Source organism: Cyprinus carpio, unplaced genomic scaffold (assembly GCF_018340385.1).
Source record: "Cyprinus carpio isolate SPL01 unplaced genomic scaffold, ASM1834038v1 S000006701, whole genome shotgun sequence".
Taxonomy (NCBI): Eukaryota; Metazoa; Chordata; class Actinopteri; order Cypriniformes; family Cyprinidae; genus Cyprinus; species Cyprinus carpio.
This window is the reverse complement of record NW_024879310.1, coordinates 464711-608889: the sequence shown is the minus strand read 5'-3', so window position 1 is coordinate 608889 and position 144179 is coordinate 464711. Positions and strand designations below refer to the sequence as shown.

The 144179-nt window shown below is 38.1% G+C and overlaps 3 protein-coding genes and 2 pseudogenes across 3 annotated transcripts; all 5 read right to left on the bottom strand.

Moving 5' to 3' along the window:
- Window positions 1–26415: 26415 nt before the first annotated feature.
- LOC122144510 lies at window positions 26416–31225 on the bottom strand (annotated as a pseudogene).
- A 654-nt stretch (window positions 31226–31879) lies between these two features.
- Window positions 31880–39343, bottom strand: LOC122144509 (annotated as a pseudogene).
- A 1596-nt stretch (window positions 39344–40939) lies between these two features.
- LOC109082386 (odorant receptor 131-2-like) lies at window positions 40940–42903 on the bottom strand. The gene has a single exon (XM_042755467.1). The coding sequence runs from the start codon at window positions 42059–42061 to the stop codon at window positions 41087–41089; it is 975 nt and encodes a 324-aa protein (XP_042611401.1). The 5' UTR covers window positions 42062–42903; the 3' UTR covers window positions 40940–41086.
- Window positions 42904–62079: 19176 nt separating this feature from the next.
- Window positions 62080–113033, bottom strand: LOC109082382 (zinc finger and BTB domain-containing protein 16-A-like). Its single transcript, XM_042755472.1, has 7 exons — window positions 112821–113033; window positions 109963–111230; window positions 93963–94060; window positions 83198–83284; window positions 68592–68762; window positions 64098–64265; window positions 62080–62311 (listed from the first exon to the last, which is right to left on the bottom strand). Exons 2-7 carry the CDS (start codon window positions 111174–111176, stop codon window positions 62082–62084), a joined length of 1968 nt encoding a protein of 655 aa, XP_042611406.1. The 5' UTR covers window positions 111177–111230; window positions 112821–113033; the 3' UTR covers window positions 62080–62081.
- Window positions 113034–114325: 1292 nt separating this feature from the next.
- LOC122144508 (neural cell adhesion molecule 1-B-like) lies at window positions 114326–143648 on the bottom strand. Its single transcript, XM_042755449.1, has 7 exons — window positions 143486–143648; window positions 128452–128565; window positions 128301–128372; window positions 128164–128236; window positions 119386–119524; window positions 117122–117726; window positions 114326–115754 (listed from the first exon to the last, which is right to left on the bottom strand). The coding sequence occupies exons 1-7, from the start codon at window positions 143646–143648 to the stop codon at window positions 115634–115636; spliced, it is 1287 nt and encodes a 428-aa protein (XP_042611383.1). The 3' UTR covers window positions 114326–115633.
- Between the last annotated feature and the right edge of the window lie 531 nt (window positions 143649–144179).

The following is a 144179-nucleotide window of genomic DNA, read 5'->3' as shown; positions in this document are numbered from 1 at the left end:
AGGTCAGTCCTTCTGCCATAGAAAGAACAAAATCCAAATGAGGAAGAAGGGCTGGGGCTCTGGAGGAGGGCATGGAGCAGGAGAAGGTCTGGAACTGTTAGAAGGTGACAGTGGTAGAAACCAATGCAGTGAAGACAGCGGGAGGAGCCAGGAGCAGGAGGAGGAGCCAGACAGGTACCCAGGCCACAGTCAGCGAGATCTTTCATGTCGGAGTCACAGAGGGAGGAGCCTGGTGGAATTCTGGTAGGAATGGCCAGGATTGATCTCCTGTGATGAGCTGGCCGAGGTTGAGACCCATACAGGCTAGGGACATGGACCGGGCAACACTGCAGCCTGAGGGCCAAGCTGGAGCTGACTCTCATAGGAAGGGATGACCTACAAGCAACTGTGGACCGAGGAGGCAGAGCCCGGTGGTCCAAGGGACCTGAGGAAAGAGATATGACCGACAGACCAGGGAATCCCAAGGTGGACCAGGCGAACGCCTAACCAAGACGAGCCGGAGGGTACTAGAGCCCAGTGTAGCCAGTATATGAACAGACACGGTGGACCATGGGTCGAACAAAAGATACAACCAAAATGGAGCCAAGATGGGCCCCGATGGGTCGGAGGGCTTGAGGTGAATTCGTGTCTCAGGTGCACTAGAAGTGGAGATAGGGTATCCTCAAATGCCAAGGCAGAGCTGGGGACCTGCGGAAGGCCCAAGGTGAAACCAGAGCAACCAGATACGCTTATCATGAGTGTGAGGGCTGGATGGAATGACAGGAAACAGCAGATGCAGGGCTCTGGAACTGGCTGGTTTAGGTAGAGGACCGGTGGGAGAATGGAGGCTGGGGGGAGGGAACACAGTAGAACAGAAGCTGGTGAACCGATAGCAGAATGCAGGATGATTCAGACAGCCAGAAGTACTCGGGACTGTGGAATGGAACCAGTGGAGACTGGAGAAACAGGGACACATTCTTTCTTCTAAAACATGCAGCCTATTACAAAGGCATGCTCGCGAGGCTCACCTCCTATGGTGGGAGTTGGGTGGGGCTTTACCATTTTCATACCCAAGTATTCCACCTAAGACTTAAGGGATATGTGTATCCAGTTACTTGTTTGTTTGCAGCTCATGCCCCTGATCAGAAAACTCTCCGTCGATGACTCTGCTGCTGACATTGTGGGATGCTCAGGACCATGTCCTGTGGTGGGGCTCAGATAACAGCTCTGTACAGAGGTGTGGGAACGCTGTTCGGGCGTCTCGTCTTCTGATGTATGTGCGAGCCCGTACCGCTGACGTACTCGACTCTGTTAGGGCTTTAGGTGCTGTGACAATAAATCTGATGCATCGCGATTCGTGGTCGATTCGAAATATTTTTCAGAATGCACTGTTTTCTGAGCCTAGTTTTTAACAGCAGATTGGTGCTCTAGGCTAAGTGTTTTAAACGCACACTCAATGTAAGTAAATATAATAAAAAAAAAGATAAGGGGAAGTCGTGGCCTAATGGTTAGAGGGGGTAGTTTAACTCCCTAACCCTAAGGTTGTGGGTTCTGTGTCCTCGGGCCGTCGGCAAATAACCGGCGACTGTCCGGTCGACGTGTTTGAGTTCAATGGAGCACCCGAACTTGTATACTGCTTTCCCCGGCATGAAATGGCTAACCATAAATGGAATAGGTTCACTGCTCTGGGTGTTGTGTATCACTGTGTGTGTGTGTTGGTAGTGGCTGTGTTTGTGTGGCACTTTGGTATGGGTTAAATGCAGAGCAATCGGTCATTCTTGAGCGTAGTGGGGTCGACATCATCTTTGGCTCGTAATGTCACGTCAACGGTCAAATGTGGCATGGAAGAGTGCTTGTGGCATTTTGTCTGAGAAATGTAAGTGTTTTACAATGTACTTGCATATCGGCTTTAAATACTACTCTTAATGATGCAAGAATTAATGTAAGCACAGAACAGCCCACTTCTGTAATATCCTATCCTTGTAATTCGTTTCAACCTTTTTAAACTTTTACTGAATGATTATTTAGGTTCCAAGTGCGGTGCATGTGTGTAAAGGAACGTGGAAGCTAAGTCAAAATCCAATGCAAATAATCATTTTCTCTTTGTCTGATCGTCGAATCGATTTATTGTCCCAGCCCCTACTGGGCTCTGGTCTGGAGTGGTGTTGTCCTCCTTGGGCTCAGATGGTGGAATGCTAATCCCTTATTTACCATCACCCACTCCATGAAAGTGGGTGTGAAATCCTCTCTGGCGGACTGTTCACCCTGAAAAAGTGATTGCCTTAAGAGCCCTATTCGCACAGGTGATTAGTATCTACCTGGTGGCACACCTCCAGTCATTTGTAATAATTGCGGAGAGTTGTTCCTGTGATCTTAATCCCATGCGAATTCGGCCCATGTCTGTAATTTTGTGAAGTAAAACTTCCTCCTGCAAATACCTACACCATACTTCTGCCGAAACATCAAGGTCCTGTGACTAATATTAGTCACGTTTGCAAATCGCACAATCTTCTGTGATTTGGCCTGTGATTTGGCGGGTTGTATATCATTTTTTCTCGAGGTTTTTTGTTGTCTGTGTGGCCTTTTGTATAATTTCAATCTTTCTCTCGCAGAATGGAGCTGTGTTGGAAGTGTTTAATAAAGTAACTTCTTTGGGTACTTTCCATTAGATCGCTACGACACATGACAATTTGCAGAAAGAGAAAGGCTGAACAAGGTTTTGAGGTTAATGTGTTGACAAATAAAATCGAAGGAAGCCAGGTTAAAGCATAGAGATATTACTTTTAAACCTGGTGAATGTAAATGACACAACAAGCGCGCAAGAAACTGCTAAGGGTAATTTTGGGCTCAGGGTCTTTTAAATCCTCTGTACAGACCGCTGACTGCAGAAACGGGACTTTCAAAGGCCGTGACATCCGGTGGCATCAAAAAGGGGAGAAAGCAAGGCTAAAATTGAAGGCCGATAAATCACAGCTTGCGTGGCCTGCGAGCCGCTCGATTATCCCCGTTGCGATGCACCAGCACGACACAATTCCATGTGGGGGTGGGTTGGGGGGGGGGGGTGGGGGTGGGTTAATTTCAAAAATCACAACAAGGTCCCTAGAATAATACTAAATCGCAATTAACTGTTGCTGTCAATATGGCTTTTAGACCATCGATAGTTAGTTGAGGTATGGCCCAGACTATCACACAAAAAGTCGTGGCCCGTAGATCTAAAAAAGTCGTGGCCTAGTGGTTAGTCGAGTCTTGACGTCCTACACTAAGGTATTGTGGGTCTCGAGTTGGCCGCGGCCAATACCACGACTGAGGTGCCCTCGCGTGTGAGGTCAATGGCGACTTCTCACCTGGAAACCACGCCCTAACTGCTTTCCACCAGGTGCGTTGGGACAGCATAAATATGCTGCCCACTGCTTCAAGGTGGGTTTGTTGTGTCCTAGCCTGCCCGTGCTGTTTGGTTCGTGCTACAATCGTGTGGATGGGGGGGTGGTATTCCCTGCGATATTTGGTTAAATGCAGGAGCAACGTAATTCTGGAGTATCGGGGGTTCACGAATCCACGTTTCATCTTGTCATTCTTAGGGACAGGAGACGGCTGATCGCGAAGGCAGTAAACTGGGTAAAACAATTAATTGTGTGTTACTGTATTTGAAAAAATAACATCAAGCAAATAAATAATATAATAATAAATAATAAATAAATAAATAAAAATAACTCATTATAATTTCTTGTGAAAAAAGTGTTCTAAGTGGTTTATAGTTACTTTTAAAAAAGTAATCTTATTATGGTAACGTCCTTTATTTATAATGTGTTACCCCCAACTGTGTCCCAACTACTTGCGTTCTTTAGTCTTTCGCCTTCATCCCTCGGGATGGCCTATCACAGTGTATGCTTGAGGTACTTACTTTCGAGTGAGGATATCAGATCTTCTATGCATTAAGTGCCATGTGATCCATTTTCCATGCTTGTCAGTTTTCTATTTAAAGAAGCTGGAGTTAGTTGGTTGTTTATGGGGTTCTGAGAGACCTGTTTTCCATCTCACTGATTAGGTGTTTGTCTGTGTTTGTCAGAGGTGCACCAATCAAATTGTGCAAAAATATCCCCAGTCCATAGTCCGTTCCGTCTGAATTTTCGTTGACTAAATTGATGGATATGGACCTAAACAACCCAGCCTCACTCCTCCTTTTTGCTACTTTCTTCGTGCCGGGGCCTGTGCACTGTGTTGGAACTTGAGTTCTGTTTTGACTTACATAACGGTGGTCCCTCATAGACTTATTCGCTTATAAGTGAACGTAGTGCTTCCGATCTTCTAATGTCCGAGTTTAGAGGCCAGTAAGTTCAAGAGGATTAAAGCATGATATTTCACGGGACCAAAAATTAACACACTCAGTTCTGGTCATTAATTCCTTCCTCCTCCGCCCATAAGTAGATGGATGTTCGATTGTCCAACCCATAAGACCATTCATTTGTGTCTTCAGAACACAAATTAAGGTTATTTTTTGGTGAAATCTGAGATTCTTTCTGACCCTGCATAGACAGTAATGCAACTACCCGCCTACGTACCAATGTTCAAGGCCCAGAAAGGTCCTAAGAAACGGACATTGGTGAAAATAGTCCCCCATGTCACATCATTGGTGTCACAACCGTTAACGTTTTTATGGACACGCTACAAGAATACTTTTGTAGTTGTTCGGGCAAAGAAAGATGCAAAGAGTAATGACTTTTTGATTTAAACAAGTTCTTCTCGTGTCCGTCTTGGTCTCGCCGAGAGATGAAAGAGTGGACAGTCACTGATGGAAGGGTGGGGTTCTCTAGGGATTTCAGATATGGGTCGATTAGAGTCGGTTCTTCCTTTGGACACGTCATTGTGGCTAGATTCACTGTACTGAATTAGTTCGTGTGTTTCCGCCTAATGAATTTTCGTGAATGATTCAGTTATACGAGGTAACTCTATTCTAGGAAGCAATATGTTTCATGCGACTATCTATACTATGATCATATAATATCTCCAGTATATACTACGTATATACCTATATATATGTATATATAGTATATATTTTTTATAAAAAATATGTCTGCTGTGGTGGTGTGTGTTGTGTATGTGTGTTGATAGGTGTGTGTGTGTTGTTGTGTTTGGTGTGGTGTGTGTTGTGATGGTTGGATATTGCACATAGAATGACGGTTTGGAGCTTTTTCTACAATACAATCTAACATACGATGAAGTAAGATTCTTTTGCGTTTCCTTGAGTACAGAGGTAAGCTATGATGTAACAGCATGCAAAGAGAATGTGCAAAGTACTGATGACCACACAGGTCTGAAAACTTTCATCTGTCTCATTACACATACAGGTGACCTGAAGTTTTATTCAGGTGTACTAAGGACGACGGATGCTCAACTCAGATCAGTCATTGGAAGGGTAAGGTGATGGGCATTATAACTGTACGAAGGATTTTACTCTGTACTCTTATACTAACTCGTTATGAAGATGATTCTCGCGTCCTCTGCCTCGCTCGGTCGTCGGTCGGAGCGCGTCGGGTCTCGTGGGGGCTTCCTCGAGAGCTCTCTCGGGGTCTCTCCTCCGCGTCTGCAAGCGGACATACATTTTGTAAATTTGATTCAGTAGTTTAATTTGTCCTTTTCCTTTTATCTGTTAAAAAACAAGTCCTTAAAAACTCTAAATACTATAATTCTATAATATGTATAGATGCATGTTGTGTTTGTTGTGTGTGGTCCGTGTGGTGTGTGTTCTTCATACATTTAGTAGGTGGTGGAAAAAGTGCTGAAGAATTTTGTACTTCGAGGACAAGTACTGTTACAACATTGCTGGAACGTAATATACTCTAATTACAGTTTAAGATTTGCTCGTTCAACAAAACCGAATTTGAATTAAAAAACTTCTCTTCTTCTCTAAAACTGAAATCTCAACTACTTTTTGGCTATACCTGGTGATGTTTTTAATGATATGTAAGTAAAAAAAACCAACTCTAAGTCAAGTTCGGAGAGTTCTACAGGTAGGAAGAAAACCGTTCCCGGGGTTACTTAGGATGCCGTGTCAACGGCTTTGTCCCGGCTTTGAGAAAGTGCTGGAACCGAGATGATTGCGCTCGTGCGTCGCAGGTGTTGATTGGTCTCGTTGGATGCGGCTATCTTTCGGGGGGTTGTGAGTCCTGCTGGAGTGTTCGTCCCGCAAAGATTTAATAGATGTTGGAGGTCCATGGGTCTACTCCGGGGCTCCTCATGTCCGTGTGCGAGCTCCACCATCACAAGCTAATGTCTGAGGCGTGTCTTTGTGGTTTGGGTTACCACACGCCTGCATCGTACACCTACATATAGGGGCCAGGTACATTTTCAAGCAAGGGCGCGTGGGTATTCCCTCTGCTCCCAATGCGCTGGCATCACAGCATCGACTGAACTTTTGTGAAACGGGCAACTGATTCCGCTGTTTTTAACGTTGGCTGTGTGTCAACCTTGTTCCCTGAGAAAGCGGTTCGAACGAGAATGCCGGCGCTGGCGTTGGCCTCGTAACTGAACATAATGTCCCGAGACTGGCTCTTCAGACAAAACTGTCCTGTTGATGTGCACGCTGTGGCTTATCTATTTAATAGCCCCGTGTGTTTTGCGTCCCGCGCTCGTGAGATGACGTCCATCAACCGAGAGTGTATATTAGCCAGGGCCGTTCCAAGTTCCTATCGAACGTGTTACACACCATTCTTCCACAGCTGGGGTCACGAAACAAAGAACGTTTCCCAAATAGTCGCGCTGAGTAGCGCAGCATCCAAAGCAATCGACTGAAAGCTTTCGAAGGGGACAGAACTAGCTATACAAACATAACTTTTTGCTTTCCCCATTTATGGCTTATCCACTTATAGGCAAAGTAAAAATATCTACAAATAGCCTATAAATCAACGTTATACAGCCTTGATTGTTGCTCGATAGCCCTGTGTTTTCCTTAAGCATCGAAACTGTATTCTCGCATATTATTGTTTTGAAAGTAGTCCAACATTTAATAACAATCCATTAACACCCAGGATCAAAACTATGCCATGAAGCACAAGTCAGTGGTAGCCTATGTGTGTTAGAAACATTAGTTTAGAGAGAGAGCGAACCAACGCGGGCACACTGGAATCTGCTTGCCCGTCACATTTTGGACCTTATTGATTTATGTGGGGGCGGTAATGAGACAATTAGTTTAATACTTTGAAAAATCAAAAAAAAAAGGGTTATTGAGGGCTGTTTGTTTGAGCATTGTGTGTCAATAGCCTGCGGGTGTATCTATCGAGTTGGCCTGAATCGCTGTCCAGATTTTCCTACATCCTGCGGGGGAGTGGCGTCAGTGGTTCGGTCCCTTAGAAACAGTTGGGGTAGTACAAGTGCGACAACGGAATATACTATGCGGTCGAGTTAAAATTATGTGGTTTATTCAACACATCTACACACATATCATGTAACCCGAAACGCGGACCCCTTTAGAGTAAGTCAAGATTGCCAGTGTACTTAGGTTGTGTACTATTCCGCGTGTGAAGAGCTAGAAGGGATACATTTACCAGGCAAACCGGAACAACTAAATATAATCGTTTTTCTACCTAGTTATAGATCAGTCGTGTGGTGTATAAACTGTGTGAGTGTCTGCATCAAGGCGGGAGTCATAGAGTGGGTGAGTGGAGCTGTAGGGATGAGTAAGAAACACGCTGGGGTGGTGGAAGCCCTGAAGTCTGTCAGATAATTTTGGAGGAGTGTGGCAGCCATGTGGTATGGGCCATCTTAGCAAAACCGCTGGATCTGCCTCACTGTTCACCCTTCAGCCCGCTTCTGTCTCTGCAGCACGCTGCGGGGTCGTCGTATGTGTACTATCTCAGCTGTGGTGATTAAAGGAGTAACTCTAGAGGTGGGGGCTAGGTGGGGCGGGCTAGGTGGATGTAACTAAAAAGCGGGGCCGAGTGCTCAATCGGCCATGAGTCTATTGCGCGGGGCAGGCGCCATTGCCGCAAGTCACACATGTAGGAAAATCCTGACGGGTAGCGATAAAATGTCAGCGACACGCCGGACTCTACATTATAGGTGGGTACGAGCTCAAACAACAGTAGGAAACATCCTCAGTTGCAGCCATATTAATATTTATGCATATTTTTTGTGTTTGCGCTCTTGGAATCGGTGTTTTCTAGTTCCAACGTGTGTCATATATTTTCCCATATGTATCCGATCATCAGGCAGAAGTCTGATTGATTCTCTTTTCAATTGCCAATCGATCATGTTTTTACATGAGAATCCTAATGCCACTCACGTCCAGAGCGAAACACTACTTCACAAGATTTCAAAATGAGAACATAATCTATTACTGGAAAAATCTCTGCATGGCGCCTTTTGAGAATGTTTTTTTTACTTATCAATGCTTCTTCAATGTCATTTCAGTTCCTACTTTTCTGCGTATGAATTAATATCATATCTTGCATTTGTATTAAATCATATGCAGTAAAAGATGAGATCCAGCACTCGTAAAAAGTTTTGCTCACATCAGAGCCGACATGGCTTCCTGTGTAGGAGGTTTACATTCATACAGGAGAGAAGCTCCTCAGTACCTTAGAAACTGGGTAACACGAAGTAATGAGCTTCTTCTAGAACTTCTGGTGTTTGACCCCCTCCTAACTGAACCACCTTTTCCACGAAATTAAAACATTAAAAAAACAAAAAAAAAAAACAACAGTAGCATATTTATGAACAACACAGAAAGTATCGTTTTTTTTTTTTCCCTTAGGCTCTATAAGGTGCAAATAAATAGGCTAAGTCCAAACCATAACGCAAATCAAAGATGCTCGGTTTGTTTCAAATCCAATGAGGCATAATAGATACCATTTGTTATTAGTTTTCAAGCATGGAGACAAGGATCTTATGGTATGGTGTTATGAGACTTTACACAGCGCCAGTGGACCTAATAATACTATTGATATCTGGGGGTGGGAGACATTGTATATAGCCTCAATTTGCTTGCGCGCATCAGGGAGAGTGCCGGCGTCTGGTCTCGCTAGAATGGCGGGGAAAAATTACACAATTTCTCACTTGTTCGTCTTCGTGAATTGCACGCTTGCTGGCTTAAACTGTTCCGCGTTTTCAAATTTCCGCTATGGGGCACATGTAGAACAGGGAAGCCGGGCGGGGTGCTGAGCGGCCGCTGCATTATACTGGGAGCAAGATGAGACAGTATAGCATCTTATTATCCGGTGGGGCTCGTAGTTGGTGCGAGCGAAATCCTCTTCTATGAGTTTAAATTCCAGCGTGTTGTTCATCTAGCTTTTACCTCTCTTCCGCCGTGATCAAGAAGTCTTGATTCTTATTCTCCCGGGCGCACGAGGGCTGCGACTGGTTCCTGGTGGTGCTAGCAGCTGGTTGTTTGGATAGAGTCGCTGAACAGGTAGGGCTGTTTTGCTGGACACGAGTCCCCCTATGCCTACTTTACTAGGGCGGTGTGCATAGTTTTCCAGCACCCAAAAAATGAAAATTAGTGTCATTACTGGACTCTCGGGCGGACCCTCTGACTGTCGTTTCCAACCCTGAGACCGTGGGGGGTGTGGCGGGGAGCCTCGGGGTCCTTTCTGGTCTTTCGGGACCAGCGTGTATATATTTTAGATTTTAGTCCGAGAGCTTTATTCTATTCCTGCTCTCCATTGAGAATTGTATGTAGCGGGTAGTCACTGTCGCACTCGGTCCTGAGAAAGGTAAGGGAACAAAGGAAAAACATCTTCAACAGGTAGTCCATGTTTGACATCAGAGGGTCCCGTTAGAATTTTTTGAACCAGCCTCGAAAATACATTTTGGCTCCAAAATATCATAACGTCAGAAACTACGACTTTCTTCAGCTTGACTGCCAAACACACAAAACAATTCTAGTCGCCGGTCCTGGGTTAGGAAGCGCGTTCACAACACTGCAGTTTAGTGATATCCGTTTCGCGAACGAATCAACCTCGATGTAACCAGATGCTTCTTGACCACTCATTTCACCCAAATCGCACTGAATCGTTTGAAACGGTTCGCAGTCAACAATAAGCATTAATCCACAAATGCTTTAAGCTGTTAACTTTTTTTTTTTGTTAACATGGCTGACCACTGGCCCTGAGATACTAAATCAATATCCCGGAGTAATTCATTTACCTCAAACAGTATACTGACTGAACTGGTGACCGCGCAGATAACGAACGAACATTGGTTTGTTCTCGAGTCAAGAACCTTGCATCGTTTTGCGATCCCGGTAGTGATGGGAGTATCTGTTCTTTTTCCGCGAACCGGTTTCTTTCGGACAGTTTGATTCAATAAACCGGTTGCCGCGAAAACGGTTTCACCAGCTCTTGTGCGCTCGACATAATGACTTCATTGGACGATGATTGCCCTTGCTTCAAGCCGTCGGTTTACCCGCGCTCATACATTAGCACAGAAATCAGTTCAGAATCATCACCAAAAGAACCAGTAGTCGGTTCAGATGCGCGTGTGGGTCAGTCCTGTATCACACTGATCACGCATGCGCAGTATCCTCAGCTCCTCGGTTCTCGAACCGGACGCGTCCGCGAGGGCAATAGGTCTTGCCTAGAGAACGAGGTCCAATATTTCGTTCGTTATCTGGCTCGGCCCCCCTCCCCCGTGGAGTGCATCTTCAGTTCTCTCTTCACAGCAGTCCGTCAGTGTACTGTTTGCGTATGGGCTCTAGTATTGAAACATTGGGACAACAGGCATCATGTTAGAAGGAACAAGCATCTCTGTATTCCGCCCTCAATCTCTTTGTTAAAAGAAGATTATTAAAAAACATATATTTTATACATTTTTATGTGCTTATAAAGTAACACATTAAGTTTTATACCACAGTAATATCATACAATGAGTTGTACTTACCCCCCCCTTCATTTAATGAGGAAGTTCCATAAAATTAAAACATCCGTGCGGGTGGTTTGTCGCCGATATTGCGAGTTGTTCCGTTTTGTGACGCCTCCCAAGGTTTTTTCCCCTCCTTCTACTTCTCCTTCTCCCCTGCCGAGGGAACTTGCAATAAGCGGATTTAAAAGTATTAGATGTGAGGATAGTAACATCACTTCTGCTCCTACATATTGCAGTCCTTCCCACTTCAAGCTAGACGTACACCGGACGCGTTACAACACTATGTAAGATCTCTAACCATTATAACATTTTTTTTTTTTTTGTCCTGGTTAATTAAAAAACCCTCTTCTGGTGGGTCTGAGCAACGAGTTTTTATAGATATTTCAATTCCAAAATAAAGATAAAGCTGTCATGCATACTCACCTTCATTGTTCGTGGTAAACCCCTGGTGGCTTTCTTTCTTTTCTTCATTGGCATACAGAAAATGGTTCCGTAAATACTGTTAGGGTCAGTCAGCTGTTCATCATTATAATTTTTTTTTTCCCCCACATAAGGACATTCCTAATGGTTTAGACTGACACACAGCATTTCTTTTGGACTGATAACGCAAATAACTGTATATTTAATGTTAACTAATGTTTTTTGCTTGATGCACATGTTACATTGCCTTATATGGTATCATAACTTTTTTACATTTATTTTGCCACGTGTTTAGACTCTGCAGCCCATTGAATGAGTGCTTCGTCTGCACGGCCCACCTTTCAGTCAATCTTCCACAGAGGGATCTGGCCTTACACAAAACCCTTGGAATGGATTAATTTGGTTTTATTTGTTAAAGACTGTAATCTAAAATGTAAACTAAACATAAGTGTGTATATATATAACTTTAAACACACTTCTCTGATCACCAAGTGGAGATCCTAAACATGTAAATATAAAATACTTAATTACCACTGTAATGTTATGGTAAATATATTAGTAGACTTGGACGTTTATAAGTGTAATGGTTATGTTAAAATACAATGCCTACGATCTGTTATAGTGTACTTGTTATGTCTTTTTTAAACACTTCTGCCACTTGAATAGGACTGATCGCAAGGGTTCTCACCAGAACAAACCGCCCAATTCGCGACTCAACATTAGCCCAGTCACGTTCGTTACTTTTTTTTATTGGCAGGGTTCGTCCATGGTAACAAAATTTCCATTTTCCAGGGGCTCTTAATATCAGTTTTTGGGGTTGCTTCATCCCATGGACATGAAAAACAACCCTTGGCTACAGCGTTTTTAGGAGCATGTCATATGGTTTTTTAAAAAAATAAAGATCTTTTGTATTGTAACTATCGCATATCGTCGATGGAGGTATGCAAATGAAACGGATTGCTGAGGAACAGGTCTTCACCCTTAGGAGTTTTGTACGATTGAAAGGGCGCAGAAAGTGCACTGAGAGGGAATGAAGATATTATCTCTCAAAAGAAAGCGTGGTGTTCTGCACCCCCCTTAATGAGCTCTTTATATATTTTTCGAATCTTCTGGCTTTTTACTATAACATGTCACAAGGTAACAACCCCCCAAAAAGTTTTTTGCATAAATCCCTGCCTGCCCTAGAAATACGCACACTCGAAACTGTCCACACACACTTCCACTAGTTATGGTGTTTTCCTCATGTGAAGAAGACACTGTGTTGTTTTCAGCCTCATCTGGGCTCTAACACAGTTTCCCACATGTTTGTACCTCAAAGTAGTAAAATAAATAATAATAAATGAATGCAATAAAACTGCTGTCACATACAGTGTCAAGTACCAGATACACATTTTAAAGTTACCAATGAGAAAATCGGATATCCACCTCCAGACTCAGGCTCGAATTGACAACGGTGATCCCAAACATTCCGCACCGCAATTTTTGTACGACGCGTGTAAGAATAAGGCTCCGGCTTATTGTGTAATTACAGTATCCCCACAAGGCAACAAAAATAGGTCAAGCTCGACATATAGGTAGTATGGAATACATGTTTTGTATGGTTGTTGTTCCACCTAAACAATTATCAAATTATATCGAGAAGGAGCCACACAAACCCACCGCCCAGACGGATGATACACCATTCGAAAAGAGTAGGATTATGGAAGGAATGAAGTGTAAAGTAGCCTTAAGGGGTGTTCTGCTCACACTGCACTTTCATATCCATTGATGTCCTGTCATAACCAATGCAAGCTGCGATGGGCGCCGGAAACACAAGACTCGGATGAGTCTAACATTTGCTTGTAGCTGCGTTTCCAAAGTTCAAGTTTGGTTGACTCTGACCTGCGAATTCGCATCAGCGCGGGTGAATAGCTTGTCATTAGAAGATACGATACGTCACTTGTGTGCCCTCTCTGTACAGAATGCGTGTCGAAACATCTTATATTGCTTCCTCTCTCTCTCCATCCGCCAAAAAGACACAGTACAAAGCGACATCGGAATCAAACCCTTGTCACTAACGTAGGGTGGGAAGACTTTGGTGGGCCTTGATGTAACGTCTGCTCCCAGCCATATTCGCTGGCAACATTCCGCAAAGAAATATCAACGTACGAAATCGCTTGTGTGGACTGCAACCCTTTAAGCTTACTTCTCATGCTTTGAACATAAATCACATTTGAAAGAATTGGAAAAATTATCTTAATATGAAATGTGTATGTCTGAGAAAATTATAATGTTTTCTTGAGCTTAGATGCATTTAAAAAACCATGTTTGTAGGTGACATGCCAACAAGCAAAGAGCAAGCAAACAAAGCAAAACCCACCCACTCAGAGCAAGAAGAGCCCCCCTCGAGCAACCCTCCCCGCGCAGTCCTCTCGTCGTTGCTTGTGGAGCCAACAATGGAAGTGACTTCAACTGGTAGATGGTCGTCAAATGACCCGACGGTAGAGGCAGGCTGCCAAAAGGTAGGGGCAGTCCCATTATACCATCCCACATGTTAAAAGCGAAACCAACGTTAACAAAGCCAGAACAATGGGGCGGTGTTTCCAGCTGGGTTTAAAAAAAATGAGTATTAGGTCTATATAGCCTAAGTTTGTGCCCTTCAACTGCCAACTGTGAGGGTGACGAATTTTTAAAAAAACTCCTCATGTTTAAATACTATTAAGCCAATTCAAGTTCTACTGCCATAATGTAGTGGCGTGGGACCACATAAGGTGAAGTTGCTGGCCGCTTTTGGACACTAAAGAGGAGACTTGCTGAGGGCGGAAGAAAACTGCCTTCGAGCTAGAATGGGCGTCGTGGCTTCAGGCAAGCGCCAGCACACTTCGTCCCCGCCTCTAGTGTGGTTGCGGTTGTGCGCACCCACATATCGATCAGGCCCAGAGGCATGTTTGGATTTGCTGGACCAGGGACAAGTGGCTACAAATGCCGGCAATTGAACACAAAGGGCCCCTCCCCACTTTGAAGGCTTTTCCTAAACTCTCGTCATAAAATCTACAGGTGGACGCTCACTGGACAAATAACGTCCATGTTTTTATTACAGTCCTAATGGACTTCCAAAAACTACCATAGATTAAGAGATACAATGACACTTTAAAATACCAATATGACAACTGCTCTTTTTAAGTGATGGCACACCATATAGGAGGCCTAAGGGGGACTGGGTTAACGTGTCAAGAGGCAGCTCGCTTGCGCTGGTGACTCACTATAATAATGTTGTTCTGCTGAGTGAAAAAACACAGGTAAGTAGATCCACAATTGTACCATTTAACCAAAAATCAACCTCACATTTTTCTTACCCAGTGCTTCCCTGACTGAAAAAGGGAGCTGTATAATACAGTGTATATGCATACCCCAATTAATGAATGGTGCCATCATGAACATAAGCAATGATAATTCTCTGTTTATTGTATTGTGATTTTTGTGTGTCGAGACGTTTCCCCAAGCTAGGCTAATCTATATGAATATAAACAAGCTCTAGACAGAACCACGAGTCCCACTTACCATTCAGCAATCAGAGCGGTTTCCGTGGCTCTATTTGGAGCGACTTGCAAACAGGCAACATCACTAACGACTGAGAGACCTAGAACGTGATCTCTCTGAGGCTGCGCAATGGCATCCAATGTGGGGCAATGGGACTATTATTAATTTATTTATTTTAACATACTTTCAATTCTGTCATTCATTAAAGGTTTTAACATAATTCGCCTTATTTACCAGAAGCGTGTACCATTGATTCTCGGGTTCTGTGCCAGCTCGTGCTCAATGTTCGTGCAGTTATGTACAGGAGGAACTGCATGATGTTCCCCAGTTGCATGAATCCTTGTTGCTCGTCCTGGTACAGTGCGCTGCAACAATATGGATTAAGAACACCGCGGGCGACAATGTCACAGCATCCACAAAGAGCACTACACGGGGCCTGGGAGATCCTTTTAAACCAACGCATGGGTGAAGATATTTTAATTGGGGTGGACCTTGAATTGAATTCACGTAGGTGGATTTAGTGACTTACCTCTTATCCCAGCAGATTCGGCAACCAACTCTTAGACTATGTTGACCCAAAGGGCATATAAACAATTACAAGTCACTAACAGGGCGCTCTTGAAATACTAAGCACGAAAAAATAACAAACCTCTATATAATTGTGTTAAAAACAGGCCAAGGTTACGGGAAGCTCGTTCAGTAATAGGATTTCAAAGGATGTGTCCCTGTTCCTCTTAACAATTTCTGATCTTGTTTTGCTTTTTTCTACTGAACAGCCTCACCGATGTTGGGTTAAGGATGCCCTGGAAAAATGTATATTATTAATGCAAAACAATCAATGCACGCTTCAAGTTACAGATACTAAAATAACTGAAAAAAATATAGAATGATTGGTCAGAAACTGTCAGACTTGTGTGATTATGATACAATGCAAATCTATAAATGGGAACAGTATTTAAAATACTTTATATCAAGTGCAGGTTCTATCACAGCAAGCACCAATCAGAGCCATCCAGATACAAACAACAGGTATTCCTGGGAGCTCTGTTGTTAGGGCATATATTTATTAGGAGTCAAATTACGCAAAACATTGAGGTGAAGTGAGTTTAAAAGAGGCGAAACTCCCTGGTTGAATGCATATCAAATTTGCGCAAAGTTGTGCAGCGTTATACCAGGACTAATTGGGCTTAGATTTGCTACGAAGACACGATAGCAATAAGTCATCACCCTAACGTAGTTGCCACCCACCAGTTCCGAAATACAGGTATATTAGAGTATGCGAAAGTAACACATGACTCCAAAAAAAGTGGGGAACAACTGTACAAAATGTGTGAATAAAACCATACTGCAGCATGATGTGAGAAGTTTTTCAATTATTTCATATTTTATTTAGAATACAACATGTAATGCTATCGATGTTTAAACTGAGAAAAATGTATAATTTTAAAGGGAAAAATAAGTTTAATTTTAAATTGCATGGCATCAGCATCAACAATCTCCAACACATCTCCATCCCGCAACGACAAAATTGGATGAGCCATGTTTTACCCCTGGTGGGGGGCCTACCCCTCTTCCTTTATAAACAGTCTGCAAACGTCTGGGGTGACGGAGACACGTGTCTCAGGTTTAGGAATATGAATGCCTGTCCCATGTTTGTCTAATAACAGGCTTCTAGTTGCTCAACGGTCTTCGGTCCTTCTTTGTTCTGCATCTTTCTTCCAGCTTTATGATGCATCCCTAAATGTTTTCTATGGGAACAGATCTGGACTTGCAGGCTTGCGCATTTCAGTCAGCCATGATGTTTGTAGTTCGAATGCATGATGTGGTCTGGCAATGCATTTGGAAAATGCTAAGGGGTCTTCCCTTAAGGAACCGGCTGAGGGTGAAGCATAGGTTGTGTTCTAATTGATATAACCGTTCAGCGATTTGATGGTGCCTTTCGCGCGCTGTGAAGCGGCCCATGCCACACGCAGTCATGCAACCCCACAACCATCAGTAGATGCAGGCTTCTGAACTGAGCGCTGATAACAACTTGGGTTGTCCTTATCCTCTTTAGTCAGGATGACATGGCGTTCCAGTTTTCCAAAAAGAACTTCAAATTTTGATTCGTCTGACCACAGAACAGTTTTCCACTTTGCCACTGTCCATTTTAAATGAACCTTGGCCCAGAGAAAACGCCTGTGCTTCTGGATTATGTTTAGATATGGCTGCTTTTTTTACCTATAGAGTTTTCGCCGGCAACGGTGAATGGCACGGTGGATTGTGTTCACCAAAAATGTTTTCTGAAAGTATTCCTGAGCCCATGTTGTGATTTCCATTACAGTAGCATTCCTGTATGTGATGCAGTGCTGTCTAAGGGCCTGAAGATCACGGGCATCCAGTATGGTTTTCCGGCCTTGACCCTTACGCACAGAGATTGTTCCAGATTCTCTGAATCTTTGGATGATATTATGCACTGTAGATGATGATAACTTCCAACTCTTTGCAGTTTGTCCTCTGAGCAACTCTTTCTGATATTGAGCCACCAAACTATTTTCGCCGCAGCATTGGGGGAATTAGATGTCCCTGCTCCATCTTGACTTCTGCCCGACAACTGCCACTCTGACAAGGCTCTTTTTATACCCAATCATGTTGTCCAATTGACCTAATAAGTTGCAAAGTGTCCTCCAGCTGTTCCTTATATCTACATATTTAACTTTTTGTCCAAGCCCGTCTTATTCTACCTGTCCCAACTTTTTTTGGAATGTGTAGCCTCTCATTAAATCAAAATGAGCCAATATTTGGTGAGCATGGACATTTCAAAAATCGGTTTTTCTATATCTGTGTCAACAGTTTGAATAGTTATCTATGATTCTATTGTGAAGTAAAATATAAGTTTATGAGATTTGTAAATTATTTCCATTCCTTTTTTGTAACTGGCACAATTTGTACATAAGTTTCGCCAAACACATGTTTTGGATGGTGTGGGAATCAGGTTTATAGTAATTGTGATCTGGGAAATATTACAGAACATCACCTTAAAATACAAACAACTAATTTGATAAATTCAGTGATAACGACTCTGGTCTTATTTCATTTAACAAAATGAGAAATGTGTTGTGTGTTGTTGTGCCTTTTTTCCTGGAATAGGGTTTAAATGAGGGGAAGAGCAATCGGTATTCATTAAGTTCACAAAAACAAAGTAAGGACAAGAGAAAACAATCCTGGATACAACCAGGTAATTCAGTAACTGAACAAAGATAGAAAAACTCATCTATCAACTCAGCCTGGATTTATGCTTCATGCTTTCTCTTAGATTAAACGCATAGCTGAGGTCTTATTTTACATAGTCCTGTTTATGTATACTAAATTCTATAATGTATTAGATTGATAAATTGTGTTTCTCCTTCATCTTCCTATCAGACTCTATCAGAAGATCCAGTGTTCTAGCTGTCTAAGTTGTTCACGTGATCCGTCAGCACGCCATGTGAATACAATCCACTGGTCTGTAAAGAACATGCTCACTTTTGCTGAACGCATGCGGGACCACACATCATACCTACAACATGTCCATTCTCCTGTAAGAGAAACTCTTCAGTAAGAGGACCTGACCTCAAGATCAACACAGCACTCAAACAGAATAAATCTGAGGTTCTCTGTGACATCTGTGATGATATTAAGATGAAAGCACTGAAGATGTGCCTGGTGTGTCAGAGCTCTTACTGTGAAACTCACCTGGAGCCTCATCACAGAGCCCCAAATTTAAAGAAACACAAACTGATCGATCCTGTGGAGGATCTTGAGGACTATTTCTGTCAGAAACATGAGAAACCTCTGGAGCTGTTCTGTAGAGATGATCAGATGTGTGTGTGTTTGCTCTGTGCTGTAACAAATCACAGGAATCACAACACTGTTGCTGTAGAGGAGGAGAGCAAAGAGAGATGGGTAGGAGTTACTAACACATTATTTATTTAAACAACAAGATTATTTTTTTTTTTTTTTTTCAGGTTCAATATATAAATTTGATATTTAAAGATAAAATGTGTCTGTGTCTATAGAGCCAGCTGCTGGACATGCAGACAGATGTGCAGCAGATGATCCAGGACAGAATTAAGAAAAATTCAAGACATCAAAAAAGTGAGTACTCACAGGAAATTGTCGTAGAAACAATGCAGATGTTAAAAAAAGGCTAGATTTCAGTTTGAGTTCTTTCCTATTAAGATAATTGAAAATAATTTGTTTTATGCTGTGATTTACTTTTCAAACATAACAAAGAAAAAAATGGTATTGATTTATCAGACAGCATCAGAAAAAGAGAAAGAAGACTGCACTGAGCTCTTCACTGATCTGATGCGCTCCATTGAGAGATGTCAGTCTGAGCTGCTGGAGATGATGGAGCAGAAGCAGAAAGCAGCAGGGAAGCAGGCTGAAGAGCTGATTAAAGAGCTGGAGCAGGAGATCACTGAGCTAAAGAGGAGAGAGACACTGAACTGGAGCAGCTCTCACACACTGAGGATCACCTGCACCTCCTACAGGTCAGTGTACTTCTGTCAGCTAACATCACAGCACAACCCTCCACATGCTGAGGGATTTCTGCTTTCTCCTGCTGTAGATTTTCCCATCGCTGATCAGACCCTAAATCACCTGCAGCTGGTCTGAGATCAGTATTAGTGACACTAGCTGAGTGTGGAGACTCTGAGGAAAGCTCTGATTCAAACTGCAGGAGACTCTAGAGAGAAACTTAGCAGACCTGGTAAGAAAAATGTAATATTTTCTTTGGAATAGCCGTGATCTAATTGAAGGTGGAAAAAATGGACACTATGAGCTGACCTTAAATTTTATATTATTGACTGGTCAGTAATTTGTAGGCAAGCAATGATCTGTATTATGATTTAAAACTAGTGCAATAAATGTTCATTGTCATTTGTCTCCGACAGTGATAAGGGATGCAACAATAGCAGGTACAGTTGTGAGTGTGCTTGATTAGACTGTCATATACTGTGAGTATGCATTCTTCTCAGGTTGTATGGTTGCATAGAAGTTGTGATCTACGTTTCTGATCTGTCGTTCAGTGGCTGGGACTCTGGATCCTGAAACAGCTTATGTCCAAACTCATGTCTCTCGGGTTGATATAAAACAAGTGATACAAGTTCAGACTTCGATATGTGGTACTCAGAGATACATGAGTGCGTTTTAGTTTTTGTTCCCATGTTGTCTGCAAAAGAGGGCTTCAGCACAGGAAGATTTTATTTTGAAGTGGCAGGTAGAGGGAAAAGAGCAGAATTGGGATTTAGGAGTGGCCAGAGAATCGCATTAATTGGAAGGAATGATCTCAGCAGAGTACCTGAATAATGGATATTGGGTTGTAGTTATGAGGGATGGGAATGCATGACACCCTCCCCCCCCCCCCCCCCCCCCCCCCGCTGGCTCGGAATCGCCCTCTTGTCCACTCGGTCTTTGAGAATGAAGCCTCAGGTTGTAGGTTGTGTTCTTGGATTACTGAGGAGGGTCTTGGGTCTCGCTGTTATGATGGGCCGGCGGCAGATCTAAGATGTATCTGTCACTGGTCAGTCGTTCACTGAGAAACTCTACGCCAATGTGTGAGACCCCGATCGGAAACAAGTGAGGCAAAAAATGGAGCACCAACGGGGCATGGTACCGGGCGCAGTGAAAATGACAATTAAAACATGGAAACACTAACAGTAAAAGAAAAACTGGGATAAGATAAATAACAAATAAGAAGCAGACAGAGAGAAGAAAGAACTAAAATGCACGGGAGGTTAGAAAAGCGGACAAGGAATGAATGAGCAATAATTAGAAATCCCTTAGTGGGCATGAACGGGAACTTACAATATACTCAGAGTAGAGCAAGAGGTTTGCATATTGGTCATGCGGTGTGAGTGTTAGGGCTCTGAGCCCAGAAATTTAGGGACCAAACCGCAGAGAATTCGCCCGCGTCCAAGCTGGGATAGGAGGAAATAGAGTAACAGGAGTTGGGGGGGTGGACGGAGGCGGGTAAACTGGCATGGGACAATGGGGGGGCGACTGTAATACTCGAGATATGGGAGGATCTATGGGAGAGATATGACACTAGAAAAACTAAAATAGTTGTTTAAATAAAATAAAAAGAGGGGCATTTTGGTAAAGAATTAATAAAAAGAATTGTGGAGGGTTTTACAATGACAGACAGTGCAACTAGGGCCAACTTGGAACAACCCGGATCGCAACACACAACGAATGTTTGGGCAAAGGTTTGCTGGGGGGGGGGAAAGGGGTCATAGGAGGCAATGGCATGGAGGTTTCCGTTCTCTTTAGGAGTGTGACAAGAGCTCTTTGTGCATAAAGAAGATCTGTAACATTTTAAATCCAAAGAGACATTCTTGTATAAAAATTACGAGTCACCCACGCCTACACAAAAAGACGAAATGCTAAGCAGGGGCCCCCACAATGTCGACAGCATGAGGTGGGAAGAGTTCAGAAACGCCGCCCAGAATGGGCACACAGAAGAAGGAAGGCATAACGGTGATGTCTCGGCAGGTGTTGCCACCGGCGCCAGGTTGTGGAGGATAGCTGCTGGGTTTCGTGGTGAAAGTGAAACGAATTGGGGGGACCCTGCGCAAAAGAGGACGCAACGAGAAATCAGTGGGTAAGTGTGTATGTTACAACAATGTTCGGGCAGAAACAGGTGAGAGTCGCAAAGATTCCAGGGGTGTAGAGAAGGACTGGGGCCTGTGGGTACTAGGCTACATGCCGTCTGTTCTATAAAAGACAGTCTTGAATGCTTCTGACTCACATTCTGTAAGTACGTTTACATATTTAAAGGATTTGCCACTGATGATTCAAATGCGAGTTGGGAGTAGTCTAGAGGAGAGCTTGTGTTTGTAGTTTCTCTTTCGCGAGACACAAAATGCAGACATTGTGGGATGTTTATGGGCATGATTACGCAATGCAATGTGTAAAAACCACAGTATAAGTCATTATAATCCGTAATTATGTCCCCCACTGGATGCCAGCAAATGCTTGGTTGTATAATATGTTTTATTTATTGGTTTTGTCTTGTTACTCCAGGACACAGGGCATCACAGTTATGGTAAAGGGGCAGAACAGTTCCATCACACACTTGAGGCATTCTCAGAACGCAATCACAACAATCACTGGATAGCTGGGCAATCAGCGTATGCCCTCGCTTTTTCCGACCAATGAGATTGGTAAAAAATCAATGCGTTTCAGAGAGGCGGGCAATAGAGGAGAAACAAAAATGTACAATATGTGGAAAATAATGTGTTTTTTGAACCTTAAACCACATAAAACACATGGCATTACACCAAATACACAAAAATATTGTTCTGTTTTAGTAGAATCATATGACCTATCTGAAACCAACAATTGACTTTTGGCTAGTGGTTAAATGTTCAGTGAGTATTCTTCAAAAAGATTTTAGAATTTTTAGCACAATTTTTTTAATAGTGTTGATAATGCACTAGTAAATACTGTAAGTTTTGTTATGCTAGGCATGCGCGTAGAAATGTTTAAATCCATGCGTTGTCACGACTAAAAAAAAAAAAAAAAACCCCCCTACCCGCTGTGGGTAATTTGTGTGTCCCGCTCACCCCTAATGTAGGTTACTCATTTGAGGTAATGTAATATGACTTTTTCTAGATTACTTTTTATTAATCAAACTTGTTTTAATGAATGAATAAAACATTAATAAAAGCATGAAAACAACAATGACACACCCAAGCCACGGGGGGGGGGGTGGGCAGTTACTGAAAGGCACTGGGTATGAAGACAACATGCTTCCCAGTTATACATTACCAATGTTTAGTTATTTTTTTGTTTTTATCTAAATGCTAAATTGCTTGAGAGATGCCTTTTTTTTTTCTTTTTTTTTTCAGAAATTTCAGAAGTGTGGGTTTGCAAATTTAAACATTGTGAATATAGTCAAAAACTAAATGCTATGACAACAGTAGGAGGATTTTAAGAAAGGAACATTAAATAGAAAAAAGAAAGAAGAATTAGGGAGATTCAATGAATTTTTACAGTATGCCATTGTGTGGATAAGCAATTAAGTAATGCCTCAACAAAAAAGTAACTGTAATCTGAGTATCGAGAATTTTAAAATGTAATACTACTCTATAGGTAAATTATGTAATTTACAAGTACTCTAAGTTTTGGAATCTGATTATAGTAATCCAGATTATATGTAAGAAGTTAGCTTCTCAGCACTGCATATAGTTTATAAGTGTTATCTGATATGGTTTGTTATGTAATTCAATTATCAGGGTTGAGCATTTTGTAGTTTAATCTGTTCCTTCTTTTCTTGATCAAATGGTTTTAAGATCTTTATATGGTTTTATATGAATAAATGTCAGATATGTGAATACTCTCTCTCTCTCTCTCTCTCTCTCTCTCTCTCCTCTCTTCTCTCTCTCTCTCTCTCTCTCTCATCTGTCTCTGTAGTAAGTAGTGTATGGGGTTGGGAAGCTATCTTATCCGACTTAGTGTATCTGTGCTTTATGGTCTCTGACACTGCAAGGCAGAAAAAATAAAAATAGAAGATATTCAAAACACAAAACACATTTGATTGAAGGTTCTGAATCTATTAGCTTGTCAGTTAACTAGCAAGAAATACAGTTCCTAATAAATCTGCTACAAAATTGCATATTATGATTTAATAACCCTAACTCCACTGAGGCAGAAAACTTTGTGGTAGATAATGCTAAAATAAATAAATAAATAATGCTCCCCCGTTTTAGAATAATTTTTGTATGTAAAGATGTAAACAATGTAATATCTAAACACATTTGTATTTTTGTCATAGTGAACCATGTGTTTTAAGCGGTAGCGAACTGTGACTTTTGAATCTTGGCCCTCTTAATCCCTACCCTCATCGGCAGAAAAACGAAAGCTAATAGCAGCTAATTGTGTCTTTTCTAACTGTTATGTTTGACAATTCTATGAAACAAGGACTATATGCACGGTTACTTCCTGGTTTTAGATAGCCAGCCGTCAGCTCAGTCATTTCCGGTTTACTGTCAAAATTGACTGTGCTATAAGGGCGAGCGCCCTTTGCCTGCTTTCTCTACATATTCCATTTACAATTTGAAGAAAAGTTTTGTTTGTCTAAGAGGACCAAACGTCCATACAAACGTTACAAATGCAAGTGTATAAAATTAAGCGAGGTCCTAGTGCAATGATTGACAGTGATAAAGCAATCTAACAGAACAAAACATCTAAAAAGCCGATGTCAAGAACAGGCATGTGCATTAAGTGTGATCAGACTAAATTCTGAGTTAGCAAAGCTACAGCAGCAACACGTCTGTGGCTGAATATATTTAGCAGTTTCTACAGTTATACATAAAAAAACATAAAAAAAAAAAAAATGAATTTTAAAAGTATTTAATGCATTACAATTTTATTGTTATAATATATACTAGTATATACTTAGAAAAATGGTTCTAAACAGTATAGAAAAAGGGTTCTTTAGCTGTAGCAATAACAGAACCCGTTTTGGTGCTAATAGGAACCTTTTATAGGGTTCCATAAAAAATCTTAGATGAGTGGTACTATCTGCCAGGATGTGGTCCGTCCATTTTACAGAGGACAGTTTCCTGAACCTGGGAGAGGCCAGCTGTGCACAAAGGCTGTTTCTAAAAAATGGGGCAATTCCAACTTTGCTAGAAAGATCCGGCATTCTGAATTAGAGCCTGTAAGTATATTTTATTATTTGCTATTGACTGTTCAGTTGCAGAGTTTGGTGAAGTGTATAGTAACTCATATTTTTTGTCATTCTTACGATCACAAGTGCAGATATGGATTTAGTTTACAAGCATAGTATCCTCTGTTCTCCACTAACTAATTGGCAGCGAAAAGAGACGAACATAGATGCACTACTGTGTTCTGTTTTACACTGGATGCTCAAGTAGAGCTGAAACAGCACAAACCTGTTGTGCTTTCATGCCGGCGGCGTCATGTGCAGTTTTTACCAGTCTGATACGTTCTGCTCAAGTCATGCTTGTAAAATCGGTTCCAATTGATTGGCTTGGTCATCTGTGCTTTCAAAATCTGACTCGGGGCTTTAACTGCATTACCTGATATAGTAAAAAATGATTATTAACTGTCTTTATAGCTGCTTTGGAACGCTGAAACTTGTGATTATGGTAAGGGGTGTTACATTTCCAACACATGCTTGAGAACGCATTATGACGTGGTGACATAAAAAGTGTGCTGTACAATGGACCTACATGTCTAGTAGGGCTATCTATTGCCTTTTATGTGTTTCTTTCAGAATATTAGGCGATAATACTCATGGACAGAAATGTTTGAATATTGCAAGAGAATATAGAAAATAGAAAATGCACACTATTTAAGAAATTAATGTAGTTGCTCTCTAAATTAAAAAAGAAAACTGTGTTAAGCATTACTTTGAGATTCTAACTTTCTCTTTAATTTGATTGCTAATATTCTTATAATTATGGAGTTTACCAATGTGAAGCATAATTTTCTCCACATCTGCTTTTTACATCCATAAAGTCATAGTTCACCCCAAAGTGAAAAATTGTCAGCATTTATCTCTTTAGGACGTTTTTCATACGGATAACAGCAGATATTTAGGCAGAATATTTGCTTTACTAGCCATTTACTTTTTATTGCATCAATTAAAGTGAATAGCAACTAAGGTTAATATTCTAAGACGTCTCCCTTTGTGTTCATCAGAGGAAAGAAAGTCAAATAGGTTTCAAATGAAATGAGGATGAGTAAATGATGACAGACTTGTTCGTTTTTTTTATTATTATTGTGGACTAGCCCATTCAGATGGCTTTTTATCTGTTGTGAATAAAGACAATTAGTAACTACTGTGTGTAGTATACATTATTACAAATGATTAATGATGGCTTATGTTTTGATTGTATAATGTTTTGAACTTAGAACAACAACTAGAGGTCAACCCTACATGTAAGGTAAAGTGTAAAATGTGCTGGTAATAAGCAGATTTACATGAGTAATGTAACCCTATGACATAATTTGACATATTGTATATTATATATACTCTTATATTATGTGTTCTATGTTAAAAGCCATGTTACTTTGAATTTGTACAAATGTAGTTGTGTTTGCTGGGTTCTTTAATTTGTTGTAAAACAAAATCTTTATCTGTATACTTCACAGTCATATCTTTGTTGACAGTTATCCTAATTGTTCTATTTTCCATAAGCCATTGTTAATGCAAAAACATTTATATGTAGCTCTCCTCCCAATGTAATAAGAAAATAAAATTGTTACCTAAAAATAGAGACCAGTACATATGTCACTCCAAAAAGTTCTTGGTGGCTCTCAAGAATGATAAAAAAGAAAGACAATGCTGAGTTACAGTATTATTTACATATGATTAGGATAATTAATTGTGCCATGTGTTTATATTTCATTAAATTTCTTTAGAAATAAATGTAGCAAACTGCAAAAAACATGATTAACATACAGATGTATCAGATCCATTTTACGTGTAATTTCACTTGAGAGCAGTACTTTAAAATGGCTTTAGCAAACTTTTGACCCTTCAGAACAGAAATTAAAAAATATATAAAAAACTGAGAAGCAGGGTTTCAAAGCTGAAAAACAAATGCTATAGGCAAAACATGTGATGACATAATGCATCATTTCAAAACAGAAAGTATTCATACTGTAGTCCTAAATCTTATTTTCATATGGGTGGTGTATATTCATTTATTGTACCCAATTACCAGTGGTGCTTCATTTCTACCTTTTTTATTATCATAAGGGCTAACGTATGGGTAGAGTTTCTCAGTGAAAGACTGAACAGTGAAAGAATGAATGCAAGACCTGGACTCCTCAACATCATGAAAGGAGACCAGACCATTCCTCATAATTCACAAACACACCCACTACCTGAGGCTTCACTTTCGGAAAAGAGGGGGAAAAGGGGGAGATTCACAAGCCAGATACTGATTCTCATTCCTCAGTATTACAATCCAGTACCCCAGCTTCAGGAGCTGCTGTGATCATTCCCTTCCTGTTAATGGATTCTCTGGCCACTCCTAAATCCCAGTCAGTCTTTCCTTTTACCTGCACCTCAAAATAAAATCTCCCTGAGCTGAATCCCTCTTTTGCCAGGACACAGGGACAATAATCAAACCTCTCTGGGTTGTCTGGGAGTTCAAGCTTAATATCTCCATATCTCACTTGTTTTCCATGATCAAACAGAATGAGATTTGGATGAGCTGTATCAGGATCCAGAGTCACATCCACTGAAAGGCAGAGATCAGATATGAAAATGCAATTCTTCAAAATACAACAAGTTTGATGTGTTTAATATGAAAACAAAGTAGACTGTGGCATATTTAAATATTTAACACAAATTGTAGTGTTAATTATCTAAATTTTAATTTGACTGAATAATTAATTTAATGTGTAAGGAAAAATGTTGCTATAAATAAACGGTTAAACCACACATACACCACATTTTTAAGAGTTATTAAATTGACTCGAGAAAATTGTATAAAAGCAAAAGGAACAAATTAATCTAAAAAGAACATTTCTAAAAATGTGACAGGTGTTTTAAATTAGTAAAAATTTATTTTTTCTTTATGGTGGACATTCTTATTGTCATTGACCCACGTACCTCCATATAACTGCATTGTCTTGGGAACACTCTCAGCATCACTGACTTTTGTACCTGCATGCTGCATTGTCTTCTGGACTATGGAGACAAATTCCATTAAAATATTATAAGGCATATAATATATGGCAGACTGGTAGTTTTAGGGTGAAAATTATTATTATTATTATTAGTAGTAGTAGTATTATTTACTTTTAACTGAATCACTCAAATTAACTATATATTATATACTGCATTTTTTTTTTTATGTGACACTAGGCCTATTTATGAAAGGGTATATTGCATGTTGATTATTATGGATTTCCTTAAATGACATGATTTTAAATCAAATATTAAACATGATATATTAAAGAAAACATGTACAATGTATTTGACATTTTCTTACCAGACTTGCTGAGTTTCTCGTCTAGAGTCTCCTGCAGTTGAATCAGAGCTTTCCTCAGAGTCTCCACACTCAGCTGAGTGTCACTAATACTGATCTCAGACCAGCTGCTGGTGAATTTAGGTCTGATCAGCGATGGGTAAATCTACAGCAGGAGAAAAGCAGAAATCCCTCAGCATGTGGAGTGTTGTGCTGTGATGTTAGCTGACAGAAGTACACTGACCTGTAGGAGGTGCAGGTGATCCCTCAGTGTGTGAGAGCTGCTCCAGCTCAGTGTCTCTCCTCTTTAGCTCAGTGATCTCCTGCTCCAGCTCTTTAATCAGCTCTTCAGCCTGCTTCCCTGCTGCTTTCTGCTTCTGGCTTGCTGCTCCATCATCTCCAGCAGCTCAGACTGACATCTCTCAATGGGAGCGCATCAGATCAGTGAAGAGCTCAGTACTGTCTGCTTTTTTCTTTTTCTGCTGATGATTCCTGTTAGATAATAAAAAAAAAAAAAAACACTTTTATTAAATTATTATTCTTTAAATAGTTCACCCAAAAAATTACAATTCAGTCATAGTTTACTGTAAGCAGTGAGATGATAAGTGCATTATATTTTTAATCCAAAACTTTAGTCATTAATCAATGAAAATCTTCCATCAACATTGGACATTTGAGATTATGATGGGATAAGTAGGGAATAATGACTTAATTTCAGTCTGTTCCTCACACACTGGAAAAATGTGGATCACTTTTATTACACTTCTACAGTGATTTTTATTTTCAAAAGGTAAATCATCTATACTCACATTTTTTTACTTCTTTTAAGTGTCTGATGTCTTGGATTCTCTTAATTCTGTTCGGGATCATCTGCCGCACTTCTGTCTGCATCTTCATCAGCTGAGGCTACAGGTACAGCAGAACACACAGACACTCAACAGAGTCAACAATTCCATCTAACACAAATAGGTAAACAGTTTATTTACAACCAGGGTCTCAATGGAAAAAACAGGACTACATTTTTGCAAGAACTTCATAATTACATAATTTGCTGCAGTTGTCTTGTCTTGCTGAAATTAACACTAGTGGCAAAACTCCAACAATTTTTATTAATTTTCACACAATTTATGATTACACGTGCACATTATCCTATGACTTCAAATAACTTTTTTTCGTTTCAATCCCAAAATAATATTAAAGTTAATCATTGGAAATGCACCAACAAATGCAAGAATCATTGTAGGCTAAAAAAAAAAAAAAAAGAATTTAATGAAATAGTTGTTCAATTTGGAACTGCATATTAATGCTACTCTTACAATTTCTGCTTTAAAATATATGGTAAAAAACAGTAGGTCTAGTAGTAGTATGCTAGTATGTGGTTACGAATTCAAACCTTGATTATGTCCATTTATTTCGGAAAAAAATAATAATAGGCTTTTAGCACCTCCCAGTGGACGTTTCAGTGCAGATCTGTTGCAATACCCAAGTAATAAAAACAATTTCCCTAATCCACCAAGGTCAAGTTGTTGTTACCTTCCCTCTCTTCCGCACTCCTCCTCTACAGCAACAGTGTGTTGTATTCTTGTGGTCTTTCATTGCGCAGAGCAAACACACACATGTCTGATCATCCCTACAGAACGAGCTCCAGAGGTTTCTCATGTTTCTGACAGATATAGTCCTCAAGATTCGCCTCGGGATCGATCAGTTTGTGTTTCTTTAAATGTGCGACTCTTTGATGGGGCTCCAGGTGAGTTTCACAGTAAGAGCTCTGACACACCAGGCACATCTTCAGCGCTTTCATCTTAATATCATCACAGAAGTCACAGAGAACCTCAGATTTACTCAGACCAGACTTTTCCTTAATGTGCTGCACAACCTGTCTGAGTGCTGTGTTGATCTTGAGGTCGGGTCTTTTACTGAATGTTTCTTTACAGAATGGACAGTTGTAGGTCTGACTGTTGTTCCAGCACTGGTTCAGGCAGTTCTTACAGAAGTTGTGTCCACATGGAGTGCTGACTGGATCAGTGAACAAATCCAGACAGATCGAACACTGGAGCTCATTGACAGAGCTGAAGAGGAAGAGGTAGATGAAGAAACACCCATTTATCATCTAAATTGATAACTGATTTAAAAATACAAAGCAAATTATTAAATCAAGAAAACAAAACTCATCAACAATTAGGATCTCATAAAAGAAAAATAACTTGTAAATTATATCCATTTGATATGATTTTATGACACTTATTAAATTATCATCCTATCTTTCATTCTTTCTTTAGGTTACTGACATAATGGAGGTGCATCCAGACTCCTCCTCCTCGTCTCGGATGGTTTTTGTGCTGCTGATGAAAATTCTGCCATCTCTCAGAATTTCACTCTTTTTGCTCTATTCACAGTAAACACAAAATACATCTCTTGAAATATGACCAGGAAACATGTGACTATAGAAATGTTAAAGTGATTTAATAAACTGTAAGCAGTCAAACATGCTGCTCGGGTACAAAGTACACATGAGTACAAAGTACACTGATCAAAAAGAACTGGTTTTTAGAGTGTTGACGAATAAAAAACAAACGGATACAAAACCTACATTGATCATAGATTCTCAACTTGGCTGCATTTAAATGTTTATTTTTAATATAATAGTTTATTAGTTTAGTTTATTTATTTTTTTACAGAATTAATTACAAATTATTGGAAACAAATGGAGGAAAGAAAACAAAATCAAGTATCAAAACCACAAAATGTTTTCACACAAATCAGTTGTAAGGTAAAATATCAATGTAAAACGAGCATAGTTTTTACCTTCAGCTTTCAGTTTGTCTGCAGTTCATGTACTTCCTGATTCTGTTGTGTGACAATGTTTCTGCACACATCAAACTTTAAATTGCAATCCACAAATGATGTTCACTCAATACAATTCTGATACAATTTCAGTGAATATATGTCCTGTTGATTAAAAATTATATTTTTCCCAAATTGTTCAGTTTAGTTTTCCGTGCACTGAAAGCTCTCACCTGCAGTGATGTCACAGCTCCTCCCTTCTCTTCTCATGGAAATGAAGCACGTCAAAATGTACCTCTGTATGTTCCTCAGTGTGTTAGATAATAATGTTTTGTCACAAATTATATAGCATATTTCTTCACATACTGTTCGCATTTGCATAAGTTTAAACATTAAAATCATTACTAATATTCAATATTAACTTAGGTTTGTGCATTTAAAAACTGCTTTGGCACATTCTGCATTATATTTATCAGCACTGTTCTACAAATGAAAAAAGTGGAAAATAAAGCATCACAAACTCCATCAGGGGTTTTGGGTGATATTGACCAAAAAGCATGAATGGATGCATTCTTTGAAACAGATGATAAACAATCCAGGTGACATATACTTCAGTCATGTATTTTAATTCCAAGTGGGATGCACTAGCCTTCATATTGTATACTGTATGGTACAGATATTACATGATACATCTTCTTGAATGTATCTAAATCTAAAGGTTACATAAACTTCAGTTTCTAAATCAGTTTTCTAAAGGTTACATTAATTTCAGTTGCCTCTAGCAAAAATGGTGCTGTGTCAGTTCTCCAGCAGTAAATTTAGCTGTCTGTTTTAACTGCTGTGTTGTGAACACTTGAGCTGTGAAAGAATATCCTTAATGTTCTTCCCAATATGTTCTGGATAAACTCCTGGAACTTAGTAAGTCTAGAATTATGAAAATAAAGCTGTGAGGTATCGATGCACAGTCCATTCAACGGGTTGTGCTGTCTTAAGGTCCTGTGTCATGTTTAATTATATATATATATATATATATATATATATATATATATATATATATATATATATATATATATATATATATATAACATACATATATATATATATATATATATATATATATATATATTAAACATAACACAGGACCTGAAGACATTTAATATAACCCGTTGAATGGACTCTGCATCGATACCTCACAGCTTCATTTTTCATATTAAATGTGCAGTTTATTGTTTATAAAATGTCCTTCTTTGTGTTTACTGTATGAGATGGTCCCTTCATCTCCAGTTAGAGAAATTAATACCGGACTTTATTCAGATTTTACATGTAATTTCACTTTCACAGCTACAGAAGCGGAAAGAACCTTCAGAAAAACAATGAAAAATTGTACACTGTATTATTATTATTATTATTAAAAGCTGGAAAACCACTGAAAAAATAAAAGTGACATCTCCTCATTTGGCAAGTATTCATGGCAATAAAAGCCTATTTTCATGTTAATTTTCTTGGTGTAAATTCATTAATTGTATCTGACGTGAGATGATCAGTGGTGCTGCAATTTTACCTCTTTCATTCTTACAAGGGCTAAAGAATGGAAAGAGATTCTCAGAGAAAGACTGACTAGTGAAAGCATAAATATGAAATCTGGACTCCACATCATAAAAGGAGACCAGACCCTCCTGTAATCCACAAACACACACGAGGGGGAAGAAAACACGACCTGAGGCTTCACTCTCAAAGACAGAGGGACAGGGGAAGACTCACCAGCCAGATACTGATTCCCATTCCTCAGAACTACAATCCAGTATCCAGCTTCAGGGATTGAAGTGATGATTCCCTTCCTGTTAATGGATTCTCTGGCCACTCCTAAATCCCAATCAGTCTTTCCTTTTACCTGCATCTCAAAATAAAACCTCCCTGAGCTGAATCCCTCTTTTGCCAGGACACAGGAACAATAATCAGACCTCTCTGGGTTGTTTGGGAGTTTATGTTTTATGTCTTTACTTGTCACTTGCTTTTCATCATCAGACAGGATGAGATTTGGATAAGCTGTATCAGGATCCAGAGTCACATCCACAAAAAGACAGAGATAATATATATATATATATATAAAAAAACTTCACAATACAACAAATTATATTTGTTTAATATTGAAAATAATGTATTGTCTAGACTTTAATAAATAAACTTCTTATTTGTGACAATGTGAATAAGTACATAATAATTGTACCTGCATGTTGCTGTATCCTCTCCAGCACTGTGGAAACAAATAACTATATTACATTATTACAGAAGTTTTAATATAATACAAGAACATTGTGTGTTCAGTTCCTGTTCTCTGATGGAAGTTTGTATCTCTGCTGGTTTTTCTTATTGCTGCCTATAAATTTCTGACTGTTACACCCACTGAGACTTCTCGCCAGCACCCTCATTAGATAACTTTCACCCAAATATTGAGCTGCTTGGTTCTTGGACTTCATTTCCCAGCATGCTCTGCCTGGACTTGTTAGTGGTACCAGTTGTTCATCACTTATCATTGGACTATTTATACATATTCTGCTCATTTGCTACTGCAACAATTCTGAGCATTTTTCATTCTGTTGAATTGTCTACCAAGTTTTGACCTGTTTGTCTGCTTTTAACCACTGTTTGTGCATTGGATTAGATTCATATTGCCTTCCTGTTGCCAACCTCTGACTGTTCTTCAGTGGACTGTTTGCTGTCTCTGCCCTCTCTGGATTGATTACTGCTTTGATACCTACAGTAGTTGCCAATCTCTACCCGTTTGATTACTGCGTTTTTTTTTTTTTTACCGCCTTGCCTTTTATTCTAATAAACACTGCATATGAATTGAGAACCTGACTCTTACTCATCCACACTGACAGTGATGAATGTATATGACTGTGGTCAAATCGTCGTGTATTTCTATGGTTTCTTTAAATTTATATCTGAAAGGACAAAAGTTATCCACACTAGCAAATCATTTAGCAAACTGTTTTGATATTCTGCAGCTGATTTGTTTGTATCTACTCACAATATTCTGTTCCCTTTCGATATGTCAATTGCTGACACTTCGGGGGAAACTCAGTTTCTCAGAAATACTGTAGCCTCATTGAATCACATTTGTGCACCACAATGTTTGAGTGAGCACATGCCAACTCAGCTCATGCCAGCTCACATCTCCCACCGCCCCCCCATTTCTCCACAGCTTCCGACATGAAGACTGGACTTGAGACTTCGAACCATGCCTAAATGAGATGGCCATGGCCAGAATGTTAACAATGAAGCAAAACCAAACTTATTCGCATTCTCACCAAAGCTGTAGAGTTTGCCCCACCAAATGTGCGTGCACCCAGTCATTTCACTGCAATTATAGAAAACCAACAAATAAAAAGCAAACACCCCCACAAAAAGAGCACTTCTTCTCTGATTGTGGTGCTCCCGTCCCTATCCACCCGAATCCAGGTTTGAGAAGCACTCAAGGGTGTCCAGTTTACAGGTCCTGGAGATGATCTAACAAGGTTACTCGCTTTGGGGGCAAGGTCCAGTCCAGGGTTGGTCGGTCCAGGGCAGCCAAGCTCACATGCTTCAGTTTGAAGTAGAGTGTTTACTAGCGATGGGCACTGTACAAAAAGGTCCCAGCAGCCTGCAGCAAGGCCCAGACTGGACTTGAGACTTCGAACGATGCCTAAATGAGATGGCCATGGCCAGAATGTTAACAATGAAGCAAATTCTCTCACAAGTTTGCCCGGGGGATTGGCTTTTCTCGTTTGATCTGAAAGATGCTTATTTTCATATCCACATATCCCTGCTCCTCAGCCATTTGGAATGCTTGGGGTTCAGGATCAGTTTGTCCAAGAGCTAACTGTCTCCCAGCAAGTGAATCTCATCCTGGGGCAGCCATTGATTCGCCCCAAATGTGGGCCTGGTTTTTGCTAGAACGCTCTCTGAAAATTCAGAAGCTGGCAGCATCATTCAAACTCAGGGTCTTGGTTCTTATCAAGACTTTCCAGAGGCTGCTAGGCCAAAGTGATGTGGCCTCCCTCAGTAGTGTCTCTGGGCTTTCTGCACGTGCAGCCTCTCCTATTTTGGCATAAGGCCTGCGTTCCGTCAAACCTGAGATGGCTCAGTCTCAGGATGGACTACAGCTGTGTCAATATGTGTGATGGCAGCCCAGGTTCAGTTCCTGGTCGGGCCAGGAATGGCATTGACACATCAAAAGCCTGGAAATGATGGCAGCTTTTCTGGTACTGAGATCGTTCTTACCAGGTGTGAAATGGGAACCACATCCTGGTCTGTTCAGACAACATGATAGTGGTGGCCTACATAAACCAGGGAGGTCTCAGGTCTCACAAGCTGTACAAGTTAATGAGATGCCTCCTACTGTGGGGGCACATCGCAACATCTGCTCTCTGAGGGCAGTGCACATGCCGCACAAAATGAACCAGGGGTTGGACATGTTGTCCCGGAGTATCTTCAGGAAAACGGATAAAGTGGAAATCAACATCTTTGTGGAAGAATTGCAAGAGCTATCAGTGAACATTTCCTGCCTTGATTTTGGCCCCAAAGACTGTAAAGTCATACTCAAGCCAAGGCATGTACCTAAGGTGCTTTCCACTCCATTCAAGGCACAGGTAATAACTTTCTTGGCTCTCCTGGACTCCTTGCCAATGCTTATGCCTGGTCTGTGCCCTTAGAGTGTATATTGACCACTCTGGCCAATTTAGGCAATCAGAGCAGTTCTTTGTGTGCTTCGGAGGCTGCACTATAGGGCTTTTCTTACCAGACTTGCTGAGTTTCTCGTCTAGAGTCTCCTCCAGTTGAACCAGACCTTTCCTCAGAGTCTCCACACTCAGCTGAGTGTCACTAATAATGATCTCAGTGCTGGTGCATGGAGGTCTGATCAGCGATGGGTAAATCTACAGCAGGAAAAAGCAGAAATCCCTCAGCATGTGGAGTGTTGTGCTGTGATGTTAGCTGACAGAAGTACACTGACCTGTAGGAGGTGCAGGTGATCCTCAGTGTGTGAGAGCTGCTCCAGCTCAGTGTCTCTCCTCTTTAGCTCAGTGATCTCCTGCTCCGCTCTTTAATCATCAGTTCAGCCTGCTTCTCTGCTGATTTCTGCTTCTGCTCCATCATCTCCAGCAGCTCAGACTGACATCTTTCAATGGAGCGCATCAGATCAGTGAAGAGCTTAATACTGTCTGCTTTGTCTTTTTTCCTGATGTTTCATGATAAATCACTTCACAAAATGTTCATTTTTAAAATAGTTAATTCATATTAAAACATAGTACCTAGAATATTTAACTTCCTCAATTATTTTTTAAGAAAATTTATCTCAATATTGCAATTGTTTCTCCTAGACTGGATTGAGTCTCAATGAAATCACTGAAATCACAATGAAGTCACACTGACAAACGTTAAGTATAAACAGTGGTGGCTGATGGAAAATTATCAACAATTTTCTGCAGTTTTTTTTCAAGGTACATTTTAACAAGCTGTGATAACATACAGGAATTGAAATGAATTTTCAAATCTTTGTGGCTGCCATTTTTTTGAACCTTAAACCACATAAAACACATGCATTACACCAAATACACAAAATAATGTCCTTTTTAGCAATGTCATACACTCTAAAAAATGCTGGGTTATTTCAACCCAACTTTGGGTCAAATTTGGACTAACCCAACTTTTGGGTTAAAAATAGAATGTCAAAATTTAACCCAATGGTTGGGTTAGTCCATATTTGACCCAAAGTTGGGTTGAAACAACCCAGCATTTTTTAGAGTGTATGACCCCTTTAACATATTATTCATTAACTCATAACCAGTCTATAAAGGTCACATATTTGGTCTTTGTTGGTTATGTAGATTTCTACTATTTACACATCTTCACATACTGAATATTAACCATTTGTTAATGTTTTTACAGAACCCAATCTAAAGTTGAAACAATTCATGATTTGTAAATGTTTATAAACGTTTATTAATCATTTAATGGTCACTGGACTATTAGCTGCTGTAACGTTTGTGTAAAGGGTAGTTAGTTAGGTTTAGCTAAATGCTTACTAAAGACATAACACACATTGTAAATTGGGTGCAAACCATGTTTTTATTGCCTTAAGAAAAACTCTTAAAGGTGCTGTATGTAAGATTTAGACTCTACTAAAGCATAAAAATACCATACTGTGTTTGCAGATATTTAATAAACATGCTAAGTTAACATACTTGTTTATCTGAAAAACAATGCTACAGTCAGTTATTCTCCTTTGAAAATGTGTGTTCCGGGCTGGAATGTCGGCCTTTGTTTCGGTTTGTGAAACCCGCCCACTGCCAGTTTACCCAATTGTATTTCGGCACCCGGGTTGCCAGTTGGCGGAAGACACAGCGTATTTCATTTCATTCATTGTCAAGTGCGCTCGTTCCTGTTGGTGTCATCAATCTGGCAATCTGCGTGTGCCAAGTCTGAGGAGGAGGCGCCTGAAAAAAAAAACTCTCTCCAATATTTTCAAGTTGGACTGCAATACCTAGTTCAACCACTCGGTGTCAATCCTATATAAAGCACCTTTAACTGTTGATTCCTTAACCAACCCTTGAACCTACCAATATCACCAAACCTGTCGCTAAACCTGTATCACACCTCAATAGCAGCAAAAGTGTTTATAAACCAAAAAAAAAGTGCATTAACAAAAGCTTTTAATCATTGTATAACATCTATTAAAGGGGTCATATGATGCTGCTAAAAAGAACATTATTTTGTGAATTTGGTGTAATGAAATGTGTTTATGCAGTTTAAGGTTAAAAAAACACATTATTTTCCACATACTGTACATTATTGTTTCTCCCCTATTCCCCACCTTCTGAAACATGTCCATTTTTACAAGGCTCATCTGTCTGAAAAGCGAGGTGTGCTCTGATTGGCCAGCTACCCAGTGCATTGTGATTGGCTGAATAACCCAAGCATGTGACGGAAATGTTACGCCCCTTAACATATTGTGATGACCTGTTCGGCCGGAGCAACAAGACATAAACAAAAACCCCATTATAAACGTGATATAAACATGATTTCTAGTCATGTTCTCTTTTGGGAGGCCAAACAAAATATTTTCGCTTTCTCAACGAAACAGCCTTGAGTGAGCGGAGGCCAGAGGGCTAGAGTGAGTTGCGACCTAGAGTGAGCGGAGCCCAGATTGAGTGAGCAGAGGCGGGCTTGAGAACGGCACAGCCGGCGGATTCTACGAAGGCGTGTACCTTGGTCTTGCAGAAACCACATGTGACGACCCTGGGCATGGTGATTCACCATTGGTGAAAGCCGATTCAGCCTTCTTTCTTTGCGTGAACATCTGGGCGGCATTATGCAAATCTTCCCACATAGTGATGTAGAGATGTGGGGGTGTGTTAGAACGAGTCGTTTTGGGGGGTGTGGCAGAGTCTTAACTTTTATAAAGAATATCTCTTTGGATTTGAGACTTTAGTCTTTGAAATTTTACAGATCTTCTTTATGCACCAAGAGTTTGTAACACTCCAAAGAGAAAGGAAAAATTTAAATCGCGTCATATGAACCCTTTAAAATCACTTGTAGATAGTGTGCAATTTACAATAAAAATCAATAAAATTACATCATTGGTAGATTTTCAAGAAGTGCATGTCCATATGAACTGAAGGTTTAATAACATTTGTAAGCATTTTAATTTACATGATATAATGATCTGTTAGGTAATGTTTAATAAGTTTATTAGTAGACATTTCTAGATTGAAAATATATTAAATAATGATCTGTTATGTCATTATTGTTAATAATTCGATTGTAAATCAAATTTTCACTTTTCAGATTTTTTCCTTTCTTAAGAATAGTCGTGTGACAAAATGCCAGCATACCAAATTTGCTTCTAATTCCACTGAATGACAAACTATTAGTACATTTCTGTTTGAATTTTGGTGAAGCAAAGCCAAATAATTGATTATTTGACTCATACTTAAACCCTCTTTTGCCCAACTTTACTCCAGTTAGGTAATGAAGCCGACCAATAACTCAATTAGTAAAATCTCTATATTATATTTCCATCATTTAACCGCAAGTGTCAGTTGTGGTAATCAGCTGTGGTCTCAGATTACTTCAATACATTTTTTGTTGTTAAATGAGCAATATAGTTCCCCTTCAGGAACTCGAGCTGCATCGAAATGCTTTGGGAACGCCTTCAGTGTGACTACGCTCTGAATCACGTGTGTAATCAGTCCAATGGATGGGTGAGACGTCATGGGCAGGATGACGTAGTGACCAGGATGCTTAAAAACACTTGCAGTGGATACAGCCGCAGCTTCTGTTATTAAGCAAGTGCTCTGTGTGTGTGTCACTACTTGTTGTGAGTCTTATTTAGTGTTGTTTGCCCACATTATAAGCGCCATTATGTCAAAGCTTCAGTCAAAAATAAGCATTTGGGCAAGAGCAGGCAGCATTTCAGGCTGTGTGTTCCTTCCTGCATGTGCTACAAAAAAAAATAAAAGTTTTGGGTGGGGACACAGTTTGTGTGTAGTTCGCTTGGGAGCAAATCATGCAGAGTCAGCTCTTGAGGGAACTGTCCGCATTGTGAGTGTTGTCACTACGTCTGCTTCGCTCTCGGAAGGCTCTCTTTGAGGAGAAAGCTTTCACCAGCATTTCTCATCAGCGCTTTTGTTGAGGCGGAGCGGCACCCGCTCTCGTGGGGATCGCAGATGGATCTGGTGGAGGAATGGAGACGGGAGACTCCCTATCTTCTTCCTCACCCACAAGATCCAGCAGCCGCTCACTGGGATCGGAAGCCCGCCCTGTCTCATTGGGTCCTGCCCCGAGCAGGCTCTGGTTCTATCAGTCTAGTCTTCCTAGGAGATGACGCGAGTCTGAGGACCGTCGTTTTCAATAGGAAACTTCAGCTAAAGAGAGTCCTGATGCCATGGCTCAGGACTTTGGAGGGCAGGCCCCTCTAGGGAAAAGCAGTCTATACATCATTATATGGTGCCTGTCTCTCCTCAGTGCCCTCAGGAGATCGTTCTGCCAACCCTGCCACCTACAGGGCTTCAGGGTGCAGCAGTCTCCGCCAAGCACTTCTCTCAGTAACAGCCTGAAATGTAGAAACATAGCGGTACTCAAAGTCTCACTACCTCTTCAGAGGTCTCTAGAGTAGCTAGTTTGACCTTCCCCAGCCAGGCTTATTTGAAAACTGCACAGTATGTGTGTTGGAGCAGGGTTGGAACTAATCTCTGCAGAGCTGTGGCCCTCCAGGAACTGAGTTTGACACCTCTGACTTAGAGAGGGGCATCTGGGTTGCTTTCACGATTTCACTTTGCTGTTTGGGCGGTTTGGGGGTAAAATGCAGAGGACGATTACGTCCTTTTTCAAACAGTGTAAGTATGTGTTATGTCACAATGACATGATGAATTTCTACCTTATTATTTGACCTAACGGGGCATCTACACAGTTTTCGATACCCAACCCTACTCATGACAGATGCTCCTAAGAGATGATTCACCTTGTGATCAGCTGAATGTTAGTTAACTCAGATCTAAACAAAAACAAATCAGAGAACACGGGCGGAATTATCAGCGGTGGGTCATACAAACTGCGTGGGAGAGAATAACTTTTTCTAAAATGTCCCCTGTGGCTGCTACACCCCTGACAGCAGCACTGTATCGTATCTGCTCCTGCAGTATCTCTTACTCACCACGAGAGGTCACTACCTACCTTCTAAGTCAGGGGTGTCAAACTCAGTTCCTGGAGGGCCACAGCTTTAGTTCCAACCCTGCTCCAACACACATACTGTGCAGTTTTCAAATAAGACTGACAGACTTGATTAGCTGGAGCAGGTGTTTAATTAGGGTTGAATCTAAACTTTGCAGGTATTACAGTATATATATATATATATATATATATATATATATATATCTATATATATATATATATATATATATATATATATATATATATATATATAAGATCAAATCTAAAATCATTTCATAGAGTAGTGTTACATATACTGCAGTACATTGTGAAGAGTAGAGAGCTGTCATTTTTGGTTTATAAAGAACTTTTACATGACAAAACATTGAAAACATTGATAAAACTTGGTAAGGAGAACTTGACTTTTTCCAATTATTTGCATTTGACTATCTGTGTGATGATAATTTATCAATAGAAAAAGGCCTGTCCAAAAACTATCTTGATTAATAAAACAATGCATGGCAATTATATCATAATGAAACTATCATTGCCTCTTTTTTATTAGAAATTTGATGCCAATTTTTTTCACCTATAGCTACAGCCCGACACACTGTTACAACATATGGTTATTATATAAAGTGACATGACATCCTACTGACTTTGTCTTAATAAAAACAATCTCCATCTTTTATATTACTGTCACAACCTTTGTTATATTTAATAGACAGATAGATACATACAGTAGCATACCCACTGTTAGCCAAAATATATTTATAAATAAGTTATTATAAATGTTAAAAATTAATGCTTAACAATGGTGCTGCTCATTTGAATAAAACAATACACTACCCACTGAGTGAGGTTTAATTGTGTATGGAAATGCTTACTACACCTCTAAAGGTTTTATCATCACTTATTTTGTGCTTATTACAAACCAATATGCCACAAAAGGCATAATATTTAAGAGCGTTATAAAACTTTTTGTCTCGTAATCCATAAACTAAGGGACTGAGACAACGAGGCAAGATCAAAAACAATATGAAGTTTGAGTACCTTACATTCATAAATATAATGACATTTACTTTCCATAAAGGCATTTCTATATAAGGCATTAAAAGCTGCATCATACACAGAAGCAGCTGAACACCATGGAGAATTATAGTTTTGAGACTCTTATTTGTGGAGTTCTTCCTCGCAGAGGAGGCAGATCTGGCTGCCAACATAATCTTGATGTAGGTGGAAACAATAATACACCACATTATGATGAATAAGAGCTGTAAACTCATCGCTCTCATGTCTGCCAGCCATTTTTTCTGTAACATGACCTCCATGGAACACACAACATAAAGGTGCAAGAAACCAGGAGGAATGTAAACAAAACAGACTATGAAAATAAACAATGGAATGACAAAACTGAAACTCCATATGACAAGAAGCCCAATGAAGGTGTTTTTGGGGGTGGAGATGCTTGCATGTCTTAAAGGCATACATATGGCTACATAGCGCTCCAAACACATGGCTACAAGAGTTATGGGTGAACAAATGGCAAGCAAAGACATAAGTGTGCACAAGAAATAGCAAGGAATTATGTGCACGGGGTACTGTTTAGACAACCCCACGAGGGCTAAATCAGTCAACAGCATAAGAGCAGAGTCAACAAAAAGAGTCTGAGCAAACAGAATGTAGCGTGTTTCCCTGAAGGTCTCTTTCTTCAGAAAGGTGAAAATCATCAGTCCGTTCACACAGAGAAAAATCCCCACCAGTACCTGCACCAGCAAAATCTTCTCATTAATCAAATTAGATGTGCTGCTCAAACTGTTGTTTTCTGTTAAGTTCATCTTGATAGCAATAATAAGCCATGAAAAAGCATCATAAAGTCAGAAGATGTAAGTTGTGATATACCTCAAGGCAAATGGTTAAAACCTCCTAGCTATCCTCCCTTTGTTCTGCTTTTATAGAGCTTTAGATGGGCTGGGACTTATTTTGTTTACATACACTCATATGTCATCAGTGCAGGTGTTTCTATGATCTCAGTGGTGATTTCATCATTTGGGATGAATCTGACAATAAAATGATAAAATATAAAATTTAAAGATGATATTGTGTGTGGGTGTTTTTTTTAGGCCTATAGAACCAAATCAAACCATGCAATGGCTCATTACCATGCCAGTCTAGCTTTATATAGCCTACTGTAACATAAAAGAAAAACACTTAAGGTTTGATCTCCATTTGTTTTCTTTTTTTCTTTGTTTTTGTTTTCCATGTGCGTTCGTGTACAGCTGATAGCATTTCATAATCAGCATGATCGCTTGTTAGAGCGCACCTGTTTTCTTTCACTGCTTGATTTCTCTCCTATATTTAAGCTGTTTCTTTCTCTGCTTTTTGCCAGTGTGTTTTGTGTCTTCGCCGCTCACTAGTTTGTTTCTTTTCTTGTTCAAGTCTTTTTTAGTTGGTTTTGTTTTTCGGGGGTTTTTTCTGTCCATTTTCTTTCTGTGCAGCTGTATTGTGGTTCCCTGTTTTTCTTCTCACTCACTGATCCCGGACTGTTATGTGTTGCTGACGGTACGCACAAAAAAGTGCATGTACTCTAAAGACTAAAATATGGTAGTGCCGGTACTGCGTACCAGTGCATACCGGCCCACTTCAAGCACTGCACACAACCAATGGGATGTCTAGGAAAGGATCTACAGTCATAAATTTTGTGTTTTGCAAAGTTTGTTGCTTCAGTATTTGTAGATTATTTTTCCACATGTTTCTATGGTATACTGAAAAACAATGATAAGCATATTATAAGTTTTAAAGGCTTTTATTGGCAAAAAATATAATGAGTCAATATTTACATGGTTGACCCATGTTCTTCATAACCTCTGCAATTCACTCTGGCATGCTGGATATTAGCTTCTGGGCCAAATCCTGACTGATGCCGATCTATTCTTGCCTTATTAGTTCTCCGAGTTGATCACAATTTGTGGGCTTCTGCTCGTCCACTCGCCTTTTGAGAACTGAACACAGGTTCTCTATGGAATTGAGATCCAGGGAGTTGCCTGGTCACGGATGCAAAATTTCAATGTAATGATCTTCAAGCCACTTCTTTATCACTCTTGCTTTGTGACATGGTGCTCCATCATGCTAAAAAAATGCACAGATCATCACCAAACTGCTCATGGATCGTTGGAAGTCACTCTTGCAGGATGTTTTGGTACCATTCTTTATTCATGGCAGTGTTTGTGAGCAGAATTACAAGAGAGCCCACTCCCTTGGTTGAAAAGCAACCCCACACATGGATGGTCTCAGGATTCTTCACTGTTGGCACGTCACAGGACATTTTCACAGAATTTCTTGGAGAGAAGTGGCTTCTTTGCTGCCCTTCTTGACATCAGGCCATTGTCCAAAAGTCTTGGCCTTACTGTGCTTTCAGATTCTCTCACACCAACCTGCTGCCATTCCTGAGCAAGCTCTGCACTGCTGGTGACACAATTCCGTAGCTGACTCCTCAGGAGGAGATGGTCCTGGCGCTTGCTGGACACACTAGGACATCCTGAAGAATTCTTCACTGCCACGAAAACTTTTTTATATGGTCTAAATTTCAACATATAGTCGACATTAAAAATACAAAACTTTTTTTTTTTTCAATCAAGTCATTCTCTATGTGCAGTAAAGAAAGATCTGAGAATTTGTTCTGTGCCACTGAAGATTGGAGCCAGATTTTCTTCATAACTGAGAAACTTTCTGATGTAGCCGAACCAATGGACAGCTTGAGTGCAAACTGCAGTAGTCTGGAAAAGTTTGGATATTTGTCCTTCCGTAGCCATTTCATCTTTCAGTTTCCAAAGAATAATCGGTGAAGCGATCACACATTTCACAAGATCCACTTCAGCTGTCTCAAGCCAAGGGTGAATCTTAAGGCTTGTGTACTGTACATGTTTAAACTGAATACTGCATCACAAGCCACACTCATGACCATCGCTTTAAATCGTCTGTCCAATTCAGCCAGAAATGACTAATTCCACCACATTTTTATTAGCGGGTTTATAAAGAAAACAAGGAATATTTAACTATAATAACTATAACTATTAACTATAATATTTATAATATTATAACTTGCTAAAGCGGGAAAATAATGAAAAGAGAGTCTTCTCATGTCCTCTGAAGTTGAGAATCATTCGTGTCTCGTGAGGATATGGGGCTTAAATAATTAATTTAACCACTAAAACAATAGGATAATACAAATAAAATGAGAACATGTGAATTCTTTCATTTTTATATTTTATTCATAGCTCAGACAAAATCATTATTGGTTCTCGTCTGGGGGTGGGGTGCAGTGGGGGTATGAGTGATATGATTAGTCAGTTAATGATAGCTGGTCATTTTGTGTCAGGATCAAAAAACAATGAATTTTTTTATTTTTTATTTATTTATTTTTATGGAAAGTTCATTTTTTGGCCAATAAAGCTTTTAGCAATTATTTAAAATGCATCTGATCACTCTACATAATAATCTAGAAACAATGTGAATGTACACCACAACAGCTTAAGCAGCAAACTTTGCAAAACACAAATAATTTATATCACTGCCAAAACTTTTGGCCATGACTGTTGTAAGAAAAAGATGATGAAGATCTTTATGAAGATGTTTATTGCAGCATAGCGGTGACAAAGTACATGTAGCACCTTGGGTTGAGTCAGAAAGAACCCAGAACATCCTAAGTTCAAACCTTTTATACATTTTCAGTTTACTACCCTTCATTTAAATGAAGTTGCTCCTGTTGTAACAGCTGTAGTCTGTATGTTAATTAAGTTCTGACACCCCTTTGTCTGAGGTTGTTCTCAGTGTCCCACACCTGTCCCATTCTACAACTGGTCATTATTTGCTCAGTTTGTGATCATCCTAAATGGTCTACAAACAACATAACTGTTGAATTTCTTCTTCTCTATAATAATTAAGCCATTTTGAAAAATGAGCATGATCAAACATACTGTGGAGCAGATGCTGGGTTGTGGCAGACTATAATTTCTTACACTGTATATGCATATGATATTGACCCATAACATAAATCAGGTGTTTTATGATGGTGTGTAGGATAGTCGACATATGGCAGAAAATTTAAAACTCCCTCCAAAGAACACTGTTAAATTCACCCATGATATAATGGGAAGCATCCAGTGAACACAACTGATACCAATGCACCGCTTGACTGATTATCTCCGTTGCCTTCTGAACATCAGACTTTGGATGAATGTATACCACTGAAATAAAAAGTTGCTGAAATTCTCTCACAAAAAATAAAGTTTAACCAGGTCTCTGTTAGTGCAGTTATACAAGCTTCTCTGTAGCCTACTCCCATAGACAGCACACATTTGCTTGCAGTTCATTTATTTTAGTGCCCCAAACCATCTCTGTAGCCTACTCCCAGGTAGTTACAGTTATACAAGTAGTGGGATACGCTTGAACTCCATTCATTTATTTTACTTTGTAAGGATTGCACATTCGCGAGAATTATGCTATGCAGTGGGATATGCTTGAACCCCAACGTTATGAGGCTTATTCTGCCGTGTTTCCTTCTCTTCCTCACCTTGATATTCAAATCAAAATTTTCATACCTTGTGTTTCCTTGTATGTCGGTACTACAATTTGCCACAGTCCTTGGATAATTCCCACGCGTGGGGATTCCTGAGCACTCTAAACAGCCCAGAAAAATGCCCAAAAACATCAAAAACCAAAACCAATCCATTCCGTCTAATGACTACTGCGATACATTAAAATAAAAGATAATGCTCAGGGCGACAAAACACATAACAGAGACGAAAAAGAGGAACAAACAATTCCAAACACCAAACACTTGAGGCACAGTGCTGCCAGTCCAACCCAAGAGGAGCACTTCTTGGGTCTAGGTTGGGTCTACTTTATCTAAAACTCAATATTTCTGCTTATTGATAACCAGTTTTGGGCAAGTTACTTTAAAAATGTAAACAAATAACTGATTACTGATTACTCCTTTTAAAAGTAATCGAGTTACTGTTCTGATTACTTTATTAAAGCATCAGCATTCACAGAACACTGTTATTTTTAACTAAAGCAAGCGGATGCTGCGTGCATGGTTTGGCATGCCAGAATGCCAGCAAAAGTGCTGGATTTATAATCTCTAAAAGACATCTCAGTTCATCACAATAAATCTCTGTTATAACACAATAAATATATGCATAATGAATCTTTCAAAATGTCTACAATTCGTGTGTTATAATGAGAGGATTCGTAAGCACGCAAATTTCAGCACTGCTCAACGCTGCAAACACGTGTTATATTCTAAATCAAAACTCTGCATACACTTGCACCTGTTAATAGTTTATATTTTATATTAGCTAATGTTGCTTTTGTGAAATAGATGTATATCAATTTATTTGCTTTAGATATTTCTATTTTGCAGGAGTCCCGTGAATCCTTTTATCCTCCCACATCCCGCACACACATGACTGTCTACCCACCCACACCAGCACTCGTCCATCTTGTCCCGCACTGGACTCTGTTGCGTCAGGTCTTGCGGGAGCAGGTCTCTAATCCACTAGCACTTGACTTGACAGTGCATGTGCTACATCCTTTTTACAATCTCTAGATTATAAAACACTGTATTCTGTCAGCAATGTAACACTGCAGTAACGTATAGAGACCTAGAATTTTAACTATACTCTAATTACTATTTTGAAAATTATAACGCGTTAAATTACACTTTAACTAAAAAAACAATCAAATAAAAATGTGATCTGGTGGACACTAGTGTTACTGCCCAGTACTGTTGATAACTGCCCAGTTACTATTTCCTCCCAAGTGAAAAGTTTTGGAGTTATATTATATTATTTAATTTACTTCTTTTCTCATATTAATATTATTTCATGTACTGCTTTTCTTTTCTTTTTTTTTTCTCATTTATGTAACATTGCTAGACTCTGTTTATCACTTTCTCAGCATAGCACTGAAGTCCTTATTCATGCTATTGGAACATCTTGGATTTATTACTGTAGCACTCTTTTGTTTGGTGTTCCTGAAAAAAAAAAAAATCACTGATTGCAGTTAATTTCAAGTTAAGTTCTTTTGGTGCTAGAGCCTTTAGTTGTATAGCTTTTTACCTACTTTTAGTGACATATCACTTCAGTGTTTAACTGAATTACAGCTAAAAAGAGTTGGCAAAAAACTGATATTGGCTTATTTCGTGTCAGTGACTGTCAAGTATGTCCAAAATATCTTTGAGTAACTTGTGGATCAGTCAGTGCTTAAGTGCTGACTCGAGTTACAGACAATTCAGTCCGATTTGGTGAACTAGTTCAAAAGAATAATTCATTCACAAACAGCTGCATAACTAAGCATAACTAAATCTGTTGGATGAAAGCTTTTTCAAAGGTCAGCTGCACAAAAGCAAAGTCTTCTGTGACAGAAAATCAGGTACAAGTGAAACACTCTCTTTTGGGACCATTCAGCAGTGTTCTTAAGCTGTTTTCACTGTAGACCTTGTTACAGGTCATTACAACATGTCATTTGTTCAGTCTTTCCCCTGTTAACAGTTGGCAGTTAGTTAATGCCTCAATCACACTGATTGCTTTCAAAACAAACATGCTAATTACCAATTAAAAGGCTAAACAGAGGGTCTGTTTTTATTAAAGACAGTGTAAATTACTTTCATCAAACATAATGAGTCACCAAGGCTTAAAGCCATTCCACAGGTAAACAGCTAAGCGAATCACATGGGATGAGGTTACAGTTTGATTGGCATATTACCTAAGAAAGACTTTGTAGAACTGTTGTTCTGAACATGTTTTTAGGAAATTACTTGAAAAAGATGTATTCGTATTATTTGAGTCTAACTATTGTATTGTGTACAGAAAACATTAGATGTCTCCATATGTGGCTTACCTCCTGTGTTCATGATTTATCACTCATTCTGTATTGTCTGTTCAGGGTTAGTTTCCTCAAATTTCATCAGCACTAAGAAATTTGCAGTATGCAAAGAACATCTTTAGGTTATGTATGTAACCCTGGTTCCCTTCCAGTTGGTCACTCTCGACGTCACGTCGGTGACCGATGAATTGGGATCTCGCTTCGAGAGACCAATCTACTTTACGAGTATAAACTAAATGAGCCAATGCACATTGGCATGCAATTATTGCATCCAGCTGCAGCTGATCACAGTGTGAGTATAAAGAGGCAGCAGGTGCAATGCATACCAGTTTTTTGCTTCAGAGCCGAGCAACAACATCGTTCTGCTCCATCCAAGTCTCTTCAGTGAGCTACGAGTTCAATGCACTCTTGGAAGCTTCTGTTGTTGGCTGTACAGCGCTTCACCGGTGGTCGTTCCTGTGTCAAGTGGGTTGCACACTTCAGGCTGCACTACCACCTGTTGTGCTGCAAGCGGCCATTCCCCTGTGCGCCTCAGCACTAAAAGAGCATTTCCCTGAAGAGCAATTTCTCTAAAAGTGCTTACACAGGTGCGTCTTTGTAAAGACAACGCATCGTCTTTTTTTTGTGATCAAATTTTAATTTATTTTTATACATACAAAAAGCATCACAAAACACCAAAACAACAACAGACATCATCCATACCCTCTGAGTTACTACACATGCTCCATGATAACTTTGAAATATATAAGACAATGAGCCAAGTTTTTAGAGGTTAAACTGAGGTAAGACCACTTGGAAAGATTATCTCTGAGAAAGCCGGCAACTTGGAAAGTTATCTCCCAAAGCCGGCAAATCTAGATTTTACAGAAAAAGGTTGGTCGCTGTAATGTCAATATGTAGGTCACGCAATTCCAGTACAGAGCATCGCATCCGACTGTCTAGGCCACAACTGAATCAAAGTACTTTGTTGCTCTTTAATCTAGCTTGATACCGTTAGCAAAATCGAGATCTTCTTTAGTAATGGTGGAATCTTTGAATTTTTTCTTTATTGTCGATTGCTCAATCACCCCAATGTGCGCAACCGTTTAAAATACTCATGATGGAGTAATAGAAAGTGATTCAAAATGAATGTTGTCAGAATTGTAGAATATTTGACAAAGTGAGCAGAACGAAGGACCGTGTGTGCACCGCCGTCGAAGGGTCACATCGCTTCTGACGGATCATCTTTTTAAAGATGCAGACTCAACGTAGATCACTGCATCACAGGAAGAGATATCACTACATCAAAATTAAAGCTCCCTCGATACCAACATCCACCTTCGCAACCTCCCAATCGCAGCGGTGGCAAGGTCTGAATCGGATCCAGAGATGTCAACTATGCATAACTGCTCAGTGTGGCTCGCGCTGGTTCTCAGTTCCCCCGCCTCTGTGCTTCTCTTCCCGGAGGGTACAATTTCTCGGTGTGGCTCGCGCTGGTTCTCAGTTCCCCCGCCTCTGTGCTTCTCTTCCCGGAGGTGTAAGAGGAGCTCACCAGGTCATGGATGGCACCTTTTACTACCGGAAACCGATCCGCTGGTTCCTCCTCCCTCACCACCCTCGACGGTGGTGCAGCTAGGGGGTATATGATCACCCCCTGGAGCAGCTGTTTGCTACTACAACCAACCCTCTCCTCTTCAACAATGTCATAACATCCCCCACCACCACCCATCAGCACACAAAGAAGAAGGCATTGAGGCGCACACCCTGCAGCCCCTGCTCCCACACTGCATCCGCCTCCAGCAAGCAGTGGTTCCGTTGGCTAGTGCTACCCAGCCCGCTTCACTGGCTTCTGTGGAACATCTGCATCCCTAGTGCTCCAGACCTGGTGCTCCGGCACCTCAGTCTGTTTGGTCTTCGGGTCAACTGGGAAAAGAGCAAACTCTCCCCAACACAGAGGATCTCTTTTCCCGGTTTGGAGTTGGATTCGGTCGAACAGACAGCACGCCATACAGAGGAACGTGCGCGGTCAGTGCTGAACTGCTTGAATTCATTCAAGGGCAGGATGGCTGTCCCACTGAAACTATTTCAGAGGCTGCTGGGGCATATGGCAGCTGCAGTGGCACTTACACCGCTAGGGCTATTGCATACAGTATGAGACCATTTCAGCACTGGCTTCATGGCCAAGTCCCGAGGTGTGTGTGGCAGTGTGGCACTCACCGGGTCCAAGTTACACTGGCCTGTCACCAAACATCAGTTGGTGCAGTCAGTTGAGTTAAAGTTTCTTTCAATGAAAACTCTTCTCCTGCTTGCACTGGCCTCCATCAAGAGGGTAGGGCAGGGTTCCTCAAATCTTGCCCTGGAAGGGCAATGTGCTGCAGTATTTAGCTCCAACCCTGATCAAAGTCACCTACCTGTGATTTTCTAATGATCCCAAAGACATTGATTTGCATGCTCAGGTGTGTTTGATTAGGGTTAGAGCTAAACTCTGCAGGAAAGTGGATCTCGTGGTCTAGATTTGAGGATCCCTGGGTAGGGGAACTGCACGCATTTTCAGTCAATGATTCATGCCTAGAGTTTGGGCCAGCAGTTGTAATCCTGAGGCATTTATAATGTCTAAAAGACATCTCAGTTCATCGCAATAAATCTATTTGCCCAAGGTTCCCACTACTCCCTTAAGGGATCAGGTGGTGAACCTGCAAGTGCTGCCCCCGGAGGAGGCAGACCCAACCCTAGCTTTGCTCTGTCCCGTCCAAGCCCTGAGATGCTACGTAGTCCAGACACAAAGCTTTAGGACCTCAGACCAGCTCTTTGTCTGTTACGGAGGCCGGCAGAAGGGAAAGCAGGGCCCTGCACAGGGGGGTGGCCCAGTGGCACTGGGGATGTACGTGGGGAAGCGGTTCAATGGATGGCACAATGTGAAGGACAGTCTTTTACACAAAAACAAAATTACTCCTTGTATTTTTCTAATGAGCCCCAAGTTAAGGTGCTTAGTGAGCCCAAAAGTGTTAATCAGTCAGAATATTCAGAACTTAGAGCTCTTATTGAAGTGCAACAGAGTCAGTTGGACTCATTGGTGAAGGCTTTGAGTTCTTTGAATACTGGAGCAAATGTTCCTGCTTCACTTCCGACTTTTAAGAGTAAAAAAAGGCAGAAAGTGATTTGAGATGTTTTCGCTGTGATCAATTGAGGCATATTGCACGCTATTATTTAGCTCCTCCATGTCCCAAACCTGAACAGCCAGAAAAAGGAGACTGTATCTTCTGGTAGGGAGAACCACACACTGGTAGGGGTACTATTAGGCTCTAATGCAGGTATGGCATCTAAACTTATGAGTACTTTTCCAGTGATAGAAGTAAAATTTGGGGATGGGGTAATTTCATCACTATTGGATACAGGTTCAATTGTCACTACTATAACTGAGAGTTACTATATCATATATTTTGCTCATCTTGAAAATGTTCCACTGCAGGATTGTTCATTGTTAGATCTGAGAGCAGGAAATGGTCTAGAAGTGCCCTATTTTGGCTATTTAGAGCTGGATATTAAAGTTCTTGGTAACTGTATGCCATCTATGGGCATCCAGGTAGTGAAAGATCCTAGGGATCCCCAAATGCAGTTAAAAAAAACCCTGATGTATTATGTATGAATGTCATTAAAGGGTTTTATAAAGAGTTGTTTCAAAAGCATGGATCAAGTCTGTTTGATATTCCTTCTGTGCAGGATTCAGCTCCAGAATGGAGACAAGTCTTGAGACATTCCCAGGTTGAGGAAGCTATATTGAATTCACTGGAAGCCTATAAGGTAAAAGTACGGGGTGGGGCTCCAGTATGTGTGACCACAGCTGCTTTTTGCACCCCATTTGGGTTATTTGAATTAAATAGGATGCCATTTGGGTTGTGCAATGCTCCTAGTACTTTCCAGCACCTCGAGGAGCATATATTTGGAGACTGGCGGTATCAATCAGTTTTGTTGTACTTTTCTTAATCTGTTCAACAGTATTTAGAAAGGTTGGAGGTGTTTTCCTGTCTTCAAAAACAGAGGTTGATGATTAAACTGTCTAAGTGTCATTTTTTTCAGACTCAGGTTAGGTACCTTGGTCATGTTGTCTCAACGGAAGGAGTTGCTACAAACCCAGATAAGGTGGCAGTAGTACGAGATTGGAGAACTCCAAGTAATTTGGCAGAGTTAAGATCCTTTCTTGGATTTGCCAGTTATAATCGTAGGTTCATTGCAGGTTTTGCACAAATGGCAGCACCTCTGAATCGGGTGGTGGCTTAGTTAAATGTAGCAGGAAAAAAAAAGTAAGACTCCAAGGAAGCCTCTTGCCTCATTTTGGAATGTGGAGTGTGGTGATTCTTTCTTTCAGTTGAAACAAGCTATGATTTTGGCTCCAATTTTGGCTTATGCTGATTTCCAGAAGTCATTTGTTTTAGAAATAGATGGCAGCCATTCAGGCCTTGGAACAGTGCTGTCACAAGAGCATTAGGGCAAGTTACGACCAGTTGCTTTTGTTAGTAGGGGGCTTAGGCCATCTTAGAGAAACATGCAGAACTACATTATAGCTCTATGAAGCCGGAGTTCCTTGCCCTTAAGTGGTCAGTCTACAAAAAGTTCAGGGAATACTTGTTGGGTACATCTTGTACTGCGTATACTGACAATAACCCATTGCGATATTTAGATACAGCCAAACTTGGTGCAGTGGAGCAGAGGTGGGCGGCCCAGTTGCCTGCATTTAATTTGACTTTGAAGTACCGCCCAGGGTCTCGTAATGGGAACGCAGATGCGTACCTTTGTGACTCCACCATGATATTGCCACTCTACAACTTTCATCATTGCAAAAACAGTACACAATTGCAGAAACAGGATCCAGTTATTGGGCCTTTCTTGGTTCATTGGAATGAAGGTAAATTTCCAGGCTCAAAGGATTAAGCTAAGTTTGGGGTAGGCACTAAGGAGCTTGTTCGACTTTGGGAGCGGCTTAAGGAGAAAGATGCTGTATTGTATAGTTAGTTCTGCCTCAGTGTTTGCAGCAGAATGTGCACCTTGTCCCCATGACAATCACGGTTATCAAGACATGGATCGTACTTTACATTTGCTATGATCACGCAGTAATTGTCCGTGTATGGCAAAAGAAATAGAGAAGTGGTGTCATGAGTGTGGAAGGTGCATTTTGGCTAAGGCCATAAAACCTAAGGTTAGGCCCTTTATGGATAGCATTCTGGCCAGTCGTCCACATGAGCCAGTGGCAATAGATTTTACAACGTTCGAGCCAGCCTCGGATGGTAGAGAAAATTTATTGGTATTAACAGATGTTTTCTCTAAATACACTCAAGCTATCCCCACAAAGGACCAGCGAGCTAGTACAGTAGCAGAGGTGTTGGTTAAACACTGGTTTAATTTGTTTGGTCCCCCAACAGGATACAGTCAGATCAGAGGATTAATTTTGAGAGTAGCTTAATACAGCAGCTCTGTAGCTTTATAATATACAGAAGAGTCACACAACACCATACCATCCACAGGGCAACGGTCAGTGCGAACGGTTTAACTGTACACTACATGACTTGTTGCGTGCTCTATCCCCTGACCAGAAGAGGCATTGCCCACAGTACCTTTCCCAGTTAGTTTATGCATATAATACAACAGTTCATCAGTCAACTGGTAGGACTCATTATTATAGATATTTGGACGAGAGCCTCGTTTACCTATTGGTTTTGTGTTGGGTGTTGAAGCAGGGGAGGAAGGAGAGAGTTCTGTAGAAGAATGGGTGAAAGAGCACCAGGAGTTATTGGAGGGGCCTTATGATTATGTGACGTGGCAGTTGGAATCTAGGAGGCAACTCAGAGATCAGAGTCATGAGTCTAAAGTTACAGATATGGGTATTGAGGAAGGTGTTCTAGTTTATACCCATAATCATGCAATGAAAGGTCGCAATAATATTCAGGATATGTGGGACTCTACTTTGTACAGAGTATTGCAGCAGCCTAAGGAATGGGGGGCTCGTTTACTCCATTGTTCCAGTGAATCGGGATGGCCCAGTATGGCAGGTACATAGAACTGAGCTTAGAAGTGTGCTGATGGCCACATGTGGAATTACATGTGGAATTGATGGAATACCTGGGGCTGATGCACAGGGAGAAGTTGCAGAAGGAAATTATGAGGTAGAGTTTTATCGTTTGGGGTCATTGTGTGCTGAGTCCCCTGAGGATATTGCCCCTGCCTCTGGAAATTTGGGATCCTCAGTAGAGGAGCGGAAATAGGCCGACACTTTTACTGTTTGTTTGCAAGAGGTTCGCAGGTGGATTTCCTTGGATCTCGGAGATAGGTAACAGTTTATTTGAAACCTTAAATTGTTTTAATATGTGGTGTGTGTTTTAGGAAGAATAATAAAGGTGTTTTAAGGCATGTATTTAGCTCTATGGAGCCTATTGTTTCATGTGTGAGGGGTTTGCACATGCCATCTTTTGGATCTTTGACATAGGTATGAGTTTGTGTGAAGCACTAAAATATTTTAATAGGTGGTGTTTGTCTTTATATATATAATAAAGGTATATAAATGTGTGTGTTTTAGCTCTACGGAGCCCATTTGTTGCTCTTGTTAAAGTCACCATGAAATCAAAATTTTAAATTCTTATTTTTAATGGAATACTGCGGTGTTTATTATTAATAATTTATCTGTGCACTTCATTATCTTTTTTTTTTTTTTTTTAACTCATGAGGCCTCATAATCTTTAATCAAAAAACGTTAACCTCCCCTCCCCCTCAAAATGACTCATCTTCTCTTCTGGTCACGGGCTATTGAGCAAGGGCGGAGCTAGTGACGAGAGGGCAAAACGCTGAGGGAAAAACTGAAGCTGATGCTTCACTTTATGGAAATCAATGAATTGACCAGTGCTGACGCAAGCCATGGGGGAGTACTCTACCCTTAAAAGTTGAAAGGATATTACCACAACATTACTCGTAGAACATTGCAAACTTTATTTTTTTACTTTTTTATGAATATAACTTAACCTGATGGAGGACACACTCAGTCATACAGGCAGTCTCTCTCTCTCTTGCGCGCTGTTAGGCATGTTTTGTGCCGTTGATTTTCCTCGTTGTCATCTTCCTCAATAAATAAAACAGTTTTTCATGCTAGGGTGTCGCCGGTGAATCCAGTGGAGAGAAATCCCCTCACAACTGCAAACTGTCATTCAGCTCTGCCTCCATGTTGTTAGCTTCCAACGATCCAATCAATTCCCGAAGGACGAAATCAAGTCCCGCCCTCTCATTTCAAATGCCATTTCACTCATAGATAAAAATTTATAAAATGGACACTTTAAATTTGAGTTACAACAGTTGTTGATTCAGTTCATTTTTGGTTTGAATGTTTGGTTTTGGGTTTATTTTCTAGTCTTGTCTATGGGAATGGCCCTTTGGGTGGGCTAGTTTCTTTTCTTTTTTTTCTTTTCTTTTTTGTATTTTGGTTGTTTCCCCCATTGTTTATATATACTTTACAAGAACGCTATATGCTTAGCGTAGAGTTGAGCTATTTTTTGCATGTAATTTACTTTTCATGAATTGTGTGAATCACAATGTTTTTGTATTATGAATTTATTTAATGTTTTTTTTTGTGTGTGTGTGTGTGTGTGAATTTGTTTGGTATGGTTTGATGCTCAACTATTGCTTGGTTAACTCTTGTATAAGGTGTCCTGCATAATAAAAATAATAAAAAGCCATCAATAAATTTTGGGGATTTATTTAAACGAACCTGAGTTGTGTTGATGTTTTTTTTTGAAGGTGGGCCTTGTTACAGTAACATCTTGGATTTATTACTGTAACTATTTTTTGTTTGGTGTTCCTGAAAATGACAACTTTACCAATTGCAGTTATTTCAAGTTAAGTTCTTTCAGTGCTAGAGCCTTTAGTTGTGCAGCGTTTTACCTACTTTTAGTGACTTATCACTTCAGTGTTTGACTGAATTACAGCTAAAAAGAGTTGGCAAAAAATGGATAATGGCTTATTTTGTGTCAGAGTGACTGTCAAGTATGTCCAAAATGTATTTTTGAGTAACTTGTGGATCAGTCAGTGCTTAAGTGCTGACTCGAGTTGCAGACAATTCAGTCTGATTTGGTGAACTAGTTCAAAAGAATAATTCATTCACAAACAGCTGCACAACTAAGCATAACTAAATCTGTTGGATGAAAGCTTTTTCAAAGGTCAGCTGCACAAAAGCAAAGTCTTCTGTGACAGAAGAAAAAGCAGGTACAAGTGAAACAATGTCCTTTGGGACCATTCAGCAGTGTTCTTAAGCTGTTTTCACTGTAGACCTTGTTACAGCTCAGGTCATTACAATATGTCATTTGTTCAGTCTTTCCCCTGTTAATAGTTGGCAGTTAGTTAATGCCTCAGTCACACTGATTGCTTTCCAAACAAACAAGCTTTTTTACCAATTAAAAGGCTAAATAGAGGATCTGTTTTAATTAATGACAGTGTTAATTACTTTCATCAAACCTAATGAGCCACCAAGGCTTAAAGCCATTCCACAGGTAAACAGCTAAGCGAATCACATGGGATGAGGTTACAATTTGATTGGCATATCACCTAAGAAAGACTTTGTAGAATTGTTGTTCTGAACATGATGTCTTTATGAAATCACTTGAAAAAGCTGTATTCTTATTATTTTAGTCTAACTATTGTATTGTGTACAGAAAACAGTAGATGTCTCGATATGTGGCTTACCACCTGTAATCATGATTTATTGCTCAATCTGTATTGTCTGTTAAGGGTTGGTTTCCTCATATTGCATCAGCAATAAGATATTTGCAGTATGCAGATAACTTAATATCGTCACTCATCAAAACCAGTAATTCCATTAATAGAAATCACTATAGTGCACATACAAGCCATCATTAGCAGCAAACAAACAAACAAACAATCAAACAAGCAGATTTGATCCCTGTAATTGTAAATTATGTAAAGAAAGTTTACATAAAGCAAATCATCAGTGAAAATATGCCTAACCAAAAAAGAAAAAAAAGAAAGAAAGAAAATATTATTATAAGTATTATTTTCCATTCATCTTATGTGGATTGTACATTTTCAGCTCTTACATAAGTTCTCTGGTTATGAACGAAAACATTTGCAATGAACATTAAATAAATAGCTAAATTAAATTACAACAATCAATATATATATATATATATATATGCGCCAGGGTAACAGTTGAACATTTTGCATAAATGAAAATGTCAGGTAGGTGCTACCAGTTTACACTCAAATTTTAGCAACTGATGAACATATATTTCTGATAAATTAAAGAAAAGTTTTAGCAGTTTAACAGGGTTGAAGGTTGATTAGCATTATTTATATCTAATATATATATTTTTTTAATTAATTTAGTTATTTGCAAAGAAACACCATGTAACATGTTGATTATTATTATCAATATTATTCTAGTAGTAGTAGTAGTAGAAATATTTTAACAGTGTATTTCAAAGTACAACGTGGTCATTTAGGTCTTAATTTTTTGATGTTATTGTTGATTTATTCACCATTTTTCATATATGTACAATGCTTATTTAAATGAACGTGCTTTCTGTTGACAAATTGCTTATTGCCACAAAATAGTTTGGGTTTAAATTCACCGACATGTTGTCCACTGGTACCCATGGACAGTTCATGGAAACTAATAACACTAACCTTATCAGTAATATGTACAGTACCTAATTAGGAAATAAATTGGCAAGTTTTTGTTAATGTTGGTTTCAGTACATTAAGTTGCCACTAGAGGGCGTAATCATCAAACACATTTGCAGAGGCCCCTGAACCCAACAAATCTCACACAGAAAGCGATGAAAGGTGAAGAAATACCCAGTCTCATGACATTTCTGTTACAAGTTTATTTTAGAACACTGACTTATACAGAGATGTGTCTGAACCCACATAGAGAAGGGAAAAGGAATCTACACCTCTATCTGCAGCATCAAAATCACCACACAGTGCTTCAAAACAGCATATCTATGCTGAAATAAGAGAAGAACAAAAACCCTACAAGGCTATAATACAAAAATGTATGCACAAAAACAAGTAACAATAACTGGGCACCTTTTAAAAAGTTACACAAAGAACTGGTGCTGAGGTAGACAATACAAATAAGTAAAACACGACAGATGTAAAACCATTTCGACACCAAGAATACGGTCTTGTCACTAGAACAAGGCAAATGGAGCGAAAATGGCCATTTGGTCCCACATAGATCCTCAGTCCGAATAATGATTTGTGTAACAATGGCACAGATATGGGCGCACTGAGTGACATGGCTACTTCCTGTTTGAAAGCAAAGTAAAACACAGTGATACAGCGGCAGGGATGCCAAGTTTTCACTTAAATGCTGACCTGTAGATTTATTGCTTGTGGCAACCAAAAAAAAAAGTAGCTGAAAGGGGTTACAAAACTAAACATAGTATCCATAATGACAAAGAAAGTGTAGTGTTTATCCTAAAATTGATATCTGTGATGTTCTGTGAGTAAAGTGAAGGCATCCCTGATTGCCTAAGAGCACAGTTCATATCAAGGTGACTCTGCATAAAGACACAAATACAGGGCAGAAGATGTATCAAATCATTTACAGGGTGTCTATCAGAGCACCTCTTTGTTGCTAACCGGTGCATGTTTTTAACACTGAATAAGTCGACCACATTGACTCACACTGCACACACAAGGACCAGTACAGACCGTATAGGTGACTCTAATCTTACAGTGAGCGGTGAACACAATACAAACACACAGATACAGCTTTACTTTTCATGTCTTACAGGTCGCTTGTGCTCCATGACCTACAGCTCTTGGCGTTAGTTCACTCACAGTCATTTTATATCCAAAATGTGGAATCATCATCATCATCATCATCATCATATGAACTGACACCCAGCAGCAATGACTACAATATGTTTTTACATAGATCTACTACTTGTATATGTTTTACATTGTAAAATAAGCACAAGAAAACAACTTTCCACTCAAATCAAGAACAAGCACAAATGCAAAAGATACTGTAAAAATATTTGCCTCACTCAAAATAAACAAAAAAGAACGGGTCGCACAATACCCCGTACAAAAATACAACATCTTCCCTTTATCAAAGTGCCGCGTTTGGCTCTTGTCGAGAGATTTATTTTCAAAGGAAATCACATATTAGTTTTTGTTTTCTCTAGTGAACATCCCCACATAACTGCACGCATCAATACTGCATCTCTGATGACTTACTGCTTGAATAATTTTCACATAAAAACATCATTTTATTCACATTGTTTCAAGTTTATCTCCTCAAGTGTCTAATAACTAAACATTTTCTAATCACTATTCTGAAGTCATCTAGAATGTATGCATCTACCCTTTCAGGTTGAATATATTTCATTGAAAGGAGTGTAAATATAATGACGAATGAACCGGGCTGTTTTTTTTTTGTTTGTTTTTTTTAGTGAATGGAAACATGAGATTGGGCATAAATGAAAATGCTAGTTACAAGCAAAACAAAAATGTGCTTTTGCTTTAGTGCAAAACTGAGAGCAGAGTAGAGGTAGCCCTGAAACTGATGGCCGAGAGGCAGATATGCACCACTAGTAGCCTACGACGCTCAATGCTAAAATACCACTGAATAATTCACAGACCCAGACGGAATTTAAGGTGTGGTTACAATATCCAAATTTCACAGCAAAAAAAAAACAAAACAAAAAAAAAATCACCCCGGGGGCCACTGACAATACTGTAATGATCTGTGATTTTGCACATTGTGAAGACTCCGAGGTGGTAATATCGTATGAATGCATAAGATGTTATTTGTATGAAAACATGATTTTTAGAAAATAAACATAAGCATGAAGGTCCATCCCTTAACGTAAGCGTCAGTGGGCCATAAGCAGATGAAGCACGGCTCACACAGAAGTCATTTTCAAACCAGCTTTCTGTTGGTCAATGAGGCAAATTCGCATGACCAAGTTGAACCTGTTGCGAAATCTGAGAAAGTGTAAATCTTTTGCCCTCATGCGAAATTCCAGATTATGTCGATTCCTATTGAAAAGATTCCAACCCGACGTCATGAGAAAATGTAAAAATATTATGAGAATTTTGTATGAATTTGTACCGATGTGACTTATTCCGGAAATGGACTATTTTTTAGAAAAATAAAATAGTAAGCATGAAGGTCCACCCATAAACTTTACGATCAGTGGGGTGTAAGCAGATAATACAAAAATCTATAAATAACAAATTTACACCAATTAGTCACAAATTTGCCAGAACATAAAATAGTTACGTATTGCCACGAGTGCGTATTGTAATTTTGCCTGTTGAAATTCGCCAAACAATTGCAAATGTGACCACGCCTTTACTGATTTTTTTAAGAAAACTCCAGCAGTGCAGAATAGATTTAAAAATAGTAAAACACTTTAAATGTAAAGTACTACAGTCTTACTAAATCATTTACCAGTTGACCAAAACATAAACACATAAGTGGCAGATATATAGAATGTTGCGAACAAACGTTCCAATTTTGCTTAAAATTGCGGGATCTCTCGAATTCTGTGTGGGACTGATGATGTGGTATTCTGAATGCATTGTACAGATTTTAAACAAAGCTCAGCAGGAAATGAGAGACAAAGACTAGTACAAAAATAAATCTAGCATGTGAGGTAACAAAATTAGGCAATTCAAGTAAAACGTTGAAATAGATGACAGAACACAAACTAAAACTGCGAGCTAACTAAAAGTATCCTCAGCAGAAGACTGGAGAAACATATACTGCATTATGGTTTTTAATAATAAAAAATAATCTCTTTTTAATTCATAAATTGATTTCTGAGTATGATACTAACATTTCATTAGACTAAAATGCCTGCAGTTGCAAAACTGTGATATTGTCATGTTACCATGTGAAAGTTAAAATGAAATCAACTGACATGCTGTATTATTTGGTGTTAAAGTGACTGAAATGAAAGCAAATTACAGAGATTCACCTCTCTGGCTTCGTCTAAATGCACTAAATGCAGAATGTGGTGCTGAAAACAACAAAAATGGGCCTCTGAAACTCTGAAAGTGCACAGTGTAGTTATTTAAGGTTGAATAAATGTCCCTGAACATCCACTACAGTTGCTTGGCAGCACAATTTGGATGTACCTCTGAGAAAAGCTGTTTTGTTAAGCACTTTATTATGCTTTAAAGAAAATGACTAATGGGTTCAACTCTGTGCATTTCCTCGCATGTATTTATAAAAAAGAAAATTGAGTACTAGAGAGTCTAATAATGAACTTAAGGGACAATTTACTAAAAAAGCGCCTAAATTAATTCGCTAATGTGTTCAGCTCCTCTATTTCATCATGTGTGTGAGTTTTAAGCTTTGGTCCATGTTTTTATTAGACTCATAATAGCTCCATTTAGACCCTATGAAATCAAAATATGAGGCTTTGAGTCCATGTGTGTAAGCTATAAGGTTTCTAGCATATTCTAAAGGTTGACCTTTAGCGGATATGCATTTAAAATCATGGTTGTGATGCAACTAAAGACTACTGGATGATCCCTATGACATTCCCCACCACTTTCATGGGGAATGAAAATCTGATCATGATTTCATGGGGTCTCGAAAATCTATGGCTTATGGGTTGTCCATGGAGAAAAAGTGCGGGGATCCTTATCTGAATAAAACATTACGAGTATGATCATGCAGTGAATTTCTCCAATTAACAGAGTGGAATGCAATCATATGTATTCTCGTCACACTTTCTGAAAATTCATATCCCTTTAACACATATCACATTTCCATTTTATAAACATTTTTGAGTGCTGTTACATCCTAAAAATGTGCACAAATGCATGTCACAAACAAAAATCCACATCACATTTAATCACTCTGAGCACGCCCTCTCACCGTCTTTGGCCAGGACTGAAAGCAAACCTTCAGGTGAATTGTCCTTGGGTGTATCTTGCTACTTTCCCATTCCGTTTTTTTGTTGCCCTGTCTCAAACGTAGCAGAGGTACAGGTAGGTCTTCTCTATCCTCCAGTCTGGGGGCACGTCCTCAGGCTTGTGGGCCTTCATGTGCTTCTGCATGGACGAGAGGCTGGGGCAGTACTCCTGGCAGATGGTGCACTGGTAGGGTGAAGCACCGTTGTGGGTACGCAGGTGTTTAATCATGGCGGAGTAGTCCCGCGAGCGCTGGTGGCACAGCTTGCACTCAAACGGCTTCTCACCTGTAGAGAACAAGTACAGAACATTTCAAACTTCCAATAATGTGAAAATGACAGAAACAGCTGTGTTAATTAAAGTCAGCATGAAATAGGAATCACAGCTGATTTTACTTCTATAATGTGATGGATAATGTTTGGATCTATGAATTTATTCCAGGGTTATTATTGTTAATTAAAGTAAAACTAAAATCATACAAGATATTTTTGTTATTTAAAATAAACATTAACTGTAAAATAAATAAATAAATAAATACACAAAAAGACGTTTATTTTATTTCATTATTTTAATGTTAAAATAAAAAATATGAAATAAAAATTTATATAAAAAGCATCTTATTTCAGCTTCAGTAAGTAAATCTAAACTATTAACTATGCTGAAAATAAAATATTGAAATTCTAAAAATAATGTAAAACTGTAAAACTAATTAAAAACTAATAAAATCAGAAAATATATAAATAAAATCAAATAATTCAAAATACAACTAATAAAAATGTACATTTACAGTAAAAACTAATTAAAAACTGTAATAGAATATCAGTGATACTGAAATAAAATTTCTGCATAAATAAATAAAAATGTAATTCATAGATACAGTGACTTAACTGCACCTTTGCTATAATGAGCATTTTTTAATTTCTGAATTAATAATAATTTTTTTTTTTAAACAATGCAATTCTTGAAAAGAAAACCTTTAAGTAGTTTCTTTTATTTACCATTCCTTAAGAAAATGTTTAAAAATATTTAAAAAATAAAAATAAATGAAAATGCCTCATTGCTTATTAATTAAAAAAAAAAAAAATTCTTAAAGTCATGAAATTACATCACAAAGAAAACCAAACCAAAACTGTGTCAATAGGACTCTTAAAATATCAGATAATTTGACATATTTATTATAATTAATCGTTCACGATATTTCTAAAACATACTTTTCATCTTAAAAAATGTTTTTAAAAACTTTTCGGAAAATGTTCAATGAAAAAAAAAAAAAGACTGGGCAGTACTGATGAAATATTATCAGGATAGCGACAGATTCTAGATTTTCCATACTAGCTCTGCTTCCTGTCTGATAAGGTGAGGTTAAGATGCCACCTGCTGTCCAGGACGGGAACGACAGATGTGTAGAGCCATGGGTGTGCTGCCTGCCACTGAGCACAGCAAACCGAGTATTGATCCACCATTGACAGCAAGTGTAAATGTCAGTGATTCTCCGGCTGGTTGTGTGAAGGAGCAGTGGCCTTTCAGCCGAGAGTTTCTGCTCTTGTTATCTTCACCTGCCCGGTCTCGTGGCCGCAGCCCCGCTTGACACAAAGACAGCAATTATTTGACAGGCCTCCTGATAGGTTTGCTTTAGCAGCTGCCTTATTGAGGGCCAGAGAGCAGCAGCAATCAGCCTGTAATTCCAGCTCAGCCGAAAGATTTAATATGCCACCATGACAGAACAAAATATAGGCTATACAAGGAATTTAATCTAGTGTGGACCTGAAAATGTCAAGATCTGAATTCTTCGGTGTAAAACTGTGGCCTTATAACGTAATCCAATTCATTTATCATTTTATAAAACTGTTGCCTTGTTTTACTATATCATATTTGCTAGAAGGCACCATGCTGGCGTGACAATGATCTCTAACTTGGAAGAACATGTCAGTGTGTTTTCAGTGTGTATTTATTAAACTGTGAGCTTCAACGGCTTTGGGAATCACTGTTAAAGTGAAGCGGTCATCAGCTGGACCGCAGGTCTGTGCAGATGAGGTGAAATGCTATTTAAGCTTTAGAATGAAAGTAGCTGACCTGTGTGGACACGGTAGTGGGTCTCCAGCTGGTGCTTGAGGCTGAACTTCTTGCCGCAGCCGTTACATTCATAAGGCTTCTCTCCGGTGTGGATGCGCTTGTGACCCTTCAGTGTGCTCTCGTCACGGAAGCAGCTGCCGCAGAACTCGCACTCAAACGGATGGTCACCTAACGTGCAGAGAAACAATGATAAAGTTATTCATCTGAATGCATTTTTAATTGAGAGAAGTGGTGTTTTATTCTAGAAAGCATTTGAATGGAGAAAAATTGGCTTTTCAGCCAAAGAGCAGGGAATTAATGATAAATAAAACAGACAGCGGGAACAGTGTGGTGTGATTCACAACCATACTGTGCTACCAATGTAGTCAGATTCAGGAACAAATTATGCTTATAAGTCGGTTCTTTTTAATGAATCCAAAACACACAGCAAGGCCACCTCTTTCAATATGCATTATTTTGATTATCACTTCACTTTATTATTGTAATTATATTTTTTCCTCTCTTTTGTTTCATGGTCCTGGGCAGATCAAGGAATTTGTTGCATATATACCACCAGAGTTATTAATATCGAGTAAACATCACAAGGTTCTGAAAGGGAATTATCCGGTACATTTCTCTCCGCTGGCTGTTCTAATGTCATTGATCAGTACGAGTCTGATATGTGGTGATTTCAAACGCCGGCCGATTGCTAATTACTTTCCCGCTCTGACTAGAAGCCCCTCATATCATTTCCTCAGACAGCAGCGGCATATAACGCTCGCAATATTTAATACATTTCAGCCCCGGCGCCGTGGCTTTAAAGTCATCGGCGGTGACCTATGCTCTTCATTATCTCCCTGTCCAAGTGGTAGCCCGTGCACGGGAATAAATTGCATCTCTTGTTATGTTCCGTCATGCTCCGACTTAAACTCTCATCTTAAGAGACAATGCAGAAATTCCCAGAGCGCGTTCTCTAAGCCAATCACAACCCACTGTTCACATTCAAATACACTTCTGCCTGAGATGAATGGGTTTCTATCTGGGCTAAGAGAAAAAAAAAGCAGACTGGGAGAGATGAGATCCCTAGTGAACAGATATGAGATGATAGATAGAGTGGCAGTCTTTATGCATCTGTATCAACTTATCCAGTGCACCTTCTGAAAGCCCTCCAGCCTGTCTGTCATTAAAGTTAATTGCCCAGAGGCGGGCAGCAGGAAGGCCAGTATCACAACACCACAGGCATGCTAATGCGCTAACGCCATCTATGCGTGCGCATTCTGAACATGTCACTTGCACTGACTACACGTTGGAGGAAATATCCACAGGTATCAGCTTTGGTGCTTTTCCATGCTTGAATGTCTATTATTGTGCAGACAATGTCAAACTGGAAGTTAAACGTGGTGTCAAAGTGTTTATTGACAATAATAGATTTTAGGTTAGACATTACTACTGTTCCATAATAAATAAAATGGAGTGATTTTTACATAAGCTTTGTTAAATATTGAATAAGCTTTGCAATGCCTGACAAAATGGCTTAAAAGTCAAGGCCAAGCGACCTGCAGAGACTGTCTGTGCCATAAGCAATGTGAGCTTTGTGCTCTGTACCATCAAACACAGCTGTGAACATAGACAGCCGCCACTGTCTGCAAATGGCCTGGCAGTGAAATGGAGAGCGAACAGGAATGGCATAATTAAGGAGAACAGGCTACATGTGCAGAATGGAGAGAGGAGCAACTGGAGACGCACGCAGCCTATTGTTTGATTTGCTTCTCACATTGTAAATACAATGCAGATGGTATGAAATATACAGGTAGGTACTTGTTGTGTTGTGGCAAATTACATCTAAGGTTCTTTTTTATTTATAAGTTATGTTTTTGTTGTTGCATCATGACATATTCAAGCCGAAAAGACTGGTAGAGCTGATGATTTACTCTGGTTAGTGCTGGCAGATTAATATCATTGTTGTTTACCAGCCAAAACTCTGGTTAAAATGCTGTTTTTTTCTGACAACACTGGCAGAGCAAGGGAGGCTTTTGGGGTAAGCTAGATAAGAAGCCCTGTAGTGATACTACACTCTTAAAAATAAAGGTTCTTTATTCACATTGATGGTTCCACAAAGAACCTTTAACATCCGTGGAATCTTTCCATTCCACAAAACGTTCTGTAAAGTGGAAAAAAAGTTACTGTCAATATACTGTTCTTCTTACTAAGAAAAACATGGCTCTTTTAAGAACTGTTTACTGAAAGGGTCTTTGGGGAGCCAAAAATGGTTCTTGGCATTGCTGCAAAAACTATTTGGAACATACTATCAAACAAAACAAGATCTTTTGAATACCTTGCTTTTTAAATAGCATTTTAATTAAATAGAGAGCAAATTGCGACCTACTGTACTGTAAAAATATTTAACCAAAAGTCAGAGACCTTCAATATGACCTTCCAAAACCAAATTGATATCTGATTTCCAGTTTCCACATAAAGAGCTCTTGTTAGAGCAACAGTGGCCTCATTTTTTCAGCTTGTTTATTTTAGGATAAACATCTTAAGACTATGTTTATTTAAATGAGGTGCACCTAAGACTGTCAATAAGTATCCTAAGCTTTGAAAGTATTTATAAATTTCCAAAAATGTCAGGGATTTGGCTTTGTTTCCCTATTGACATGTTCTCTACAGTTCTCATACATTATATGTATGCATATTTGCATGGCTTTGACCGTTCTCTGTAGATCCCTTGTTATTGCACACCATGGCTTGGCGATTATGTAAAACGCCCGCATGTTATTGGTCAGACTACTTTTCAGTAAATACCTTCAGCAAGTATGAAATCATTAGGGAAACAAAGCCAAAACCCGGACATTTTAGGCTATTTAGAAATGCTGGCAAGGAAGTGTCTGGGAAAATGAACTCTTGAGATGTGATATAAAACACCACAATTTTAGTAACTAAGTTTATGTTCACTTCTGTAAGTTGTTTTAAAAACTCTTGCAATTCAAGTGAAGAAAAATCAGATTTTGCTTTTTGAAATAGCTACAGAAGTTGACATTTACTCAGACTCCGTTAGGAATGTCAGAATGTGCTTTCAGATGTTGTTCTGGAAAAACTCATGTAGCAGTCTGTGGCGAGATGGAGTGCATACGTAATGCCTCGACTCTTTAAAAAAACAAACTCACTTAATTTCTGGCCTCTCTTATCAAAAATGTACACGCTGAGTCTAGACTTCAACTGACTCTGACAATATTACTGGTATTTCAGGTCAGAAAGAGCAAAAGTGAGAGAAAGATGCACTCTTGCAAGTTAATGGAGTAGGGGGCGATTTTGTGCTCTTTCTGTTCACTGCCAGACCATATGGATTAAATCTTCAAAACAGAGATAACTGTTAAACATGCTTATACAAAGTACACTGATATAATAAACAAATTGTAATGGGTGTCGATTCATATTTATTTAGTTTGTAGCAAATGTTTGCAGGAGCATGTTCAATATATTGTAATCCTACCTGTTACAATAACAAGAATAAGAATGCACTTTCTCAGTGCCACCTTACCAAATGTCCTTCTTCCACCTAAATCTCCTCTTTTTGTCATAGTTTTTGGGTCATTTGATAACTAAATTGTCACACTCAGAAATTCTCATAATGTAGAATGGTAAAAAAGGTCAATATAGACCCTATACCTATAATAAAAGTTACCCTGAAAGAAACCAAGGTAACAAAAAGGAAACGATGAGGAGAAGTGAAAGGTAGAGAAAGAGACAAAAGACCGTCAGAAGATAGTCTGAGCCTCAGATGGGCCGCCCACGGACTGTAGGGAGACAAAGTTTTGTTTACAAGTTACCGCACTGGATTGACAAAGTTTGAGAGGTTTTTGGCTCTGAATATTTTTTTCAGAATAGGAGCTTGAGTAAGTTAAAGACACAATATCCATTATTTGAGCAAACTATCACTCTATTTGTTGCATGCCAGTCATGATAGCACTGCCTTTAATACACCGCGTTCTAAATTATTATGCAAGTGATATATCAAAAGGATTTTGGTACAATAAAGAGTCAGATTTTTGTTTGTGTGGTTTTTCACATCTTTTTAGATAACTGGTATCAATCTCAGACAGGTTTGGTCAATAGTTTGCCAGGTCTTCTTAGGTAAATGGAAACCCTACTTGAAGAGCTTGTTCCAAATTATTAAGCAAGTCACAATTCTCATGAAATATGTTGAGGAAGAATGATCTTTGGCATTGACAATTTATGTGTCAGATATTAGGCCCATTTCTATCTAGGTGGGTGGTTCTTTGGAATAAATGTTATGATATGTACCTGACTTTGTCAATACTCAAAAATCTGGCTTGTCTGAGGATAAGTAAGAGTTTTATATAACCCTAGCAAGACTATATGAACATGCTCCTCCTAAACTGTTTGAAACTATGCCACATCTCAGCTTGTGGCCCGCTTGCCAATTTTCAGCATTAATGTGCTTTTAGGTGACTCAGATATTGGTGGTTTGAGTGATGTTCAGGTAAAGCTCACCTGTATGCGAGCGGAGATGGCGTTTGAGCGCTGTGTGGCTCGGGAAGGTGCGTTCGCACTCGCTGCAGACATAGCTGCGCATGCCGGCGTGAATCTCCATGTGCTGCTGCAAAGCCTTCTGGGTCTGGAAACGCTTCCCACATAGGAGACAAAACACTGCCATGTCTGAGCCTGAAGATGAGAGACAAAATGAGAAGACGTTTGGGAGTTCAATTAGTGTTTAGTGCAAAGAATGCATAATTTGGATTTCAGCCATTTTGTAGTTAAGTACATTTTAGCAAAATTAATGAATAAGTCTATATGTTTCATAATGGATGGGGTTAAAGAGACTAAGATATATTGTCTTAGTTTCTTTTCTGCAAAAAAAAACCAGTGCTTCCAGTATCTACGGCCAATCAATAATTTAACTTTCAAGTTAGCTGTCTCTAATTTAAAATCTTTGTGAAAGCCCAGTGGTGGGCTCATGAACAGCAGGCTGGGATTGACTTCTCACTCAATCAATCAGCATTTACGACAGAGCTGAGAGTAAAAAAAAGCATTAGTGCCTGAGACACATAAAAATGAACCTCTACACTTCACTGACAGCTCGTCTGTAATGTGAGTTTTGTGTAAATGTACTCTGACAAGTTGCCCAATTTCTCTTCCATTCTCTACAAGTTTAAGGGCCGACATTGATTACGAAGGGCCATTCAGGGGCCGGGAGAAGATATTCAACCTTGAAAACTTTTTGACTGAGATCATACATACAAAAGTAACATGTTTTAGGGCTCTAGGGTTTTAAATATATATATATATACAGGTGCTAGTCATATAATTAGAATATCATCAAAATAGATTTATTTCACTAATTCCATTCAAAAAGTGAAACTTGTATATTATGTTCATTCATTACACACAGACTGATATATTTCAAATGTTTATTTCTTTTAATTTTGATGATTATAACTGACAACTAACGAAAATCCCAAATTGTATGTAAGAAACATTTCAGACTCTGCCTATTTTATAGTTCACTAATCAAATGTAATACATTTGTGTCGTTGATCTTTGTAAATATTGTTAGATTTTCTTGCTTCAATAAAATAAAAGACATTTAGGGAATAGTAATGACAATAATAAAATAATAATTTAATAAGCATTTTCATAGTCTCTTTTGGACGCCACCATAGCTCAAGAATTACCAAAAAAAAAAATATTCCAAAAAGAAACATTCAAGGCAAATCTCTCTGTGAAATACAAATTATGACACATTCTTGAGCTTCATTATATCAGACACATAACAGATATTTGTGTTGTCAGCTCTTTTCAGAAGAAAAAAATAACCAAGGCAATCCAGCACAGGCATACATATATGAGATGACTGTGTTAAAGTAAGAGAAAGCACGAGGTGAAGAGAGAAGGGGAGCTTTGCTTGACTACTGTTTAATGTCTTTAGGAATAATTTACCTCTACAACGCCAACTATTTATACCATCGCTCAGTTCCACTGAGAGCATCCCCCTGCTTCTATTTTTTCTCATTCTTCTCTCTCTCTCTGTCTCCTTCTGCCTCCCTCATCCTCTGTGTCTAGCTCCCAGCAGAGCTTTAATGGTTCTGAAAGTGGCTGACAGAGTAGCTTAAGAGCCGTTTTTCTCTCTCTGTGAACAGGGCTGTTAATGGAGCCAGCTCCTCTCTCAGAGTGAGTGTCAGAGACTCGGTTCTCCTCAGCAGCTGCTCTGCTCTGTTTCCCACAGACTCCAGAGCCGCCTGTTACCCACAGTACACTTCACCCAGACACACAAAAGAAGAAAGAGCTGTGTCACCAGCCACTCCTGCATGTCAAAATGATGAGAACATTTTTAAAAAAGTAAGTGTCTGTCTAATGTGTTTTCCAACATAAAGACATCAGGGTGGGTAAAATACAGAGTTTAATAATCGTCTCACTTTTAATTCATGAATGGGGATGTGGATTGCACTGCCCACGTGCTATACAATTCTGAACTGGAAATACAGGAAGAGGAATTTAGTAAAATGCAATTTCCTTAGTAAAAGGGAATTTCTTAACAAGTTTTGTGATAAAAGTATCAAAATATAAAAAAAATAAATAAATAGCACAACTGTTTTCAATTTTGCTAATAATACTAAGAAATGTTTCTTGAGCAACACTAATCAGCTTGTTCTAATTATTTCTGAAGCATCATGTGACACTGAAGACTGGAGTAATCATGCTGAAAATTAGCTTTGTATCACAGGAATAAATTACAATTTAAAAAAAATACAATCACAAAAATGTTATTTTAAATTGTAGTAATATTTCATAATATTACTGCATTTTTGATCAAATAAATGCAGCCTTGTTGAGCATATAGAAGACTTGTTTCAAAAACATTACACAATCTTACCAACCCCCAACTTTAACAGTAGAGCATGTATGAAATAAGCATAAAAGATATTAGTATTACATTAAATACTAATAAAAATAAGAAAAGAAAATATAATGCATTTTATTTTTTCATAAACGCAGCCTTGCTTAATTGAATGTTGTGACCAATCAGAATTAAGTATTCCAGAGAGCCGTGTAATAATTCAAGAATTTCTTCAAATAATTATTTTATAGCTCTGTTTTAGGTGCTTTTAAATCTAAAATATCTACTTAGTAAAACAAAATTCTGAAAAAATATATTGTATGCTATGATATGACACATATGTGCTTTCAGAGATGAAGAAAGGATGAAATGGAGGGGAAAAATTGAAGTTGGGTTGTTTGGCTCATTGTGTGTGAGTGTGGTCAGAGGTCAGGAACACAGCAGGCAGATGTGAGAAGAGAGAAAGGAGCAGGTCCACCTGTCCCCAGAATGCAATGATGAGAAAAACAAAAATATCATTGAACACAGTAAAATAATCTCCAGATGAGATTGAGATGAGCTGTTTCTTACATAAATGCTGACTATACTGTTGTATGGATGTAAATCATATAGACTACAAACAGGTCATTCCTTCATGTAATTTTTGCCAGTTTGCAAATTAATTCAAATGCTACAGGATGAAATACTTGAGGTTAATCGCAAACATGATTGCTAGTAATGGCAATGCAAACCAGCAAATCGTCTATTAACCATTTGGTTAATAGACATGAAGGGTCAAAAGGTCATAAAGGCATGTTTTTCTCTGTTGTGTCTAAGATATTTCTGTAGCCCTGCTCATGTAGAATTAATGAAGATACACTCTCTTGAAGATAACACATTAATCATAAAGCACGCTTTAAAAATTCATACAAAGCAAAGACTCCTATTTCACATGCAGAGCCAGAGCCACCTTCCCACATCACACCTGAACTTTAATGTCAAAACTTTGTTTAAACAGATTATCCGGTGTATAACCTCTTCGCCTCTTAAAACGAAAATACAAAAGACCGCTTGGTCCGCTTGTTCTGGCCCAATATCATTTGCAAAGGAGAGAGAGGCTGCATGCATCTCACCAATTCTTACAAATCCCCTTTAATCAGATATGAGAGGAACAGAGACAAGAGCGCGGGGGGAGGATGAGCATTAGTAAACACAAGGCTGTTCGGTGGCTTCATTGGCATTCGAGTAGGGTTAGAGTGCTGGCATTTAAAATGCTGCCTGATGAGGACTACAAAAATCAAACCATTTGTTACCACTATTGAGGAGCCTGCAGGCAACAGGCAATTAAATTGGAATTAGTGCAGGGAGATCAGATACAGATGATTCACACACAGAGAGGGGGGAGCTGTCAAAGCCCGAGTTTTCATTTCGTTTGGAGGGGACAAATACTTCAAGAGCAAACACATTTATCCCTCTGGCTTGCAAGCTCACCAGCCGCAACGAATATAACTCTGCCATGATTCCAAACTGGATACGATTTACTAACATGGATTGTAAATACAAGAAACAAAAACATGCGTCTCAAGAACAGAATAAACACATCTCTTCACTGGATGACTGTGCTGGCTCTAAATGAAAGCTGCAGTGTAGCATTTTAACAGCACCAAATGAGAAAATAACTTCCCCTGTCTGCCACAGTTTGGACTAAAGTTGCTCTAATATACCTGGAGATGGCATTCCCATCATCTCAATGGCAGTTGCTCAGCTGGAGCATGCAGAATTGAATATATATGACTTGATTTCTGCCTTCATGGGGATTTTGGAAGTTTTATTTTTCAGCGAGATGTAAATGTCATGTGACAGATTATTCCGTGTTTAATCATAAGACTCCTATGAAAAACAAAAGAGAATTATTTTTTATAATAAACAGTAATAATTTCCAGAACTAATAGGTTACATAATACTAATATATATATATATATATATATATATATATATATATATATATAATATATATATATATAAGGGCTGGGCAAGTTAACGTGTTATTATTGTGTTAAAGCATTAATTAATTCACACAGACAATTATTTTATTGCGCATTGAAAACTGAAAGTCCGTTGCTCACTGACTCTGAATACACAGACAGACAAACCATGGGTCACAGTTCGGATGTTGATCAGTACTGGTTTGGGATGGGCGTCAGTACACGTCTCAACCAATGAGAGCATTTGGAGTGGGCCTAACACCATGTCTACACCGGACGTGAGCAGCACTGCGCAACAAGACAAATCCCTGACAGTAAACTGCTGCCTCGTTCTATCTATGACGTACTGACACAGAGTCCAAATGATTTGTAATGGTCGCTTTGCCGTGTCCAGTGTTTGTGTGTATGTGTGTGTGTGTGTGTGTGTGTGTGTGTGTGTATATATATATATATATATATATATATATTTTTTTTTTTTTCTTGGCTGTCATGAAAAAAAGTAAAAAAATAAAAAATATATATTTGTAAAATGTAAAAAAATAACATTGAGAAATTTATATAATAACTGATGCTAATGTCCATCTACTCAGCAACACCACTGGATTTCTCAGTCTCTATTGTATCTTGCTGTGTGCTTCATGTGTTCACATGACCCCTTCATCTGTCATTGGCCCCCTACCCACCCTTCATTTTCTCAAGCATTTCATTTGCAGACGACAAACCGCTGACCGCTCGTACTTGTTAATAATCGTTAGAACAAGGAAAAAAGCCCCGTGTGACTCCACAAACAGTTGTGCCTAAAGCCCCTGCACTGGTATGCATTGTACCTACCGGTATAATTTATTCGGCAGGCCATCTGGACAGTGAGGGGACAATCAGGCTTAGAGTATGAATGACCCGCTCTATTATTTACAAGTCCACAGGTCCACCTCTTACTCGGCTAATCTGTGTGACTCCTCTGGCTTTTAAAGCGCACTGCTGCTGAGGTGGCTTTTCCACGACAGAGTCTCAGCCGTCCCTCATTAAGACGCGACAGCAGGATTTTGTGCACGGTTAATCATTAAAAGACTCCAATCGCACACAATTACTGGGACAATTAACAAATAGTTGGTGGAAAAAGATCAGAATGGTGACGAGAGAGAGTTTTTGAGGGGCCTACTTTTCTAGAACTGTAGAGTTGGACAGTAGTTGCAGGACTGCAGTACAGTTCACTTTGCCTGAATGGGAATACAACACTTGAATGAAGTTAAATCTTGAATGTATTCGATTCAGTAAATGTAACTAAACTGAACTGATTTGAGAGAAAAAAAAAAATGGGTGGGACTGTATGGAGAACATACTGTATACAGAGAAACAATCATGACCTCGTCTCATGTAAAGGTGAAAGAATCTTCTGAAATGCATTACAGGGGCGAAGGTCTCTGAAGGTCTTTGAGTACAGAGAAGTTTAGAAAAAATATAGCGAGAGAGAGAGAGAGTGAGGAAAAGAGAATCAGTGCTATGGGATGTCATAAAGGTATATTTCATAAAGGTATTAATGAATAGTAAACATTTATAAGCATTTGCAAATGAAGAATAGTTTCCACTTTAGATTGGATACTGCAAAAACAAGAACAAATAATTAATAGATTACTTGTTAAGATGTTTAAATAGAGGTCTACACAACAAACAGAGACCAACAAATGAAGATCAAATGAACTGAAAGTTTAAGCATTTCAACTTACATTAAATAAACATAAATCAAAAAAAAAATTAATCAACAAACATTAACAAGAACATCATATTTCTAGCTATGTGAATATATTAACGTAATGATCTGTTAAGCATCTAATGAAAGTTATCATAAAGTGTTACCATAAAATGTATTTTACCATTTAAACAGATTTTTCAAAAAAAAAATTTTTTTGCCAATTAAAACTAATTTGCCCATAATTATCACGATTATTGGAATTGTCACAATTTACAATACAGACAATAATAAAATAAATACAAACATTAAGGAAATACATTTTAGAAATAATAATAAAATGTGTGTGTGTGTGTGTGTGTGTGTGTGTGTGTGTGTGTGTGTGTATATATATTAACATTTTTAGCAATTTTAAAAGTTTTTCAAAACTATAAAAAATTATTGCAGTTTTAACTGATTTGTCCTAAACTATTGCTATCATTATTGAAATTCTAACAATTTACAATACAAAAAAAAATACAATAATAATTTATATATAAAATAAAACAAAAATAATCAATTTACCCATTTTTACGGGTTTTTCACAAATCATTATTGCAATTTTAACAATTTCCACATTGATAACATTTTAAATCAGTAATATACAGTCAAATGTGTAGGTTAGCAAGGGATAAAAACACATGAAACTTGATGTGCTGTAAGAGTGTCAGATGCTTCATCTGGGATGAAACTCTCACACTGACTCTAGACTCACTTCTGAGCTCTCCCAATGAACTGAATACATATTTAAATATGAGGAACACATCAAGCAGTCAAAAAAAAAAAAAAAAAAAAAAAAGTTGTTTAAGGAATGTTTAATTTACTTTATTTTGTATCACTACATAATATTCAGTAATGTTTCTCTGTTTTTGTCTGAGAGGGTGGCATTTGCTAAGTGTCACGGTACAGGCCAGCAGGGGGCGCACTCTGTAACATCAACTAATGACGCAGAAGGTTTCCTCAAATGACCCCATCTCACAGCACGCTTCACATACATAAACCCATAGCTGTGAGTCACGCTTCTGTCTATCTTATCTTAATGAGCAACATTTATACATTTTTGCATCTGACCTCATTACTGTTTCCATCCAATAAGAATCAAGAATGCTTGATATTGCTCTCCACATTAAGATAAGGAGTGTAATGACATTACAGAATGATTCAGATGCAGACTTTTAATACTATGGCCCCTAATTAAAGATATAAAACTACTGGAGTGGATAATGCAGCCTATTAAACTACAGAGGAATATACAAAAAGCCATATGTATTTGTCTTTTATCAGTCTATAAATGCAATACACCTCAAAGCTGATGTATTGACACAACAGACTGTTTCTCACCCCAATTTGATCATCCTGCCAATTAAGCCTTTTTTAAAAAGTTGCTGAGACCTTTTCAGAGCGGTAGAAAATTAATTCCTCATTGACATGCTGCCTCCCCCATTTTTCCCAGGCTGAAGAGGGCCGGCGACTGAAGGGAAGCTCTGCTCCGGCCCCTCACTGTACAATAGAGAGTGGATTTGCCTTTCACACTGGTCAGTTGACCCTTTGACACCCGATGACTGCAAAGTTGTGAATTAGAATAAAGCCCAGAGACTTAATCCAATTCCCACAGTGCTAGTAAGCGTAATGCGAGATCACCAAACTTTTCTAGGAACCAAGGGCGGGTTTGTGTAACATTCTAGGAAGAATAAGGAATTCAAAACTCTACCATCACAACAATTCAGACCTGAGAGAAGCAGCATGTTGAATGTATGAAATGACACTGATGAAACAAATTCTTAGCAAATTCCATAAGACAACAACATGAAACCCGAGGGTGGGTGGATCTCATGAAACCTATCATTAACATGTCCATGGCATATTTTAGCTTGCACTGCGACATTATTTTCATGACAGTGAAGTATATGTGCTTCCCAATTGTCAACATGATGCAAAAGAAAAATTCTCACTTAATTATTTATCACTTAATTTAACTATTCTGCATTCTATGAATGCTGCATTATTAACATTAGTAATATTAGTATTACTATTAGTAGTAGTAGTAATAATAATAACAACAATAATTATTTTTACTTTTTAAATTTTAGTTTTTTATTCACATTTCTAAATTGTTTACGGAAAATACAGAAATCATGGTAGTGTTTGTTTATTGCCTTTATGTTAAATTATATAATAATCATCACCATCATCATCATTTACTAATAATACTCATTTATTATAATACATAACTTTAATAGGAATACTGGGAATTACACCAGTATTCAAAACATCCAGACACACAGGATGAAAAGTTTGGGGAAAATGTGCTTATTTTCACAAAAAATATTGTCAAAAATATTTTTTATTTTTATAAAAAAAAAATGTTCAATTGAATGCCATTTCTTTGTAATTATTTGTGAATTTTACTAGCAAATTTTGAGTGAAAATTGTTTCAGTTTAAAATAGTTATTTTCTTTATGCAAAATATAATTTCTTACTTTTTTTTTCTGTTTAGGGGTGAAATGTGACCTGGATAGGTTCACGACAGGTTTTGTGCTCCTATTGTGGATCAGTTCATCAAGGCACATGAAAGAAGTATGACATGACCATTGACGTGGCCAGTTAAGTCAGTAATGCACATGACCCATTTGACTTGGCCAGGTAAGGTCAGTTGAATAGAAAGCAATGTTTGGTGTAAAAAAAAAATAAATAAATAAAATTAAAAAAAGGCCACTGTGAGAAGGAGATGTAAACATGACAGCTATGTAAACTCGCACAACAAATATATCTAATCTCTTTATCTCTGAACAAACTGGTTCGATTCACCTGCTCTGAGCTAATTCTGTGTACAGGAGGTTCTTTCTGATAGAGACACAGACATGTTGTGAAATCCTGTTACTTTTGAGGCTAGGAATCTGGTAGGTTTTGTGAGCGAGACTGAAAGGTTACATAATATCAGAGTGAAATGATGAACCTCAGGTATCCATATCAAGATATTAATTTTAATATATCTTAAAATGAATCTAAAGAGGATTTAGTTAATCAAAATCAAATATCTACGTCTCCAAGCAACCAGAAGAGAGCTGAAGTATTAATCCCAGAATCCACAAACAAGTCACTTCTTGTTCTTTCCTCTTTTGAGTCTATCAAAAAAATAAATAAATAAAAAAAAAAAATTCCCACACAAAGAATCAGTCTAATTTGCATTGTAAACGACACAAAAAGACTGCAGTTTAAATCAGTTCTTCTTAAAGGTCTCCGCAAACATCTCCAGAAACTAATTACATACTACTTCAACCACTAACTTTTGAATAGAGACACTTGCCATATAGAAATCCTGCTGCGCTGACTCTCTTGGCTCGTGAAAGCTCACAGACACCGGAATCACAGCTGGAGAGATGCACGTGAATATGTGCTTTTCCAAACAATGAGTGACTTAGCAAAAACTGTGGACACCCCATGATGCCAGGAGTGTTTTTATTTCTGCATTCTGCCTCCTTATGGGGCCGAAAGACTTCATCTCTGTATTGAAGTTAGTAGCATAATAGGACTTAGTCATTGTTGGCATGCTGGGAAATCTGCAGCACCACTGAGACAATCAGTCTTAGCTGAACCGGTGGGGGGTACAGGCTTGCTGAGGTCTAGCCAATACAACCCTGTTTAGTTTACAGTCGGGTTCATAGTAGAAAAATACATTTTTCTATATCAGTGGACCACTTTTATGGATATGGATACAACACCACTACATCACTTTTTTTCTGTAAGAATTTCCATCGAAATTTATGGACCCGCAGACGAAATGCACAAAAATGCATTTTAAAAAAAAAAAAAAAAAAAAAAAAACCTGAAATTGTGTCCACAAATTGAGAAATTCTTTCCACAAATTACTAATTCGTGGCCACATTTTATTCATTTGTTCCCACATTTTAGGTGAATTGTGACCACGTTGTACTACTTTGTTCCCTAAAATGAGGGAACAAATGAATAAGTCAAGAGAACAAATTAGTAAATCATGGAAACAAACCCCTAATTTTTAGATATATTGTTTTTTATTCCTGCATGGCATAAAATGTATGGATTCTTGTCCATACAATTTGTTTAGTAAGCAAAATAAATAAATAAATAAAACAAAAAATTGGCCACCATAAAACTGGTCCATGATTGTGAGCAAAACATTCTTCTTAGATTTTTTTTTTTTTAAATGACTCATTTGATTTGTTTATGAATTAGACTAGTTTGATTCTTCTGTTTTCTGACTCAATGGTTCAGTTGCTTTCACACTCACTGAAGGGAAAGCTTTTCAGAGAATTATGGCTTAATTTCTTTGTTTTTCCCACAAAGCTCTCATATTTACATTTACATTTATGCATTTAGCAGACACTTTTATCCAAAGCGACTTACAGTGCATTCAGGCTAATATTTTTTACCTAACATGTGTTCCCTGGGAATCGAAACCACAACCTTTTGCGCTGATAATGCAATGCTCTACCACCGAGCCACAGGAACACTGGCTTCATATGGCTTCAGAAGTGCTGGAATATAAAGCACAAGTCATATGGACCATTCATGAAACTTTTATGTTTTTGTGTCTTAAATAAAGCTTTGAAAGCTCCAGTCCCCATTCATTTTCATGGAAAAGAGCGCTCAGGATATTCTTCAAAAATTCACATTTTTCATTCCACACAAGAAAGAAGGTCATACAGGTTTGGAACGATTCTAAGAACCACAGCCACTGTAAATGATTCCATTAAAATGTATCAGAGTCACAAGAGTTCAAATGCATTTTACTAAATATAACCGGGTGGATTGGTGTGTGTGGATGACTCTGACACATTGGCTATACCTCAGATGACCCCTGCGATTCGCTCGGCTGCAAAGTGAGAGGCAGACGGGCTAATCTAGCAAAGTAAGGAAGAGTCTGCTTAATAATTAACATAACAAGAGATACATTGCTCTTGTTTAACCACTGTTTATTCTGTGGACCAGATCACTGAAGTCACAATGTGTTCCCGGTGAGTAATTCCACTGTGCCCTCACCCAAACTGTAAACGCAAAACACCTCTTGTGCAACGAGATGAGCACGATGGAATACTTTTAGGAAATCTGACGTCATAAGCACATAAGACAGATGGACGAGCGGTCGCCCCTCAGGCCAAAATCGTTTAAAGGCAAATTGCTTCTATTCCGGACCTAAATAAAACACCTTTAATAACATTTTATTTTTGCTCTGCGAAGGATGCGATAAAGCGCCTTTCCATCAGGAGGGGAGAAGAGAAAAAGCTAGCTGCGATGTGCTGGCCTGCTTTCCAGCCTGCCTGCCAGTGCGTCGGTCCTGAGACACTAGTGAGTTTTATTTTAGGAGGCTTTTAAGTAGGTCAGCTCTCTAGTAGGTCTCGTCTATGACAGCACAGCGGCTGAGTGTAAACAACAGCACATGATGTTGTTTGTCTCTTGCTCTGTCCTGGCACCAAATGCCACCAGCTCCCCCCCTTTATCCGGCCCCTGTCCCACGGGTCTCCTGCAATCCTCTTTGCAACCCTAAAAACCTAAAAAAAACCAGGCAGTTCACCTCTGGCATTCTTACATATGCTGGCATTCAAAGACAATCGTGTTGCTTAAAGCCTGAGTCAGAATGAATACTCATCAGGTGGCTGTATAATGCTATCATTAAATGTAACATGGTTCTGACACTTGCATAAGTAACTGACATGAGAATTTAACAATTGAAATTAAACCATCTAATAAAAAGTTATGTACAATTTAATAACAATGTTAAATCTTCCAAATACTGTATAATCTAAATATTGTTTATTATAATGTTGTAATGCCTAAATTCACTGACACTTTTTTATTTATTTATTTATTTTTAAATACATACTGTGTATATATATATATATATATATATATATATATATATATATATATATATATATATATATTACAATTAACCATCAGGAGTTTATACTGTATAAAATGCCTGTTTTTTCTTTTTCTTCGGAAAATAGTTAATAGAAAAAAATGACAGAACAGAACAAAGGGCTCTTGAAACATGTTTTTCAAAGTTACTTTTAAATATGTAATTAATTTGATTAAAAACTTGAATCAGTTTATAGCCCTACATTTTTCAGAAAAAAAATAATAATAATGTGAAAATAGTTCCATTGCAGATAATAATAATAATAATAATCTATCAGTTGATACAGTTCTCAATTCCCATGCCATTGGCCTAGAAATGAATTTTATTCCTAAAAAGGCTGCTTCGAATAAAAACAAGGCCCTAGTTTATCTTCACCGTCTGAGTTTTCACACAGGAAGGCTATCTTGGCTCAATCGCATATTGTGCAGAAATGTAAAATTCTTATATCTAAGTGATGACAACATCTCTCACTTTGCTCAGAGTAAGTGATGGCCGGAGCCCAGCAGTAAAAAGGTTTCTAAACACGGATGAGGTATGTCCTTCCCTCCTCCCCACTAAATGTGCTGCCAAACTGAAACGGAGAATGGGATGTTTACAAGTTTGGGAGAGAAGGTATAAAATTCTGGGCATCGTTAACACCACCTCTATGTCGACATGCATTAAGTATTTATACAGTGTGTGCCACAGCGAGTTACAGTTACATGCCAGCGTTTTAGACATAGGGTTATCGTCTTTCTCCCTGCAGAACACAGGCGACAGATATTGCACCCTTATTGTAGTAGAAACATACCCTACTGTAAAAACAGTACAAATATATTTCAGAGACCTGATTCGGACTTTATGAGACTTTATGAGCTGGCTGCCATGGAAACATTTAGCACCTCAAATCCATGCAGATGACAAAAGTATGGCACCTTGTTTTAATTAGGACTCAACCTTTATATAGACTCAACATGTGGATCATTAGCCCCATGAAACGCTTTTATATCAAGAGAGCAAATTAATTAGTGCAGTCTGGAATACCTGTGACAGACTGTATCCTCTGATGGCAGTCTCATCAGCCAATAAGTAACAGAAGTACAGGTAGAAAATAATGGTTATATAGGACAAAGTTTAGAGATTAGAACGCTGTTATTGGACTGAAGTGGCCATGAAAGTGTTCGGACACACTTAGAAATGTCAGTGAGTTAGATAAAGTATAAAAACAAACTATGTTCAAGTGTGTCTGCAAACTAACTTCACAGTAATGTGTCTATTTTTTTATCATTTCAACTCTAATTAACTTCTTTTTGTGAAATATTTTGATTGAAGTGTGCTTATGTTATCTTCCTATACAATAAATGATTTTATTGAATTTATGAATTTTAAGGTTTTTTTTTTTTTCTCAGCAACATTCGGGTGTTTTTAATCATGGCTTGTGTGGCCAGGTTCTTTATGGGACCATTGCATATAGACTCAGGGACATTTGTGGCATTTTGTCCACTTTTATTGATATAAATAGTGAGGACAGGAAAGATTCAAGTGATGTCACAAGCTGGACTCAAACTAGCATTCATACATTTATCTGTTAAGCCCCAAAAATGACCCCCAAAAGTATCATTACACATTAATCACATATTTTTTTTCAAGTCTGAATAGCTTTCTGTGTAGAATAGACTGAAAATTAAGTCATTATTCCCTCCAGTGAGCAGTTAACCTAAGAACTGCTGTGACCTGATCACTTATTCAGTGAGATGAACTCATGAACTAATCAGTTCAATATGTGAATGCACATTTTCAGCCTGATTTGTGAGCCGAATCAGTTTGTTCATTGAAACTAGACCAAAAGAATGATTTGTTCGTATTATCCAGCTCTCAAATTCAACTCATTGAATCAAAGATCCAGTTGCAATAGTTCACATGTAAACAGCTCACTGGAGAGGAAGATGACTTTGATCCTTTCTGGCTGTTTCTCACACAAAGCTATTATATGGCTTCTGAAGACTTGTAATATAACACATGAAAAACAACAGGTTAAGTAAATAATGACAGAATATTCATTTTAATTAGACTATAGTATCACGCCTATGTACATGCTCCAATGTGTCCTGACAGAGTACACTCAGGCATGCAGCAGCAAAAACAGGTTTACACTCAATATATCATACCATGACAACCCCTATCAGAGCTCATTATTCATCTCACCTAAAATATGATTATTAAAATGTATGTAGTACCACTGAAACCCAACCTTGCAGTCATCAGATGTCAGTAAATATGAATATTTGACAGGAGGGTGGCAGCTGAGCGCTGTTGGCGTGTTAATGATCGTGCCAGAGCACCGATGACTCACAGTCTCTGGTAACTCAGTACAGTCGCTCTACCAAATGTACGTGCCATGTTTAGACAAAGTGCTTGAGATTGGTGAAACATGGCACTGCTGCTGTGCCAAAGTGGTGTGCCACCCTGCCCTGTAACACCACATATTATTAGCTGAAATTTTAGAGGGCACCGAAACCTTCCCTTCTGAATTATAGAAGACCATCAGAATGGAGTTTTGATAGGGTCATAAACATGATTGCTACTGGTACATGCATGACGCATCTCCACTGTACTGTTGTTTTTTTCCACTGTGGTTAACTAAGGTGATTTAGCGAAGTGGTTTGCGGTTAGATGAGGCAAGAAGGTTCCTACCTGTGTGAGTCTGCCGATGGGCTTCCAGGGCGTCTTCCTTGGAAAACTGAGCGCCACACTGATCACATACTAGTGCTTTTGGTCCAGCTGGAAGAAAGAAGAGTACAATAAAAGAAAAAGAAAAATCCTGATTTATTTTTATTTTTATTTCAGATTTAGTTTTACTGCTTCACTTTAAACATATCAGTTAGTTGCCCAGGTTTAATTTCTCACTTAATAATTATATTTTATTTCAGCTTTATTTCAATTACCGAAAAAGATTATGAAGAGTTTTAATTTAAATTAACAATAACAACACTGACATTACATGGTTGAAGTGATAATCTGACAATCACTGATAAAGTATCTGTAATTCAAATCAAATATCCTCAAGAGAATGCATGTTATATATTCGTAAATCTAGCATGCCTGAAGTTTTACCAAATTTTTTTTTCATCACATATGTGGAATATTCTGCCAATAAATCCATTAAAACATTAATATAAGCAACAAAATCATGAATTCGCAAATGTATAATGTAGAATTAATAACATTTTACATTTTAAAGCTGTACACTGAACAAATATCCTTGACAGAAAGCACTATAAGAACAGTAGTGTTGATCTGTCAAGTATAGCCTACTTTTTTTAACCTTATGTTTAGAAAATCAAACCATAAATGGAACTGAAAAGAAAATAGAAACTACGCCAAAGGCTGAAATTGTGTTATTTCAAAGTATGAGCTGTTTTTGACATTAAACATCATTCATTTTTCCCCCACACACATCAGCAGGGTAAAATACTGTCCCTTGACAGAATCAAAGAGATGTTCTTATCTACAAGAGCTGGCAGCTTTCTCTTGTCTTGTCTTGATAAAAGACCGTAAACCATAAGCCGAGGCAGAACAGACAGCAACATGTCCTAAAGGATATTAAAGCGCTTTGTATCTTCAGACTGATTTATGACATGTACAATGAGTCTCTTCTTACAAACAACACACTATACCCAATTTTTTTTTTTTTTTTTTGTTGTTGTTCATAGAGATAACAGTAATAAATGATAATCAAATAACAGGAAAGGTCATATCAGGTTGGCAGACCCTCAGGCAGGTACTGCTCAAGTTTTCCTGTAAAAGCAGATGATTTTGATCAACCATAATTCATTTATCAACACTGAGGTTGTATCTTCAGGGTGAATCTCACAAAGCCTTTCAAGCCGTTACATTACATTAAAATATACTACTAGTTAAAAGTTTGGGGTCAGTAATATATATATATATATATATATTTTTTTTTTTTTTTAGTAGTTGCTCAAATATAACAACAGTAAAAACACTAATATTGTGATACCAATTACACATTTAAATAACTAAAACAAAATTAAAAACATTAAAAAATTTAAATATTATTGCAATTTTAAATATTTTATTTTAATACATTTTAAAATGTAATTTATTTTTTTACTTTTGTCTTCAGTGTGAACTTAAGGTTCAAAAGAGCAACATTTATTCGAAACAGGAATCTTTTGTAACATTATAAATGCAGTTAAGGCATTTAAATAAATAAATAAATAAATAATATTTCCCTTCCAATTCTAATACATATTTTACTCTTGAATCTATTTGTAATTATGATTCTCATTAGATTCTAATTACTGTATTGCAAAAAATCACCTTGTCTGGACATGAATAACTGAGCAGTACATCATGCACTACCATTACGTATAAATACATTTAAATAGTGTATCATTGTTTTTTTGTTTTTGTTTTGTTTTTTACATTACGTTAATGAGAATGAGAATTTTTCACATTAAGATAATGAGAAGGGGTGGGGGTTGCTTAATTATTCTGAAAATAATTTCACAACATAAAAAAAAACTTAATGGTCCTAAAAATAGGCTATGCAAAATTCACACCATTAAGACATCATTAAACATATGAATTACCTGCACAGATGGAAACACATATACAAGGTGTACAAATGCACGCACACACACAAAGAAAAGAATCATTTAACCCAGTTGCAACCAGCGATCCTTAATAACTGGACTTAATAACTGTTCTGATGGCCATCAACCGCTTCAGGGAATCCATCTATTAATAGTATTAGATCCACCTGTGGAGCTGCTGGCCCATTATGAAGTAGGACAGGATGTTTCCATCACTTCAGAAACACTCTCAATAAACTACACACACTGAACAAGGAGAAATGGCCGGCTGATGTTGCTTTTTCTGAACAATTCATGAGGGACAAGACCTCAAAAGTGAAGTGAACAATGTCTTTGGTTCACCACACATAGCTTGGACACAACATCTACAACTATGACTTCTGCTAGCAGATTTTTTACCATTTCCTGCAGACTTCATACCTCAGACTCAAAAAAAAACAAAAAAAAAAAAACAATAAAATCTAAATGTATATTGACCTTCGGCTCATCAAGTATCTATTTTCACTCAGCTGGCCTAAAATGGCTTTATTATGACTCATTAAAGCACCCACAAGCTTCGTGAAGTCAGCCAGCTAGTGCCTAAAATTAGCCTTTTTCCACATACACTTTCTTCTCATTCCTTCTGGACGACAACCATAGCCCTTTAAAATTTAAAAAATGCACTCATTTACAGAATCATTACAAACCACACTCAAAAATACTTTAATGGTGTGACTCATCAGCGCCAGCGTAAATTATGCCTGCGAGAACATTTCTGAAGCGCATGAATGAAAATGCAGTGTTTTCCGTTTATTTTTGTCTTATTAGCAAAAGATAGTAGCTACAGTTCAGGTCTTGCTTTGAAACCTTGATGGTTGTGTCTCAAAATCTAGTGAGCAACCTACTTAGACAGCTTTTCTGTGAATCACGTGTCATTTCAGCATATCTAATTGGTCCTGTTTTGACGCAGCCATGCACGGTGATACAGGATTCTCTCATACGTCACCTTGCACACATTTCCAAAAGCTTGCTACACATTTAGAAACCAGAAAGCAGATCCCACATTCAATAGGCTTGTGTTCTGTTTCAGACAGCACATTGTTAACTGTACTGCCCATGAAAAACAGCCCAAACAGCCTCCAGACTGGCTGCAATCACCCTCCATTAAAACACTTTGTCTGGCATACAAAAATAAGATTCAATCTCGTGCTGAATACCAAATTAGAGCATTAGAAAACAAGGGCTTCTGCTACTTGGCAACTGTTGGGATGTAAAGCAGCAAAGTCCAATGGCAGGCCAGAAGATCTAGGGATTTTATGCGCTATAAAGCCTGAATTCGATTTTTATTTTTATTTCCCCCTTCCCCAGTTGCAAATTAAAGACTCAAGTTAACAATCATAAATTGTAAATGTTTGGACATCAACACTGAAATAACGTTATTTATCTTGTAATTTGCAAGAGTCTGTTGAATAATAGGTCACAATGAAAAACATCATTAAAAATGGAGGCACAAAGGCCATAATATTAAAGCAGCTCTATAAATAAACCCAGTGGTTTAATGCCCATTAAAAACAGCCTTCTGTCAGTCTCTGTGACAAAGTACAAAGAAATGTAATTTATTAGCATGCTGACATCTGTTGGTCTGTGAGGTATGAGTGTTTAAATCCACCTGATAGAGGGTCGAGCAGTGAAACAGAATGCACTTTCCATGAATAAGGTATGATAGGGTCTGAAACGCTTATAAAAAAAAAAAAAAAAAAAAAAAAAAAAAAATATATATATATATATATATATATATATATATTATATATATATATATATATATATATATATACACATAGAGTGGGTATATAAATGAATCACCCCCTTTAAAAAGGTAGCCTAATGTTACTGTAAAGTAGCCTAATGTTAGTGTAATCTATTAACTATGCATAAAACCCATGTTTTTACTTAAGTATCAGTTATGGGTGTCATGCCATGAAATATTTTTAATACGACAGACTTTCTATTTAACGTGAATTCAATAAAAGCATTCTAAGTTACTAATTATAACAATTTCATTGTACAGGAAGAGAGCAAAGAACATTTAGCCTAAATTATCAAAGAATATTTTCACTGATTTTAGTCTAGCTAGAGTTGAAGCACTCTCAAAAACTCCCAGTATAATCACTGAAGCTGTTTACACTATGAAATGAATATCTTACTTACATTCGTACACACATCTGCACTTTATTGTTTATGAGAGATTTCGCCAGAGAGCAGAATTCAGTCAAGCCAGCGCGCACTGAACAAAACACCGGCGTTTCAGCGGTGACTCATCTGAACGCCTCTGATTGGCCATTGCATTCATAAGCTCAACATAATCGTGTGTGATTGGTTATAATGCACAGCGCTGTAAAAACGCGTCTGGCTCAGCGCCAGCCAAAGCACGGATGCAGATTTGAATTTAGCAGTTGGTGATGGGCCGCACTGAATCAAGTATAACAAATATTATTTGGCTATTTTTGGTCTTTTGAAAGCTGCATTCAAAATACACTTGGCTCAAAAATCTGATGGGGCACGTGGGATAAGTCTCTGTCTCTACTAACTTTGCACATCTAGACAGAATTGCTCAAGTTCAGTTAAATTTAATGGTGAGCGTTTGTGGACTGCAGTCTTCAGGTCATTTCACAGATATTCAATGGGGTTTAAGTCTGGGCTCTGACTGTGCAAGGACATTCACCTTTTTCTCCTTCAACCACTGTGTGCTCAGTTCTGCTGTGTGCTTTGGGTCATTGTCATGTTGGAAGATTTACCTTCTTCCCATCGACAACTTTTTGGAAGAGGACAACATATTTTCCTCAAGAATTTGACTGTATTTTGCTCCATCCATATTTCCTTCGATCCTGACAAGTGCTCCAGTCCCTGCTGCAGAGAAACCACCTCCATGCTTTACTGTACAGAAGCTGTTATTTGGATGGTGAGCTGTATTGGATTTCCACTAGATACAGTCCACTAGATACAGTCCACTAGATACAGTCAAATATTGGGACATCGACACAATTCTAATCTTTTTGGCTCTATACACCACCACAATGGATTTGAAATGAAACGAACAAGATGTGCTTTAACTGCAGACTTTCAGCTTTAATTTGAGGGTATTTACATCCAAATCAGGTGACATTGTAGGAATTACAACAGTTTGTATATGTGCCTCCCACTTTTTAAGGGACCAAAAGTAATGGGACAATTGGCTGCTCAGCTCTTCCATGGTCAGGTGTGTGTTATTCCCTTATTATTCCATTTACAAGGAGCAGATAAAAGGTCCAGAGTTCATTTCAAATGTGCTATTTGCATTTGGAATCTGTTGCTGTCAACTCTCAATATGAGATTCAAAGAGCTGTGACTATCAGTGAAGCAAGCCATCATTAGGCTAAAAAAACAAAACAAACCCATCAGAGAGATAGCAAAAACATTAGGTGTGGCCAAATCAACTGTTTGGAACATTCTTAAAAAGAAAGAATGCACCGGTGAGCTCAGCAACACCAAAAGACCCGGAAGACCATGGAAAAACAACTGTGGTGGATGACCGAAGAATTCTTTCCCTGGTGAAGAAAACACCCTTCACAACAGTTGTCCAGATCAAGAACACTCTCCAGGAGGTAGGTGTATGTGTGTCAAAGTCAACAATCAAGAGAAGAATTCACCAGAGTGAATACAGAGGGTTCACCACAAGATGTAAACCATTGGTGAGCCTCAGAAACAGGAAGGCCAGATTAGAGTTTGCCAAACAACATCTAAAAAAGCCTTCACAGTTCTGGAACAACATCCTATGGACAGATGAGACAACGATCAACGTGTACCAGAGTGATGGGAAGAGGAAGAGTATGGAGAAGGAAAGGATGATCCAAAGCATACCACCTCATGAGTGAAGCATGGTGGTGGTGGTAGTAGTGTCATGGCGTGGGCATGTATGGCTGCCAAAGGAAATGGTTCTTTTGTATTTTATTGATGGTGTGACTGCTGACAAAAGCAGCAGAATGAATTCTGAAGTGTTTCGGGCAATATTATCTGCTCCTATTCAGCCAAATGATTCAGAACTCATTGGACGGTGCTTCACAATGCAGATGGACAATGACCCGAAGCATACTGCAAAAGCAACCAAAGAGTTTTATTTAAGGGAAAGAAGTGGAATGTTATGCAATGGCCAAGTCAATCACCTGATCTGAATCCGATTGAAAGTGACGTGACATTCAGCCAAGTATGGTGACCCATACTCAGAATTCGTGCTCTGCATTTAACCCATCCGAAGTGCACACACACACACTGTGAACACACACCCGGAGCAGTGGGCAGCCATTTTATGCTGCGGCGACCGGGGAGGGGGAGCAGTTGGGGGTTCGATGCCTTGCTCAAGGGCACCTAAGTGCCCTTGAGCTAAGTGCCCTTGCGCATGCATTTCACTTGCTGAAGACAAAACTGAAGGGAAACTGCCCCAAGAACAAGCAGGAACTGAAGACAGTTGCAGTAGAGGCCTGGCAGAGCATCACCAGGGATGAAACCCAGCGTCTGGTGATGTCTATGCGTTCCAGACTTTAGGCTGTAATTGACTGCAAAGAATTTGCAACCAAGTATTAAAAAGTTAAAGTTTGATTTATGATTGTTAATCTGTCCCATTACTTTTGGTCCCTTAAAAAGTGGGAGGTACATATACAAACTGTTGTAATTCCTAAACCGTTCACCTGATTTGGATGTAAATACCCTCAAATTAAAGCTGAAAGTCTGCAGTTAACACACATCTTGTTCGTTTCATTCCAAATCCATTGTGGTGGTGTATAGAGCCAAAAAGATTAGAATTGTGTCGATGTCCCAATATTTATGGACCTGACTGTATATTGTTTGGTGTTGAGTTCAAATAATTCAATTTTAGTCTCATCTGCCTCAGAATCTTGAAAGTGCATTTTGGCAAACCTCAGTCATGACTGCATGTGTCCTTTCTTGAGGAGTGGCTTTTCTCCTGCAACCCTCTCATAAACGCCATATTTGTGAAGAATTTGTGATATTGTTGTCACATGCACACAATGACCACTCTTTGTCATAAATTCCTGCAACTGCTTCAGAGTTGCTGTAAACCTCTTGTTCACCTCTCAGACCAGTTTCCTCCAGGCTCTTTCATCCAGTTTGGAGTGACATCCTGATCCAGGGAGGGTCTGTGTTGTACCAAATAACTCCCACTTCTTAATAATAGACTTCACTGTGCTTCTAGGCATATCCTGACCTGTGTCTCTCCACAACATTATTCCGGAGATCTATCTTTTGATGGGTGCCCATAGTTTATTGTTTGCTTCAGTTGCACTACAAAGGACTGAAATTCTCCAGGAAGCTCTTTTCATGCTCAAAATGGCCACAGCTGATCACAGTTGAGTTAGCTGAAAGTCAAATGGCTTTTTGTGCCATTGATTGAGTAATTTTTAGTGCTGTCAAATGATTAATTACATCCAAAATAAAAGTTTTGGTTTACATAATATATGTTTGTGCACTATGTATATTTATTAAATATATGCACACACATGCATGTACATATTTAAGAAAAATATGTTTTGTAAATTTATAAATATGTAAATATGTATATACTGTGTATATATATATATATATGTGTGTGTGTGTGTGTGTGTGTGTGTGTGTGTGTGTGTGTGTGTGTGTGTGTGTGTGTGTCAGCCAGCATATGGAGGTTAAAATGTATTATGGGAACTTTCATTGTTCTGCGAGCTTTGCAATTTTTTCAACCCTGTTACCGAAATCTGGGACCAAATTTTCCAGCAATAAACATTAAAAATTTAATTTTAAAAAGAAAAAAAATTGTATTTACATAAAAAATATACTTAAAATGCATAAACATATATAGATAAACAGATACAATTTTTTAAAAGCCTGTCAGTAATTGAGTTGAAAATGTAGCCCTAAATTTGGTCAAAGTCAGTTTACCAAGGTGTCACAATTTTAAGGACCATTACAATGAGTAAAACTAGCAAATAATAAATAATAATAATTATAATAATAAATAATAATAGTAACAGTATATACAAATATAAATAGACTATATAATTAATTCATAAATAAAAATAAATCATATAAAAATTTTTATTTTAAAACAAATTCAAATGAAAATATTTTTGCATATTTGACGGTTTGGATACAGTTGAAGAAGTCAAGACCTCTGACAGGCCAAAATCCACATTTTAAGAGGGAGGATACAGACATTACTTTCTATGTTAGGTTATTTTTAAATGTTTATCAAACATATTTAGGATGCACTAAGCTACAGCTTAGTATAATGTATTAATGGAAATCATCAGCACCTGTCATGTACTGTAGAACATGCCCTCGGACGTAACCTTTTAACACTTCGACCACGGTGCAGACATCTGCTCCATCCTCTCCAGCCTGCCTCCAAGGGCCTGCAGTCAACATTTCTGTTTTCTTTCTGCATTTTTGTTTTATTTAGGACTCCGCCAGTGTCCTCCCTCCACCCCGGTGCTCACGCTATTTTGGAAAGCAGTGGCTTGGAGAGCAGTCAAGTTTGATTAATTTTGGGATTTGGGTACAGTATGTTCCTGGACACACATCTGCGAGCAATCATAAATGCTCCAGAATGCTGGCAGAACATTCAGACCTGCCGGCAGCTGATGATGTCATCAGTGCGAGGGAAGAGCTGGCGTATCGCCAAGCTCCGAGCACAGGGCTTCTCCCAGACAGAGAGAAAGACAGAGAAAAAAGAGAAAGAGACATTAAGAGAAAACATCTTGACAAGGCTTTTCAGCCCGAATGCCGCACATGATGAAGATCCGCTCTCGTTTCTGCTTCATGTCGTGCGTGAACAAGTGCGACGGCGGATTACGAGCAGATTAAATGTGAGAGTAACTGAATATTGTTGCCAGTGTTTATGATATTGATTTATAGCAGATTAGGAGGGTTGGATTTAGGGACAAAATAATAAATCTCTTCCTCTCAGACAGAGAACAAGAGATAAAAGAAAGAAGAATTTTCAGTTAATTTGGTGAAGAGAGCTGTCAGAATCTTGACACAAACGTGTGCTGATGAAGTCAAGTGAGGTGGGCTTCACAAACCCTCCAGAGAAACGACTATAGACTTAATCAGACAGATGGACACATGCTCTCTCTCTCTCTCTCTCTCTCTCTCTCTCACACACACACACACACACACACACACACACACACACACACACACACACACACACACACACACACACACACACACACTTCCTGCTGCCAGTCTAAGTGTATTTCCCCTCAACTTGAAACAGGACTTTCCCCTCTAAAGCACAATTTAGTGTGGGCAACTACTGAGTTCAATAAGCATCAATCACATTGTAGCACCCCTGATACTGAAGCCAGAGCCTTGATCTGAAAAAGTAGTTTTGAATCCTGCCTGCGATATGTTGCTATGTAATTTCTCCATTTTTCCTAAATCATGTCCCTTCTCTGTTATCATAAAAGTGACAAAACACTTCAGATTTTTTGATGGGTATTTAAAACATTTTTTGAGTGTATATTTAAGCACTTTTTTGGGGGTGGGGGGGGGGGGTATTGGCATATTTGTGTGCATACTGGCTATAACTAAAATATAATAGTCTGTATCATATATAAAGTGGGGTCAACTTTTCACTAAAATTGTTATGCTGATAACAGGGAAGGTTTTATGAATTTGAGGAATAAATTGAATGGAACACAATACGTCAATATGGTCTATAAATGTCTTGCATTAGCAATGCTTCAAAGTTTCCATTACTTCATTACTTCAAAAAAAAAAAAAAAAAAAACTTTCATGTACCTTCTAATCACTTAAATAAAGTGATGTTCTTCCACAGTATTTTTATTTCCTTTTAGGGCCTTAATTTGTAAAACCATGAAACCCTGTGATAATATTAATGTTTTTTTTATTTTTTTTTTTTTTATAAATTTTATTTTTACATAGGACAGGACATACAAGATATATTGTATATATATATCATATCATTTGTAATTAAAAACAAATGTTTTACTTAAAGGTGTTAATAGCAAATTGTATTAAATAGCAGAATTAAATAGCAGAACTGACATTTTATATGAAAAACCCTTGCCTGTAGCACACTCTGTAAAGCAAAGGCTTAAAGGGAAGATCTTAAAAAGCTACAATAACAAATAAAAAAAAAAAACAGGATGACAGCTGGACAGCATAAACCCAAAACACAAAGTCTCAGCACTAAACTTCATTTTGCAGTCTGCGTCTGGTTTATTTTATGTCTACGGTTATGCAACGGACCTTTTTGATAACCAAAATCTGATGGCAAAAGTTTGAAGTTAATAGCACACATCGGCACAAAACAATACCAAACACTTACATAACATGTAACAGCATCATTTCAGCATGATCGTTTAATTATGGGTTTGGATGTGTATTAACAACTGGATCCATCCCCTCCCTTAAGCGTGTTTCTGTCCTACACCTCCTCATTACAAAGAGAAAAAAAACAACAAGCTGGCAAGATTCACTGTACATACTGTACTAATAATGTGGCAAGGTGCCCAGACTGGATCTCTGCCAGGCTTGAAATGTGACAGTTGAGACACATACGAGACTGGAAAGGGAAGTGGGAAGATGGGGATAACCAAACACTGCGTCACCAACAGAAGTGCAATGTTCCATCTGTTACAGCAGGTTAAGCGTGTGGTACATGGTAGACAAACACAGGGCAACAGGGGGCTGACACTTGTTGCACAACAGCGATCACGTATCACTTGTGCAATGACACTTAAATCTATGCTTTCTTCCTTATCGGGACAACATTCATTCGTGATCATGGTATTTATGGGAGGGTTTACCTGAATGAGACAGCATGTGCATCCTCAGTCGTAAACTGTCCAGGAACTGCTTTCCGCAGAACTCACAGCCAAAGGTCTTTACTCCACCATGCAACTTCCTGTGGATTAAACATATATTGATAGATTACAAATTTAAACTATAAACAGTAACTACACACCTTGAGAGGGTCAGACCTGGTCATTTTCTCGACCTTGATGTTAACAAGGTCGTAAAGTAAAACAGATCATAAAGTAATAGTTATTTATTTCTTTGCCCAGCAAGAATTCAGTGAAATGACTGATGCCCATGAGTGTGTTAATCGATGTTTCTACTTCTAATGTTCCAAAAGAAAAGTTTTTAAAGGGCATGATAATGTACGTGAGGAGTTAAAGGGATAGTTCGCCCAAAAATTACAATTCTGTCATTAATTCCTCACCCTCTTGTCGTTCCAAACCTGTAAGACCTTCGCTAATATTCGGAACACAATTAAGATTTTTTTAAGGAAAAATCCGAGAGCTTTCTGAGCCTGCATAGACAGCAACGTAACTACCACGTTCAAGACCCAGAAAGGTATTAAGGGCATTATTAAAATAGTCCATGTGACATCAGTGGTTCAACCGTAATTTTATAAAGCTATGAGAACATGTTTTGTGCACAAAGAAAACAAAAATAACTAAGCGCGTTCACAAGAGTACTACGATGCATGAGGGTGAGTAATTAATGACAGAATTTTAATTTTTGGGTGAACTATCCCTTTAATTATGTTTGGTTTTTAGGTAATATAAAACATGCTTGAAACTTTTAAAATGCTTTTTTGCATAGTTCATTATATTTATTTTACAGAATGCAGTTGCAAGAGGAAATTTTCAGTGCATATAAATTCCAGAAGACTGTTTGCAGGAGTATATAGTATAGTGCAAGAGTCTTCTTGATTACATTTATGGTGCTTTATTGACAGCTTGAATTATTCGAATGAAGCCCTGCAACATTCTCCAAAACATCTCCATGTGTGTACAGCGGAAGAAAGAAAGCATTTAGTTAAATAAACTATTCCTTTTAAGTTAACAAAAAAAAAAAAAAAAAAACACTTTTATTTAGAAATGCAGCTTCATAAATCCACGCTTGATATTTTAAACACACCTGCGCCTGTGGCTCATAGTTTATTTTGATGATACTCTCGACAGGGTGCTGTGAAAGGTTTAGGGCACATACTTCAAAGACTTCAGGCACTCGAAATATTCATCAAGCAGGTCTGAATCAATTAGGCTTAATACAGCAAAAGCTGTTAATGAACCGAATAGCATATGCCATCATCATCTGATGCTTAAAATAAACCTAGACCTGGATTCAAGAAACGTAACTTCACCTATAAAACCAGCATTCGGAACGGAACTAGCTTCAGCAGAGCTATGAAATATTTACCATCCAGACATAGTGACCCGGTGGCTTGAGAGAAAACATTTATGGCTTTGTTTTATCAAAAATTAAACAGAGAAAGGGTACACAAAGTACCAGTACAAATATAAACACACCATTTCAATGAAGTAGCTACAGCCGTGAGTAAACCATAAGGCTTAAAATCACATCAAAGTTAAACATGCCAATTGTCCTTTTAATCTGTCCTCTCGCTCTAAATATTAGTTTTAATTAAAACATATTAAATGCTCCTGAAATACCCCGGCAGTTTGGTATGTTTAACTGAGTCACGCTGTACATATCAACGACTCGTCCCCCGCCCACTCCTGTTCCCTTCTCTCGCCCGAATCCTTTCATGTGAATTCCAGCCACACACACACACAGACGCATCGTTGGCGCGTGCGCTGCATCAACGAGCAGTCAAGCGAACCCGCCGCAGACGTAACCTTTATTCCTGCTATAGAGCCCTTAATTATCACTGCTCTGCAACCGGGGCGCTGCCAGACATGCACGGGCTCATTATGAACAGGGGCATATTATTTCACCTTGAAAAAAAAGCTATTAAAGCAAACTCTCGCTACCACCAGGAACGGTCTATTAATACCAGGACATTCTGTTAAAGATCAATCAGAGTAATGGAAGCGAATTAGCTTTCTATTCGAATTCAAAGAGTCAACACCCTCAGGTATACAGTCATTTTTTTTTTTTGACCAAAGATGTTTGATCAGGTCATGCGCAGACAGCATGCGTCAGCTGCATTTCACAATCTGTAGCATCTGCTGTGTCGTCCCCCTTTGCAGCCACAACACAGGGTCTGAAATAGACCGCCTGACAGAGCCCAGCCTCCCATAAACAATATCCACTCAACCGCAGAGGATACGCTGAGCACCGCTGTCGGCAGCCAACAGACGTTATCTACAGATTTGTGTGTTTACTGGAAAAATACTAGTGCTATCTTAACGGATGCTACCTTGTGGCTCGAAAATTACATATTATTGTGCAGCTAAGCTTTGATACACTGTACAATAATGACACAGCTTTTTAACAGTACCACATTAATGCAGATGGTCGACTACCTGAGGCCTGATTTATAAAGTGTGCAAGTCCAAACCTGACTTAAAATAACCTAACAAATCAATTGGGGCTAAAGGGGTTCCCATAAATGACAATTTAAGTTCACCTAATCTCACTAATTTGACCCAGGTTCAATGAGTCAAGATAATTTGATGTGCATGCTATTCTTAAGCAGCCCTTAATGTCGGACATGGAACAAATCGATCCACCACGGCAAACAGTGAATATATTTGTGCTGTTTAATGCATTTAAGACGTTCCTCAGTGCATAACTGACATGTCACAGGTATATACACCATCTGTAAATGTTAAAAGTCATGCAAATATATCCATTTTGCTCTCAGGAGTGGGTGAGGTTTATTTCAATGAAACAGGCTTTAGATTTTTGTGGTTTACTAGTGTGTTTATCTAGATTATTCCCTTTGTTTAGCTTTATATAGCTAAGAATGTTGCTTTTAAAAATATGTATTTAAAGATGCAAACTACTCTAGTGGGTTTTAATTAGCATGCTAGCAATATGCTTTGCTTCATCCAATTTAAAGCACTGGCTCCATATCCATCAAAACACCTCTTTTGTCATGATTGCAAGACAATTATTGTCATACCCTACCAAAATGCACTTTTGCATTTTTTTTAAGGTCTGAATGTTGTTTTTCATTGTATCGCGCCATGAGCGCTGTGTTTTTAATTTTCAACATTTCTTAATTTAAAAACAACTTCATTTTTCAAATCAAGCTGTGATTTATTTCATCCAGCAGTTATTTTAATGTATGCTGTGTGAACATCCTTAAGAAAAAATATCTGATTTGTTCTGACGGATGTCCTTAAAGGGACAGTTCACCCAAAATTCTGTCATCATTTACTCTGTTGCTCTAAACTTGCACAACTTTCTTTCTTCTGTGGAACACAGAAGATAATATATATATATCTTATTTTGTGTTACTTTTTTACAAGAAGGTTGTAGGTTTGGTGAAGGTGAGTAAATTATGACAGAATTTTCTCTTTAAGAAAGAATAGTACAGTACACCCACCAGCTACCACCAACTAGTCAGGTTTGCATGTCCCTACTACAAACAGCTTACTTTATGATGTGAATGCTTCGGATAATACACAATTGAATATTTACTTTTCATCTAAAAAATTCATTGTGAGTAGCCAATATTAATTTATGTATCGTTAAACCTGTTTAGCAGTTTGTTTGCTCCGTAACAGGAGCACCTTTCAGAAACCTCCCTTTAATCTTATTCCCTCTGTCCACTTGAAAGACAAGAAAGATTTAACAACACTGATCTGAGACGTGGAGAAATACCTGGTAAATGGAACAATGAGAGGAAAATCAATACTACTCATCTCGATCCCAGTCAAAACAACTGTCATTGTCAAAGCAAATCCAAATAGACACAGACATAAAATATCATGACAATTCACTACATTATTTATATAGCCTAGTTTGAGCTCCAGCAGGCACGTGCACACATAGACATCAAAGGGGACTTAAGCACCTGCCCTTTTTCTTCCTTGAGAGAAAGTGCCCTTTTTTATATATATAAATTAATATATGTATTATGTGTGCTTGTGTATGTTTCTGTTTGCACACAGCTTTCCCTGTCAAACAAAAAAAAATAATTCTAAATATCAGGTCGGGTCAGGAATTGTTGAGACTCTGTTGATGCCTTTCTCCCCTCTGTGTCTCCGAGCAGCACAGCAGTGTAGAACACATTGATCGGCACATGCACATCACTGACAGGCAGAGAGCTGCAGAAGTGAAGCCCTCCCTCCCTATCCAGTTGTGTTTATCTTGGTTTGGAGGTGAGTGGTGATGAACAAAAGACTAAGCGGACTGTGCCTCGAATTTACAGCTAATTATCCAAAATACAAAAGGCAAATATAGTTAATTTGTCGTGCTAACATCCATGACTAATGAGCTACCATGTAATAAGTTAGCTAAAATTTAGCTAAGGCAATATATCATGGGCATACACGCTAACTTAAAGGAGAAATGACAGTTGAATACAGTAAAATTAACGTCATCAGAATCACTACATTGATATGCAAATCAGGCGTTAAGTAATTAAAATTAGCTAATTTGCATACATTTGACACAAGGCATTGCAGATGAACAGGACAAACACAAATATATAAAGCATATCACCACAGAACTTCCCCAGTTATTAGTTAATTACTTACATCAAGAGTATTTTCCCTTGAAATGTTATGTTTAAATATGCAGCTAGTTTGTTTTGGTTAACTTAGAAAAAAATCTACAGAAGCAAACAGACGAGGGTAGTAGGCTTAAATGGGTCAACGGATGCCCATTTTCCACAAGTTGATATGATTCTTTAGGGTCTTAATGAAAAGTCCGTAACATAGTTTGGTTAAAATTTCTCAATGGTAGTGTTAAAAACTCTTTTTTTTTACCCTGTAAAAAACAGCTCTTTTTAGAGCTAGTCGTTTTGTAGCATTTTCCTTTAAATGTAAATGATCTCTGCTGACCCCGCCCCTCTCTTTTGAGCTGCTCTCAGAGACACTGTTTACTTTAGCCGCATTCATTGTGAAACTTTTTTTATGTAGTTTTATTTATGTAGATCGGGGGCACATTCCCTTCAAAAACGAATGTAATCCATTGAGTCTTCAGTGGCTCAGATGTCAGGAGTAAATGACGACTGCTATGTTCATTATTACAGCCAACAACAGAACACCTCAATCTTGTATTTAGTCTAAGACTCGATGGCTGCTCTGTTAATTCTTCGTCATCAGTTAGGAACCTAAGTGTGCTATTTGAAAGCAATCTTTCTTTTTAAAGCTAAGTTTCTAGCATTTGTAAAACTTTATTTTTCCATCTCAAAAATATATCTAAATTACAACCTATGCCCTCAATGTCAAATGCAGAAACATTAATTAATGGTTTCATGACCTCAAGGTTAGTTTATTGTAATGCTTTATTGGGTGGTTGTCCTGCACACTTAATAAACAAACTCCAGCTGGTCCAAAATGCAGCAGCTGGAGTTCTTACTAGAACCAGGAAGTATGACCATATTAGCCCGGTTCTGTCAACACTGCACTGGCTCCCTATTAAACATTGTTTATCATTGCTTATTACTTATAAAGCCCTGAGTGGTTTAGCACCTCAGTATTTGAATGAGCTCTTATTGCATTATAGTCCTCCACGTCTGCTGCGTTCTCAAAACTCTGGCAATTTGATAATACCTAGAATTGCAAAATCACCTGTGGGCGACAGATCCTTTTCCTATTTAGTGCCAAAACTCTGGAATAACCTACCTAACATTGTTTGGGAGGCAGACACACTCTGTCAGTTTAAATCTAGATTAAAGACCCATCTCTTTAACCTGGCTTACACATAACACATTTCTAATATTCAAATCCGTTAAAGGATTTTTGGCTGCATTAATTAGGACAACCGGAACTTTCTACACTAATATTAGTCTGTTTCTTTCTTATTCTGAGGTCACTGTGGCCACCAGATCCAGTCTGTATACAGATCATATGGTCACTGCAGTCACCCAGATCCAGTACGTATCCAGCCCAGATGGTGGATAAGCACCTAAAGATAACCTCGACAGCACTGAATGTCAGCGGAGACCAGGACAACTAGAGCCCCAGAAACAAATCCCCTGTAAAGATCTTGTCTTCTAGATGGCCACCGGGACAAGACCACAGGAACCAGTTGAGTCCTCTGCACAATATGACTTTGCTGCAGCCAGGAATTGAATTGCTGGTTTCATCTGGTCAGAGGACAACTGGCCCCCCGACTGAACCTGGTTTCTCCCAAGGTTTTTTCTCTATTCTGTCACAGATGGAGTTTTGGTTTCTTGCCACTGTCGCCTGTGCCTTGCTTAGTTGGGGACACTTAATATCCAGCGATATCGTCGACTTGATTGCACAGATACTATTTAAACTGTACTGAGCTTGATGATGACATCACTGAATTCAATGATGAACTGCCTTTAACTGAAAATTTAGTGTTTACTATTGTCATTTTGCATTATTGACACACTATTTTCCTATTTAATACTGTAAAGTGCTTTGACACAATCTGTATTGTTAAAAGCACTATATAAATAAAGGTGACTTGATTCAATCGCTTAGGAATCATTCTTGTCTGCATCTGCTCCAGCGGTGGAACAATAGCGGACTGATATAAACGAAACAATATAATTGAAAAATAGCAGTAAGACGCCAGTCTAGTCTGTGCTGAAACGCTACTGTCAATCAAACTATTGTGGGAGGGGCCTGTTTTTGTGATGTCACACAGACAGGCATCTGAGATCGGCTCGATTTGAGAAAGGGGTAAAGATATTAGTAGATTAAAAAAAAAAAAAAAAGCACTGGGTGGATTTGTATCATTATAGCGTGGTTGTGTACCACACTGCCAACACACATTTCAGTTCAAACTACTTGTAAAAGTGCATGTAGCATCCGATGACCCCTTTAAAACAAACACCTTAATGTGTATTTTGGAAATTTCCTTTCCATTAGAGCAAAAGAAAACACGGAAGCAAAATAGACCAAATTCTCAAAACTCAACAGTCCTGCCTTAATAACTTCATAATTTTGATCTCAGGCTCCTCATTTAAAAACTATCCATTTTATTAGTATGTTGTATGCTGATAGATCATAACAGCCCTCCCTCAAATGTGAAACAAAGTTCTTGTCACCATCAGTTTGAGTGTGTGTGTGTGCATGTTACAGTAAGTGTAATTATAACAACATTGTGAACTGATTATTTTGTAGACATCTGTTGAAAAAGGAAACAACATGAAACAATTGGGAATTATTGTGAGGGAATTAAAATAAATTGATAAGTAAGTCAGAGTTGTGTTAATATATTTAACGTTTTGTTTAGAAAAAAAGAAAAAAGAAATATGAGAAGTGCCTTTTTTTCCACTTGAGCCCCTGCCCCTCAAAATGTCTGTGCACGTCTCTGAGCTCCAGTATCTGACAGTGATATACGGATACGGACAGTAACAAAAGAATATTAAATAATCCTGAAGTCATATTAACATTAAATCAATATTATACATGGAAACTGAACTTCTGAAAGCATGTCATGTTAAAACTTAATCTTCTGGTAAATTTCAGGACACCTGCCCTGAATGAAACAGTTCAGACGAGGTTAGAGGAGAAAAACCAATCTGTAAAGATGATGGTCCATTTGTCTCTACAGGCCGCTGTTATACATTCTTATTAAAATGCAGGCATTAAAATGTCGACTTTCTCTAAGGAGACAAATTGTCGAGCTGTCTGTTTAAGACAGGGTAAGCGCTTGTGTTTCTGGAGTGGGCCACTGGAAGTGGCTTTGATTAATGGCAGGCCAGAGCTGAGCTGCTAGAGTACCTTTCCCACTGAGAGAGCAATTCAGGGGCTGATGTGTGCAATCGGATACTAGAGCACTGCCAAATTACCAATGAGGCGGCTTTAAAGGAAGTCTTCCCTAAAGCAGTGTGAGAAAACCGTATGATGCATGAATGAGAAAATAGAAACACTTCACACAAAACCACAAACAAATGTCCATTTATCAAGATACGGCAACTGGAACCGTTACACAAATGATCATAATTATGTGCGTTGGAACTTGAAAGGAACTGAAAAGAGCAGGTATTACATTACACGGTACAAATATAAAAATATGGCAACAGTAATGTACTTTCTATTTGAAAATAATTACATTTGTAAATTGTATGAAGAAAATGGCAGTCTAAAAATTTAAGTCCAATTAGCAGCAGCTCTACAAGTCACATGATTTACGGTATCATTGAAGAAACAGTTCACCCAAAAATGAAAATTTGCTGAAAATATAATCACCTTCAGACTATCCAAGATGAAGAAGAGTTTGTTTCTTCATTGAAACAGATTTGGAGAAATTTAACATTACATCACTTGCTCATCAATGGATTCTCTGCAGTGAATGGGTGCCGTCAGAATGAGAATCAAAAGAGCTGATAAAAACATCACAATAATTCAGAAGTAATTCACACAACTCCAGTCCATCAACTAACATCCAGTGAAATGAAATACTGTGTGTTTAACTTAACTTTAAACTGTCGCTTCTAGCCAAAATTCAAGTCCATAATACATAATAACGCTTCCTCCAGTGAAAATAAATAAATAAATTAAATCCATCCCCTGTTGTCCTCTACATCAAAACTGTGATGTTTTTATCAGCTCTTTTGACTCTCATTCTGACGACACCCATTCACTGCAGACAATTTATTTATTTATTTATTTTTATTTTTTTGAGTGAACTATTCCTATATCATCCAACAGTCAAAAATTCTGTCTAATCACATAGAAAAGTATTAGCAAACCTCTATTCAACAAGTCACATGATTAAAGGTGTCATCCATGTCTGTAACACACACAGGGAGACATAAGTTGCACACAGATGTTTAATACTTTTAAATTGGGTTTGCTAAAAACATAAGTTATAATAAAATTTCCTTAAATACCATTAAAAATTCAAAACAAATTGTCACAGGCAGCATATATATTATTAAAACCAAGTTTGGCAGTGGGTACACTGACATTTTTCCTCACAAGGCTAGACAAAAGAAACAGGAAAGATCCTCTGCAAATTGGGAAGTGTCCAATTTACCCGTGCAGCGGATGCTCAGTGACCTGATGGCATTGTGTGAGTGAGGCCAGTGCCATTATGACAGCACGAGTACATCCTCACAGCTGACTGTGTTTCCCTGAAGGTCTATTGAAAGATTGCCAATGGTAATTTCACAGAGTTCTGTCTAGAAAGCTTCAGACGCTGTTGTGCAGGTTGGAAAAGTGCCAAATGTTGTCTGGAAACATGGTGTAACAACAGTGTGACTGTTGCCATGGATGATTATTTTGTACTGAAAATGTAGATACTCAGTGGGCTACCATAACTCACAGCCTCTCAACAAATATTATTATTCTATTAAACTCAGATTCCAGGTAAGGTTATGTGCTTCACTCAAGGTCAATGTGACACTACACAAACAAGCACCATGGCAGGCCTACAGTAACCAGTCATTTTGTTACACAATGCACCCCTCAGATTTGATTCAGTGGCCTTGATAGTAACCTGAATTGTTGACCTTTATCTGGATATTTTTCTAAACTTTACACATCAAATATTACATTGTGGGGTTCACTCAGTACAATGAATTATCTACCACATGCTATCATTTTACATGAGTAATTCATTACAACATCTATCTATCTATCTATCTATCTATCTATCTATCTATCTACTCTTTATTTTAAAATACTATATCTTCAATTCAAAGTTAAATCTACATTTTAATTATGATTTATACTTTAAACAAATTAAAAAAATGGCCTATTGGGAAAGAAAAAAATAATTGAATTGAACACTTTTAAAACAAGTCTTAATCGTATGTAAATTTGCTTCAAGAAAATTAACCTTTTTAAGGATGTTTAGACATTTTACTGGTAAACAAGCTAAAAATACTAATTAATAAAATGATTTCTGACAATGTAACTATTAAAATTCTGTGTAAATACCAAAACATTGAACTGCTTGATTTTTAGAGATGTTACATTAAATGGTCATCATTCATTTCTGATATCTTTGTAAGACAAAGAATGATTCAAAGCCCAAATTAGCCCAAATACTGTGTATCTCTGCATCTTCTTCAAGCTTATATACACTATGATGAGGGAGTAGCTAGTAGAGTAGCTACAAACACATTCTAGGGAAAGAGCTGGACTCTTTTTTTCTCAGTGAGCCAACCAGAGCTCTGGCACAAGAGCCACATTACTGGATGGAATTAGTGTGAAATGCAGGCTACAGTTCATCATCCAAAGATTAAACTAACCTTTAAATTTGATCAGGAGTTTGGGTTACAAGTGAACAGACAGCAAAACATGTGGCTGAGCCAACAAAATCAAAGGTTCGAGACAGATTGTTTGTATTTTGGCATATTACGCTAGAGTTTAGGAACTGTGACTAAAGTCACTGTTTTTCAGCTGAATCTCAGAGTCGCCAATCAATAAGTCACCCAACCCCCAAAGCTACGGCCAGAGCTATGAAAACAGGCGCACACACACAAACACACAAAAGAGGGTTTGAACACAAGAACAATGTGAGAGAGAGAAGAAAAAACACCCTCAGGGCGCCAAAGGTCAGAAGTTTGACCTGACCCTAAAGAGTTGACCTGTATAGCCATGATAAGGGCTGAAAGAGTCCTGTCTTTGCCTGATAGCAGGCTTTGGGGTGAAAAGATACTAGAGGGCTTAAAGTCTTGACCAACTGGATTCCAGAGGTTCGCGGAGATGACAGAAGTTTAAAGATCACTGGGTGGCCATAGTCTTGTGGGACAGGAAGGGCTTGAAGCGCTAATGAAGCTTGACCAGGGCAATGCTCTCTCAAAACATATCCTCTCCGGAGGCTGGGTTATCCATTAATGGGCTCAATGTGTGTTCTTTGGCCCTTTCCACACTTTGTACATCATTATAAACATCACGCTAATCATTCAGTAAATTAATGATCTATCACTAGAGCTATCTTTACAAATCTAATATAAAATAGTTCATTTAATACATAATACTTTAATCTAACAAATCTGAGAGGTTTATTTTTTATAACACTAACTGCATTATATAAATAGTTTTTTTTTTTTTTAAAAAACAAAAAAAGCATCATATAAACTAAAATAAACATTACAAAAAAACCTTTAAGATAGTTCAGATATTATATTATATTGTATTGTATTGTGTTTTGGATTTTGGAAGGGCCCTATAAAACGAATTACTGGAAAACTAAAACTAAAATATGGATTAAAATAAAAATGGATCAAATATAGATCAGAAATGTAAATCTATTTTGTAGTTTAACATACATACAAAAAGTGTTTATTACTCTAAATTTAAATTAACTACATTTACATTTATTCAAGTAAAAAATTAAATAATCATGACTGGATGAAACTGTATTAGGTAACTCCAACAAACTCGTTGTTAAAGGTGAGATCTGATGAAAATTACTTCACTACTTATTGTCCATTCTCATTGTTTTTTATTATTAGAAGCTCAGATCCCAACATAGTTGACATCAACAGCATAGATGGCATTATCTGTGATAATCTCAATCAGGTCCACCAAACTTCCTGTTCAGAAGGGGCATATACAGTGTCCTCTCAGGAGACTACTGGTATGTAATTAGGGCTGCTGTTGTAGTTAACCAGAGGATAAAGGGAGAGGCTGAATAAACAAAAGATCTCATGAAGCAACAGTTGAGAAGACAAAAGATGAGCTCTGAAGCCTGGCATATCGAATACACTGATTATCTTCAGTTTCTTTACTTTTGAACGGCTCTATGTACACACTATCATTCAAAAGTTTGGGTTGGCAAGTTATTTTTACGATTTTTTTTTATGTTCATTAATTTGGGTGATCAATTTGCTCACTATTTAGTTTGATCAAAAACAGTGTTTTTAACCATTTAAAATGTAATTTATTCCTGTGATCAAAGCTGAATTTAAAGCACCATTCATCCAGTTTTCAGATCCTTCAGAAATCATTCTGATATGCTGATATATATATATTCTTTCTTCTCAGAAAGACAGCTGCACTGGTACGCTTTAAAAAATTATATTATCAGTAAGTCAAATAGAACTTATGTTTTTACATTACTATAGTTCATCAAAATAAGTTGAGTAATTATATGAAATTAAACTTGTTTAATGTAAGTATAAATGTCTAATGTCATTTAAGTTGAAATGACTTGTACAATCAAGTTGATTATATTTAAACATTTTAACAGCAGCTGAACTTAGGTTTTAAGTTGAAATAGGTGGATTTTATTTATTTTTTACATTGTATGTTGTTAAACAACTGTCCAATCCACAGACTGCACTGTTCTTCTATCCCTCACAGCCTCATTTTCATTCCTGTCTAAACTTATATAGAACAATGGAATATTACAGAATTGCCAAAAGAACAGCATTTATTTCAAATATATATCTTTTTGTAACATCATAAATGCATTTATTGTCACAATCTAATGCATCCTTGCTGAATAAAAGTGGAAATTATCATTTTAATCTTACTCCAAACTTTTGAATGGCATTGTGTCATAGTTTGCACAAAATATTAAGCAGCACAACTGTTTCCACCATTGATAATAATAAGAAATGTCTCTTGAGCAGGAAATAAGCATATTAGAATGATTTCTGAAGGATCATGTGACACTGAAGACTGTACTGGCTGCTAAAAATTCAGCTTTGCCATCTTATACAGTGAAGTAATTTTATATATACAGCTTTGCAAGCTACAGGAAGTAGCTCTATTAGCTCTATTTCCTCTGTCTTTCTTGACCTCTCTCTGTCTCTCAATCTCTCTATGTTTGCTCTATAACAAAAGATCTAATTAGAGCCGTGAGCGGCGGGGCCTATGTGAGTGCTCTAGGATCTCCCGCTTCCAGGGATTCCTAAGCACTGGAGCTGATCTGTGTCCCCAGAGCCCCTGCACGCATCAGTCGTCTCTCTGCTGCCCGCGGTGGATTGTGAGTACACATCAGCGGCAGATTAAATCCACTCAGTGGAAAGCAGCACATTCCTCGGCTCGACAACGGGACAGAAATGACATGCATGACAGGACCGAGACCAGCACAGCGGCTCGCAGAAGTCTTAATCCAGATGAGTGTGTGTTGCATGACTGTTGTGATGTGTGTCTATTGCTACTGCATTTATTCCAAATGGATGTTTGTGCCTTAAGTTGTTCCAGAGGACTGGGAATGATTTGGCGGGTGCATTTGGGTTAAGATTCACGACTTTGAGGGCCTCTCGCAATTGGGGCAAAAGTTTAACTATTATTGGTATTGGGTCACCTCACCATGACCACAATGACCCCATGGGGCCCCAGGGCTTTTATATTGTCCTGTGTGCAAGACAGATATCAACGGATCTTAACATCTGTCACTGTTCACAGACCAGAAAAGGGCAAGTTGAGTTTATGAACAAATATTAGTGACTGGCTAATCTACTGACCTACTGTCTGGATGTGGTTGATTTGGCAGACAAAATGTTTTCAAATATTAATAAACATTAAAATAATTTTGTTAAAATTTGTTACTGTAAGAAATAATAATACAATTTTATGCCATATTTTTATTACTATTTTTTCTTTTCTAATTGTCCCAACTTAAATATCAAAATGAATTTCATGAATTCATTAATTAAAAAAAAAATGCTTACCATAAAAATGTACATTATGTCTTTATTAGATCAGACCAAAAAAAAAAAAAAAGCATTATGTGTTTTAGTGCCACACTGGAACGGAGAACACCTGATAGCATGGGTTCAGACAGGAAACCCAGGTCGGTGTCACTGGGTTCAGCATTTGTGGAAATGAATGAAAGAGTATCAGGTGTGCCGCAATACACACAACGTGTGGCCACTTTATCTGTATCTGACAGAAGGCTAAAGTCACTATCAGACCATCTTTACCACAGAGACTAAGGAGAGCAATGTGGGGTTATCTTCCATAAATACAGATAAAGCTCAACCTACTGTTTGAGAGTCCAAGTTTAAACTGCATGGCCATCAGTCAAACCCAAACCAATAAAACTGAAATAATGATGGCCTTTGGTTGGCCGAAAAATGGATTTCATATGTCAACTACAGCAATAAATATTTTATTTTGACATGGCGTGACACCAGTTGGGTGCCCACCAAGTGAAAGTGTGAGGACATTCTGTGCGAAAACAAACATGCACAAACATGCCTGATTTTATGAATATTTATTGGTAGTTTGAGCTTAAAATAAAGTGCTTCTAATCCATCTGTCTATCTGAGCAAAGCTGCTCCTGGCTGATCATTTTGACAGTGTTGAGCCAGAGGTTATGGAGGGAAGGCCAGGGTCAAGCTGCACTAAGCAGCCCTTATTTTCTGCACAGGAAGACCTTGTCCTTCCACAAATGAAATAAAGGCTTGGTGTGTAGAGCTGGCAGATGTTTCTAACCTACTCTGCGCTGCTCTCAACAAGCCTGAGGACGTTCATTAATGAGAAAGTTCACCCAAAAAGGAAAAAATCTGTTTACGGTTGCGATCGCATCTTTTGCAATGTTTCACACATGTTACATTTTTAAACAATGTGTCTTCGAAATATTGCGTTTTATTTTCATTCCATTGCTTGCGATGTGCATTTTTCAATGCAAAAATGCATTCTGTATCAAGACGATTCCTGTACTATATTTCAAATCTTCTGGAACTATACAATGAAAAGACCAAAATTTTGCTCAGTTAAACATATTCAATACATATATTCATCAATGACACCAAACGCCACTGGTTCCCAAGTGCCTTGTGATTGATTGTGATGCACAGAATTTAAATATGTTAATTTTCAATGGATTTTATTTTGCTTTTCATCATTTTTTTGTCATCATTTGATTCTATGGAACAGGGCTCTACAGTGCGAGCACCAGTGCGACTGACCAGATCAGCATATTTGTGTTTGCGCTCAGGGGAGCTTCAAAGGTTTCTACTTGCAACGTGTTTTTGCAGGGTTGAGTAATGTATCAAAGACATATCAGTTGATTCCTTAAACACAATGTTATTCAGAATCCAGTCAGTCCACTCACTGCTCAAAACACTGGAGTTTTATTCAGTGCTGAACTATGCAAGCTCATGAATTCTCTCATTATAACAAAAAAAAGTAGACACAGTGTAAATAAGAGATTTACTGTGCAGTATAAAGAGAGAATCGTTGATTATAATGCACAACTCCAAACAAACACAGCTGTGTTTCATTTATGAATGAACATGCATTTTTAAACAAATCTGTAAATGAGTCATGTGCTGAATGAATCAGCCGTTTGAATGAATCAACTAAATGAATGAGTCAGTGATAAAATCAGTGACTTGCCACCACCTATGGGCAGTTTTAGTTTAATGTTTAAAGTATCATTTCAATTATTTAAATCATTTAATATTTCAATATTCAAAATTGTATATTTAAATCATTAACCTCTACATGAATTTATGAATTTATTTGCACTAATGCCACCTCTGAGCCTCATGTCTGTAAATAATATACCTACATGCAAATTTTGTGTTCACCTGTGCCAGCTCTGTAGAATTTAATTTTGTTAATACTGATTTCATTTTGATCTGAAACTTGTTCTTCTTTTTCTATTGTTTTAAATAGAAATTGTGAAAAAAAAATGAATTTAATGTCATAAGAGATGACATACTTTCAATAAAGAAAAAAAAAATCCAAAGGTTAAATAAAAATAATAAAAACCAAAAACTATAAATCACTTTAAGGAGTCAAAAATCACCTCATAATGGGAAGGCTAATTTTTGTCTGTGCTCCTAAAAAGAAAAGTAAGCATAGAGCCCTGTGGAAAAGAGCAGCATGAACATTCTACTAAATTTCTTTATTTGTGGTTTACAGAACCAAAGAAAGAAAGTCGTTCAGGTGAATAAATGATGACAAAAATTTCATTTTTGGGTTCTATTCCTTAAATTAATAAACATAAACCAAAAGGAAAGTCTCAAATAATTTCACTCACCTGTGTTGTTCAGCTGCTTCACTATCAGGCAACTCCATATCACACACCTCACATCTTTCTTTCTGGGCTTGGACCTCATGTTTCACATTCGCTGTGAAATCCCCGAGCTTGCTTAAGAACTCCCTCTGAATCAAGCTCTGATGGAAGAGCCCCCCATAGGCACTGAAATCCATCGACATGGCCAGGGAGGACGGCACATGTAGCGACGAGGCCATGGACACAGGCAAGGGCAGCATGCTTTCACTCTTATGGTTGGACGGGATAGAGCACAGTGAAGTGAAATGTCTATCAGCCAGACTGGCCATATTGACCAGACCCACTTGAGTGTTGTCTCCTTGGGAATCAGCAGAACTATCGGCAGAGTGGAGCTCGCGGGCGCTGGTGATGACGCTACCTCTGGATGGGGTTCCAGGAGTGTCCCGGTGCTGCCTGGAGTCACTTCCACCCTCCCCATTCCTGGGGAAGCCGCCTTCATGTAGGTAGTCCTCGTCTACCTGCATCATCTCAGTCTTGATTTTATCTAGCAATGATGATGAGTTACCAAGGTTGTTTGAGAAACCCTGGGCCATGTTTTCTTGGGGGACGGACTGTCCCATGCTCATCAGGCCCTCTACAGCTGCTCTAGTCGGGCTGACGGTTGAAAGACCCCATTGGGGGGACTCTGAAGATCTCTTATCGACCATGCTGACCAGTGCCAAGCGATGTCGATGGCCGCCGTCCTGTATGGAATGCTTTTTAGACATAAATGCGCTCTTAAGGTACTTGATCCTGTGGTCATCGTCATCCTCTGTGCTGTTTTCTTTCATGTTCACATCCGTGTCGTTCTCTTCGGACGCCTGGATAGTTTCCAAGATCTTCAGACATTGCTCCTCTAAGTATTCTATCTCTAAAATCTCTGCGGCGTACAGCAGGTCGTCCAGGTCCTCCAGCTTGGCCTGGAGTGTGGCGGTGTAGGCGTACTCCAGAATCTGCTGGAAGGTCTTTGGTGAGAGGAAGTCCAGAGTGTAATGTTGGCTGTTGCGGTGGAACAGGATCTCAAACATCTTACTAGCACATGCGAGCACGGTTCTGTGGGCATGAAACTCCTGGCTGTCGACCATTATGACCACATCACACAATGTCCCAGAGAGGCGCATCTGGTTGGCCTTCTGCAGGAGCAATGTGGGATGGCCGGGGTTCTGGAGGTGGATCGCACCCATTTTCGTCAAATCCATTACATAAACATTTATCGAACCATCTCACGGATTTGCTTCTCTCCTTGAGTGCTCCTGTAAATGTCATTCAGTCATGAAACAAAAACAAGAATGAGTACAAAATACACTACATCAAATGTGCAATACTCGGTTCATTCATCTCTGTTACACAGGTCATGTTAATCATCACTCAAACAGGTTAACTCAGTGCTTTGAGAAAAAGTCAAAAGGGTGTTGTTGTTGCGGAGGCACAAGCCAATCTTCACATCATGTACTTAATGTTACGCAATTGCAGCAATAGTAGTGGAAAACTGCCAGGAGAAACTGAACCGACGGCATTCGGCACATGCTTGAGAGGAACTTGCATTTATGATACAGTCCTTCAGGCAAGAAACAATTTGTTTTAATAGTACCTTTAATTTTTTATTAACACCCAGGAACATTCCAACAGTAGAGATAAGAATAAAAACTCACCCCAGGAGTGACATTTTAATCACATCTGTTGTGACATACAGCTGCACTATAAAAAAAAATGATGACTAATTGTCTAAAAGCAGTTATACATTATGTACAGATCAGCTAATACCAATACAGATTTTTATGTTTAACAGTTAAAGGTAATAACTAGGCTATTCAGTGTTTTTTTTTTTTTTTTTTGACACAATAGTTTAACAAGTATAAAAAGCATTTTGTAAAATCTTACTGAAGCAGAAATGGTTGTTTAAAAAGCTAAACCATTTATTAAAATAACACTGAAATATGCAATTATTTTCCTGTGGATATTTAATACAAACAGACTGATAAAACAGTTTAGTCAGGTTTTAATCTTTTTCTCCTTTGGACTCAACAAATGATGCCATTTAATGCTAGCCTTGATATTAAAAATGGATAACTAATTAACAGTGTGAATATGGAAAAAGCAACATCTGTCAAACCTATTATGGGTCAAAAAAAAAAAAAACATCTTATTATTGTATCCTGGTCTTATGTCAAATCTCAAGATTGGATTTAATTTATTTATTTATTTTTATTGTATTTTTTTTGTGCGTGAGTGAATTGAATTAAAGTAAAGGCATCAGTTACACCTTGTTGCAGTTTCACCTTGTCCCTCATGACAAACCTGAAAAGGTTAAGCACTCATAATCTTCCAGCCTTCAAACCGCACAAATAAACCGAAACCGTGAGTTACAGTTTATTGGAACCACATATCTATGTATCGACATTTCTATCTTTGACTATATTAAATTTACGATTACATTACGCTTGCTAAACATGACAGAATAAGCAACAGATCTGAGACAGCGAAGACAGTCATGTTTCCTCCGCGCAACAGTCTGAAGCTATTCGCAGTCTTTACTGCGCTGACAAGCGCAAATGCACCTGAATGACAAGTTGTTTTAAGCAACAATTACAGCACTCAGTTCATAAACATAATAATTTTTATAACACTTAAAGTCTACGTGTCCTGAAAACATACAGGAGCATGCAGGATCCATGAACACTTAGGCGCGTGCGATATCATTAAAGCCAAGAAACAAGTTGCATCCTCAACGCAAAATGAACTCATCTCGCAGCACTTTCACCAACTAATAAGCATTTATGCGCGCCATACTCAGCATCTGGAAGAACAATTAAGCTTTAACTGGTCCAGTTATTTTCACTTACCTGCAATTGGCGCGTAAATTGAACACTTGTTATTAAGGCATCAACATACTGAGGTCCACAGGAGCCGCTTCACGCGCACTACACTCGCCGTGCGGATTCCAATCATCATCATCACCGTGACGTCAAAGCAATGGCTCGCTGTTTTCACCGAGGCGTGCGGGAACCCTGTGATTATTAGTCTCTTAGGATGGAGCTGGTGAGGATAACACTGGAATTCAACCAAAACTCCTAAGAGTCATTTACATATGACTGAATATTAAAATATTACGACCAACTTACAGCGAAATACAGCCCGGCGTGCAGTAGGTTACACTTCCCTCAAAAGATGTTTATAACTTTAAAGAGCATGACTGCATTAAAAGAGCTTAGCTTGACCATTAATGAAGGGGGGAGAATGAATGAGAAAACCACGCACAAAAGCACCGTGCCAGTGAGTCTAACCTCATCTCCCCACAGTCGTCTTATCTGGAGACATGCTGCTTTATTCCCCAAACGTCCAGTAACGGTGAAGAATAACCCAGGGAACATTAGCGAGCCACTGTACTTTATTGTCTACTTAATATTGCCAATTATAATTACAGTGTTGTTTTCAGTACCAGTCAATGGCTACCGTCAAATCTTCAGAATATATTCTTTTGTGCTCACCAGAACTTTAAACTACTAATTTACTTAAAGAAATAATAATAATAATAATAATAATAATAATAATAATAATAATAATAATAATAAAAAATAGCCTACAAGATTTTATTAAACTCAACTTTTCATATTTCTTTTTTGACAAAACTGTCTAGGTGTTTCTGTAGATACACCTAGACATTTTTGTCAACAAACAAACAAACAAAAAAAACAAATAAACAAAAAAAAATAATTCAGAAATTGAAATAAAAAGTTGCATTCAAAACATTTATGTTTTGCATTTATTGCATATTAAATACAATTAATACATATGTTAGTGTTGTTAAGTATGTTTATATGAAAGCACGTGCACCTCGTCAACTAACATTTGAGGCTTGTGATATAGTGCCACCTGCTGGTCAAATAAAATAATTGATAGGCAGGTGCGTTTTCCTTTCTGTCAAAGGTGGGAGTTTCAACAGGGATACAATGCATACTCTATACACATATATTCCAGAGTGACACTTAAAAAAATATTACCAAGCAATTTTCCACTACCACTGTAACGCCATAGGATCTCCTCCAAAGAGTTTCAGTTTTGCCATTTTAATTTCATTTTTGATTACAGTGTTGGCCAATAACAAGTAACCAGTTTTATTGCAGCAACAATAACCATTGTGATTAGTATTTTGGAGAGTATCCTGGTTACCATATATTTGTAGAAATGGATAAAAATACTTAAATTTGTTTACAATGCTTAAAATGAAAGCAACCATTAATCAAAAAACATCAGAATGTTGATCTTTATGAATCAACCAAATAAAAACATGCAGAGAGTTAATATTTACTTTTATGCGACTGAACGAACATAACAAACTAAGAGAATCTTTCGTGTTTTAATGAGTTTAATTAAAATGTGTTAGAACAACACAATTTACAACATGTTCTTTGCTTATCATTGTAAAGCTCACCCATTATACTGCTATTTCATGGGTCAAATCCTCATATACATGAAACGATTTACAGTTTTGGGGCAAACTGGCAGTGAACAACTGAACAACTTGAGTACAATGGGCAAACAAAATGATCTTTCATTCGGTCCAAAACATTTTAAGCATCGGAATCCTGAAAACATCCAGAAACCACAACCTTCACTATTTCTCCACCATCTCCTCGTACAGCTCAGGCCAGTCTGGTTTAACATCAGACATGCGCAAGCAGACAGTCATGCAATGAGTGATGATATAAGAACTCTGAGAAGAGTCACGTGTCCTATCAGTCCAGATTCATACATGACTGTTAACATCCGTCATGTTATAAAAGGACACTCAGCGGTTGCTCCAAAGCTATGCAAATTTTCTTGAAGGAAAAAAAATAAGATGACAAAGGTCTTGATAACGTAATCACAGTGCACAAGCTTGCAGGTGACAGTGTGAAACATTTCTCCAGAGGTACAAGGTATAAAAATGAGAAGATATTTTAGTTTAAGCTGATGCTTTAGGAGCATGTTGGAAGAATGATTTAATGTATAAATCCCAAATATTAGAAACACATGATAATTGAAAAAAACTGATCTAATAAAGACTTCAGCAGCAAATCAAATGGTTCATTTGAAATCTTTATCAGACTTTCGGTAATATAACAGTATGTTAAAATATCTTATGATATTTTTTGTCTTTACACAAATGCCATTATGAGTTATCATTCAACAGGCAAAACAGTAAAGTGTAAATAAAATATAATGATAAAATATAATAAAACACAAAACTAACAACAAATCGAACCTAGCCCTCAAACACTCATGATAAAAAAATAGGAGAAATCATTTACATTTTAACATTGTACTTTGTAAATAAATTGTTTGTGTATTACTGAATAAATCATTCTCCTGAATAACTTGATGCCCTGCTATAATAATTATCCTTCTGACAGAAGAAAAAAAAATGTACAAAGAAACACAAGAACCTTTATAAGAATATCTTTGAATTATATGAATTTGATGTCTGTTAACTCTGATACAGAAACTTCTGGAAGTTTACTTAAATCAACAAAAATAAAAGGAAAAATGCATACATACAGTACATTGTAAGTGAAACTTCTGTCTGTAGATACACCGTTTTGTTCAGAAAATTCATTAAGGGCACTGTTAAACAGACATGTTCATGGTCATCACGACGCCTTTACTCCTTCACTTCTCATGCTTTACTTTCAGTGGCGTTTGTTTGTGTGAGGGCGTTGGGTTCTGCTCCAGTTCCCGGTGCAACTTTCTTCAGGTCTGCGTTTTCAGTTGTACTCTTATCATCATCCAGAAATTTCCTGTGATTGAAACCATAAAACAGACACAAAAGAAAAAAATGAAAACAATATCACAACCACATCTCACCCTCAAAACATTCAAAACCTTAATTACTCTATCTCTTCAACAAATAAAATAAACTATTTAACAAATACGACAAAATCAGTCACGCCACAATGATAATTTTTTTTTTTTTTAACGTGTATTTAGCCTGCAATGCATCTGTGGCACAACGGCTGTTTCTATAAAATTGGACAGTTCAAACTTTCGCAAAGACAGTCTGGCACTTCTGACTCACAGCCTGTAAGTACGTTTTTTTATATTTAAATAATTTGTGTTGTTACTCAGATCACAAATGCAGACATGGTTTTATATTTACGCAGCGCGATACACAATGCAACGCGTAAAAAGAAAAGACAATATAGGTCATTATAATCAGTAATTATGTCCCCACTGGATGCAACAAATGCCTCGTTTGAAATGGGTTTTATTTGTTTTGTCTCGTCTAGTGATGTCCGGATTGCAAACAAATCTTTCTATTTAACCGGATCTTCTTAGTGAACCGGTTGAACCAGTTCACCAAATCGAACTGAATCGTTTGAAACGGTTCACGTCTCCAGTACGCGGCCTTGGACAAAATAAACCAATTTATTATTATTCAGTTACTCCTAACAGTACATTGACTGAACTGCAAAAAGAGAACAGATGATGGGATGTGCACAAGTGGAGCAGCTGGACTGAGTCTCGTGCTTCTGGCCTTGGAGATGGCATAGTATGTTAAGGGGCGTAACATTTCGGTCACACGCTTGAGGCATTCGGCCAATCACAACGCACTGAATAGCTGACCAATCAGAGCACACCTTGCTTTTCAGACCTTAAACCGCATAAACGCATTGCATTACACCAAATAATGTTCTTTTTAGCAGCATCATATGACCCCATTAATATGACTCCATAAGGTTTTAAGATATTTTGAGGGGAAAAGTTTCATTGCTAATATCGTTGCACTGTATGAACCAAAGCTCACGCAGAAGTCACTTTCAAACTAGGATACTTCCTGTTGGTCAATGTAGTGAATTCACATTAATAATGATATAGTTGCTTTGTTAGACTTCCCTATTCTCATAAAATTATTTACAGTTATAGGTATTTTTATAGTTATTGTCCTTGATGTGAACTGCCCTTTGTTCTTATGTTTGGAATGACATAAGGCTGAGTAAATTACTTGATTTTTCGACCTTTAAATGACTAAACCTAAAGAATTCATGCACATTCACTGATTCAGATGACCACATGCAGTGAAATTACAACAAACATCTAACAGCCACAACACCACACTCAAACAACAAACTGAGAGAACATCTAGAGAGCATCTAGAGATCCATACTCGTCCTGTGCTGGAACAGATGGGCCATTGGAGCCAGCTGTCCCCACAGCATGTGACCCATCCTGAGGAGGGACGTCTGTGTCTGGAGCCAGTGGGAGCTCTCCATCAATCTCATGTTCATGATTCACTAAGGGGATTGCGACGCTGCTCTGTGGGCTGATGGGATTTAAAGTGGCATGAGACTCGGGCGACTCTAATTCGTTTTCTGTGATTTTTGAGTTTATAGAAGCTGGTTGGACAGCGCTGAAGGGGGAAGGAGGAGGCACTGGGACTGGTTCTTCTGAAGGGACCACTGGAGGAACCTCAGCTTGTGGCTCTGGGGAATCACCCAGGTCTACCAGGAGAGTAACATTAGCCGGGTCGGAAGACAGGGGAGATGAGCTGGAGGGTTTGGTGTGAGATTTGGGCGTGCTGCTGTTGGGTGGTGTCATGTGGACCAGGTTAGGAGAGTCAGAGGGAGGTGCTGTGATGCTGGAGGTGAGAGTGGTGCTCTCGCTAACTGGGCTGCTCTGGCTAAGGTCAAAGGTGTCAGTGACTGTGTCTGAGTTAGTGGGCACGGAAAAAGAGGCAAGTCCACTACCGCAGCGGCAGTTTCCGTAACTTGCCTGTGAGAAGAGGGAGAGAACAGAAACACAGACGGGTGATGTTGACACAAAGGGGAGACATTAATGGAGAGACACCAAATCATTAAAGGTATGTGGCTACAACACATATGCAATACTCATTTGGAATACAGTATGGCATGCATTGCAAGAGTAGTGTTACATTAATGGTCACTAGAGGGAGTACTTGATTTAAATATTGAAATTTGGAGGGGGAACATAAAAATGAGAGTATGTAGGGAAAATGAGCAGGAGGCCAAAGACAACATGAAATCAAAATGTTTTGTTTACATTCTCATTAAATGTCCTCAGACTTACTGTCCCTGAACCACATAATTCAAAGAATAATAATAATAAACCGAATACAGGGCTTAAACAAATGATGTATGGATGTGTCAAATTCAATGAAAGAAAGGGGGAACAGGACCCAGGTCAGACTCGGGATGACTTCATCACATTATGGATGTTCTAGCTGCTGAATGTAATATTTTATAATACTGTCATCCCATGCTTAAAGATGCACTTATTAGAAGTTGCAAAAGGTGTTTTATCGGATAGGTAAGATTTTTACATTTTTTGTCTCTTATGCTCACCAAGGCGGCATCTATTTTAATATATTTTAAAAAATAAAATTAATATTATAATAAAAAATTTCATCTATTTTAATATATTTTAAAAATGCAATTTGTTTCTGTGATGGCAAAGCTGAATTTTCAGTAGCCATTACTCCAAAGCTTCAGTGTTACATGATCCTTCAGAAATCATTTTAATATGCTGAATAGCTGCTCAAGAAACATTGTGTAAACCATGATACTTTTTTTTCCAGGATTCTCTGATGAAAAACTATTTACAAATAGTGCACTTCTTTATGAATGAAACATTTACACCACTAGATGTCAGTATAGAGTTCAAGGAAACGTGTTTGAAAGCAGTTCTTATTTTGCCAACAATTCACATTTAGTGCTAGTGCCACTAGGCTTTACAGAAATTACACCACTGCAGCTTTAAATGCATTGCAAATTGCTGTTTCAGGTTGTCTTTACTCTTTAAATTTAAAAATAGAAGCTAGATAGTGGAGGTGGATTCGCAATGGTGGTATATTCTCAGGGTGTAGGAAACACTGGTTTAATGGCATTGCAGATGTTCTGTGATTATGTGCGATTTCATTAATTGAGCACAGTACTATCATGTTACAGTGAGCTTACTCTGGTTTGGTCAGCGGCTGTGGTCTCATTTGGCTCAGTCATTGGTCAGTAGGCCTTCTGCATCATGATTGGCTGTGGCCTCTTCTGTCCTCACTTCTACAATGGGCTCTTTAGACACAATCTTGACTGCAGCATGCAGAGAAAAGGCATACACATCTGCTCATTATACAGCAATGAGGAGGATTGGATTGAGGTCACTAAAGTTGTGGCATAAAAGAAGATCTTGTTTCTTTTCACAGTGGCTGGAGGACTTTAACAGCTAGAACAGCTTATGTGACTGAATTCATGCACTTGACAATGCAGGGCCCTTAACTGCTCTCGATGTGTGATATGACCTTATTTTCGTCATATATATATATTATATAATATAGTGCAAGAACATTGGGGTGGATACTCACACAAAGCAGCTTTTGCCCGTCTCTATGTCTTTGCCCTATTGGTGCCTTGGCAGGTTTACCGCAGATGGCACATGAGGATGCCACACTTGTTGAGGAAGCAACAGGTGGCGTCCACGATCAGCAAGAGCAGCACACACACCAGTATAAGAATACCAACAATTACTCCAGTGTTCATGCCTGTCGCATCTTCCATGGAATCTTGAGGAGAGAAACAGGAGAGATACAGACAAAGAGACAGAGCAGGAGGATCACTCAGCCCAAACTGAAGAAGCACACACACCTGTAACAGTTCAAGGCAAGCATGAGTGTTATTTTCAGATCACAAGACTATCAGGATTCAGCAAAGCGAAGACAATTGGTGAAGTCAACAAGGCAAAGCTAACAACTCCCCCTTAAGACAGAATTGCGCACTCAGTGAATATATAATACACAAGTTTGGACTTAAAATGAAAAATCTGTCATCATTTACTCACCCTCATGTCACTCTAAACTGTTAAACCTAATTTATTCAGCTGATACAAAAGAAGATATTTTGAAGAAATATCTTCCTTTTATCAGCGTAAGAAAATAAGTCATAGAGGTTTAGATGACATGAGGGTTGTCTAAATGATGATACAATCTTTGCCTGCATCTTTCCAACCTTTATGTTTTTTTTTGTTTATCCTCATGTAGTTAAAAAAATAAAAAAAATAAATTAACTTACCATAAACACCAGTGACAGTTAAGATCATGATACGATGGCAACTGGGACAACATAAATGCTATTTATGACAGATTAAGTAGTGTGTCACAAGATTTAAAAGATTTAAAAATAAATAAATGCATAAATAAACACTTTTTTATTCTGCAATTACATTTTATTCATCAAAAGTGGGGGTAAAGAGACAGTAAAGACATTTATAATATCTATTTAAAAAATGCTGTTCCTTTGAACTTTCTCTTCATCAAATAATCGTGATGTTTCCACAAAAATATTTAGCTGCACAACTGTTTTCAACATTAATAATAATAATAATAATAATAATTTCTGACAGATCACGTGACACTGACGATTTATTATTTAAATTATAATAATATTTTACAATACTACTGTTTTTACAGCATTTTTTTAAAATAAATGCAAATTAAAAAAAAAAACCTTACAGACTCCAAACTTTCATAGAATAAAAAAGGACACTACAACATTATATAAAAATGATTTAATAATGCCCCATGTGAACAATAGCCCTAGTTATGACTATAATACATTGCTGTTTTTCCAAACATTACAGTAAGTAGGAAGCCTCAAAAAGTCTTTTACGCTAGTTAATAAAATAAACATCTCAAAGGTTTGTTACAAAGTTTGATCCCAAAGGACTGGTACAGTTTTAGTTCCAAACAATCCATAGAGCAAAAGAAGAATATAAGACAGACAAGATATATTCTCTCTCTGCTTTTAACTTAGTGTTTCACTCTTTCATTCCTAAGATGAAATGTGTCAAGCCCACAGAGGCCATAAAATTATTATTATTTGGTCTCTAAAAAAAAGCTTAGTTCATGACCCTCCGTTCATTATGTCTTTGTTTTTGCATCTATCTGCTAAGCTCTGCCCCTCTAGAGAATACTGTTACATTGCATTTAAAACTACCCAAAAACAGATCCTCAAAAACCTTGCATTAAAAATTTAAAACAGTTGCTAAGGTATTATAAGTATATTGTTTTAAGGCGGGGGCTTAGCGTTCCATTAATTCCATCTGGTGCCACTGGAATGACCACAATGCAGCTTACTTACACACTACAGTGCAAATGTCTATAGACTGGATGTGATATAAAAAATTTACTTTATTAATGACAAATTAAAAAGCATAGTTCATTTTAAGCTTTTGGTCATCTGAAACTGAATATATTTTGTATTTCCTTAAGTTATAATTGGAGTTACTCTTGTCTGTGAGGCTCAGTGTGTCCCAGCACATTAGAGAGATACCAGAGACAAAGATCACGCAGAGGATCCTCAACATGATGAGGAGAAGACATTTTCCTCGACTTTATATTACAAAAGCAAAAAAGCAGCAATACAGAGAGAGCAGAAGGGACACTAGCGGGGGAGGAGAGCTGAAGAACCACTCTGAGGGACTACAAAAACACAAAGACCACATACATCAAGATCCAAGCAGGCAAAAAAAAAACAACATGTCATGCAATAACACAACAAGGGGTAAGGTGGAAGACCGTATTGGCACACAGGGGATGTTTGCGTTATGAGTGGCCGTTGATGGTCCGTCCCATTTTCCAAGCCCAGGAACAACGACAGGACAACAGAGAAACAAGGAAACAGGGGAAATGGTGAAGAGAGAGAAAAGACAAGAGACAGAAAAATAGGTCAAAAACAGCAACAAACAAAGTTGGCGAAATGACAAAAGTAAAGTGGAGTAGAAAAAAGGAAAATGAATGAAAAGCACAAGCTGAGGGTGCCGAAAGTGAAAATATATGGACAGTTGTTGGGGTGCATTCTACCTATAGCCAGCTGCCAGTGTGTATATATGGACTTAATACGTTTTGTGAATAATATAATAAGAAAGTACAGAGGATAAAAAACATGTGTCATTTACCCGTGCCAACTCACTATATTGGCACCCTTGGCTAAAGTTGTGTGAGCAAAGTTGTTCTGTGAAAATAAAATCTGCATCGTTTCTGCTTTATTGAATCTTCCATTACAAAAATAATAAAAATAAAAAAAATAGAAACAAAATTCTGAAGCCTGATCATTGAAATAAAACTATGGAATTGGCAGGAAAATCTTATTATGGAAGATACATGCGTTTGTCCGCAAGTTCACATTAAGCCACAATTATTGGCACGCCTAGATTAGTGCAGTGTCGCCTTTCGCCATAGATCAGAGTAATGAGTTGGTCTCCTATAATGCCTGAAGAGTTTGGAGAGCAGCTGACAAGAAATCAGAGAACATTCCTTCATACAAAATCTGCTAGGAAGGGGGGATCTCTCCAGATCCTTCAGATCCACGAGCTCCATTCTTCTCTTCATGTTGGCACCACACATCAAACTCTCGCATGAGTGAAGACTCTCCTCCTCACCCGTTGCATTAGGACGATATGAGGACATATAGACAGCGACTCCTCGTCGCAGGCAGATTTGAAAGCATCTTTAGTTGATTGGAACTTCTTAATTATTGTCCTTGATGATTGGAAATGGGGGATTTTAAATGCTTTTGCTCTTATCTTACAGCCACTCTCTATTTGTGATGAAGCTTCGCAACACATCTTGTTGCTGCACATCACTGAACTATATTCTTTGGTTTTATGTCCTCTTGGGGTGGGGTGGATGATTAAGGGAAATTTGGCCTTTGTGTTCTCGCCATATTTAATAATCCTGTGGAATAACCAGGAAGTCATGGCGGAGAATTTCAAGAGAATTTCATGCCCCTAGTCACCCTGGTGTGCAAACAAAAGATTCGTAAAAAATGAATGGGAATATACTCATGTAGATATTTTATTTCCGCACAATAATTTCTAGTGGTGGGGCGGGTCAATAATTGTGGCCAACATACCCTAGTTAAACATTTTAATTTCATAATGTTGATTTGCGCCCCGCAATTTCATTGTTTTATTTGCAATGATCAGGTTAGTAATTTTGTGAATTCTTTTTAATGAAAGATCAAAAAAGCTAAAACATGCAGATTTATTAATAAAATTTTCACAGCTGGCCGCCCTTTGCTCCAATTTACCAAGGGTGCCAATATTAGTGGTGGCATCTGTATCATATATTTATATATCTATATATTTGATATATATATATATATATATATATATGATATATAATATAGTATATCATATATATATAATATATTCTCTGAAATGGCACGGCCACGTCCCTGAGGACCAAGTGACCCAGTTAACATAAACAAGACATGTCAAAAGCTGCAAGTCGCACATGGTTTTAATGGGACAGTGGGGTGTTGTGTATTGGAACTATAATGGCAGATAATTATCGACCCACGATAGTTGACTGAAGTTAATGCAAACAAACACAGAATAGGTTGCCCTCACTTTATAATAATGTAGACCTGAAAACACAGATGTACCTCACAGCCGACAGCAGCACAGTATCAGGGACCGGAATATTATTTATTTTAACTAATTAGCAGATAGCCCAAGTGACTTTTAACATACAAAATTGTGCGAAAATGGCTGCTCGAAGACCATAGTCTGCTGGGGCATTAAACAAACAACGCTCACAGACGCAGCAGCTATGAAGAGTCAGTGCTGTGTAGTTTTGCTTCCCCGTATATGAAAATATGTGGAATAGCTGGAACGCTAACGACAGCAAGGTCAGCATAATCAATTGGACGTGACTTATTTACCTGTGACGGTGACTAACGGAACACTTATTTCTTTATTAACTAGCATGGTTAACTTGCATTAGCATTAATACTCATTAATAAAAACTATATAGTATATATATATACTCTATATAATAATATATTATTATATATATATGATTATAGATATTTAGATATATCTATATATACATATATAGACAAGCAAAAAAATTACTCACAAAAATTAACTAAGATTAAATGAAAAAAAAAAAAACTGACTCAATATTAATAATATTAATCTCAATGAGTACTAAAATAAGATGTGTGTTCATAGATGTTGGTGTGTGTGTGTGTAGTAGAAACCCTGAAATTAGAAATTTATATAAATTAAAACAAGAAAAAATGACATAGTTAATAGTCCTAAAAGTTACGATGTTTATCACTTGTTTTTGTTCATTTATATATTCATTATTAACTGTCAAATAATAAGTATTAAAAAGGATGCTATTCCTGATGCTGTTTAAGCTTAAAAAGCGCCACTTTAGTTAAAAATATCTTTTAAAAATTGTTTGACAGAGAAAGAGACAGAGTCTGCACGCAGTAGTTTTCGCATAAGGAGGGGACACATTTATTGTTAAGAATGTAGGCAATATGTCATCCGTTCATTATATACATCTGCTCATTGTGATTATGAAATGTTTCCCCTGTATTAACATTGTAGCTCCAAGATGTACACAGTTCATTTAACAAACAACAAAATAATGCATGAGTTCTTATAAAATATTCAGTTAAGGAGGTTATGAAATGCGGGGCAATATGATTCAATCAAACAAAACTTTCTAGCAAGTTGCTGAAATTGTTTTTTAGGTAAAAGTATGTCTCATAAATCTTACTCCACAATAAATACAATATTTGAATGAAAACAAATAGTGGATAAGCACTACATTAAACACTGGAAAGCGTTAAAGACATCTAATACTCAATCCCACGTCTAACTGTAGGTTATTAGCACTTAAAAATAAACTTTGATAAGTTAGTCATGAGTGATGTGGTCTCTTGTCATGCTGTGAGGAGTGGCGTTCTTACTCCGAGGTGTGAGTGAGACAACGCCTTGGATTGTGGTCCATTCACACCTAGTATGCCAAAGAGATTCAGCGATTCACCCTCCTACGTCCAGAGGGCCGTCTCAGAGTGTTAATGAGCAGAGAGACAGCGAGGGACAGACAAAGTAATCTCTGCATTAAGAAGCACCACATGATTGTTACATTACAAGTGAAGCAGTGAACCCCAGCTGTGCCCATGGCATGCCTGACTCGACGACCGCAACTCCCATTTCTGGGTAAGCCACAACAACACTAGGCATGGGTCGTAAGCAGGAAATTATCCTCCAGGCAGGGGGGAAAAGGCAGATGCATTGGGCTACTGCCCTGCTGGCTAATGCTGAGGTTAGCCTGGTCACAGGTGGATGGAGGCCAAGTCAATAACATTACAGAGAAAACGACTCAGAGTGTACCTGCATGTAAATGCCAGATGTCTGAAGTTCCGTGTGTAATAGAAACAAAAACAGGCTTTAAAAAGTTAACGACCATGCAAGGCAATAGGGATGACCGTTAACATAATACCAGACAATACAAAGCCCAGCAAATGGTTTTAATGGGACAGTGGGAGTTGTGTATTGGACTATAGTAACGAATATCAGGACGATGTTACTGAAAGTTAATGCAAAAAACACAGAATTAGCCCACGCAGCTTTATAATGTAGACCCACAAACTTACAGTGTACCTCTAGCCGACACAACAGAAGTAGCAGAGAACAGATATTAATTATATTTTAAGCTAATTAAGTACAAATATGACTTTTAAACCATAAAATGGTCGAAAAAATGTCCTCGAAGACCAGAGGTGCTGCATTAAACAAAACAGCGGCTCTACAGAGCAAGCAATAATGAAGAGTCAGTGCTGTGTAGTTTTGCTTCAAAGTAGATAGAAAGTATGTGGAATGGCTGAGCATTAACAACAGCAGAGCAGCAGAGACAAATTGGACGTGAACTTATTTTCCCTGTATTGTGACTACGGAACACTTGCTTCTTTATTTAATCTAGCATAGGTTTAACTATGCATTAGCATTAATAATGCATTAAATAAAACTCTTATATAGTCATATATATATATATATAACAACTCATATATATATATATATATATATATATATATATATATATATATATATATATATATCTACATATATAGACCAAAGCAAAAAAAAGTATAAAAAAAATTAACTAAGAGGTCAATGAGAAAAACTGACTCAAAATATTAATAAAATATAATCTCAATGATACTAAAATAAGATGTGTGTGCATAGATGTGTGTGTGTGTGTGTGTATAGAAACCCTGAAATTAAATTTATATAAATTAAAACAAGAAAAAAATGACATAGTTAGTCATAAAAGACGTGTTTATCACTTTTTTTTGTTCATTATATATTCATTATTAACTGTCAAATAAGTAAAGGATGCTATTTTATGATGTTTAAGCTTAAAAAGACCCACGGGGGCAAAAATATCACCTAAAAATTGTTAGGCAGAGAGGGATAAAGAGTCTGTACCAGACGTTTTTCCATAAGGAGAGGAACACATTTGTTGTGAAGAATGTACAATATGCATCCGCGCATTATATAAATCTCCATTGTGTTATGAAATGTGCCTGTATTAACATTGTAGCTATCCAAGATGTACACAGTTTCTTCACAAACAGCAGAATAATGCATGAGTTCTTATAAAATATTCCAGTTACGGGGTTATGAAATGCCAAATATGATTAAATAAACAAAACTTTCTGAAGTTGCTTTGAAATTGTTTTTTTTTTGGTAAGTATGGCCATAAATGTTACTCAAAATAATAAATACAAATATTTGAATAGTATTGGATAAGCACTACATTAAAGCACTGGAAAGCGTTAAGACATCTAATACGCCAAAATCCAGCAGTCTCAACTTTAACGTTAGTTATCACAGTAAAAAATAAAACATGTTGAGTAAAAGTTAGTCAGGAGGTGATGTGGTCTCATTGGCATGCTGTGAGGGAGTGCAGTTCTGTACTCCGAGGTGTGAGTGAGACAAACAGCCTTTGGATGTGGGCCATTCCACAGGCTAGTATGCCAAGAGAGCAGCGATTCAGCCCTCCTACGTCCAGAGGGCCGTCTCAGAGTGTTAATGAGAGAGAGAGACAGACAGCGAGGGACAGACAAAGTATCTCTGCATTAAGAAGCACCACATGATTGTTACATTACAAGTGAAGCAGTGAACCCCAGCTGTGCCCATGGCATGCCTGACTCGACCGCAACTCCCAGTTTCTGGGTAGCCACAACACACTAGGCAGGGGTCGTAGCAGGAAATGATCCTCCAGGCAGGGGGAAAAGGCAGATGCATTGGGCTACTGCCCTGCTGCTAATGCTGAGGGGTTAGCCTGGTCACAGGTGGATGGAGGCCAAGTCAATAACATTACAGAGAAAACGACTCAGAGTGTGTACCTGCATGTAAATGCAAGAGGTCCTGATGATCCTTGTGTAATATAGAAACAAAACAGGCTTTAAAAAGTTAACTGACCATGCAAGGCAAACTATATATATATATATATATATATATATATATATATATATATATATATATATATATATATATATATATATATATATATATATATATATATATATATATATATACACACACATTTTTTTTTTTTTTTCTCCTCAAGAGGAAATGCAGATTTTGCAATCAACATGCAAAATGTCAATCCTGTATAAATTAGTGATTAGATTAAAAATAGGGAACATATCGGGTACAATATTGGATGATATTATAAAAATAAGTGGTTGTATTACTTTGTGATATATATATATATATATAGCATTTATTCAAATGTCTGTATATAAAAACAACAAAAAATAATATATCAAAAAATATATATATATATATATATATATATATATATATATATATATATATATATATTGTGCAGCTAAAAATAATTCCTTATTTTAACTTGTAGTTATATATAATTATATCTTGTTTGATTTTTTAGTTGTGCCCAATGTATTTTGTATAAGTTATTCAATATATATATATGTGTATATATATATATATATATATATGTATATATGTATGTGTATATGTATATATATATATATCTATTTGGCAAAATCTAAAACAGCTTGAATGGCCAGCTTGGAAACTGACATCACCGTCTAACAATAATCTTATGTTATAGAAATATGCCATCAAGAATCTCATATGAATGAGCCAAATGTTTTGTCCGTGGTGTTTCGTGATCTGCCATGTAGCATGACTCACTGTTTATCATGCAGTGTAAGTGATGGCCCACACTGCATTAGCATGTTTGGTGTCATTACAGCTCTGAGTCAGCTGTTAAAATCAGTGTGCTTGAGACCAGCAGCGAGGGTGGGCACAGAGAAGGATGGATGGGAGGAGAGAGGGAGAGAGGGATGGATGGATGGTGGTTACCTGTGGTAGCTGCAGGCTCCGATGAGGTTCTGAAGGTCAGAGTGCCGGGCTTGGACTTGCCCCTGCTGGTTCTCTGCCACCACGAACACGTCATACTCGGGTGTCCCACTCCAGCCCGATCAGCATTACATACTCACTCACATTGGGCAGACGGATCTCGGGCTTCCAGTCAGAGTCTTCCCTCTGTGTACCAATGACCAAGCGTGAAACTAACAAAGTTGCAACCAAAATAAGAAGGACCACATTAAATATATTCATATTTGGATACTCACAGCTTTGTAATCTGACCAAATAATGTGTGGATTGGTGACCCTCCATCATCTTGTTTGGTCCATTTAACTTTTTGAGAGAATTGCCTTTTAGGTTGTAGAGTGCCTTCTAGTATAGGAGGACTTGGCTCTCCTACAACAACAAACCAGTTACAATGATGTGAGAAAAAAGCATGATAACTGAAAGGAATAGTTATCATGAATAAAAACAAAAACAAAAAAAAAACTAAAATGTCATTCTCATGTCATTCCAAACCTGTAAGACTTTGTTACATTGAAACCAAAGTCATCCACCAAATCTGTCCATCAAACAAGCTTCTGTTTTCCATATTGGATGTGCACTATGCTTTTATATGTGAATAAAAGCCTAAATAAAACCTGCTCATCATATAAAGCAACTGTGTCCCTTCAGAAGACTTTGATTAAGGTGCTCAATTCATATGGATTACTTTTATGATGTCTTCATAAACTTTTTGAAGTGTCAAAGTTTTGGTTGTATGGACTTGCAGTGAAAGAGACAGATCTCTTAGGTTTCATTTGTGTTTTGAAGATGAACAAAAGTCTTATGGGTTTGGAATGACATAAAGGTGAATAAATGGTGACAGATTTTCATTTTTAGATGAAATATCCCCTTAAAAACAAAGATGTGTAAAAGGAAGAGAGGTCCAAACAAGGAATGAAAATCAACATTAAATATTGGTATTATGTGTAGTAAAAGGTCTATACATAGAGCGATATTTAACTATTTTGAGATTTTCAACATTGACTGATAACCATGTCAATCATGTTGAATAACAGAACTGTGAAATTGACAGTCAATTTATAAAGACTTTACTTTGACATTTTACCATAGTACACATTGTAAAATAAAGTTTAATTCTATTTAATTCACTTAATTTTTACAATTTCTGTGTACACCTCTTATGCTGTTATTCAAGCTGCAATGTGTAATTTTCCTATCAGTAGAAGCCCCAAAAATGTATTATGGTTTTCAAACAGGTTTCTTAAACAGTCCTCGGTCTGTTATTGTTCAAATAAACAGGCCGTCACTCCAATATACAAATAACTCATAATAATACTATTAAAGCAAGTCAATTTACAATAAATGTTAAAAACTATTAATTATATTACTGACAGAAAAATCATCAAATTTTTGCACCACTACTTTAAACTCATGCCATTTGTCTTGTACATACAGTATGGGGCAAAAAAAAAAAAGAAAATTACACGATTGGCCACCCAGATCTGTAGATAGCAATTCTGGCCAATGAAACGCAAGTCAACCTCTAATTACTTGCATTAAAAGTTAATCCCACAATTCTTAGCTACCTACACACCAGTGATTCCATATACTGTAGGTGAATAATAGAATAATATGACAAATGCTGGTTGGCTGTGGCTCCTTAGATGAGTAGGCTGATATCTGGAGGTCACGGTGAACTGTGAACATCCCTATAGAGCAGTCATGTGCATTAGCGCGCTGTGAATTGGGAATATTTCTATGGCGCTGTTCACTGAGGCCGCTCCTTCACGGGCCATCATGATCCATTTAATTTTAATGACCAGTGAATGCTCGTTTGATTCACTACATTAGTTTGATTCACAGAGTGACAACATTGCAGGCAGAAGCTACTGGCGTGTACACCGCGTTTGGACAAATGAAGGCATTTACTCTCATTAAGCCAGTGATTAGCTATTAGCCTGTACGAGAGAGATGCTTTCATTCATACAATCTCAAATTACAGGCTTTTTCTTTCATTTTGTTTGGAGTTCTTGCTTATCCTGGTATTAATCACTAACACCCTAAATTTTGTCCATGCAGTGGTGAAATTATTAATGTCGTCAATACATCAATAGCATCACCTCTCCAATTAAGGAGGATTTTTTCCCCCCAAGAGGTACAGCTCAAATCTTCTGCTACGAAACACTGTTGCAACTGCAAAAACTGAACGAGATGTGATAAAAATGCAGTAATTAAGCTTAATGTGGTCTGAGGTCATAAAATTGCAGCACATAAAATGGCAGAAGCCCCACTAACTGATGCAAGGAGCTCCAATCCCAAACAATCAACTCAATTAACAAACAGCTATTCTATTCAACTGACAGTTTAAAGGGTTATCAATAAACGCTCATCTCTTAAATAATGAAAGTGCAGCACTGCATGATTAATTCCATCCTCCTCAGCCATCTGTCCCTACAGGATACAGTGAATTAAACTATCATATACACAAGGGAGCAAAAATAAGAGTTTTACAGGTTTGCAAATGCACTTGCATGTTCATTATCTTAATGGCAGATACACTGAGATATTCTGAGGGGAAATCGCCAATAAAGAATTGTGCCATTTATTTACACACACTGACTGCATTGTTTTAGCAATGGATTCATTAAAGGAGTTATGCAAATTGGGTAATATCTCAAACACACCCCACAATGGCCTAATTTGCAGGTTGCTAGTGAGTACTAGGTTGGGCAAATTGGGCAACTTCAGAATTGGGCTTTCATTTCCATTATTTGGAATTTGAGTTGAATTGGCCACAACCACAAGAAGTTCAGCTGGAAAGAAAGGAATTGCAGTTCAGCACAGATAACACATTTCAGGAATGCAACAGTTCTTAAACCCTGACCCACAATGAATATGATGAAAAATATAACCTAAAAGCAAATTTATATATCATCCTCCTGGTTTTTAAGGCCTATAGACTTTTAGAAAGTTTTAAAAACTTTTTTTTTCTCCAACATTCAAAGCTGCTTTCTTTGAAATTCGTTTACTTCCTTGCATTCAAATTCAAATTGAAATTCTGCAGCCGGTTTGCTACCTCAAATTCAGTAATCAAATTGGAATTTAAATTCAGTCAATTCAGTTTAAACTGTCAATCTATTATGACCCTTATTTGCATAGAAAGGAGGAATGTTAATACAATAACAATTACTTAAATGAATAGTTCACCCAAGAATGAAAACTCTTATCATTTACTAATCATAATTTCATTCCAAAACCATAAGACTTTTGTTCATCTTAGGATCTTGATGCAAGATAATAAATGAGTTTTGTTCTTGCGTGTCAAGCAAGCACAGATGAGCTTCCGTTAAGCATATTTGATTTGCTCTGTGCGTTAATCAATCTTTATATGTGAATAAAAGCCTAATTATATCCGTTCATCATATAAAGTAAACATGTCTCTTTAAAAGACTTAGATTAATCCATTCCATTCATATGGATTACTTTTACTATTTTTGCATCCGAAATCGCATACTGTCTAGTAGAAGGTAACACAAAATTCTGTCATGAAACTCTAGATGGCACAGGCCGATAGGTTCTAACTCAATCTGACATGACATTATTCATGTGGTGCAGCTGATTGGTTCTTTTTGTATCAGCAGCCAATGAGCTTGCTGCTCAAACATTCAAATACTCGGCTAGTGGTTGCTGTAGCAGTTGCAGCACGCTACAGAAACCCTCCACCTTCCCCAGCTCCACCTGTATAGATCTGCTACGGGTGATTTCATGTATGCTTTTATATGGGGTTGTCTCATACATGTTATATGTGAAGCAGCAGTATTTCTTACATGCTCACAGCATCATATCTCTAGATGTACTGGCATTAGCAAGTCTTGGTACTTGCTCTGCCACAGCAGCAGCGCAACGGTTTTATTCTGCCAAGACCAAACACACTGAAATTGCCTTGTATATTACCAAGCTAAACTCTCAGGATGCTTGTAATGGCAGAACGACATTTTGCCCCCTGAGGCCACGAAAAAGTATGTTTCGATTATATGAATGTGGGGAGTATGAATAAACTTTAGATGTAAACATCCAACAGTTTTTCACCTGTCCATGTGACTATCAGCTGTGTCGCTTTCACAACTCCCATGGCATCATAGGTAGTAACCTCCACTGTCGATTGAAAAGAGCAACTTTTCCTGAATCTCGCTTGAAGTGTAGGTCATCTGAGTGTGACTTTTTCACCTGCTATTTGTTAGAAACTATGAATTTCAGGTCATTACTACTGGGCTCGCATACTATTTTCTTCTTTTCCGCTAGTATCGGAAAATTACACATATTGGGTTCCTGCAGGGTACTAGCATGCCTTTCTGAACTTTTGAAAAATTGGTTCACCAATGAGAATATGAAAAATATCTAATATTGCAGTGCTAATACAACCAAAAGTCTTATTAGGTTGGGTAATTTTAATGAACAGAATTTTAATTGTTGAGTGAACTATTTACTTTAAATACACATGGTACTATTTAAACTGCGATATTGCATGCTTGAACTAGAGTGTGCTGTAGGTTTTTAAATAAGATGTAAAAATGGTTGCAAACTGTTTAAATAAATTGCCCTTTTTTGTCCTTATAAAAAACAAGCAAAACATAGACCAATATCCAATCACAAACGTTGTAAAAACTATATTATAGTAAGGCCGTGTTGCAAGCAAAGTACGCAAATGTGCAATGAAAAGAAAGTCGCAAAATTTTTCTGTACAAAGTGATCATAAAATTTACATGCAGTCAAAAACATCCAGAACATCAAAGGACAAACTTCGGAGAGGAGAGGAGGACCCTTCTAAAAGGTTCAAAGGTTAGGTTGAAGGAAATTGCAGTACTGTGAAGTTACTGTAAACATGCTTAAAAACTGGAGAATACATAAACCTTGAGATCGAAACCAATACGCAGTGTCTACGGTAGCATTGTTTGTGTGGTTTTTTGTAGGGTTTTTCTATTGTGGATCAATTTATACACCGAACTCGTGTAATGTGCAGAGCAGCATAAGATGAAAGGACGTCAGGGTAGAGCCGGCCAGTAAACCGCCGTGCTTCTCAAAATGTTTTGACGTAACATAAAAGAGTGAAATGGTCGTACCCGATTATTCACGCTGGGACAATGTTTTCAAGCTCCAGAGCTTTTTGGATGTTCATTTTTCTGGGTTGGCACGACACAGATTGCTGTGCCCCCAGCATAAGCTTCTTTTTGCTGAGGGTGGGGTGGGGGCATAATGCACCCACGGAAGCTAATTTGTGGCAGTCAGACGAGCAGTGGTTGCGCCCGGGGAACAGTCTGCCGTTAAAATTGGGAAATGGATCAATTTCATGTTTTTATTAATTTTATTTTATTTGAACCTGTCTGAAGGTGATTTAATCTCTGGAATGTTACAGGAGTGAGTTATAATGGCTGTTTTAGGGATGAATGCGGTGATTCTGATGTGAGTGACGGCTAATGCTGGTACAGGAGACGGATGGAGGCCGGGCCCAGAGTGTTTACCTTCTGCTCTCAGTGTGGATGCTGACATTCACCAGCATCAGGCAAGCCACAGGACACAGTCACCTCATCCGCAAACGCACATGATTGGTTTGAAAGGAAATTGTTTGCATGAAAGATACTAGAACAAAATATACAGACCCAAGTTACAACTATTCAACCAAAAAAAAAAAGATTCACGGGTCTTAGAACCAAACTGCAGAGAAACACAAAAACCAAGCACCGCAAATTGGCTTAATTCCAACGCTCACACAACAAAGCACAGAAGCAGATCCCACCAGCACAGGATTTCCGTCTGAGACGCCTTGAGGTATGGTTTTGATTTAAACACACTGAAATATATTTATAGACTACAACAATCCCACACATACGGTATCCCACACACACACACCATACATATATATATGAGATATATATATAGATATATATATCTAGATAAGATAGATATATATATATATATGTATAGATATATATATAGCTATTAGACCACACAACACCCACACACCACACACCACCACACAACGACACTTTTTTTATAGTGGTGCTATGTACAAAACATGGTTTGGTACAGATATCGGTTCTTAGGCGCATTTGCTATCACACACGCAGTTGCAAAAAATTGTTCTAAGTGTAGTTTTTGTGGCTAGGAGGGGTTACACAGGTCTATGGGTGTTCCTGGTGGTGGCCTACTCTGGTGCAAAAGTGTTATTTGGTTGTGCTCTAAGGGGTTGTTAGGAGATTTTAGTTCTAAGCAATTGCCTAGGGTCGGTCTTGGTAGGGGCTTATCAATTTGACTATGCATGATGAAAAATGGTTCTGATTGTTCTAAGATTCTGAGGGGTTCCTATGCTGTTTCTAAGTGTTCTTTTGGTTACGGTGGAGTTGCTAAGTTGCTACTTAAGTGGTTTACGGTGTGTTATTTTGGTGTTTGCTTTAGTGGATTAAGTGGTTACTAGTGTTCTCGGTGGGGTTGATACTACTTGATAGTTGGATTGTTTCCGTGTGTGCTGATTGGTTGTTTGGTAGAGCTTTTCTAAGAAGTTGCTCAGATGTGCTTGTTGGTTCTAAAAGGTTTCTGTTTTGATTTGCTAGGGCACTGTTTTGGTTGCTATGTTTTGTCAGCTGGTTGCTATGACTGTTTATCAGTTTATGGGGGGGGTTTTGTGTATGTGGTTGGTATTGTACATGGGTTTGTTTGCAGTTTTCCAATTGGTAATAGGTTACGCCAATCTGTTCCAAGGGTTTCTTAACAAGTGGTCATCGGAGGCCCCAAGTTGATATGAGGTTCTTGAAGAGTCTTTAATGAAAAGGCTGTAACCGTAGTTTGTGTTCAAATTTCTCAATGGTGAGTTGGATGACGTCAAAACCAGCTCGGGACATAAATGGTAGGTAGTGGATAAGTCAAAACAGCTCTTTTCAGGGCAAGCCGTTTTGTAGCATTATCCTTTTCCTTTCAAGGCAATAATTACTTGTGCTGACCCCGCTGCTTTTCGAGGAACTGGTTTACTTTAGGCCACAATTCAATCGTGCAACTGGTCTAAGTTTTAGCAATTATGAGGAAATGCAATTAGCCAAGCATCCATTAAAAAAAACCTTGATCCGCACCTTCTGTTGTTGGCGCTGGATCATTGATATAAATTGCGCGAACATAGACGCTTTTATGGTAGATCGGGCGGGAGCATTACATTCTTCAGAAACAAATATGATCCACTGCATCTTCAGAGGCCTTCAGATGTCAGGAGCTAAGGAAGACTGCTATGGTCATTATTACATCCCAACACACAGAAAAAACATCACTCGCTTAGGATAACATTCTTGGCTAAATCTTCCCCCCCTCCCCAGCATGGAAACACTCGTCGGGACTGATGACAGCCTCACTGGGTCAGGTCTCTAAAGGTGATGAGACGGCCAGTCCAGTCTGTGCTGAAACTCCACGGCCCATCACAAACTATCGTGGGAGGGGCCTGTCTGTGTGATTGTCACAAAAAACAGGTAACAAAAAAAAAAAAAAACAACTGGGTGGATCTTTATCATTATAGGGTGGTGTGTGCCCACCACTGCCAACACAAAACTTCAGTCAAAAACAGCTGGATCAAAGGTGCCTAAAGCAGCCGATGACCCCCTTAAAGTGTTGCTATGTGTTTACGAAGGTGCATATCATTGGTTGCTAAAGCTCAGTCCCCGCATCCAGGATTGTGTTTTTCACGATTTTTGGCGATCGCTGAATGGATACGAAAAATTCACGCACACTCCGCAATTTTCACAAAAGAGCGGCACATTTTCGTAATTGGCACAATTTTTTTCCGCAGGATTTGGGCTTAGAGGTCCTTGTTACATCACGCAATTGCGCATTCAGTCCAAAGGAAGGTTGTTACTACTTGCCAGTTCCAAAAATGGGAATAACAGCCGTTGCGTTCTCATCACTGACCGAATTTACAAAGAGGCTACATTGGATTAAACGAACCAAAAGCGGAACTATAATCTCACGCTACTTACTCCATGTGGGCTATAGCAGCACAGACGTCGTTATCTCCTCATAGCTGATAGACGCAGGCTGATCTCGGATGTGATATACAACGCGCGCTTGGGAGGATACAGTGAAGTTAAAGGAGTTGAATTCCCCACATAAGAAAGCAATAAACATCCTGTGCAATTTGTGCGAAAAGCGCATTCACATTTCACGCGCAGGAATCGTAAAAGCTGATATCAGAAACAAACGCCCCTGATGTGGAGGAAACTGGAAAAAAACATTGTTCCAATAAACACAAATCCCCACCCTTCACCATGGATCTGAACAGTAATACTCAAGGAAACAAAATTGTGGCACTAATGTTCCGAATGTTTTCGAGTGGATTTTAAATGCTTCACCAACTAACTAAACAGCGGCTCACGGAATCAGTTGTTGCAGTAGCATGCTAATAACATGTCCAATTTGACATTGGACATGAAACATTCCTCGAGACAACCACGGGCTACTGCAGCCTGTCTGATTGGACAAGAACACGCCAGTCTTAAAACATACATTCTTTGCCAATGTAAATGCAAGACAATTAGATGTGCTCCGAGATATACAATGTGCGAGTAGGGTGAGTGCCTTACTCGGCATTTGCTGGTGCAACCTTCTGTAGCATCGTAATGGCAATTGTGCTGGTTGTTCCTCACATGTCGTTCTGCGAGACCTGACAGTGGACTTCTCCGAGTCAGAAAAGTCCTAACAGTGTTTAGAAGAATGCGTGTCTGGGGCTATATTAATATATATCACGGCAAAACAATAAGAAAGTACTCAAATATGCACTGCAATTTTGAAGAAAATGCCGCAGAAAAGTCAGTCAGTTCAGGCCGCAAAACTCGGAAAAAAAGTTCTGCAAAATACTTGAGGGACGGTAAAGTGTTGCAACGTGTTCTTTGTGTTGTCTACTGCATCGCTATTTGGTTGTTGAAGTGTTCTGAGTGTTTGTTGAAGCCTTTCTTTCTAACGGTTACTAGGGGGGTTTTGGTGGTTTGCATCAGTGTGCTTTGTTGTCAGGCATGTTGCTATGCAGTTGCAAAATTTCGTCTCCCCTGGAATGGTTCTTAGCATGTTGCTATAGCTGTTTCTAAATGTTGGTTGCTACTAAGTTGCTAGCAGTTGCTAAAAGTGTTGTGGGTGGTATCTGTGATTGTTTAACATGTTCTTGCTGGATAACTAGGGTGTTGCTCTGTAGATGCTGATGTTTTTGAGTGGGGTATAATGCATTTCGAATACCAGCTGCTAGTGTGTATCTTGGTGGGTTGCTATCTGGTTTGCTAAAGTTAACCGGAGAGGGGTTCAGTGTGACCAAGCTGCTATGTGGCCTGCTAAGCTGCTCTGAGTGGATTCTTAAACATAATGCTGCCACTGGTTGTCTTAAGGCCCCATATACTTCAAGCAAAATTGGCAGAACAAAGATGACAGTGACGTCATTTCGAACAAAATTGGGGCCAAAATGACGTTTGTTCTGTGGCTCCGCCTTATTTTCACACAAAATCTTCTCTGGGTTCATTTCATTTGTCGAGTTCCTTTGAAGTGAGATGTCTAGGCGCGAGTAAAAAAACATTGAACACAGTGGAGAGCCACTTTATAGTTGCAAATAAAAGCCCAAATTAAATTAAGAGACACTATTTTGCCATGTTTATTACTGCTGCTGCGCGTGCTTTTAAATTCAATATATTGAATAACAGTGCAGTGTTAATACATGTGTTGTGACTTCACGGGAAGGCCATACCCAAGCTGTTGCTATGAACACAAATCATTTTTATAAAAAAAAAGTTTGTTGTGTTTTATTTTGTTACTGAGAAGGAAAGCGTGCCCGCACTATATTTACATAGTTCATAACTTTACAAGACGGCGCTTTCAATCACGAGAGTGGGCAGTCTTAGGGAACAGTATAACGTTTGCTCACGGTATTTCAAACTTCGTGTTTACCCCTAAACTAAATGAATAATGAAAAATACAAGTTTTTGTGTTTTTAGTATATTCGGGGCCTTTTAGGGTGATTCTTGTGTGGTCTAGATAAGGTGTTGCCAAGAGGTTGTTAGATATGGTTTGCACATAATTGATTGTAAAGGGCCCACCTGGAGGTCTAATATGACATTATATGGCTTGGGTCCCTTTTCTAATGTTTAGCGGGGGAGTTTGGCTTTGTCCAGTTTATCATCTGCGTCAGTGCAAAAAAAAAAAAAAGAAAAAAACTACTTATTGTTATTAAAACTAACAACATGCTTGATTGCAACACAATCTGAGGGTGATACTTTAGGTGCTCCGGCAATGACCACGTATGGAATAATTATGTATTCAAGTTTAATAAGTTTAAAGGTTTCCACCAAATATGTAGAGCCATAGTAGTATGGGCGTGGCTTGATGCGTCACGACTCGGACTTGTTAAGTGTCACGCTCTATCAGCCTTATTTCTCGAATGAAAAACAGACGGAAAAGACGTGAAATAATATAATACCTGAGGATCATAGCTACTTAGTTTTTGCACAAAGCATGTATAGACTGTAAGCACACACTCCGAGCACTGAGTCGATCGACAATCCCTAAAGAAATTTCATTTCAAAGTTGGCTAAACTTTAAATACTTTGTGTGGTACTAATAATTGGATTACACTGTGATTTTTGGGTGGCGTGGGGGCCTAAAGTTAGACATGTTGAAGGCTTTTCTGCATGATCACAAAATCCAGAGCATCATGTAATATTAACTCTTTTTATACTTACGCAACAGAAGGATCTTTTTTAGTTTTGTTTTTTAATATTATAATAATCAGAACTATGAAGATCACCATCCAGCTGCATAACAAACCTGTTGTGTCTCGAGTGGGAAAATGAAAAAATCCCATCTAGGGAGCACATGAAGAAAAAGACAAACGTTCACTTTTCTTTCGTTTGATAACTAAATGAGGAAAAAAGTAGCATATGCACGTTAAAGACGTCCCGTAAAGAACACATTGCTGAGTGTTTGCCCCCCAGTTATTCTTTACGTTGTTCTATGTTATCCTAATGGAATTAATGATATATATATAAGCCTTTTTATATTTTGATCACACAACCATGCATGGTTTTGCATACACTCTCTGCTACGCCTTAATCGAGGGTAAGGCAGGTAAGATTAGAGGAGAAGATATAATTATTATCTAGTAGCAGCATCTAAAAGATTATATTTTAATTGTAGTCAGGCTTTTGCGGAGTACAATAACATATGGCTGACCTCATACACAGACAGGACTGTAAAGCATAAAACTCTCAACATTGTGATTTCATGGGGTCTTTAATCCTATAACCATAGACAGAGATTAAACAAAACAATTAAAAATACAAAGAATATGAATGATATCAAAAGATAACAATGATCCAGGGGACATGAAACAACTTACTTGTGTAAGAATACCCTAAAGGATCCGGTAGAAAATGAAAAAAGAAATAGAGAGAAAAAAAAACATACAAATGGGAAACAAAATAGGGGGAAAATCGCATAAAATGACAGGATGAAAAAAAGAAAAGTCTCAAAATGTCAAAGGGTAAAGCTGGTAACAAGATCAAATAGCAATACTCTCTCATCACTCATACTTTACCTGAGTTAGAGTCATTAATCTCTGGACTACTTCCTGGAGATTTCAGCACTAAATGGGTTTTGTTTCATGTACTGACAGGAAATAAATCCCAGTGCATAATGTGTTGAGTGTATGATGTGATAATGGCATCTCTGGAAGTCCCAAAACATCCCGCTGATCACACAAACATCCACCAGGGGGAGTAAGAGGGTAGATGTGTGTGGTGTTTAGACATAATGAGAATATCAACACAAATCACAGGAATATTAATGTGGTCGATTGATTTTTATTGATGTTTTGTGGAATATTTGCAGAATTTTATGTCCTGTGTGAGAGCAAGATGTTCTGTTACCAGTCAGAGTTCTTGTAGATGAATTCAAATATAAAGAATAAAAGATTGAAATTATTTATGTAAGGTGTGACCAGTGTAAGTGAATGTGCTTAGCAGCGATAAACCTGCCAAGCATTTATTATTTATACACAGTAATCTGAAAATGTATCAAGACCAATGTTCTCATTGCACTGAATAACTAATATTACATTAATATGTAATCCTTTGTGATCTATTTCTATGCAATGAAAGTCACAATTCACAATTTTAATGTGAATGTGTTGTAATATTCTTGTCAGAAAGAATAGAAATATGCTGTGGCAGTTTTTAATCTTACATTTATAGTAAGTCCACAGGCTTCGACCTATGAATAATACATAACTTGCACAAAATATTAAAAATAAAAGTGCAAACGCTGGATAGCCACGTGGGAACTGTTTATACATTGTCAAAAAGTGGCAAATACATCAAACCACCCTGGTGTTGCCTAGAAAAGCTGGTCCACTTCAAAACTCTTAAGAGTCGTCACAGATGAGCTAACAGTTACTCTGAAGGAGTGACGAGTTCAGTTCAGCTGAGAACAGAGTAAAGGTGAGCCAGTCAACCATATCAAGAGCTCTACATAATACTGGCCTGCATGAGAGGGAGGCACAAAAGAAGACACTGCTCAGAAAGAACCAAGCAAAAGCCTGTCTGGAGTGCATGATAGTGACAGAGGTGCAGTCAGATTTTTTTTGGTAAGATGAGACTAAAATGGAAAGGTCTAGATGAAAAATAAATAAATAAATATTTTTTAAAAAAGGACAAGGTTATAAGCAGGAGTGCACATAAGATTTTCAGCCTGGTTCTCATATAAGCTGGAGATTTAGTTTGGTCCTCGCATGGTAAATGGTGTGACCCATCAAATATAACTATAAAAAATAAATGAATAATAGTGATAATATTATTGCACTTCATTTCATTTCATTTTTTTATTACTTTTTTTTATAAAATAATAATATAAATAATAAAGTGTGATAAAACTATATTTTATAGTAAACATAAAATGCTAATATTTTATTATTTTATTATTATTATTATTATTATTATTATTTTAATATGAACCTTAATTTTTTTTTTTTTTTTTTTTTGAATTATTTTAATGATTTCATTTTCAAACTTAAAATCAGCTAGCTTTTATTTTGGCGGGTTGCCAGCAAGTAAGTATATGCGCTTCCGGGTTTAGCTCTGCCGACTGTTTTTGCATGTGCTTTGAAAACGTTGGTGGGTAGCCTAAATTTATGGTTCCAGTTTGAATAGAAATCTTTTACAGTACAGTTTGCCGATCTAAAATGGTAATTGTGCATTAACAGCTGTCAGCCATGTTGGTACGCAAACGTGCGATCTGAACTAATTTACACAGCACATTTCCAATTTTAGTCGTGCATGCTGACCTGCGGACCACTTATGTGCACGTCTTGTTATAAGAATATATTAATTAAAAATAAAAGTAATATCTATCTATCTATCTATCTATCTATCTATCTATCTATCTATCAATATCGTCATCTTATTATTGAAATTTTCGTTATTTTTAGTTTTCAGTTTAAAGTAGTATTTTTCTTTGTTTTTATGTGTTTTACATTTTTATCAGTTTTTTATGTCTATATACTTTTTATTCTTTTCTTTTGATTTATTTATTTACTTACGTATGTACATAAAATTTTCTGTTTTAGTTTTATTTATTTTAGTACTTATTTATTTTAGACTTATTTGAAAGACATATTATTTGAAATTTAGCTAACGTTTATTTTATTTCTAACAACTTTTTTTTTTTTAATGGATTTAGTTCTAATTAAAAATAATAACCCTGATACGGTATTAGTTATTCTTGAATTGAATAAAAAACACAATAACATTTAACTGTCCTGCTGTGATGCCGGGGTTTGTAATTCGACACTGAGCAGAATCGGTAAGTGGCTGAAAATTGTAATATTCAAACTACTTAAGCATTAGGGCCTTACTCTTTGCACATGAGCACAAAACGTATCTTTTAGCTATCGCGTAAGCCAAAGACTTCACCCCTAGCGGTTGAGGAGGTGTGTTGGCCGTCACACCACGCTGCGCTGCTGTTGAACGATGACCAGGTGCTTCCTGAGAGAGATAAAACATGATACTCACGGACAAGCGCTCTGTTTTGAAGACCACTGACTGGCTGCCGTCGGCATTCCGCCCTTGCCGTTTATGGCATACATCTTGACTTCGTAATCCGGTTTCGGGTTTAAGGCCGGTGACTGTTGGATGGAAACTCTAGTTGTGGACGCACTGAACATGAGGAATTTAATCAAAAACCCATTTATTAATTCATAAACAACAGCATGCATGTTAAATGGGCGACATAAAACCTTGGCACTGAACATGAGGAAATACATTTGACATTTAAAGCTTCCCAGTGTAGATTGATTCATTCAACATCATAGCTAAAACATTTCTTAAAGGGATATTTCACCAATAATAAAAAAGTATGTAATCATTTATTCACCCTCATGACATGTTGTTCATTCTTCTGCAGAAAAAAGATGGTATCTTTGAAAAATGTTGGTAACCTAATAGTTTTGGTTACCATTGACATCCATTGTAATAAACAAAAATATCTTCTACTGTATGTTACATAGAATAAGTCACAAAGGTTTGGAATGACATGAGGGTGAGTAAAATGATGACAGGAATTTAAATTTTTGGCCCATGAACTTACCTTTGACTTATATTACAGGGTCAATTTTATTACTTGCTGGACTATTTATAAGTCATAAGCAGAATACATTTCTAGTAAACTGGATGTAAAACCATTCTTAAATCAATTGTTTATTTTCTGCTTGTGTTTCGTTACATGCAAACCTAATTCATTACAATGGAAATACGTTCACAAAATAATTGCATAATAAATACTGTACACTTTTGTTTCAAATTGATTTATTATTTTCTTTCGATCTAGTTATTATGTTAAGGTTCTGGCACTCAAAGACAGACAATTTAGTTTTTCATGATCATTTTACTAAAGTAAAATTTGCTTTGCCATCAAAAGTGCATAATCTGCAAAAAAAAATAAAAATAAAAATAAATATATATATTATATTTAAACTGTAATAATATTTGAAAATATTACTATTATTATTATTATTATTATTACTACAATTATATTATAGATTTCAATTGCATTTTTGATCAAATAAATGCGAACTGATGAAAGCATAAACGGCTTGTTTCACAAAAAAGAAAGTATTTCAAAAGAACAAGAAAAATTCTGTGCTTCTATGATACAGTTTAAGTTCATTATTAAAGTCTACAAACCATGCAGTAGTGTTTATAATCCATATAATATGGATGGTGTTCTCCATTTTATGTGACAGACTCACCGTCTTTCACCTCATAGACTCGCTGCACCCATTTCCCTCGGCCCACGGCTCTCCACTCGGCTCGGTACTTGAGCACAGGAACTCCTCCAGTGGACTCGGGGGCTCTCGAAAAGCACCTGAGCCGTGCTGGAGTACGGCTGCACTTGAGTGATGGACGGCTCATGCCGAGGGGCACATCTGCACCCACAGAGGAGACACTTATAATACACAGTGGGAAAACTGCACTTTAACAGCTTATGCCCAATTATACGCCCTGATGTAACGGTCTGTGCTTCCAGCACCACTTTTACAAGAGGAAAATTGAGCATTGTATTGCACTTTATTGAACAATTCTACAAGAATAAAAAATGCAGTACCTCTAAAGCAAAAAGCACCCAAACAATCAATGTAACGCGATTTGTCTACTGCTAAATGACTATAATTGTGTTTGTTCTTGAGATCAAATACAGAGAACAGACCAGCTGGGAATTCACAATGAACTCTTTGGATTCGGTCCCGGATCTCTTGGAGCCATACAGTTGTAGTTGCAAAGTCGCTCTGCGACTTGGATTGACTGGGACACGATTCAAGCGAAGCATTAAAATCTCGTCTCTATCTCAGCCATTTATTTATCAAACATGCATTTTGTCATTCATTAGTGTGTATTATTGACAGCGTCTCCCTGTGCTAAAAAACTATTGATAAGAGCATAGGA

Excerpts from the sequence above, each read along its gene's own strand:
- LOC109082386 (XM_042755467.1), bottom strand. The coding sequence starts at position 42,061 with ATGAACTTAACAGAAAACAACAGTTTGAGCAGCACATCTAATTTGATT.
- LOC109082382 (XM_042755472.1), bottom strand. The coding sequence starts at position 111,176 with ATGGATTTGACGAAAATGGGTGCGATCCACCTCCAGAACCCCGGCCAT. Across the intron at positions 83,285-93,962 it reads GCACATGCTGTCTCATTCAG|CTGGACCAAAAGCACTAGTA; the intron begins GTAAACCCTCCC and ends TCTTTCTTCCAG. Across the intron at positions 62,312-64,097 it reads CCACTACCGTGTCCACACAG|GTGAGAAGCCGTTTGAGTGC; the intron begins GTCAGCTACTTT and ends TGTTCTCTACAG.
- LOC122144508 (XM_042755449.1), bottom strand. The coding sequence starts at position 143,648 with ATGAGCCGTCCATCACTCAAGTGCAGCCGTACTCCAGCACGGCTCAGG. Across the intron at positions 128,566-143,485 it reads AGTCTATGAGGTGAAAGACG|GAGAGCCAAGTCCTCCTATA; the intron begins GTGAGTCTGTCA and ends TTGTTGTTGTAG. Across the intron at positions 117,727-119,385 it reads ATCCTCATGTGCCATCTGCG|GCAAGTTACGGAAACTGCCG; the intron begins GTAAACCTGCCA and ends CTCTTCTCACAG.